At 45.7% G+C, this 144179-nt stretch overlaps 1 protein-coding gene and 2 long non-coding RNA genes across 4 annotated transcripts; 1 reads left to right on the forward strand and 2 right to left on the reverse strand.

The window, feature by feature from the left end:
- Positions 1-14991: 14991 nt before the first annotated feature.
- On the forward strand, positions 14992-33061 carry LOC135399534 (uncharacterized). The gene is made up of 3 exons (XR_010424325.1): positions 14992-15067; positions 26656-26808; positions 32655-33061. It is a non-coding gene; the product is annotated as an uncharacterized LOC135399534 (long non-coding RNA).
- An 8646-nt stretch (positions 33062-41707) lies between these two features.
- On the reverse strand, positions 41708-82102 carry LOC135400459 (protein trapped in endoderm-1-like). Its single transcript, XM_064632292.1, has 5 exons — positions 82064-82102; positions 80092-80423; positions 78263-78539; positions 73863-74032; positions 41708-42074 (listed from the first exon to the last, which is right to left on the reverse strand). The coding sequence occupies exons 1-5, from the start codon at positions 82100-82102 to the stop codon at positions 41864-41866; spliced, it is 1029 nt and encodes a 342-aa protein (XP_064488362.1). The 3' UTR covers positions 41708-41863.
- Positions 82103-98215: 16113 nt separating this feature from the next.
- On the reverse strand, positions 98216-100739 carry LOC135400206 (uncharacterized). 2 transcript variants are annotated; one of them, XR_010424556.1, is made up of 5 exons: positions 100028-100739; positions 99885-99948; positions 99344-99808; positions 98456-98542; positions 98216-98346 (listed from the first exon to the last, which is right to left on the reverse strand). It is a non-coding gene; the product is annotated as an uncharacterized LOC135400206 (long non-coding RNA). The 2 variants fall into 2 exon arrangements; XR_010424555.1 differs by having other exon boundaries at positions 98456-99808.
- Positions 100740-144179: the final 43440 nt, after the last annotated feature.

The raw sequence follows: 144179 nt of genomic DNA on the forward strand, positions 1-144179 counted from the left end.
CGTTCTTCACGACCCTGGAGAAGACCACATCGACTAGTCTTGAGACACCTATTATCATGGACGCCATCCCGGAAGACCAGACGTGTAACCATCTACAGCATGAAACGGGTGTAGTTCCGTATCGGGACCACTGTGCCTCGGGTTAGGTCAGTAAGGTCCTCAGCCAAGATGGCGGATCGCCATCAAGAAACCGGCGATAAAATTCAATTTTTATACGATTTACGCAATATACGAGGGTCATTCCTGTTCAGTTTCGTTACTAATTACTTCCTCTTTCACGTAAAAGCGTTTGATTTTTGTTTTTTATTAGGTTTTCTTTAAAAAAAGCCAGTGGTCCCGATACGGAACTACATCCGCATGAAACTCTGCGTCTTCCATTGAGGTACCGTCTTTATGAAGCCACTAACATCCTTCCTGAATCTGCAAGTGCCTACATCGAGGGCGAGTGTAAAGACGTGCGGAAGCCGCCATCGACCCGCAACGTGGTCCAGAAGACACCCGTTTTCTATCAGAGCTGCCTTCGACACAGAATGGGTAATGAACGAAGGCGACCTATTTTCAACGTGTTGTTTCTGCTAGATTTGATCGGAAGATCCTGCGTGGCTCGCATTGCGGAGAATTCTGCTAGATGCTACAGCACGATATTATAACTAGAGTCCTGCAGACCCCGCGGATGACCCGCGGTAGACTGCGGATGCGGGTCTAAATTCGAGATGCATGCGCGGGTTACGGGAGGGTGCGGGTGTAATTGGCGCGGGTTGCGGGTCGGGTGTGAGCAGGTATACACGAGTCCCCGTTCAGGTCGACTGTCTGGTAAACGTCCTAGTTCTGCAATAGAGACCAGCATTTGTGCACCGTTTCCCCGTTTCTCGACTGAGCCTACCCTTCCTTACTCCTCCGCGCGTGTCCGCGCACCCCCTCTCCCCTCTCCCTGAGTGGAATTGCCCAGGCATTACGTCATCTTGGTTGGTCGTTCGATGCTCGTTCGGTGATCGCGTGTTTGTTTGAAACGGTCGTTTGAAAAAGTCCCGATAGTCATGAGTCGGGTTCATCCCAAGTGCTGCAGGGGGGTCGGGCGCGGGTGGCACTTGGTTAAAGAAACGCGGGTTGCGGGCGAGTGCGGGTCTTCCACCTGCGGGTTGCGGGCGGGTGCGGATAATAAAATTCCTACCCGCGCAGGATTCTAATTATAACCGTATACTTCCGTTGGTGTCTCAAACACGCTGGCAAGGACTGGAGGACGAACGTGAATTGCACAAACATTCCGCGCTTCTTGAGAAATTGAACAATGCCTTTCAAGTCGTCTCAGAACTCCTCGAAGTGCTCCACTGCAACAGGGATAATGCGGGAAGCTTCGACGTGTCCTATGAATGTGACCCGTCTCCGATAGTACCCGCCTGAAATCGTGAAGTATTCTTCAACATCATGAAAAGAATGTACTGTATAATAAACGACTTTGATAAACATAAACGCGTTTATGTCAACCGAAATCATTGGTACATTACCGTCTGTACATTAAAACATCCCTTTGGGCTTGTTGGTGACAGGCTTCCATAACGGAAAAGCGCGAAAAACAGGACAAACACACGACACACCATAGCAGCGAGCGCTCACTTTCAACAACATTCAACGTGCCAAATGGAAGGTGCTTATAATCATTGCAACAGGAACTCCCTTTCCTTTTCAGATAATGGAATACTTTCCGAGGTTACACACGTGTTGCCCGCTTTCTTGATTAGGCAGGCATCCCAGATCTTTCGTTTCTCTCTCTCCCCAAGCAGCACAATGTACTGAAAGTTGAGTGCAATAGGGGTGGACGGGTAGGTGGAAGGCCTTGAACACACTCGTGACATTGAAGAACATTGATAAGACACATACCGCACACCCCTATTGCACTCGACTTTCAGTACATTTTGCTGCTTGGGTCCTTATATTTATATTTCCCTCTTACCTCTGTTTTATCGAAAATGTCATCACACCAGCGCTCCCTTGTGTGTATAAACAAGTTACCCAGTTCTTTTAAGCGGGTGTTCACACACCTCTCCGTTTGCCCTATATAGCACTTCTCACAACCCAACGGAATCTCATAAACCACTTCTTACGCACATGGTATATGAGCTTCCAGATGTTTAACTGTACAAGCTATTCTTTTATCTCTGTTGATAACTGCAGGTGGAGACGACAATTTTCTATTGCGCTGACACACTATCCGAACATCATGGGTACATACCATCTTGACCAATGTACGTGATAGCCCATGGATATATGGAATTACAACAATCCTAGAAGGGTGAATGTTTGGTAACCAGGTAACCAAGGTAACCAGCGGTAGAAGACAGGACGAGAGAGGTAGAAGACACACAGTGGCTGGACTAGCAACAAGTTTAATGAGGAAAAGTAAAGAACACCAAGGTGCCACGAAGTATGGTACGTACAGCCATGTGAATGATAAGACACGTGAAAATCGAGCACTCCTGATGTCATATCACAAGGAGCAGCACGCCGAAATCTGTCAAGAAAGTTGTATTCTTTTTCCGTAAGCGATAAAGACTGGACTCACACATGTCACAGCGGTCGCAGTTGTTGAAAGTGAGCGCTCGCTGTTGTTTGCGTCTTGTGTTTGTCCTATTTTTAGCGCGTTTACGTTATGGAAATCGTCTGTACAATTGCACTGGCAATCATAGGGATTCACTCGCAGCGATGTCCCGCCCTTGATATGCGGCATTCGCCATAAGCATGCGCTCATATACAATGCACAATCATTTGGACACTGAACAGTGTCCAGTTGAACTATTGGTACCGCGCTTGGCCGTTGAGCGGTACGTAAAGCGTAAAACGCCCAATGCACAAGCTCTTGCGGTAGTGGAACACTTCAAACGGGAAGTCTGGGCTACCATACAGCTTTTACCGTTTCTTTTCCGTGACGTTAAGTCTTGCATGATTACATGTATAATACTTTACATTTCTTTTAAATTCACCAAAGTAGAAGCGGGCTCGCTTTAGATTTATGGTTCTGACAATTTCAGAATATACAATCGCGTATACACTAGAACTACAAAGCTTGAACTTACTCTGTGTGAGTGCCGTTGATGTGTAATGACCTATTTAATCGTGATCCATAAACTTCATGAACATGCTGAGCGGTGTGTCGTCGCTTCTTCCACCGTGAACTTCGACACTCAGTCACTCATTACAAGCGCCTCGTCGGTTAGTCAGAACTGCAGCTCTGACCCGTCAGGCCCTTGCAGAACATTACTGCAGCTAACGTTACGGGATTATACTACATACTGCATACTACAACATTACTATTACATTATACTTACATTATTACATTATCCAGCATACTACAACATTACTAGCATTATTGCATTAACATTACGGAAACTGCAGAACGTTACTGCAGCTATGTAACTCCTTTATGTATTGTTGTTGTTCACATATTCACGAACTCTAAAGCTGAAATAAGAGAGCCTCCCCTCACACACTTTAAAGAGTTGTGCGGATAAGAGAAGGCGAAGAAGTTACGGGATGAGAGTCTGAAAAGAGGGAGACGAGAATGACAGGTGGTTGCTGTGTGGACGTGGAACGTGGAAGGGATCGGCCTAGAAGTCGGCCCAGGACGCACATTTCCCCAGGGCGTCAGTCGTGACGTTGCCCACATACGTGAGGCCGACAACGGCAAGCCCTTTCACCATCACCACCACCACCACCACCACCGGAAGGGATCGGCTGTACGATGTGGGTGATTAAAGTAACAAGTTCCCTGGCACATCTTGTATTTGTTGTTGTGTTTAGCCTTCCACTGGGATGGAACAGATGGGCTCTGTCCCGAGAATGGGAATAGGCTAGCACAATTGGCGATGGGAACATCCGTTTTCACTGTGAGGCTCGTCAATCAAATTATTGGGAGCAATATTGGCTCTGGGGACTGGCGATGAATCACCTCAATCATTATCTCGAAATAGGTTGCCGTTTAGTCGGTTCATTTGAAGTTGATACAGTATCCAGCGGCGTTTCACCGTCATGAAAGCGACAACTGTAAGTCACTGATCATTTTACAGGACCTCATTCAGTTTAATCGAAACTAGAACAAAAGAAATAGAATATATTATCTCATGCTCCACCTCGTGCAAGGGCCGAACACGCTTCACGAACGCTATTCGCTGCGCGTCTCTCGGTGATATTCGAGGCATAGAAATAACGAGAAATGACACATGTGGTCCCCAGTGAAGAGTTCTTTTAGGTGCTTGCAAGGTTAGCGATGCAACAGTTCCAGTGTGGCAAAGAAAGACGCCCGCACTTCACATGTAAATAAAGCTGGCTACCCGGCGGCTATCACGCTAGGTACTTTCTCCGGAGGCCACTTGCGGCGCCACCAGTTTGTCGCACAATCACTATATACGGCTCTCCTGCCCTCAAGGCTATCGCTTCACCTTTTTGGACACCACACGACTTTGATCCTTATTGTGAAGGGGCTCATTATTTCATTCCCCGCATCACCACCAGCAGTGGGGTAGAGTATCGCCCCTGGTGATGAAACTCCTCAGTCATCATCCCGTAATAAAGTTGTTGTTGTTACGTTGGTAGAACGTTCATCAAATGTTGTGTTGTGTGTGTTTATTCTACGTTGTCTATTGCTACGTCTCTCTACTACGGTACTGTAAAGCTCCACGTCTGCTGGCGCAAAAGCACAAGTATCTCCAAACCTACTTCTGTCCAAATGCAATAGTACAAACGTGTAATAATGAATATTCAATGAGATGATGAGGGGCATGACCATTTATGCGCTTGTTCATTAAAGTCTTAAATAAAGTAGTGAAACATGTACAAAAAAGATGATCACTGATAATGGCCATAATAATAATAATCACATGGATGATCGTTACGCCACCTCGGAACGGTCATCCAGGCTGAAAGATAACCAATAACATAAGTCATTCCATCTAGTGGGATAGCTGCTCAAACACTACCATAAATAGACACTCTACAACCAGCGGAAACACATGCATGGCAGTGTCTTACCTCAGCTTCTTTCGCAGTATAGATGGTGTGATGCGGAATTAAGCAGCCTAATCACTGGCAGGTCCAAGCGATATCTTCGTCTTTAAGTTGATGCCGTTCTCTGCGTTGTTGTAGAGACACGGGGCCCTTAACACACACGTGAGGCTGTCTACGGATGTGACGAAATCAGAGGCAATTCAAGCTTCTTGACAACGCAGTGCTTAAAGGTCCGTCGTACGGACGCTGTCATCTGTACATCGGGGTCCGGACAGACTCGCCGTCGACATCGCGGGCTCCGTCCGACGGATTCGTCCTGACTGGTGCGTTTTGACTCATAGGCATCCGTTCCGTTAGCACGCATCCTCGGTGTTCAACGCAGCTCAATGCACTGACGTGTTCTCACTGCCACGGACCTAGGTCCGTCGGTTGACGGTGGTCGACGAAGTGCACCAACATGTGTATAGCGCATGCCCGTACAGCAGACTAAGGCAGAGCGAAGGCACTACGATAGAACATCGTGTTTTATGTTTGCGTGCGTTTTATGTTTGCGGACGGAAGCGAGCATCCTGTACATCGGCGTCCGTCGGACGCAGCCCGCCACCGATATCGCGGGCTCCGTACGACGGACTCTAAAGGTTGTTCCTCATTGTTGCGTTCAACGAGGTAGCTGACGCACATCTGTCCGTTGACGTGTCCTCGCTCGTGCGCACGGATATGCGGTAGTCGACAGCCAGCGCCCCCGCCTCCCACATTGTCTCGGCGAACATCCGCCTAGGGGACACCGCAGGCAGTGCCGTGCATCATCCGCAGCCCCACGAAATGGCAGATGCAAGTTATTGCTGCATTCCGAGCGGACACGTGCTTTCTTTAACCTTCTCTTTCTCTCGTGCGCAGAGACTTACTTTCGTAGGGCATCGACATTCAAATAAAACGATTTTATGGCAGGGGATTCCTTCCACGGCACCGCATTCGCATGGGCGATTCGATAAAGATAAGTAGGCAGATGGGCCAAGTCTAGTACAGTAGAGCGCCTTTTATTGACGCAGGTAGCATCGGTAACCACTTTTGTTAAGCTGTATGCTGAATAGGTATCGGCCAGAACTGGGGAGCTTAGGGAGTTGTGTGAACATGTCTGTGTGTACCGTCGGCAAGGATTCATTTATTATTGTTTGCATGAAAAAAAAAAAAAAGAACCGGGACGTCTCGTATTCTTGCAACTACACTATCACAGGAGTTAGCTGGTCTGCAGAAAGCTCATACAACAATGGTATCACTAGAGGACGCGTTGCTGGCTGAAGATCGCAGCATCGTAACGCCGTCCGTGCTTCTACAATGAGCGGCGATACGACGCTGCGATTTTTGGGGGGATGCCAGCAACGCACCCAAGGTAGCGTAACAAATGGTGCCGACGTTGATTTCTGTGACATTTTCCTAACGCAGTGGCGTTGTCGCGATGCCACATATTCCAACAAAAATAGAAGAGGAATATAGAAAACATCAAAAGATCGTCAAAAATGTCCCTTGCGGATCACGGCCATCTTCCTGAGGAGAAGAAGAAGAAAGGAAGCTTATAGTTTTGTGGGGAGAGGTTTTTCGCAGTAGCTTCCAGAAGGGGAGCCCGCTTTGTGCGCTACTGGCTGCCGCACACTCAGCTTCCCATCATGTCCTCCGCGCTAGGGTAGACAGTAGGATCAGTTCGTTTTAGGTAGGATTCTCTTAGGGTACTGGTCTGAGCGCGTTCCGCGTATTACATCACGACTAGCCCTGGCCAATCGCCCTTAGTGGCTAACGGCCATTGCTCTGAGGTAGGAGAAGATGTCGTGCCAGATGACCCAGCGTTCACGCAAGACCAGAAAGGCTCCTGCTGTAAAACGCAAAGAAGGACCGCTGCCGCCGGTGCCCGTACGGCACGCCAGAAGCCGGCGGCACGGGCTAGGTTCACGGACACCGAGCCAGAAGCCGACCTAGAAGTATTCTTCGTGGTGGTTGTACAGGATTTGATATCCATTCCGCGTTTCCCATTGCTGGCTTGTGCATTCACAGTTGTTTTCATCGCTTTCATCAGATCCGAAATTGGCAAGCCGTTCTTCGCACATCTGTAGACGAGAACGTCAACTGGCCTTGAGACACCCATTATCATGGACGCCACGCCGGAAGCCCAGACGTGTAGCAACCTACAGCACGGATCTCTGGGTCTTCCATCGGGTCAAACATCGTTCCTGAATCTGGAAGTGCCTACATCGAGGGAAAATGTAAAGACATGCAAAAGTCGCCAACGACCCGCAACGAGGTCCAGATGCCTCCGTTTTCTATCAGGGCTGCCTTCGACACAGAACGGATAATGAACGACAGCGACCTGTTTTCAACGTGTTGTTTCTCCTAGATTCGTCTTATGAGGAATTTGGCAGGGCACCTATTGACACTCTATATTTCAAATGTAAACACGATACCCAGGACGAAGTAGTCTTAGCCGTTGAAGCTGGAAATGTACCACCTATAGACTATCCATTGTAGAGTCTCATCCCAAGGCCATTACCGTCTACCATACATTGGATTGCCTCTGGTTTCCCATGCCTCGGTACTAACATGGTAGGGGTGAAGCAGCGAGCACCCAGGATAGCTGCCCTCCGATGCCCTCCGTGTATGTCTGGCATTCCATATTGTCCTTGGACACACACCAGGCGCGTGCGGCTCGCAAGCACTTCTACAGAGGACGCTTCCAGCAAGTTACTATGATCCATTGGACCAATAAGATAGAAGGCGTCACGTGGCTCTCCTTTTCAGTTAATATTATTGGATATCACTCTTGGTTCATGGTCTGTTCCACCACGAAGACCACTTTGAGGCAAGGATACCAAAATATGAGGGCCATTATCTATATCTGTTGGTGTTTGCAGCAGGATTTTGGCCGACACGGTTCAAGTGAGATTTGACGACACGAAGGATTATTTGAAGAAATCGGAGACCACAGCTACATAGAAGAGTGTTTCATGGTCGCCATTGATGGCGTTCTTACGCTTGGCGGTGGCATGTACGTGCAAATGCACACTCGAATCTGTACTCTCATTAAAGTGTCCATGAAATGGTTTTTTTCTTGTTTTCATCAGAAAGAAAACTTTTTTCGAGTCTAGAACCAAAATTTTACCTTCATCATGCGAGGAGTATTCTCGGGAGCGAATTTAAACGGAGCGGCGAAGGGAGGACAGCTGGCGCCGCGTCGTGGCGAGCTGCCGAGCGGAGACACAGCAACTTGACGGGACCACGGCCGGCTCGGCTACACGTCATCGTCACGTGTCGTGGTCCCGCCAGGAGCATGCGCCGTAGGACCCCCGTATGCGTTCATCGGGAGTGGAAATCTCCATGACGGCAGCTTCGGTGCGATAGCGGCAGTCTGTCATAGTCGCATCCTGTGGTTTTCGTCCACATGTTTCCAGACGATGTTGAATAGTTGGTTGCCCTAATTTACGTCAATATTCGCCTGGCATCCAATGTCTCATGCTTCCCAGCGACGAGACGGACAGCTTTTGATGCCACGAAGCAATCGGACCGCCAGAGTGGAAAGACGATGTGGTGCCACCGACTGCTCGTGTTTGTAGCGGACATTTGCATGATTGAATTTACGAAGGGTACGCTGAATCACTTCAACGTACTGGATAACGAGCTCAGTGCCGTCTGAATCAAGGTGTAGCACCATCAGAATACCTGTCCACACCGGGGAAAGAACATCCACCTAAACGACGCAAAAGTGTATTTTTCGTTATTGGGGCTAACAAAGGTGTCCCAGTCTGTGTGGTTCAAATGCTATCACAGATTTCAGGATTGCATAAATGGGTTAATTCTCATCTGCGTGACTCTGAACCTTGCCACCGCTTACGGCACAGAGTGAGCAAAAAATAAATAAAAAAAATGAAAAAAATTACAAAACAGACCGAATCTAGTCCCTAAACTCAGGTGGCGCACTCTTGATAACAGTACACTTCGTTTAGCATGATCTTAGAAACCATACTTCAACAGAATATTTATGTAATATGTTGAACATACGTATCCGTTCTTTTCTCTTCACTCATCTGCTTTCGTGTTTACAGGTGACGTGCTCATCAATAAATTCTTGCATGAAACATATTCTTTGGCAAACAAGAAGTCCTTCGACGGAAGGAAATACAGCCATCTGTAGAACAATAAATGCACAGCAAATCAAAATCGCCTGAGGGCACGAAGCCGCTTTGAATAATAACAGTAATGATGAAAGAACACAAATTATTTAACATTAGACCACCAAAACATTAGACCACCCAGTCTTTTACGATAATTCGTGCAAACAAATCGAGCAACAAAGGGGGCATCTTCCATATATCGCAGTTTATTGTCAGATTGCCAACATGTAAACATAACTGCAACTGACGTAAGTATGACTGTAATGCCAACCAACCACCAGGCACTTTCCATTGGTGACGGCGATACAACCAATACACGAATGCAACAACTCAGGGAAAAGAATCCACCAATACACGTTGCGGTGAATCGCTAGAGGCCCACGTAACTAGTCAGCAAAACTCTCAAAGCCATGGAGGTACTTGAGTTCCTTGTTGTGAACGGTCGCAGAGCAGAGGACGAATACATTCGATGAAAAAGTACAGCTCACATGTCATACTTGCCAGCTCAACTGTAGCAAACGATTCACACACAAAAAGGTGTTCATTATAGCGCGTTATCCGAACGCCTCCAACCAAGAAAACGTAATGCTTCAACTTCAACCCTCAGACGCGCCCGGAGACCTTGTGACCTTCTATGTGCGACTGGACGGCGACACGCGACAGCTCGCAGCATTACTTGCCATTGCGCAACACCGGTGACGTAACGGGGCACAGAAGTGCGGTCCGTACAGTTACACCATCGACGGGAGAGTGTGCACTGGAGAGGAGGAACGCGGAAGAGACTTTTCGAGCGCGCGCACCTCGCAGAGTGATCGATTTCGTCCGGAAAAATTTGTGGCATGTCAGTTTCTGGGCGGGAAGAACGGTTTCCAGCGAAAAAAAGTATGGGGGTCCGGGAAATTTCATAGTCTCTTTAAATAAAATTTGCACAAGTGCCGTTGTACATGTTCGTCTCTACTTTTTTTCCCCTCAGCCTCTCTCTCTGCTTGTTTATAATTTCCGGATGATATACAGAGGGGCTGCTACTTCTACAAGCTTATTAACTTAGTGTGAGAATTAAGATGTCCCATCTTAATCATCACATGAGTTATAGTGTTGGTTTACCAAAGTGCGCGCAAAGCAGGTTGCTGTTACTTGTTCAGGTTCATCAGCCACAAGAACGTGCTGCCTAACATGCACAGTGGCAGGACTGCGCTCTGCGCCGAGCAAGGATAAAAACAATGCCTGAAAATTTGGTTTCATTCCTAATTGTTCCCCAATTTTTTCTTTTTTTTTCTTTTTTTTTCTAGTTTGGTGGTCAGGGGCCCATCGGCCACAGAATAGCTGAGCGCGGCCCGCGTGTTTGAGACCCCTGTCCTAACCTACGACAGCCATGGTACGAAAAGACGTCCCGCCCTTCCCTCAAAGCACATTGCAGGACAGTCAGTGTGACGTCACACGGGATATACATCTTAGCATTAGAAGAAAGAAACAAAATAAAAATATCCCAGCCACGTATGCACGGTGTATCAACAAACGTGACACTTGATTACAGTGTACCCCCTGTGTGCAATTGTTTTGACAATATAATAGAACCAGCTAAAGTGGCATAGTGGTTAGGACCAGGGGTGGACAGTAATACTATTTTTTTCGTATTATAATACTAATCCTCCACAAAAACACGTATTATAATGCTAATACAAATACTTTTCGAAAATGTGTGTTATAATACATAATACTAATACTGTATTATAAATTTATAATACATTATGGTAATAAAGGAATACATAACTTTTTAAAAAGCCCAGGGCGTACACAACATTTATTACACGATTTACAGTGCCTGTTGCATGAAACAATAGATGCATTACTGATTATTTGGCTTTAATAACATTTTCTCAAAAATTCAATCTTGGAGTCAGTGGTGGATCCTGGGTTGGGGGAAAACAGTCAGTTTATACCTTGGATTTCCCTCTCTCCCCTCCCCTATACTACGCGTCCCGACAAAGAAACCGCCCCCTTTCCTCAAACCGAGCGTCTGGATCCTCCCCTGCTTCGAGTGCTCTCCGGTATGGTCGAAGCGAAGAACGTCTTGTGGCAAGACTGGAGTAGTTTGTGTGTCTTCTTGTGTCTTTGTCCCTGTTTTGACTGCTCCTTGTTCTCCGAGTCTTGTGGCATATTGAATATGCCACAAGACGTCTAAGACATATCCCTTCTAAGCCTAGCCAGGGTTGAGGGCAACTGTCCCTCCTGAGCTGCCCCCCCCCCTCCCAGCGTGGAATGGGGGGGGGGGGTGAAGATTCCCCTTGAACCAGAAGTAGAAGCCTGCCCTTGGTGCCTACATTAACCTTGGACACGGAGCTAGAAACATCACTTCCGATTGTTCCTTTCTTCCTGGGGAATTTTGTGACCATAGAGTGTACACTGAGTCCAGAGTTGTACGTAACGCGTTACTAGTAATTGCGTTACAGTAATCAATTACTTTTTCCAGTAATTTTTTAACGTAATCAATTAATTTTGTGAGCAAGTAATTTTCCAAGTAATTTATTACAATTTTCGGTAATCAATTACTGAGTAATCGATTACTTTTTAACCTTCTGTCAACAATGGCAACACTTCCCAGCAAGCCAATCTGTTCTTCTGTTCCACGACGAGTTGGACTGAAGCAATGACGCAGAGGTCACTCTGATGGTCGTCTCTAGTCCACACGTGTTCCATGCACACCACAGCAACATCCCTCACAACCGCGACCTACTGGAGCAACAGTAAAATTGGTGACTGTATTGATAAATTGTGCGGGCTGAACTGAACAATAGTAACAAAACGAAGCGGATGTTTCGACGCGGATGTTTCGATGTTGTTTTAAATGTGTATATAAATCTGTAATAAACGCGTGTATGGGTTTTCTATGTTGCTTTCAAATGTATTTGCGAATTTCACTTATCATGTATGATGGCGTTTCATATTAGAATTTGCAGCCAGAGCTGCATGGTTGCATTCACTGCAGGCGTGTTGGCTTTGCTATCTCCCACAATTTAAAAGTGACTGGAAAAGTAACGCGTTACATTTTCAATTGGTAACGTATTATATTTTTGATGAAGTAATTTGTAACGGTAAAGAATTACTTTTCGCGCAGTAGTAACAGTAATTGTAATCAATTACTTTTTTCGAGTAACGTGTACAACGTGTACAACTGACTAAACCCCGAAAGAACAGGTGTTCAAAGAGATGACGACCAAAAACTTGTGGTGTGCTGACCCACCTAACCGGATTATCACAATGCTGATAGCGCATTCGGGGTGAACGAACACATCAAGGTCCGAGCAGTATTACTGGGTATTATAATACTTGTAATACGCGTTTCTGCGTATTATAATACGTAATCTATGTATAATCTGTATTATAATACGTAATACTCATACAAAAATGTATTACAGTAATACTATTATAATACAAAGTATTATAATAGTGCCCAGCCCTGGAACTTAGGATGATCGCTTTCCACGGCGAGACTGGGAGGTGACACGGGTTCGAATCCTGTCACCGGCTGTGCTGTCTGAGGTTTTCCCTGGGTTATCCGAAGACTTTCCAGACGAATGTCGCACAGTTCCCGCTGACGTCGGTCCTGGACGCATGCTGTATTAAATTTTTGTTGAAAGCACCTGCATTTGTGAAATCGGTTGTCTTTTTGCATTGTTACTGCGGTGGTCATACGGTTTCACCTTACCGCAGACACAATCAATGATCACGTCGTGGTGACACGTGACAGGTCACGTTGCCCTGGAAATACTATAAAAGCAAGCGACAGCTTTTTAGGCTGTGGCTTTTATGAGGGAGGAAGTGGCCTGTGATTATAATTCTGAAGCGTGTTGAGTCTCGAATCGGTGATGAACTCGATAAGGAATCCAACTGAGAGTCTCATTTTAATTACGTATGTCTCGGCTAGGCACCAAGGATTTTCTTCAGAGGGAATGGATTCTCTGGTCCAGCAGGGTTTCCCCTGCATACATCGGTGGAAAAGTATGTGGGCGTCATCATCTGGCACGATACATTTAGTGGGCGCTGCGCGAACATTCTCTTCGAGGACGTCAAGGCAAGCTTCACTCATCAGTCTCTAAACACAGGTAACGCAAAAGGGAATTGAAGCCGATTGACACGCAAACACAGACCATCCTTGCCTACGGCCAAGCACTGCGCTTAATGATACTGTAAAATACTTTGAAGGCTGTCGCCGTGGGCACCGACGTCTTGTACGAAAAATGAATGGTTCTTTCCATTTTCCTGATGGCTACGATTATACGTGTGATCTTGTTACCTCTTCTTGGCCGATCTTTCCATATATACCATCCTTGCTTCTTAGTTGCCATAACGGCAGTGAGTGACCCACCACATCACCATCCCATTTCTGTGTGTGTGTTCTTAGTTGACAAGATAGCAGTGGGGCATAATTCAGATGCATGCAAAGTTCGTAAAGGGGCGCCCGCATTGGTGTAGCCATAAGGGGGGGGGGGTAAACACTCCGCCCCCGATATCGTACCCTTGGTAATGCATTTGGGAGAGGGAAAACGAGACTGGAATCCTCTCCTCCACGTAAAAGAGCTCAGAGCGTGTAATGCGGTGAAGTTCTGTTATGTAGGAGTGGAATGCACATGTACTGAACGTTAATGTAACACAAATGCTTTATATATATATGTATTGGGAGCACATCGATTGGACTGTACTTGACGAGTGTTGCACCTTTTCGCAGCTTTTGCTTCGCTGCCATATTTATCTTTCTCCTTCTTTTTTTCGGGGGTGGGGTGGGGGAGAGAGACTATATATAATCCGAGTCGTACAATATTCTGCCTAACGGAGATGTTGGCTCGTTTTCCATTTTGCAAATATGGTCAGGACGAACAACGGGGGACATGTTCGACGATAGCAATTTATCTACGCTAATTCCTGGACCGCAGTTCCTCGATGTGCCGGTTACTATTATATACCTCTGTCAGACGGGCACATGTACGGCCTTTAGGGTTACAGCATTAAGAAATGGATACGGCCTTCAGCTCTGGGAAGCTGCCAGACGGTATCCGTGAAGGCATTTTGCCGATGTTGTCCACATCGATAAACACATCTGCGAACGTTGAATGTAATGTAATGTAGTGAAGTCACATGTTTTTCACACTGAGAGTGCACGAAAACAACGTGTGGTTGGTATTTTGAGAATTTTGAAAATACAACACCAACCTATATTTGCTTTGAAGTGCTGTGGATATTTTTTTTTGAGTGGCGTCCGACTTTTTGGATGGAGACGACACGGTGCGATGCCACGTGCAGTGGTTCGAGGGTGTCACTACGAACTGAACACCTGAACAGACTAGATAAAAAGCGAAGCAAAGTCCAAAATGCAACAGAAGAACGCGAAAAAAAGATGACAGTACATTACGTCGTGTAAAAAAAAATGTTTTATTTCTAATTGAATTAAATGTGCTATATCCTGTTTATGGTGTGCTTGGTGACGAAGCTTGGGCAGTTTCGATGGAATGTCGCAAACTGTCTTGCGGTAACGCCGTTACCCTTCCATCTCAGTTTTGTCGCAGAGGCCGCGTTGCTGACCGTCTGGCAAGGAGTTAATGACAGTATGCACTTACGGCCATAACCGTTAAGGCCGTAAGTGCGCCCGTCTGACAGGGGTAATAGTCTCGGTTTCCAATAATCGTCTAAAGCGATGTTCGTGTCTGTTTCTCTCTGATACGGAGTGTGTGTCTGTTTTTATCTTCCAAGTTGTCGCCTCCTCCCAACTGTAGACGTCACCAGTCTTACACAACAACAGGGGAGGAGGAAAGAAGGGCGAAGGGCTGTATGGGGGGGGGGGGGTCGCACACTCACGTAGTTGTCTCCGTCAGCCTCCAGCCACGAACGGGTCTTGCTCCTGCTCCTCATCGTGAAAAGTGAGTTGCTGCTCTTGTTTGCCACTTGTCTTCCTTCCAACATTCTGCACAATGGGTCAAGCGGTATCTTTTGAAACACCTGAACTTTGTGCAATCCGTTGTGTATCTGGCCGCTTTTTTTGCGTAACATGTACGAAGCGGGGTTCAGAAACGCGCTGGACAGGAAGAAGGATGGTGTATGTATCATTAACGCCGCGAACGGTTGCTGGCTCCATTCCAGGAAACAAATATTTACCCGCATCATGACGATATGCAGGTTCTGTATGATACGGCTACGTCAGGGACGAGACTCCGGTACCTACGTGCATCCCCCCTATTCTTCTCCTTGTTGGATTCAAAGTGACGTGTTCCCATATAAGGGCAGAGTACGCTCTATATTATTGTTGTTGTCGAAATGTTGCTGATCGTTATATCAAAGGAAGGAACCGCCAAGACATTCCTCCCTGCTGCATGCTGCGTCTTAACATACCGTGGAAGTCAACCGCACGATATCTCTCCTCTAATTATAGCCATTAACTAGTGGGTAAAACGCCAAACAAATCGGTTACGATATAAATACTCGAATTAGCATTCAGAAGTTATAATTTCTTTTCCTTTATAATTGTCCACGAGATGAAGGTAGTAATGCAAGTAAACAACGTGTTTCTTCCTGCTTTTGAAAAAAAGAAAAAAACGAGAAAAAAAGAAAACACCAACTTTGCATTTTTTCTTTCTTTCTTTCTTCTGTATTTTGCATAGTATGTAGTACACCTGCCGACTCCTCTAAGCCGTTGCGACGGTAAAACCCGGCTCGTTCCATGTTCATCTGTACCACAACGAGAGGGACCCCCGTAAGGAGGGTGCAGGCAGAATACGACAACTGTACCTCAGAAGGCCCTGTGGTCACGACAATCTGTACTTCCCGGTGCCCCTCATCTATTCATAAATGTTGACTAGTAATCAGAATGCTCGCAAATATAGCCGAGCTCTTATGATTTGGAGGATGGTACAGTCACGTATGTAGTTTTCCTCCGTACCTATACACCATAAGAAGTCTGCCAAAGAGTTCGCGGAAATTGGAATGTCATATCATACAACTAAAGGAAGCTAGAGGAAGGGAGTTGCCTCAGGACAGAAGCCGCCGATATTTCGAATAGAGACTGTTCTTCTTCTGGCAGAGAAGAAGAACAGTCTCTGTTCGAAATATCGGCGGCTCCTGTCCTGAGGCAACTCCCTTCCTACATCTCTACCGGTTCGCTGAATTTCTACCCATCTACAACTAAAGGAAGCTCTATTTCGAAAAATTGATATGTTACGTAATTCTAAATTCAAAGGCTAAATTACTCCATGGTACCAAACATTTCATATACCATTGTATCAAGATAGTTCTGCAGCCTCTGAATAGATAGGATGCACACGCAACCACTAAACTTGCCACATGGTGCGAATATGCACTCACTACATGTACGTGTCCACTGAGAAAGCGAGCCTCGCGCAATGCGCATATGCGACATAACTAACTATTATTATACCGGAGCCGAAGTAAAGCCCTAGAAGAGTTAGAGCTCCTGTAACGGACGGACAGCATCAGCCGCGAAAAGGAGGCTAATTCTGGCTACCAGAATGGTGACGAGAGTGCCCAGGCCGGGACCCAATGATCTCCAATGATTTCCTCATTGACGTACATGCACGGGATTATAAATATGGACGCGTGACTGCAACAGGATGCATTTTTAGCACTTGCGTGTAGATGTGTAACTTGTAGTGGCACTTTCTATAGAGGGGAAGTGTCATTGACACAAAGTCCAGGTGCGATAATTACACCCATTGGCTTCCTGTTAAACTACCGTGCTCCAAATATGCGGCACTCATTTTGCTCATCTTCTACACATTCCCTTTCGCATATGTTTCCCACCGAAGCACACATATAAAGATAAATAGCTGAGGCTACCTAATGGTGGACGACACGCAAGGCACCTAATGCGCAGAAACAAGTCACCCATATTTCTGGTGGAGGCCGACGTTATGGAAATACGAGGGGTTCGATCTCCGGATCCGGTACACCTTAGCCTTTTCATGAACTAGCAAAGTTCGCCAATGGACCATTTCTGACAACGCGTATGCGCATGCCCAGCCCTTGATTCCGCCATCTTTGAGCGGAAAACATCGCCATGGACCCACCTGCGGGCGACTGTCATGTTCATTGTGGGGAGATAATGGGTTTCAAGGTTACGCGGACTTTTGAGGTCTGGTAATGAGTACAATGTGCTTTCACTCTTTCCGCATTTTTCTTCCAATCTTCTTTTGCTACTTTCCCACGCAACGTACGTACCAGTTCGTAAAGCGTCACCATTATTGAGGGGAAAGACACGACGTTCTGCATTCCATCGCCAGGGGCGACGCGAATATGGAAAAGGTCCATTGATTTCTGAGTGCCCTGGTGCGGACGAGCGAGAGTGTAAATATTATACGCCTTTGTCCTCAGGATATATGCCCTACATTTACATCCCGAGCCGCCGAATCAAAGCCAAGGCTGTGGCAGACGCGCTCCTCAGCTAACCATGCGAATAATACCGTGAAGGATAATGCCATCACGCTTCTGTTTCCTCGCATTACTTTCTTTCGGATGCAGGAAGTGAGTACGGGGTATATAAACGGGCTACTGGCGGTGGGTGCGTCGTATTGACGGATGTAACGGTTGATAGACAAGGAGGGTATACGTATTTACTACGTGATGTGCACGTATTGATAACTGGTGGTGAGTTGTCCAATCGCTCTTTTCTGTTTCTTTGTATTTTGCCACGTCTGAGTCACGTGGTACCGCGACATCCGCATTTTAACAACGCGTACTTGTCTTTCCCCTTCACGCCCTTCTTTGGATGTCATACGTACTTGAGGAAGCAACTTGGAGAGCGCGCTCATAGTATCTCCCTTCTGGTTTGAGGCATCGACATGTCTTCTGTATGAGATAATGAGTTACATCTAATGCAGAGAACCACAAGAAGTAAAAAAACCAGGAGTGTATTGAGGAAGATGCATCACACGGAGGAATAAAATACCGTGTTTTGCGGCGTATGGTGCGCACTGCTGAGAATTAACGGAATTTGAAAAATGACCGATGCATACATGCGGAACACGGAAGTGAGGCGCTGGTACTGCACGGGAACTGTAGACGCCATATGAACAAACAAACGTATACAACACAGAACAAGTATCTTTTTTTTTCGTCCCCGTGTCTCAACACCAAACTCAGGGATATATGCATGCTGTCATGATTACACCAGCTCGCTCGCATGATACTTTTACTATGCTCAACTTTATTCTCAAATGAGTTCACGACCACTGGACCAGGGCCACTACATCTCCTTAGGATATAACACGCACCGTTGAATCGCGCGTTCGGTGCGCTTGTCACAATGCATAACGCGCGCGTTATACACCAGAAACTACCCTATACTCAGAAATGTGGCTTTGTGCATAGTATGTACCCCCCGTACCCCCTCTATGACCTCTAGAACGATGCGATATAAAAGGACGTCATTGCCCCAGTGCTGGTGCTAAAATTTCTTTAGAATTGGGTTCGCGAATGGCTTGGAGCTCCAAAGAAATAAGGTAGATGGGTAGAAATCCAGCGAACCGGTAGAGATGTAGGAAGGGAGTTGCCTCAGGACAGAAGCCGCCGATATTTCGAACAGAGACTGTTCGAAATATCGGCGGCTTCTGTCCTGAGGCAACTCCCGTCCTACAAAGAAATAAGGGTTCGTCATCGCTATGCGCAGTGACGTCTCGTTATTTCCTTTCGCCCTCAAAGCGCGTGGACCTCTCAACTTTGCACCTCCACAAGCGAACACGTCTGGAATATGGTTACATGCCCACAGTATGCGTGATGAGTGATGGCTCTGTACAGCATAACCTACGAATCGTAGGCTATACGATTAACCGAGAGATATCATGGAAAAATGACGGCTCTGATGGTGCTGCGGACATCAAAAAGCGGAGAATCCAGCGATCCGATGAATGGAGATCGAACATAAGCCTCAGGTTCGGGATCTACCGATCTTTCGAACAGGGACTGCTCTTCTGCTGTAGACGGTTTGAAATCGTGAAACGTTTGAAACAATGCTGCGCAGTAAGGTCGAATAATTAAATAAATGAATCACGTGGCTTCCATGTCATCTCAGCTTTTATGAATCCACGATCACATGCAAAAAGTATACTTTCATATTGTCCTTTCGTTTGCCGATCCGTGTGTACGAGTGAAATTAGGATGAGGACTCTGGAAAGCAGCGTGCGTTTATTTCCTGACATCACCTGTGCTGTGCACTTATTTCCTTTATTTGTTCGCGAAATCTTCGAGACAGATGTTGGCATATGTCCCACAGAATGTGGCCAAAAGCACAGACCATCCTTTCAATGCCACAGGCCACTCGACCATGCGAGCCATGCGAGCTCTCAAGTTCTGGATCCGGGTATCGAGCGCTTGGTAGTTTCCCGCCAGCGCGAGGCCCGGGTTTGACGTTGTGTCCGACACATAGCTGACAGGTCGCTGAGACAAACACAACCAGCAGTTTAGCATGCTCGGTTGGGGGCTCACCTCTAACCAGTCTCAGAGCCATTTATAGGGAGAGTTTGGCAATTCTTTGGTCTTTTTGCCGCCTCATGGGAGGAGCTTATTTGGACGTTCTAAATAGCCGAAAAGAAAGTGAAGGATGCGAGGAGTGCTGTATCGCACAAATGTTGCTATTTCTTCCCTCTTCCTTAGGAAGAAAGCGAAGGAAAAAATTCGGAACTAACCGTGTTCAACAGAGACTGCCACCTCGGGCTCCACGAAAAATTTAAAAGTTTTCCGTGTCATGTTTCTGTCGATGTTGGCTGGCAATGGCGTTCTGAGACTGGATGTGTCCATAGCAACGTAGTAATAAGGGACGTCGAGATAACAAAGACAGTGTTGACATGACACAAAATAATGAGAAAATTAGCAGAGCTGTGCAGTTTGGGGCTTTTGCTTGTAATGAGATGTGCCGTTCGCTGCCCCAAAGCACATTACAAACGTGAAAGCAGGGAAGGATAACGGACGTATTTTGGTTACCGTTTCTATTTTCATTACTGCTATATTTTCGTTTCCGTTATCTGTTTCTGATACCGGCCCTTCAATTTCGTTTCCAGTAATGGAACCTGTCAGTGCCCTGTTTTGCCCTGTTTGTAATTTTACGTCGTTGGGATGCACACATTTTGCAAGATTAAAAAAGAAAAATGCAGGAACATGTCTTCAGTCTTCAGTCACTCGGAGTAACAGCAACTCAAGATGGGCGTAGCCTTCATTCAGTGTCGCATTTATAAGCACACGCTCTCAGTAGTAAATAATACCGTAATGGCCACGGTGAAATTAAAAAAAAAGAACGAAGTAAAAAATAAGTAACTAAATAGTAGGCTGTCATCCTCGTGCTATGGTGGAGTATAGTCATGTGTTGATGTAATGGAGTTATGAGGACTGGGACGAGGTAAGCGACGGATGCATCCTCGAGATCCAATATGGCGTTTTCCTTCCATGCTTTCGTGTAGTATTTAGAGTATTACAGGGAATGGAGTCATCAAAACAAAAACAAAAAAAAAAAAAAAAAATGAAAAGTCACTCAAATGTCATCACACAACATGAATAGTCATTAGAGAGATTTAGTAGATAGTACGCAAAGGCGATAGCGTACGCAACGGATAGCGTTGGTGGTTCTGCGCACTGGGCCAAACTCTCTTTCTGTTATGAGCGTGCGCAGAACCATCAACGCTATCGCTTACGTACGCAAAGGCGATAGCGTACGATGTACTAAAACTCTCTATTACCCGAATTCAACACCGGACCATAAATTCGTTTCCGTTTGTGTTTCCGGTAATGGAGGACCGTGGTATGCGTTTCCGTTTCCGTTATCGTTACCACCCCCAATTTCGTTAATATACCGTTTCTGTTTCCGTTACCATTACCGTTACCCTTCCCTGCGTGAAAGGAATACGGAGTCGCTAAGCACTGCACGTAAATGTAAGTTGCCTAATACTACTTCAGCCCTCCCTCCTTTAGGCCAGCAACGAGTAGACGCGTGAAAAAACTGCGAAAAGAAATATGGTGGAATTAATTATGACGTACACTGTTTGCGTTTATATGAACTGCTCCAAAAACTGGGTAACCTCGTCTTGCGTCATGACGTGACGGTGTTGTCAGACGACTTTTCTTTCTGCACGTGTATTCCCTCGTTGCAATGTCCTTGACGAGGCTATGCTCGAAATCTTATAGAAACTTATTTTAGATGGCACCAAGGTCGGAGAACCAGGCGTGAATAACGAGGAGATTGCAGACGAGTTACTTTGAAGCAATTAACAGAAAAGGGAGATAGCATAAAGGATGATGAAAGAAAGGCGGTCAATACATGTTTATTCGAAGAAAAGGAGGAAAGGCGTGGTCGAGTTGCTATTCCACTAAAACAATTAATAAAGGAGAAAAGAGAAAGGGTGCGTAAGGGGGTGCAACGTTCTTCAGCCTTTCTCGGATTCCCCATTCACTTTCTACCATATTCCCTACATATTTTAAAAACCTGGTAGAACGCCGCGAGGAGCTGTTCAATTTACATGAAATAATATCTCTTCGTTGGTAGGATTCAGCGGTTTCTATATGGTCGACGAGGTTAGATATTCGCTGTGGCTTTTCTTGTGAATCGTACTGCAGCGCTCAGAAGGCTGCTTTCAGTTTTTTGGTGATATCAAGATACCTCACTCCAGAATTTCTAATCTCATTAAACGATACCAAAATATATGGGGGTGGTTCAGTAAGTGACCCTCCAATAATTTATTTTCGAACAAAGAGGAAGAATATTCTGGGAAACAATGTATCATTTCTCCACGTATAGCCCCTGCCACCGCCTGATTTTCAATGCAGGCGCGCCATCGTTTGGAAATCTTTTGTTATGCTTCTGTATTTCAGCAGAGACTTTTGGACTGGTGCGGCAGTCATAGGCAGCCAATCGTGCACCGTTTCTTTCACGTCTTTGTTGGATACAAACTTGCGGCAGCCAAAATCCTCCTGGAGGCGGCCACAGAATATGTTTTGACGTTCACTGCCTACCTATAGGCATATAATGCTTAACAATAGCTCCCTCGTGATCCCAAAAACAAACTAAACTAAAGAAGACTTTCACAGCACTCGAATGACTTCGAAACTCGTTCGCTTCTGGTGGCGAGATGTGACGCCATTCTGGAGTGCTTACTCTTTTCGTCTCTGGTTGAAAGTAATATACTGTGTGAGACACGGTTGTCTAAAATAAGCACTCGTCGTTTATCTCATCTCAAATCTACAGGTGTCGCAAGAATATTTCTTTCGAGTAATGAACATATGCAGCACATGGTCCACCTTCAAATACAATATTAGCACAACACTTCCAAGCGCAACAGCGGTAATATGGGACGGCGAAGCACTGACAGGCGATTTTAGTTAAGCGTGTCACCGACAGCACGCAGCTTTCGTTACCAGCTACTATTGCTCCCCTTCCTCCTCATATGGTGTCTGCAATGAAAGTGCTGAACATGCATCGGCACGGACCCATTTTGCGGAAACCTTGGCATACTGCAGCTTCTCCCATGTGATGAAATCGGCTGGCCCCATACTCGTAACCAATAACTAGGCCAGCTCTTTGACAGTGATGCGTCTGTCGTGACGAATAAGATCATCCGTGGCCAGGGCCGGCGAGAGAAACTGCGGTCCCCGGGAACAACTTCGGACGAGTCCTACTCGGTCCCCCTCCTCAGTTCTCCTGGTGCTATAGTAACCGACGGGTTTTAGGTCGGGCGGGCTCCCGAAGAGGCCCGGGCTCTATCCTCAGCGGCCCCCCCGGCCTCCCGCCCGCGCTGTCTGTGGCACCAGCAGTTTCGGCCGTTACAGCTGTGTGCGGACGGCCAGGTCGTGCAAGTCGAGCACGTTAGTCTCGCCTCTTGCAAAATTACGGCCCCATTTGTACACTTGTTGTATGGATATGCAGGCACTACTACATTGTGCCTCTGTCCGGTGTTGGATGTCGGTGGATTTCCTTCATTCATGAGAAGACGAATACCCGACCGTTGCTCCTCCCAAGTGCAGCCTGTGATGCCATTTTTCATCAGTTGTAGCGTGCTTGCACATGCCCACGCGGAGGTCCCCAAAACACAACATATACAGAGTAGAAGACCTACACTACACCCGCAGCAAGAATATTAAGTTTGAAGTAGAGTTTGGAATTCGAATTAGAGCTTTAAGGTTATGTTTTAAACAACCTGTACGTACATAAAAACGTACATACAAAAGACTTGGTCTGCGTTGAGCGATCTACCCCCGTATACACCAGTGGTTCCGACACACCGTTCTTTGCTCCCTGCGCCCTTTTTAACCTCCATACTAACTCAAATGCAGTACACATAAAGACTGAAAATGCTTTATTGTTTCTTCCAAGTTTCTTGAAAGTTCTTGTTTGTTGATCTGGATCCCCTATAGATAGCTCTTCCAGTACCATGCACACTGTATACCTGCCATGAACTTTGTTTCTTCCTCATGTGACGAATTGTGCCTCAAATTAGAAAGGAATCAAACCGAAACAGGAACGTGGAGAGGAGGTCGCAGACATTCTTCCTCCAAACGCCACCACGTTAACGTCACTCTGCATTGGGCCGGCAACTAGTATAGACGACCCTATGTTTGCGAACATGACGTCACGACAAGACCGGTTCGAGGCTATATTTTGCTGGGGTGGGCAAGAAGCGGGAAAAACGCGTCGGCTGATAGGCCGAAAAAGCTGATAGGTGTCCACCAGCATGCATTGCGCGTTACGTAATCAATGACGTAGGGGTGCAGGTCGTCTATACCACGCCGGTCGCTGCCGCTGTGTCACATTCCCGAAATAACACAATGGACGACGATTCTGGATCTGAACAAATTCAGTGGCGATTTAGCGGTAAATGCGAGAGAAATGCGTTAACATTTAGTGCCTTTTCCGGTCCATACTTGGTTTCCGGGTAACCATTTCGGGTCTAAACCGGACTTCTGGTTGTCTACTTCTGGTCTAAACCCCACTTCCGGTTGTCGACTTCCGGTCTAACCTGACTTCGTTTTCATTTGCAGCCGTCTGGTGGACGCTTTGCACAATACTTCCAGAAGTTTCAAATTAAAAGAAGACACTGGTCCAGGATGTCTACTTGAAATAAATTCACATTAATACAAATGCGATTTCATCTGTTTCGGCGTTTGTCGATGTTGTTTTCTTCGTGCGGGCCGCTGTCATCGCCGCCATCTTGCCAACCCGGAACCCGCAGTGCGAGTAGCGAGAAGACGAAGAAGTGAACGGAAGCCACTGCGCCTGCGCCAACCCTCCTCGAAGTGTGTAATCATGTTCGCGAACGGGGGACACGTGTCTGCGTTGTTGATCTCTGTCGCCGAGACTCGCTTTGTCCGCACCTGAGAACGATCACAATCACTGCCTAATCACGATTGCACGCGATGTGGATCCTGTATCAGTGGGTTTTGGTATAAGACACAATTGAAAGAAACAGCGTTTAGTCGGCTTTCACGAGTCAGGGAACAGTGCAGGAATGGCTTGACTAATACGCTCTGCAAGTAACCGAGCGTTCTGCGCATATCTCCTCTCTCGGTTACTCCACTCGGGAAGCCCCATTGGCTACGGCGGCGCCCTCCCTCTTCCCTCTCACTGCCTCCTCTCATGCGCAGAGACGCACTTGCACAGCGTATGCAGCCGCCGGCTCTAAAGCGAAACGCACCGCCTCGAAAATATTGTCGCCACCGGCGTGCCAGCTCGGAAGATCTCTCATTGGCTGCGCATTATATGTATAAATATTTGGATGTTCATTGGTCTAAAAAACTGGCGTCAGTTTCCTTCGCGCTGATTGGGCGAGAGTCATTTGACTGAGGAGCGAGCATCCGAACGCGCGAACCGCTCAACGGAAGCAGTCGAACGGAGGAGAAAGAACGACATCGCGTCTGTCCGGCCACGCGTGTTCTCTTGGACTGCAACCGTTGTGCACGCAAACGCTACGGGGTAGTTTGAGGGTTTTGAATGCTTTAGATTTAGATTGTTGTGGCGAACTGCTAATGTGAGAACGGAATGGCACATCCACCTCATCATCGCAACAGCGGGAAGACGAACATGACATGGAATTCCTGCACTTCCAAAGGACGCAGAAATCGTCAGAGAGGAAGTCTGCACTCTTTCCGACGTACCGCAGGTGAACGGTAAGACAAGTTTGATTAGTTTTTTGTGACCGAAGGAAGTAATGCAGGTTTATCACGTTAAGTGTATTACGTACAACATTTACGAGTCACTCGGTATATTAGCGGCGTTTCATTGTGCAGTGCATTGCCGTAACTTGTACGTTTCTGATATGCCGTTAATCAAATTATGTGTGGTTATGCTAGTTGCCCCTCATGCGCGTCGCAGCCGTTCATTTACTGTGATCTAAGAACATTCGTGACAAATGCCTCGGTGTTCAAATACGAAATCAAGATAGATTGCCTATCATAGCAGTGATTTTCGTGCAGAGTTACGGATCATCAATATATTTTTTGTTTTGTTTTAGTTCTCCCGCAGCCACCGGCAACAACGACGCACATAGCTCAGCATTGGCTTTTGGACGGCCCTTGGATGTCGAAGCACCTAAAGCTCCAGTGAAGCCTGTTACAAGACGTAAAAAGATATGTACTGTAGCTTTTTCGAGGCAGTTCTCGAGGACAAATAAAGTTGATTTGTCATACACTATCGCTTTTTGATTGTCTGCTTCGGGACAGCATGATCGTTGCTCTACAGCAAGACAGCAAGCGCCTAAGACAAACCAACGGACGAGTCGGGTGGGGGCAGGGGGGACGAGAGGAGAGACGAAAAACCCGAGCAGAGAAGGGAAAGGAGGTCGGTCTGCGCATGCGCACTGGGCCTGAGCTTTTTTCCCCGCGCAGCAGCTCGGGGACGCTGTGAGTGGCTCTTCGAGATCACGTGGTTTGGGCGCCCGCCATTTTCCCTGGACCATTGCGTAAACGGCAGCTTCCGGCGGATGGCGTATACACGGTGACGTTGGTCGACCAGTGAGAGAAAGAAGCACTTCCATCGACGCTCGCTGGCCGAAGCCAGACTTTCTCAGGTTGCAAAAGTCGTTTTACGATTCCTCCTTTGTTTTCAACTCAGATATTTCACAACTGTGTTCGTGGTTGTGGGCATACCACAAGTTTGAAATCCATTTTGTTGCGAAGTCTTCCTTTAAAAATGTTTCACTCCCTGTACCCAAAACAGAAATCCACGAGTATTATTTATTCCTTGCCTTGGCCGCATCACCTACGATTACTGAAGTCAAAGAGGTGAATAAAAGCGCTCTGTGGTTGAGCGGGGGAACACTGACTCATCTACAAATATACATATTCTTTCATGAGCAATCCAGAGGATGCAGACTGCCACCTCGTTAATTACAGCACCGAATGAAAAGTTTTTAGCTGTCAAAGTGCTATGAAATTGTCGTGCGAATGATTGCGTCTTAGCGAATATGCTCCAGGAACGGCGAGACGGAACTCTGCTCAATTGCCTCTAATAATTCTTTTGCAGGTGCATAAATTCAATCAAGTACCATGCGTCGTTGCGTGTGCATCGCAGCGATCCTTGTAGCCTTGTATGCCTTCGCTGTCGCCCACCCTGCTGACAGTCCTCTTGTCAGGCAGAAGAGGCAAGGAGGATTTCTGGACGCTCTCAGCGGGTTTGGTAAATAATCTATGTTGTAGTTGTACATTGCGCATACGCACTGGTAGATAGCGTCAGACTGTCCTACGTTGCTGTTGGCGCAAAATATGGAAAGCTTCTAGCACTCAGATATGAGTGACCCAAAATATCGACTTTTAATAATACATTAAGACGAAGCAATCCTGCAGCGCGAGTCACAAAGCGCCGTAAGAAGGCGTAGAAGCACTAACCTGTTTCCCGTAGACGAATCTGGTAATTTCGGGGAAAACGACCTCTGTCGCCTACTTTGCATTTGAGGACCCATCCACATTTTAATTTACCAGACAGTTACTTAGTCTGAAATGTTACTTATAGGCAGTTAAGTACAGTTTCTCACGATTCCTTGTGTGCGGCCCACTATGAAAATCCCATCGTTCGGTGCGTGTCTTTTGATGCGAGCTGCGTCCCGTCCGGGATTATTCCAGGATATTTGGCACAGGAGAAAGCACTCGGGAAAGTCGGCATATTTTGCGCTCAAGCAGATCCGACGATTTCGGCAGTTATTTTAGGAACGTGTTTCTCGCTCCACAACTAAACATATTTTGAATATAGTTCAAAGGCAGGGGGCGACATGCTTATTGGTAAAAAAAGAAACGAAAAGAAAACGTACACCGGCACTACTAAATTCGAAACAAGTAAAAGCTTGACGTTTCGGGAACAATACTGGGGGCTTAATCGTTACACACGTTCAACTTAACGGCACGAGACAGTTGAACGAGTCGTTCAGGCTAACGAAACGAGCAACTTTATCGACGCTTTGCGTGGTCGCAATCTGTGCTCCTCGTGAAGCTTCTTCTTTGTGGTTATTTTGCACGTTGCGAGCGCTCACGTGTTGTGATGTCACCGCCCTGAACGAAGAGCAGGCTGGCAGCGAGGCTGCATCTTCTCTGACCAATAGGACTGTTTCATTTGTTCCGATAGCTCGCATTCTCGTGCTCTCATACATGCTCATTGCGTTCCAATGTTCGTTCCGAGGCTCGTTCGTCATCTTCTTTTTTTTTCCCGTCTCGATATATGGCTCGCTAGTCGTGTGAAATTAATTAAGAAACATGTACATCACTGTAAGGATAATCGTCGAGCTATACGCAAAAAAATGTAAATAATTTTCCTACCCTGACGATGGTGTCGGGTGAGAACTAGTGTGTGCTGAGTTCTAGTTCACGTGGGAGCCCGAGACCAGAAAGGAAAGACGTAGTGGTATCAGAAGTATCAAAAGAAGAAAGAGGAGGAGGCTGCCCGTTCTCCTCAACGTGTACACTTATTTCATTAACTTTATGTAACTTTTTCTTCAAGCATGGAAGTACAACGTGCAGCCTTACAGTCAGGCTTCAGTAACAGTGCGAACAGCATTTCTTCCCGGACGGACCAACTTTACAAAATCTATCTGGTCCAGTTCAAAGGCATCCTGACGCCTAAAATAAAATAAATTCGCAGTGCAACAGTTTTCTAGTGAGCTTGAACAGAACGTCAGTGAACTGTTTTAATCCCATGTTAGCAGTTAAGAGAATGTTATGAAACTATTCAAGACAATCGACCTCAGAAAATCCACAGAATCCTTTGCTCTTCCTTTCATTGCTACATCAACACTATGTCCGCAATGTGCTATTAAAGAGAACAATTCGAACACTACTATATGCATCCATTTCGCCTTTGTTGTTCATCACAACACCCGTAGCTATCAAGACGCAGTGAAGTACACGGTCACAAGTCCTCACAAACGGTGCGGAGAGCGTTTCTTGGCGGACGGAAGAACTTTACAGAATCTGTCTGGTCCAATTGAAAGGCATCCTGACGCCATGACGTCCATGGGGCACAGTTAGCTGCTTGTGTGATCGCCCAAGCGAAGAATCACTCCGCCATCTTTCTTGGGCAGCTTCAACGTCAGCGTGTCGTTACGAATAACGAAACGAATAAACTTATCGACGCCCTGCTGTGGCACAATCCCTGCTCCTCGTTTAGCTTCTTCGTTGAGGCTATCGTGCTCGTAACGAGCCGTTACATGTTATGATGTCACCGCCCTGAACAAACTACAGCTGCCGACGAGGCTGTATTCTTCTCGACCAATGAGGTTGTTTAATTTTGTTTGGATAGCTCGCATGGTTTGTCTATGGTTTGTCTATGGCTTGTCGTTGTCACTTCTTCGTGTTCTCTCTCGTCTTCATCTGCATCTTCTCGAGAATATCTCACAGCCCTCATGTAACCACTGGTGTAAATACGATGAAAGGGGGAGCATGTCATTTTGTACACAGTTGTGGAGCAATACATGTTCGTTTCTGCAGAAATTCCGTTTCTGCAAATCTCCAAATGAAGATGTTTCGTATTCTAACGAGTGGGTAGACCCACTCGTTAGGCAAACGATCTAATTTGATCGTAACTGGACCGAGAGATTACGCCCCTGTCACTTTAACGAAAAGAGCGCGTCATACACCCCGCGCTAGAGCTCCAGAGTGCCTCGCGACTCGTTAGACCATGAGCCATGTAGGCGATGAAGCCTGTGAGCACGTGAACACATTCGTTAGGCAGACGACACCGTCGGTCGTTAGGCGAGCAAGAGATTACGCCTTTGTCCCGTTAATGAAAAAAGCGCGTCACGTGAAACGTGTCACGTGTTCGTGTTAACGAGAGCTCCGCCCCTCGTTATCTCGCGAACGACGGAAGTGATTAATCCCCCTGGTCTCGTCATCAGAAACAAGTGTCTTAGCTGAACATAAAAGAACTGATGTTCTGAGGCTGGAACAACATAGAAGGGACAAATACATACAAAGCCTCAATCATCGTTAATGTCTTAGCTGAACTGGTTACTTATCTACTAACGGTAGGTAGCGGTCCGAAAGAGGGCCTGGGTGTTTGTTGACAGAATTGCTTACCTTTTTGATGTACCAAGATTCGAGTTGTGTATGTACTCCCCGTGATTCTTCACATGCTAAAATGTCAGGGTTATAGGTGAACTTTGTGTCCGGTTAGCCACACGTGGTCACATAGTTCTGTGGAATTTTTCGTCGATTTCATGATATACTTTCTATGTTCCTTCATTCTTGTGCTTGTTGTGTCACCGATACAGACAGCAGGGCATTCTTCGCAATATATCCTGTAAACAACTCCGCGTTCGTTGCCAAGGATTGCTTTGTCCTTCGGATGGCTCTCTAGTCCAAGCCTAGTCTAGCAGTTTCAAGTGTCCTCTGTGGCTTGAAACTTGTTTTTGTATTCGATTATGATAAACGTCGTCGTACGGGTTCTGAAACCCCTTTTATAAAAGGAATTGAGACAAAGCAACTTTCTGGTACTTGCTGCGTTTCTTTTTAGTCTTCTCGATGGCCTCCACATTCCATCTGGTGGTAGGCGTCGTTGATGAGAGTCCTGAGGTAGCACATATGTAGCACAAATTGTTCTTTATAATTTCGAGTTCTTTCGTTTTTTCTTGGTGGGTAGATGTTGGGTTCAAAGATCGATGGATCATGGATCGGACCACGGACCGTTTGTGTTGCTTGGTCCAGCTTCCGCTAAGGCCTTTTCTTCTCCATGGCCAAGTTCGCTTGTGTTGTCGAAACCGGACTTCTGATGGGGCAACTGCTGGTCTGCTTATACATATTACCTTTGAATTGGAAAAATGAATGTTACAAGCATATACCTTCAGCATGTCCAAAATGTTGTCCACCGTAAGATTTGTGCGGTCCTGTAGACTGTCATCATCGTTCAGTCGTTCTCGAACGGCCATTAGGGCGAAGTCATGCGGTACGTTGGTGACCAACGCAACAATGTCATAGGACACCATTGCCTCATCCTAACAAACGGAACGACAGAGCACCAAGTCACTGAATTCACCGGAATTTTAAACAGAAAAACCCTTTTCGTAAATTATGGGTGCAAGCAATTCTACCAGGAATCGGGATAATTTATAAGACGGTGCGCGTATAAATGAAGATGTGGCGGCCCGTGGAAGACGATGACGACGCGCCTCTGCTGCCACGCGCTACGGCGCTGGCACGGCAGTTCTACCGGCATCGTCCTAGCGTGAGGCTACATACATCTGCCCGCTGGGACATTCCATCATCGCCGGTCAGGACTCATGTAGAGGAACTCCACCTCCTCTACATTTGGTGACCCGGACAACGAACACCATGTTCGGCGTAATTCGGCCATTCACCATCCCAAATTCCTCGGCAAACCAGCAGCGAACCACCCTCTAGCAGGCAAGGCGCACCGGGACCACTGTTCTACCGGGGACCCGCAGGGAGACCACAGCAAGCTCAGTCTACGGCCTCCACCTGCTTCGCGATGGTCCTCCCCGGCACTTCTCTGGCGGCAACCGGCCTTCACGCTGTCGTACCGGTCGCGGTACTGTCGCCCACTCAGCAACTCAACACAATCAGCAACAAACAGCTCTCAACAACGATCACTCAACACACTCCCTCAGCAACAAGCAACGCAGCAACTCAACGCCACACAACGCACTCAAGCACCCAACCACTCAGCACTCACGACTCATCTCTGGAACCCGCCCGTATCCAGCGCCCTTGTTCCCGCCATGCCGCTGCTGCCTCAACAGCCACAATCGCAAGCCGTAGCTCCAATCGTCCACCATCCACGAGTCGTCCTCATTCTCCTCTTCATGGTATCGACGCGGACCTCAACCGCATGCACCGCTCCGCGTCTGAAGGGGGGAGTGATGTGGCGGCCCGTGGAAGACGATGACGACGCGCCTCTGCTGCCACGCGCTACGGCGCTGGCACGGCAGTTCTACCGGCACCGTCCTAGCGTGAGGCCACGACCATCTGCCCGCTGGGACATTCCATCATCGCCGGTCAGGACTCATGTAGAGGGACACCACCTCCTCTACAAAACAATAGGACGTGTGTGGCACCCGTCCTTATGAATGGCTAACGAGAAGATAAAGAAGAAAGGCAGCAAGGTTACAGAGAGTTCCTTACGACGAATTTTATCACAATAGAATATAAAAACAACTTTTAAGCCGCAGAGCACTCTTGAAGCCACTAGACTGGACTAGAAACTTGTTGAGCCATCCAAAAGGTGAGACAACCCTTGACAACGAACGTGGACTTGTTTACCAGATATCTTGCGAAGAATGCCCAGCTGTCTATATAGGTGAAACAACAAGCACAAGAATGAAGGAACATAGAAAAGATATCACGAAATCGACAAAAAATCCGACAGGACTATGTGACCACCTGTGGCTAACCGGGCACAAAGATAACCAAGATAATCCTGACATTTTAGCACAGAAGAACGATGGGGAGTACGTAAGCAATTCGAATCTTGGTACTTCAAAAAGATATTAGCAATTTTGTCAACATACACTTAGGGCCTCTACCGGACTGCTACCTAGTAAGCAGTTCAGCCAAGAGACTTGTTTCTGATGATGGAACCAGTACTGTTCCCGAAACATCAAACTTCCAGTTGCTTTGAACGTTGTAGTGCCGGTGTGCGTTTCTTTTCATTTTTTTCACTAAAAAAATTTTTCATTTACCGCGGTCGCCTTTTCTCCATCTCGATAATTTTCTTCTCCACACCTCATCTCATGTACCGACAATGAATGTCAACGAGGTAGGTCCTGCATTGCAGGGGCCGTTTGCATAAAAGTCGAGTACGAGACCCATTCATCATCAATAGCCTTCTCAGGGCACTCGCTTGGTGCGCGTGCAAAAAGTGCTGTCAAGGCTATTGGGGAATGAGTCTGAGACTCGTAACTCAACTTCTGGCACGCGAACCTTCACAAAAGATACACTTGTCCAACTGTGACGAAATTGTGTCTGAATGAAAAATTGGCGCTTTTTCCTGGTTCACCCATGGTTTCCCATGCCCTCTTCCAGGCACACAGGTGCAACAGGCAGCCAGCCAGTTCCCTAGCCAAGTGCAACAAGCAGCGAGCGAGTTCCCCAGCCGGGTGCAGGAAGCGGCCAACACATTCCGAAATTGGGCGAGCAACGTTGGACAGACAGTCTCTAGTGGGGCATCGGCTGCTTTACAAAGGATAAGGGGGACCTTCTCACCATCTTCACCATCTTCTTCTTCTTCATCACCTTCCATTTCTAATTCCTCCTTGGACTTTGTTTAATTACGTACGTCGTTGTTACTAAATTGTCACTATTTCGGTGCATATATTTCCGAACTCATCTTACATCCTGTCGTCTCGTAGAAGAGAATCCTTTCAAAACTCGAACGTCAGAGCCCGTTCTCATCCGCGTGTACCAAGTCTGTGAATAAAGAGAACCTTCTTCCTTTTCTATTTCGTGAAAAGGACGGTGAATTACAGGACGGTTACGGCCCGTGTAACGCGAAATTCGGTGTCAACTATACGTGTGGTGAAATGAGGCCGCATGAAAGTGTATCGACTATTGTTGAGTATACATAGAGAGTGACTTTTTCGGGTTAAATGCCTTTCTCAGATTCGGGGGGTAAAAATCGGGCGCTATTTTTAAATCTGTAATTCGGGTAGAAATCGGGCGATAATTGTACCTTCGGGTGTTATCGGGTGCTTTTGTTTCTCCTCTTGTCTATTATGTCCTTTTCTAATCTCTCCCTTTCTCTCTTTTGTTTTACTGCGGGATCGTGACCTTCTAGCGGCAATCCCCGAAGGCATAGACAATGTTAACACGCATGGGTGTATTTCTGGGATCGTATACCCATTCTTAGGTGTGTTACACGTGGCGACCTTTGTTCGTCTTCAGTGGAAACGTCACTTGAGTGTTTCATAGTGTGTGGAATTCGGGGACAAATCGGGTTTAACCCGAATCGGTCGGAAGTCAGTTCGGGGGGGAATAACCGGGCGGAATCGGATTTAACCCGAAAAAGTCACTCCCTAAGTATAGATCGTCCGCAAAAAATTCATGGAGGAACACCATTTTTCCTTTATTTTGTTCATTGTGCAACTTCGGAGACGCGTCTTTCCTTCACCGCCAGAGGGTGAAAGAGTACACTATCGTCTCTTGCGTCCTGGAAAAAGAAAACAGAAAATGCAAAAATGTTTTGTTTCCGCAAGGTGAAGCTCTTCTTCGATGCATGACCCCCTCACATTGGGAGTGAAATGAAGACGCGTCTCTGGAGATGCGCAATGAACAAAATAGAGAGAGAAAAAAAATCGTGTAACTTTACAAATTTTTGCAAACGATCTGTCGAACAGCTATGGCATCAGGTGACCGAAGGGACCCTATATTCTCATTGGGACAACTTTGTAGCTTTTATAATTAAAAAGTTAATTATTGAAAGTTAACTAGGACATTACTTTAGGAGTTTGCTGGTTCCCTCTTAAGGAGTGCCATCCATGATATGCTGTATTGCAACTGACTTCATCTCGAAAAAAGTGATGTATGTATTTTAAAGAAATCTGTTCGCATTTAGCTGAGACGCCCTGTATGTAGGGTCGACAGCAGGGAGGTGCCTTGCGAGTGCAGCGCTTCGGTCTCCACCACTGCGGTATACATTGTCAATGCAGAATATTGCCTAGACTGAAACGAGGGACATTGATTGCGCGGTATACAGATGTTTTCATGTTTCGGTACAAGACGTTTAGGTACAGGGCATTCCGATACAGACATTTCGGTACACGGACGTTTCTGTGCGCGGCCGTTTGGATGCACGGACATCTTGGTGCATGGAGATTTCGGTGCACGGGCATCTCGGTATATGAAACATCTCCGTACACGGGCATCCCAGTACAAGTCATGCGCGGCGCGCATGTGTTGCGTCCTTCGAGTTTGTAAATGAGGGCTAAAATCTGTGCGCAACAACTAATCTTGCCGAAGTGTTTTTGTAGCAAACCCCAAAATTACTTGACGGGTCGAAAACACTTATGCTCGTTTCTACATACGTACCAAGTGCTATGCATGTGAAGAAATACTAACTCAATTCAATCTGTTATGTAACACAATGATATTTATGAACTAATACGGCTAATATTCCCGAACTTTTGTCGCCCTTAGAAACACTGCGCATCTTGGAGGAACTGTGCTTAATAAGGCTGTTCGAATATTAGGATTTTTCCCAATGCTGAAGCGAAGACTTGTGTATTCGATTCGAATCGAATGTGGAATACTATATTGGTATTTCGAATCGAAGCTTTGCTCTTGGAAACAGGATATATTGGAATAGTTCGGAAGCTGCGCTCATAAGTCTGAAAACGAAAGAAAATTTCGTGTTCCTAGTGTCAGGAAGATAACATTAATTAATTTACTTTGCCTGAATCTCAGGGGCGATCCCGATCGACACGAAAATTGAGCAGAGACAACATTATACCGGAATTATTAGAGTCTTTGGAAATTGAGAGTTGCGCTGCCTCAGCCTCGAATCTACATTGTCACCGAAATTCCAATGTATATCCCCTTTTCCGGCTGGGACATTGCGTTAATTTATTACGAAAGTTGGAACTTCTAATGGCGACGAACTGGCGTGCAAACGTTTTGCCTGCGCGACAATTCTTGTAGACGCCCGTGCACCACGATGTCCGTGTACCGAGACTTCCGTGTACTGAGATCTTTGGACAGTGGACCCTGCGCAGGAGGAGGTACCATGAACCCGTTTTTGCTTTATTTTACGTTCTAAAAGATACAACAGTCGCATACGCCGCGTACCTGGGATGACGCCGAAATAAATCATGTAAAAACAAAACGTCCAAAAATAAATATCTTAAAGGGACTATGAAATGATTTTTTTCCTCGTTTTCATCAGAAAGAAAACATTTTTCCGAGTCTAGAACCAACATTTTATCTTCATCATGGGAGGAGTATTCTCGGGAGCGAATTTAAACGGATCGGCGAAGGGAGGACAGCTGGCGCCGCGCCGTGGCGAGCTGCCGAGCGGAGACACAGCGAGCAACTTGACGGGAAACTCTTTTTGGCTGTAGCAGCCCCCCACTGGTCTTGCAAAATCTATCAAAATGCATGTTACTGCGCACGGAGCAATCCGTGCCTCTCTATTGGTCGGACGCCACAAGCGACACATGTGGTCCCCAGTGAAGAGTTCTTTTACGTGCTTGCACGGTTAGCAATGAAACAGTTCCAGTGTGCCAAGAATGAATGACGCCCGCACTTCGCATGTAAATAAAGCTGGCTACCCGGCGGCTATCACGCTAGGTACTTTCTCCGGAGGCCGCATAGCGGCGCCACCAGTTTGTCGCACAGTACCTATACGGCTCTGCTGCCCTCAAGGCTCGGGGTTTTTACATTATGCATCATCTTCACCAGCTCGCTTGCTTCCTAGCCATTTTTTCTCTTCAGCTTTTTGGACACCACACGACTTCGGTCCTTATTGTGAAGGGGGTCATTATTTCATTCCCAGTCATCATCCCGTAACAAAGTTGTTGTTGTTGTTACGTTCGTCGAACATTCATCAAATGTTGTGTTGTGTGTGTTCATTCCACGTTGTTTATTGCTACCTCTTCCTACTAAGGTAGTTTGTTTAAAGCTCCACGTCTGCTGGCGCGCAAACACTGGTATCTCCAAACCAAATTCTGTCCAAATACAATAGTACAAACGTGTAATAGTGAATATTCAAAAAGACGATGAGGGGCATGACCGCTTATGTGCTTGTTTATTAAAATCTTAAATTAGTGAAACATGTACAAAAAAGATAGTTACTGATAATGGTCATAATAATAATCTCATGGTGGTCGCTACGCCTTCTCGGAATGGTCATCCCTGAAACATAACCGTTAACATATAGGCCATTGCGTCTAGTGCGATAGCAGCTAAAACACTGCCATAAATAGACGTAAAAAACAGACATTTCACAGACAGTGGGAACACATGCATGACAGTGTCTTACCTCAGCTTCTTTCGCAGTGTAGATGGTGTGATGCGGAAGCAGCCTAATCACTGCATGGCAGGTCCAAGCGACATCTTCGACTTCACGTTTATATCCTGCTGTTCATTGTTGTAGAGATACGGCGTCCTTTACACATACGTGAACGTCTACAGATACGTCTACGTCTACGGATGTGACGAAACCAGACCGAGTTCAAGCTTTCTGACAACACAGTGTCTAGTGGTCCGTCGGACGGACGCGATCATCTGTACATCGGGGTCCGGACACACCCCGCCGTCGACATTGCGGGCTCCGTCCGACGGATTCGTCCTCCCTGGTGCGTTTTGACGCATAGGCATCCGTTTCGTTGGCACGCATCTCCGGTGTTCAACGCAGCTCAATGCACTGACATGTTCTCACTGCCACGGACCTATGTCCGTCGGTGACGGTGGTCGACACATGTAGTCGACGAAGCGCACCAACGTGGGTACAGCCCATGCCTGTACAGCACAGACTAAGGCAGAGCGAAGGCACTACGATTAAACATCGTGTTTTATGTTTGCGTGCTGTGGTGGCTCGATATGGAAGATCCGGAAACGGTGACACTCAGCGACGCTTTCGCTAGATATCTTGTGGCCCAGCATTTCTCGGCGGCGCTACTCTTGCAGAAGAAATTGGAGGAGACAAGAACACACGTTTTCGCGCCGCACTTCATATTTATAATCTAGCCTCGTCTTGTTATCTCTATTTCGCTGCAAAGCATTTATTGCGCTGCAACGCCCATGGCAGCACTAGGTACACAAAATCACACAACGCTGCTCCGTCGGCCGCCATTGCTGTTTATCTACAAGGCACAAACTGCGCATGCGCCAGGTTCGCCGCTTTGATTGTTCTCCTTGCTGCTGTGGAACGCGCTGCTGTGCGGAAAAGTTGACCCGTCGCGAACTCTTAAGGCGGGGTCCCATAGCCTTGATTTGAGCAGCAGCAGCAGAGCAACAGCAGCGGAGCAGCAGAGCTGCAGCGACACGAGCGGTCCCATAGCACTGGGCGAGAGCAGCAGCGCTGCCGAGCTGCAGAAATTCCCTGCTGCTCTCGTATCCGAATTTTTGGTTGCTGTGCTGCCCTGTTGCTCTGCAGCCTGAGCAGCCGGTCTCGAAAGCCAATCAGGAGGCTGGTTGGTATTGTTTTCGTTCGACGGTGTTTAGGGTTAGCAGGGCGGTGAGTGACGGCAGAAGGTTTGTTTCTGGTTGTTCTGTGATTTGATTCTGAAGACCTGGATACGCTTGTGATTGCCAGTAGTTTGGAGCGAGTGTTCAATCATCGGGACTGCGTCAAGTGCGCTTTCAGGACATAATTCAGTTCATAAAGTTCAATAAAGTGTTCGACCGAACCTACGTGATACATATGTTGTGTACCAGTTGTAGCTACATGTTCGCTTGTTTTCTGGAAAGTACTTCAAAACCCGTGACCTGATAACGTACAAGCAAATTACTTTCACGTCCATGCCGTGTGAAAACCAAACCGAACAAATTTCTTGTGGTTGGTATTCCAAGACCTTGCTAGGTGGTTGTAAATGAAACCGACCCTTGAAAAGGGTTAGATGGAGATAGACAACGTTCAGACAACAAAAAAAGGTTCGATAGAGATAGATAATGAACCCATTCCTTGTGAAAACAGGCAGAAAGCAGCGAGTACTAGCAGAAGGGGCCTTTGTTTTCGTTAGACAATTTTATTTCACTAAGAGCAACGTACGCATTTGACAGTCACCGTAAATCAAAATATCGAATACTATAGTAACGAGTCAATATTTATACGACAAAATCCCGTAGAAGAATCTTCACACAACACAGCAAGGACTGTTCTGCACAGCAGTAGGACGAACCTACGTTGAATGTCATGAAACTGACTACACATCAACGAAGAGTCAATCAGGTAATACGAGGCTCAGACCACCACCACACTCATCTCAAAGTTTACTTATGAGCTCCAAATCCACAATATATCTCTCACACAAACGCCTTTCACCTAGGATTGCGTTCCTAGGTGTGTGCACTAAAAGGCTTAGCCGCTGCGTACGCCTTCGGAATGTGCGAAATGTAAACAATGACACAGTTGCCAACACGTTTTGTGTTTCCTAAGCCGCTGCTGCCGCTAATTCAAAATGAAGCTATGGGACGCCTCCAGCAGCAGAGCAGCGGCAGCAGAAAGCTGCTCTGCTGCCATGTTGCCGTGTTGCTGCTGCCGCACCGCTGCTGCTGTGCTGCTGTTGCTCGCATAAAGCTATGGGACCCGGCCCTTATACGTCCGTGGGTCGGAACTCTCCGTTAGATCGTTGTCATGGTAACTGACGGATACAGGCCAACGGAACGTATGGCTATGCGTCAGCATTCAGCGTCCGTATTCAACCCATTAACGTTGCTTATGCTCTGCTGTACCATATCGTTAAAGGGGTTGAGACAGGCCATCTCAGGTTATGCCAGATACACGTAAAAAACGGTTCTTTGCACGGATGTGAACCTGCATTGAAAATTTCACAGCGAAAGGGGTAATAGAAGCGGAGAAAATGGGCACCGCGGATACCGAAACTCATGGGGCTCTGACATCACAGCGCGCGCTGCTGCCAATGAGGCAGCGCACGAGAAGTCACGTGCTTACGGCTGCCAATGGGAATGGACGCAGCTCTGACCTCTGTGAAGTCTGCGCTTCGCTCGGGAGTGTGTTCGAGGGCTTGTATCTCGCTAAGTATGACACGTAGAACAATAATTCTTTCCCCCCCAGTATTCTGGCGTGCAGCACAATGCGTCCAGGATGTAATGAACAACATCGACAGCTGTTCGTGGCCCTGCGATCCCCAACCATGTAGCCCCTGTCACCTGAAAGTTCTACAGTTGTGCTAGGATGAAGCGAATGGCTCCTGTGCCTCAATACGTGCTATGTGCATAGTAATGTATACTTTCTCGAAACCGAATGGGTTCCTTTAAAGATTGTATAATATGGTTGTCATGGCAGAATAAAAGCGCTAAAAACACGAGGACGACGGACACACAGTTAGCGCCCTTCCGTCGTCCTCGTGTTTTTAGCACTTTTATTCTGCCATCCATTACCAACAGGCCCAGTCTGAAGTTTTAAATATGGTCGTCACGCTTCCTTTTGTTCTGCATTATTTGTTCTTTATTCATTTATTCTGCAGTATTCTGTAATCGTGTAGCCTTACTTTCATTCAAATGTTGCTTATTGTTTACAAGTTGACCTTGTCAATAGATTTGTACATGTGCATTTCTTCGCCCGGGCCCCCGACCCGGCCCGCGGGACAAGCTTGTTATTGGCTGTGTGCTCCGGGTCGGGCAGAGACCGGGCCGACAAAATATACCAGCACCCCGAGGGTCGGGCCGACGCTGGCACCGCGGGCGGGGCCGAGCCCCGTCCGACAAACATGTTTCCGAGAGTCAGCCTCGGCCGGGTAACGTAGCAAATTCCACACAATGAAGGTTTGTTAGTTCATATCATCACGTGCTTGCGCCATTCCTGTGCATATATAGTTGCAAAAACAAGGGAAGGACACTGCAATATGTGTATATGGCTCAACACTCCAGGAGATTCTCAAAGCCACTTCACATTGCTCCTGACTCCTCACGGATTTCACAATCACGTTCGGAAAGCTTGGCGAGAGAGGTTAGAGATTGGGGGAAGGAGTTTGTAGACAACATCCTCTACCTGCGCAAAAACTTCATAGTGTAACGATAACGCGATTGCACGCGTGCGTTCTGGTCTTAATTTCGTCTCGTGCTGTTGTGATGTTAAGCCGCCAGCACTTATATGTTTGTGGCCTTGTCTTCTGTTCTTATAAATTTACTTACAAATGTGTTTGATAAGCGCTAGTAACGCGTACGTCACGGCTGGAAATACTAGGCTGTACACGCTGAGTGACCGGGCCGCATAAAACAACATGAACGTGCGGGCCGGGGCCGGGCCATTTTTGGATGCGTCCGCACTCTGGAAAAAAAAGGGAGTAACGGGGAAGTAATTGCTCACTTCTACTGCCCCTTCCCTATAAGTTACTCCATTTAATTTCTGTTACTCCCCACATTTGAAATTTACTCCGTCGCCCAGAATTCTTACTCCCTCCTCTTACTCAATTTTGCTGTGTTACTCTCCACACCTAGAACTTACTCCTTTGCCTAGAATTCTTACTCCCCGTATAAGTTGGCTACTCCATTTTCTTCCCGTTACCCACCCCACTGAAAAGTCACTCCCATGCACTATATTCCCACTCCCATGTACTCCCCTGTCCGGGTCGGGCCCGGAAAAGTCGGCCCCTGCAGGGCTCTAACACCAGCAATGGGGTAGGGTATCGCCCCGCTCACCATCAAATAAAGTTGTTGTTGTTGTTCCCTCTAACAGCATTGGATGATGTTTGCCTGCGCCTGCCAAAATGGAGAGCCTTGCTAGCACTGCCCTCTTCTTTCTCTGCTTTCCAACCCCTTGGCGGATTTCAGCTCTAAGTGTCATACTGCTTAGCTGTAATCTTGTACGTCTTTTTTGTCAACTGATTAGATGAGTCATGAAAACAAAAAGGGAGTGTGCCGTAATTTCCCGCGTATAAGCCGCAGCGCAGATAAGCCGCAGGACTCGTTTTTAGGAACGTTTTGAAAATTTTCGGGCAGATAAGCCGCGGGCAGTAGGACGCGACTAATTTGTGGGACAAAGGAGACCATAGAGATGGTCATAAACCCTGTGGTCTATACTCCAGGGTCGGCATGGTGTACAACAAAGGAGGTCAGTTCTAGTGTTCTACCAAGATCGGACTGCCCTTGTTGTGTGTTTTTCATGGATCGACGGGTCAGTTGCATTCCAGAAGACATGATTCAGTGTCACCACTTTCGTTAAACCTGTTTGGAACAAGGCACCAGGATGGTCAGTGTACTCGAATGTTGACGTGCCCCTGTTACACATTGTTTGTGCATTGGAAGGGCGGTGCTGTTCCACAGACACTGTCGACCATTTCGTTAAAACCAGCGTATGGGGAAAATACCAGGGAAAAATGGTCATCAGATAAGCCGCAGAGCGCCCGTGAGAAAAGAAATCGCGCATAAGCCGTGGCTAATACGCGTGAAATTACGGTAAATTAGCTTAAAGGTGTATTGTCAACCAAGGATGTCACATAGTTCCAGAAACCTCAATATCTTAGAAGTAGTAGTTGAAGAAGTTCTCCATTTGCATTACTTTCCACACGTTCGTCCCTGAGAAACGGCAGTGTCCAGCATCCGTCGTCATTCTCCATTTACATTTCACTCGTGTGAGCATTCGTGCTCGGTTTCACGGGGCGTGTTTGCGCCGTAGGCGAACTGAAACGTTTGCAAGCCTCCAGGGCGTGGCAGAGGAAAGCTTTGTACGCAGTCCGGTACTGGTAGTTGACGAGCACGTAAACAATGGGGTTGACGCAGCAGGACATCCAGGCAAGCACCGAAGCCAGCACGTGCAAGCCAGGATATCTGAAAAAGGAAAAGGTATACTGAAGGCAACACACGAGTTACCGTGCGACAACAAATATCCCTGTCAGCCTAGAAAGAACTGTTCACATGACCCGACTGGGACAACTATATACAAGAAAAACACTCCACAGAATGAAGCTGGCAAACTCCCCACTCCGCAGAACTTGCAACGTCCCTGAAGATACGCATCACGTCATAATGCATTGCCCAGTGTTTGAGAAACAGAGAAGAAAACTTCAAACGACACTGGAAAAACTTCACAACCATCCATTCAGCTTCTACAAGATTCTTGGACCTTGGCCCAGTCCTCTACAACAAGACAAGGCAATGAAAGCCTTCTGTGCATTCGTGAAGAATAGCGGCATATCCAGCCGGTACTAAAAAACAACAAGTTGTAAACAAGACACAATAGTACATGTGATGCTCACTACAAAGTGTCACGTATGATAACCACTGCCATATTGGCGAAGCTCATAAGAAATGGAGCCGCAGGCGCATTTTTGGGCAGCCACGGAGTTCCAACTTTAAGAAGAAGAAGAAAAGGAAGAAGAAGTGCTTAAGTACTGAAGCTGCTTTTTAGCTTAGCATTATCTGGTTTTCCGTCTATGCTAAAAGGGAGATCTAACACTGAAATGCATCCCAACGAAAGGAAGCGTTTTCCCTCCTCAATTCTGGAGCCAGATCTTCAACTTGTTGTTATCGCATAACGCGCGTTAAACGCAACGATAACTACCGCTTTGTGATAGTTCAAGATCGTGGCGCTGTGTACGAGCTATTGCTCGAGGGGACCCAAGCAGCACAATGTACTGAACGCCGAGTGCAATGTGGGTGGACGGTATGTGTCTTATCAATCAATGCAACGGCGTGGGCGATTTCGCACATACTGACACACACGCACACAAAAAAAAAAAAACAGCGCAGAGACAGGGGTAACATCTCATTACGGCCCGAGTCTCATTACGGCCGAAGTCTCATTACGGCCGAAAGTCTCATTACGGCCGAAAATCCTTTAATCCCCAAGTGTCTCGTTACTGCCAAAGTCTCAATACGGCCGAAGGTAGTCTCATTACGGCCGAAGATGTCTCATAACGGCGAAAAAGAAAAAAGAAGCATCCACCATAGTAGCTCTGTATATACTGTGTTTTATGCTTCCCAAAATGTGTCCGAGGCGGTGTGCCCCCAGGGCTTGTGTCACACACAATGGTTCATGCACACAATATTGCGACAGTGTTTCATGCATCCCTCGTGAAAAATGTTTTTATTGTCATATGTGTCACACGATATTTGTATGTGTTACGCCATTTTCTCTCAGTATTCAAGCAACATCCTACTCGTTGGTTCTGTGAGCAAACTGTGTGTGTGTGTGTGTTCTGACAAGTACTCCACAAGGGAACCCACTGGGAGCTCCAGGAGTCACATGACCTATGACCATGATCTTCTCCCCCACTAGCTGCCTTCTACAATTTACGTCCACCTGAAATTTACAAAAAAGTACATAAGCCACTGAACAAAATGACATATGCTCTTGTTTGATGATGACTATAAGACATATGCTGTCAAGCAGACTTTTTTTTTCATATATTCGAAACATATTCAACACCCTTCTCGTGCTTGGGATTCTGAATAAACCACTACCCCTTGTTCATTTTCGTGGGGCACTACATTAGAGTTTATGCCATTGCACTGATGTCACAATGTTAAAAGTGTGTGTCACTCTGGGCATTCGGAACTCTTCTAAGCTACAATATGTAAATTCAGAATATCCGAAGGGTAAACATCAGATGTTACCTGCAGGCTTCATGCTGAAACGCGTGTACGCAAAACACTTCCGCCGTGGTGGGCGACGCCGTTAGTGTAATCATACACGCAAGACAATTGCGGGCACATGGAGTAGTGGCAGCAACCTGAAAACGATACATTTTCTTGTTACATATGAGTAATCAAAAATATACATTCCCACATGTTTCGTTTTGTCGTTTGTAGGAAGCGCTAGTAAGGGAACAGCACTTGGTTGGTCACATGCAAGCCACGGGTGTAGTTCGTTACCGGGACCACTCGTTTTTAAAAATTTGTGAAAGCGTTTGAAAGGTAAATATTGTGTAGAAGTGAAAGAAGTTCATATACTGAATCGAAAAAGGTAAGAATTATAAAATTCTGTGGACCAGAAGTTTTTTTATAGGCATTTCAACAACCCCATCTGATTCACTTTTAACACAGGAGAAACACGGGAATGCTAAGCCTAACGGATTCGAAACTTGCAAGAGAATTGGGCTAAATCGCCTCACTTTAGTGAGGTTGGGTTAAGTTAGGTTCTACAGATTGGGGGGGTCTGCCCCCCCCCCCCCCCCCCCCAGGCACGCAGGAGGCGGTGCGGGCGTCGAGACTGTGCCTCGGGTTAGGTCAGAAGGTCCTCACCCAAGATGGCGGAGCGCCATTAAAAAACGGGCGATAAAATTTAATTTTTATACGTTTCACGCAATACACGAGGGTCATTCCTGTTTAATTTCGTTCCTAATTTGCTCCTGCTTCAGGTAAAAACATATCATTTACCTAGTTATCTTCTTTCTTTACAAAAATGCAGTGGTCCCGGTAACGAACTACATCCCAAGCCACAATGCGAGAGGTGCCGATATTTCGATTACGCGATCAAAAATTAAAAGTCTAGAACCATGCACACTTCCCCTTGCAACTACTTCCCCAGCATCGTGAGACATAACACCCATGACATGACACCATGTATTCACGCATAGTGTAATGATATGCAGGAATGAAAAAGATGCCAGCATACCTGTAATCCAGTGTCCCATAAGTTTGATTCGATTTTTTGGCAGCTACCATGAAGAGCAAATGCACGATTCACAAGTTTCGTTTCGCCATTTTCATTGTTGATTTCACAAGCGTCGAGCAATCCCACGTGACCTCCTTTGGATCAGTGAAAAGTGAAAATTACTCGCGCCATGAACATATATGTTCATCTCAGCGCAAATCACGTTTTGCATGCTATAGAAGGAGGGGGGATCAATACTCTTCCTTTCGTGTTTTGATATCTTGTTGTTTTGCTACTCTCACTTCGGAGTTCGGATGGTGTCTAGCAACGTTGGGTACCTCGTTTCTTGTGTGTGTGAGCGAGTGGTTGACTTGCTGTTTACGATGTGTTCATATATCGCTTTGTAGTGCTGTAATGTGCAAATTAGCGGACTTTATAGCGGCTCTCTATTTTCCGTCGTTGTCTTTCGAGCAGCGCCTGTTGTTCCGGTAAAAATCGAGTTGAATGAATCGCCACAGCCCCAACGTATATCGCGCAGTGTTGACCAAGACCAAGTCAAGCAGGAATTCTGGTGAGTAATGCTTTCGTAGATTTCCTGTCTTAGTAGTGTGCTGTCCACACATAGTTGGATTCTCATAAGAGTAATTTAAATTAATCAAAACAGCTGAAGTGCCTGTAATAGATGTAACTCGGTATCCGTTCGTAGGTTTGCGCCGTTTCTAGTTGGTTGCGCGTTTAGGAACAACAAATTTATTCGAAGACGATAAGATACCGATAATGCATCACCGTACAGCAGCATTTACTCGTATCATTGTGAGCCATATTTCATTTGTTAAAATTTGTCGCCGTATTTCTTCAAAAATAAAAGCGCAAGTCGGCGTACTTGAATTGATCCCCAAGAACTGCTTACGTCGAACGTCTGCAAATGTTGTACTTATGTGCCTTCGCGCACCATAGTAGGCACAAAGCATATCTGATTAGAATAAATACTTCAAGAGGAAGTCATTCAAATACACTGTTATTTATAGCTGGTTTTCCATTCCAGGCATGGTATGTGGCTGCACGAAAGATTCCGAAAAAGAAAAACAACAACATGGCTAACAGGATGTTGCTGCCCAGGGAGTCCTGGCGAAGAGGTGAGCTGTTAAGATCATCATAAGGTTCTGTTGTGAAGTGAGAAATTTTGTAGTAGTGCACGAATGTTAATTCGTGCACTACTTTTATAAAAAAGAAACCAGAAATGGAAAGTTATGCATGCATCATTTCATGAATTGTAATGTATTACTATTTGATATTCACATGTTTCCATTAAGGGAATGAACTACTGAACCTATATTCATATCATGGTCATGCTCTGTGTTTACCTGGAAGTCACATTTTTAAGGCTTGTCATTCTTTCGTCTAAATGAATATTTATGTTAACCTTGTATGAAATAGCAGACGCGTATCAACACGTGTGCAGCTTGTGCACATTAAAACGAGCCATGTAGAGACGAATGCTTGTTTTTCTTTTGTTTTTTTTTTTAAATATTCTAGCCTATTCATGGTTGCTCATCGCTTCTTGCAGGTTTACTCATTCCAGAAGGAAGAATTGTATCATTGTAAGGCGAATGGAAATAAACTGACATCGACTGAGATAGGTGCTCTGTCATGGCCAATGACTGTAGGATGGCTCCAAAAGCGTCACAACAAAACCAATATTCATCTAGCTCTCTACAAGTAGCTAACTCCACATAGTAGCCTGCTTCACAGCCTACACTACCTTGTGGGAGTACACATTACACAATATGTTGCATTGTGCTGTGGTATGATAACATACCGTTTGTCTCGCAATATGTGTATATAAATATGATAAGGGCACAGTGCATGGCTTATACCCTGCTGAATATATATCCATACCTGGCTGCGACATTGCATATCAATGCAGGTTACAATACACATTTTGACATTTGGCCGTTATGAGACATCTTCGGCCGTAATGAGACTGCCTTCGGCCGTATTGAGACTTTGGCCGTAATGAGACACTTGGGGATTAAAGGATTATCGGCCGTATTGAGACTTTCGGCCGTATTGAGACATCGGCCGTAATGAGACTTCGGCCGTAATGAGATACAATCGAGACAGGACGTGAGTAGACAAACTAAGCGCTGACTAACAACTGTGGTTTATCAGCAACGAATAAAAACAAGTTTGTGGTTGGCACACCGGATCTCGTGGGAAAGGAGGTTAATGGAAGCCATGCTCACGCTGTTATCACCTCTATTATGAATTTGAATTGCTTCGAAGATTTCCCTGGCCCTTTTATCTCGATATCGACCTAACACACGAGTGTCTTCAAGCAGAGGACGGCAATCACGGCAATGAATGGCTAGGTTGCTCCCCGTGTGTATGGTGAGTGACCTGGCGTGTTCCCGAAGTCCATGGATAATACGTAGTCCTGTTTGGCCCACATAGGTCTTGCCACAGGAAAGGCTTATCTCGTATACAACATTACATCGGCAGTTACCCTCCCAAGCAGCACAATGTACTGAAAGTCGAGTGCAATAGGGGTGGACGGTATGTGTCATATCAATGTTCTTTAGTTTCACGAGTCTGTTCAAGGCCTTCCACCTACCCGTCCACCCCTATTGGACTCGACTTTCAGTACATTGTGCTGCTTGGGTTATGTCCAGTGTCGATATCGAGATAAAAGGGCCAGGGAAATCTTGGAAGCTGCTCAAATTCATAATAGAGGTGATAACAGTGTGACTTGCATTAACCTCCTTTCCCATGTGATCCGGTATGTCAACCACTAACTTGTTTTCATTCCTTGCCAATAAACCACAGTCGTTAGTTACAGGGGCGGATCCAGGGAAGATCCTGGGGGGGGGGGGGCACTAAAAAAGAGAGAAAAGACGGGGGGGGGGGGGTCGCCATGTAAGACGGCGAGCTGCTGCGCTTTCATTTCACACCAGAACTTTATTTACGATCTACATGTTGCGAAGCTTAGCAAGCTGTAGAGGAACGCCACCTTAGTCCCTTACAAAAACATGCTCTTAGTCTGTTCAAAACAACGCATAACTGAATGTGCTTGGTAACTGGTGCTACACCAGTATCTATTTGTCTTCCTCTATACGTATGTCTAAACAGCAGAAAAATATGTCCTACCATTTTCGTAACGTGCTGTCTCTTTGTGAAGCTGAGTGAGGACGCCTTAGCGTTGTAGACCCCAGGCAGCCACTGATCCCCCCAAACGTCACATCGCTGTCTTTATCCACTGTGCAGTGTCCGGCGCGTTCCTCGCGCTGAGAGGAGGCGAATGTGATTCCTCCTCGCGCCACCTGCGTCTTCGTTCCTTTTTTTCGGCAATGAAGTGTTCGTCGGCGAGTATATGTCATGCCCTTCGCGCAACCTTGGGGCGAAAGGCGCACGCGGGATTGGCGGGAAAACGGAGCGTGCGGCAGGAAAATCTGCCGGAATGGGGGGTAGAGGTATGTCTCGGGGGGGTGGGGGTCCGGTCCCCCAGACCCCCCCCCCCCTGAATCCGCCCCTGGTTATTTAGCGCTTCGTTTGTCTACTCACGCCTTGTCTCTGCGCAGTTTTGTGTGCCTTATCAATGTTCTTTAGCTTCACGTGTCTATCCAAGGCCTTTCACCTACCCACATTGTACTCGATTTTCCGTACATTGTGCTCCTTGGGGCCCTGCGTGATACGCAGTGGCGTAGCCACGGGGGGGCTAGGGGGGGCTCGAGCCCCCCCTACCTGCCACGTGCCGATCCACGCAAATCGTGCATATCCGAGGAGAAAATAATATATGGGAGGGGGTACCAGTGCGACGATCCTGCGTCTGTCTACACTCTTGAATGACTTTCAAAGTATGATTGTATCAAAATACTCTTAGTCTGGTGACAGGGCCTCATTGGTCATAACAGCCTACATGTAATCACATTGTGAACGTTCAAATCGGTCTAGATTTGCATCCCTTATCTTGCGGTGTGTGCAATAGCCAGCTGGCAATAAAATGTTTGTGTTTGCGGACCCAGAAATAGCGGGGGGAGGGTGAAAGTGGGCGGATTTTCGTATCGAGCCCCCCCTACCTTGGAGGTCTGGCTACGCCGCTGGTGATACGTCGCCACGGTATCAGTATGTACCTAGAACTGCCATCACTGCACATCACTGAGCATGACTCGAACGATATCCTCCATGGTTCCGCGGCAGATTACGAGTGAGTTTCCTTGTGCTGCGTTGCGTTTCCGCGTTGCCATTCTTACTCACGTGTTCGAAACCAATCCTACCTGCAAGGTCGTGGATTTCTAGGGGCTGGATAGTAAATTGATACACGTATACATAACACACACTGGTACATGATATATGACTGGCAAAATAAACTATGATGCCAACTGAACACGGACCGTAGTGTCTCTTCTAGAGCTGGGAACCCTGGATCTTTTTTTTTTTTTAATCCCAGATTTCAGGACCTGAGATGAAACCGGGACAGCGCTGCGCATAACATGCGTGGAGCGGCTGCGACGTTTCTTGTATGCGTCATTTCTTTTTTGTATGGCAGCGCTTCTACATACCAAACAAAACGTTCCTCGGAATCTTTCCATCTTCTTTGAGTATGTGTCGCTCTCTCTCTGTAAATAGTAGAACAAAAACTGACGAGGCATTTTTACGTTCTCCTCAAACATGACGCACGGTAGTTTTATGTGCAGTCGTAGAGCAACTCGATCTACCGAATACTGGGCGGAACTAAGCTTCCACTCACAAAACTGAATCATCGAAAAAGAAAAAAAAAATGAAAGAAAGGAAAAAACGTGGGCGCAAGATGTTTCCCATGTAGACCATGGGAATAGCAAAAATGACGTTAAAATACCGTCATGTTCAGAACAGCTATTAAATAGGGCAGCCTATTGAGTGACTCCAATGTCGAGGAGCCTCGGCCGCGGATAATCGCAGACAATCTCCGCTCATCCTGAAGCAGCAACAAAGACAGGGACATACGAACAGGACGACGATTGCCTTTGACAGACTGCAAGAGAATCTCGACACAAAAGCAAAAGAACAGTACCCAGAACGTATCCGGTCATCAGGCCGTGGCTTTTCTTGCTCCGCCCTGGGTTACTGGCACCCCCGAAAGCGGAGTTTTTGGGATAAATCCGAATTGCTTTAAATTATACCGGTGTGTACTTTTCGGATTGTTTACGGACAAATCCGTAAGCACGGAACCCTAGCCGAGATAGCGTTTCGAGCACTGCGCATGCTGTGTGGTAACGTACACAAGAGGCGTTACGGGTCTGGAATAGCATGCATACCAGAGTCGCGGAATGGGATCGCCCATTGCATTCCAATTCCATTTCGAGAGATGGAGATTTGTGATAATTCCATTCCTTTCAATTCCTCGAGATGAAAAGGTATGGCTAATTCTCACTCCTGGAATGGCTTGGCAACCCCCATTTAATTCCATCAATAAAAGACAAGGGACCGGTAACCGTGCTGGGTAGCCCAGCAGTGCTATAGAGGAGATTGACCTTACTTATCACGGAACAAGCAAAAAGACAAGGTTATTTCGTCCTTGACCGTGTGGCACCTAGACCAGTCCATTCCAATTCCATTCCCCTGCGAAGAAAATGCCTAATTTCATTCCATTCCGAGGACAGTTTCCGCAATTCCATTCCTATTCCATTCCGGGCTCTGATAAATCTAGACTGATTCCGGAATCATTCCAACCCCGGAGTTGCAACTCCGCAACCCTCATGCATACGCTGCGTGTTTTCGCAAGAGCCTCCTGCAGAATTTCGACTTGCTCCACTTGCACTCGTTTGCATTTCGAGGTTAAGGCGGACTCACTTCTTAAGAAAGTCGATGGGGAATTTTTGTTCGCAGGGTTCTCGTAAACCTCGCTAAATTTCTATACAAAACAGGTATAGCCGTGTTCGCCTCTAGTTTATCTAGGGAATGACATATTTTCAATGGCCTGACGCGATCCACTGATTTTTGGCAAATTAAAGTTTGTCAAATTTTCAATACATGGGAGTCTATGGGAGATGCAACAAAAAATCTCTCGGCGCGCCCGCCTGCGATATTTGGGCCGAAATGATGCCATTTCCTAAAGTCACGTCTGGGAATTCATTGAAATCAACGAATTCGACACGCTTACTGCAGTTTTCAAGAACCCTGCGCATGAAAATAATGGCTTTGCCGTTTGCTAACACGTTCTGCACGCTGGCGCCCATTACGTTACTTAAAGCGCGTGAGGAAAGCAAAGCGAAGAAAACAAGTTGGCGACGATGCGGTGAACTCTCTTCAGAAGCGAACGTTAACTAGATCGCATGAGGCCACCTTAAGGATAGTGACAATGTAGCAGCTGCCACAGAGGCGGTTTTAGCACCGGCGTCGACAGCAACCTGACACATAAAAGAACACACAATTTTTAGAAAGTACATTAATGCATCTAGTTTAATAACGTCTCATCAGTTGTTATTACCTTTCGTCTATCTGTGTCGTCCGACGCATTTGCAGACGACCGCTTGGTGACTCTTGCGTGGAGAGAGGGGGAGATATGTGAAAAGGTTGTGCAGGGAGGGTATGTTTAGCCACAAACTATTACGACCTGCTACCCTGCATTCATGGTGTCGGGTGCGTATGCGGAAAGAACTTGTGGGCTCGTGGGAGCCTGGTGTACTAAAACATGAGAAATTGATGTTCTGAGGCGCAGGTTCTCTTTCATCAGTACTAAAGCATGTTTTGTTTCGTGGGACACTGAACACGAACCGTCTTGTCTTAGCGTAGGCAAAGCGATAGTATAGGGGAAAGGGGGGGGCATGTTGAAACACGGGTTACGCTGAAACAGACAACTTTTCTCGTTCCCTTCTGGTGCAAATGGCGCCACCTCTCGACGGTGGCATCGCTTCGCACTTCTGCTCCATTCGGAACAGCGTCATAATGCAACGCAGGTGGGATCGTTCCTTAGACAGCTGGGAGTGCTTACTGGCTTTGGAGGTAAATTTTCCCTGACCACATTTCCTTTCTGTGTGCTCGATAACGCTCGTACAAGAAGCACGAAAGTTGGGAAGTACTTGTAGGACCTTCTTCGGCTGTCCGAACTTCCCAAGCTCTGCCAACTTATGTCGTTCCCTTCGTCGGCCAAATGCCGCTTACCAGTGCCTTGCCGCAATGGGGCAAACTACACTAGACGTCTTCGTCTTCTACAATACAGCTGACCAATGCTGAGGAGACCAACGTTTCTCCTTTGTTTTTCGTTGTTCTTGAGGAGACTAGTAACGTTTCTAGTGCCATCGAAGAGAGCAGCCATGGAGGAAAGAAGAAAAGGAGGCGGCTCTTCGACAGAAGAAAGAAGCGTGGGGCAAATGATGTCAGGATAGGAGATGAGCTGTAGTTTCTTTGGAACCACGCGGCAGTCATGTTACCTGAATAGCCCAATGAGGTCGCTTTGCACACGCCACTTTGGGGGCCACTTCGGCGCGCTACAACCACCCCTCTCCAAGTATTCCGAAGCTACGCGTTCGGGGTTGCCATAGAGATATATGTAACAAGAGCAGCATTCAGGGACACCCCCTCTGAAACCCGGCTTGACCTGATAGCAGAGGACTACGCAAGGAAGCTAAGTTTACAGGGTGGTGCGTGAGTACGTGAGGAAGAACAGATCTGGGCAGGGAGAGGAGGACATATCTGAGGCGAACAATCCCCTTTTCGCGCCCCGACCTGATAACAACACCGATAATACGCCCGGGAGCATTCGCGTAAGATAAAGAATAAGACGTGATGTATAACTGTGGGAACGAGCATGGGACTTTCCAGATATCGGGAGATTGCCGGATGAAATTGGCAGGTTGGCGCCTGTGATAGCCTTCTGGACTACAAATTCACTAAATGCAAGTTCTAAGAGTGCAGCAAGGACAGCAGCTACGGTCCGCAGACGATACACAGACTACGTAATTTTATGATGATACCGTCAGTATCAAATTCGTATCAAGAGTTATTACGAGCTAAAATAGAGGAAACTGACAAATTGGTGCCAGTGAGTGCCACTTGGGCGACGATTTGGCAAAATGTCTGAAGTATATAGATTGGGCTGGTTGGTGTAAATCCACAAGCGACCAAAGAACAAACACGAAACAACAACAGAGCGACTTGTGTCTGATCTTGTCTCCTGTTTGTTCTTTGGTCGCTTGAAAATGAATGATTTGACCAAACGCTACTTCGCAGGCTCTGGCAAGGGAACCAGGTATGGGCCGCGGACTCATAGCTATTAAGCATGGATATACAGACTACGTAATTAAGTCATGACATCTTCGGTATCACGTTTATATCCAGAGTTATTACTAAATGAAATGGAAGATAAGGACAGTTTGGCGTCTGCGAGTGCTGTGGCGATGCGAGTAGCAATGATTTGATCAAACGTGACTTCTTTGGACCAGGTATTTTGGAGCAGAATTAAATACCAGATTTGGAGATAACGCTAAACAAGTGCTACGCGCCCTCGAGTACATTATTTATTTCTCGCTTAAGATGAAGTAATGCTTAGATCAGGGCAATCAGGGCTCTCACACACGCGGGCCGCATGTGCATGGCTTGCAGTCAGCTATTCTGTGTCCCGAAGGCTCTTGACCACTAAATAGAATAAAGCTGCCCCCCCCCCCCCCACACACGCGCACACCAATAATGAAGAATTCGGAATGAAACCAGGTTCTCAGGCATTGTTTTTACCCTTGCTCGATGTAGTGCTGCTCCTGTCGACGTTAGGAAGGACATTCACATTCGAGCAGTTCTTGTGACTCATGAACCTCAACTAGTAGTTATAGCGATTATCGATCTGGTCTGAACGTGCATTTTGATAAACTACACTGTAAGTAATATGATAATTGAGAAGTAATAGTGGAGACAAGTGCAGAGAATGACATCATCTTAATTATTACACTAAGTTTATGGGCTTAAAAAAAATAGATGGAGTAGTTATGTTCGAGGGTCATTGTGTGAATATTTTTAATTATTTCTCTTTCCCTGATTTTCTTTTTCTTTTTCACGTTGAAAATGCAAGCAAAATCAGCAATACACTGTGTAAACCGACAATTTCAGTGCTCCTGAACGTTGGGATAATCGTTCGTGAAGAACTATGTACGAAGAACTTGCAACGCCTTTCAAATTTTCAATGTCTCATTTGGAAAAGAAACTCATTTGTCTCTGCTGGTGTGTCAAGTGAAGTTTTTCATTGACGAATTGTATATGCGAATGCCTAATAGCTATACCGCTCAGCTGTTTACGCTAAGGTACTTTGCTATAATTGCGGTCCTTTCCAGGGTCATTACCCCCACCCCCCAGGGAGGTGTACACTTCCCCTGAATTTTTCCAACCACTCCCCTGTAATTCATGAGATTTCCCGATACACCTTGGCCACCAATGCATATACTCATAGATATGTATCCATATAAATATACCACCCTATGGTTCTCTCCACTAGAAATCACGCAGACATCTTATCACGCCGGGTACCGCATCTTGGCTTCTATGCGCATTGATGATAGTGCCAGCCGCAACAACAATGACAAAGAAGAAATTGTCGTTCCTCTTCGCTGCTGATACGAGTTGCGCAACGGACCAAAGGCTGATACCTTCCGTTTGAATTCAGCGTGAGAGAACCGCGACGATATGGCAAGGAAAAAAACTTGCCAAGATACGGGGCACAAAAGTGAACTTGCACAGCAAATCGCCGGCAGTCCGAACACCTACACGGCAACAGACACCTACGAGCACTGGTGCTAAAGTCTGAGGAAAAGACACCATAGATGAAAATACATATCCGTTACAACAACAACAACAAATAAATCATGACTATGGCCTGGGGTGGTTCACCGCTTGAGAGCATATCCGTTACGAAGCCGTTTGAATTTCACTGTTCATGGTAATCAACCAATTTTCCTCGAAGTGCAGCACGCATAAACAAGTCCATGATTCGCTTACACCTCGACCTGCAAGAAATGACCCACAGTGTCCTTCTGAAACATTGCATCACTTGCCAGCTTCTTTGAGAAAAGTAAAAAGTAACCTTTCTGCAACCCCGATGATGGCAGGGGCAACCAAGGAATACACCATAAAGAGTCACTGGTGTATTCTGCATAGCGAAGCCATTATCAACGACTTATACTAGGCCCTTGTACTGGGATTTTAACAGTGGTGACCGCAAAATTTGGAAGAGGCGCCGGCAGAGCCCTCTAAAACGGGCAAAACCCTTCGTGTCATGGTGCCAAAAGCATATTCGAGACGGCTTATGCTATTGCCCTTCCCACTGGGATTGTAACGGAGGGGACCGCAAAATACGTAAAAGACCGCAGCAGAGCCCTTTAGAACGGACAAAACCTCTTTAATCATGGTTCCTAACAGATATTATCAACGGCTTATGATGCTCTTCTACAGGGATCGCAACAGAAGCGACCACCAAATGCGGAAAAGGCAGCAACAGAGTCCTCTAAAACGTACGAACCCCCTTGTATCATGGTACCAAAGGCATATTAATGACGGCTTATGCTATGCCTTTCTACTGGGATTGCGCAAGAGGAGACCGCATAATTTGGATAAGGCGGCAGCAAGGCCTTTTTTAAACGGGCGAAACTCCCTGTACCATGAAGCGAAAGAAAGTTATCAGTGGCTTGTGCAATCCTATTCTGCTGGAGTTATAACACAGGCGATCGCCAAATTCGGAAAACGTGGCAGCAGAGCCCTCTTAAACGAGCAAAACCCCTTGTGTCATGCTGTCAAAGACATATTGTCAACAACTTATACTATGTCATTCTACCGAGATCATAACACAGGCGACCGCAAATATCGGAAAAAGGATGCAGCATAGCCCTTAAGAACGGGCGCGACCCCTTGTATCATGCTGCCGATGACATGTCATCAATGGCTTGTGCAATGCCGTTCTACTGGGATTGTAACAGAGACTACCGCAAAATACGGAAAATGCGGCAGCAGAGCCCTTTAAAACGGTAGATACCCCTTGTATCATAGTTCCAAAGTCATATAAGTATACGCAACGGCTTATGCTATTGCCATTCTACTGGAATTATAACGAATGCGGCCGCGAACTCCATAAAAGGCTACAGCAGAGCCCTTTAAAACGGACAAAAACCCCTTTAATCATGGTGGCAGACATTTTACACACCTATAAAGACGCGACGGCTTATGTTATGCCCCTCTCCTGCGATTGCATCGGAAACCACCGCAAAATTTGGAAAAGGCGGCAGCAGGGCCCTTTACAATGACTCAAATGATATGTATCGTGGTGCCAAAAAGGTACTATGAACGGCTTGTACTGGGATTGTAACAGAGGCTACCGCAACGTTCGGCAGCAGATCGAGCCCTTCAAAACGTGCGAAGCCCCTTTAATCCTGGTGCCAGGCCGTTTGAAGAAACTGCTTCCGAAACGACACTCCCTAAGCAAAAAGCGTCCTAAGCTGATTTTGTAGTATGTATATGAGAAATTAAGATCACGGGGTTTGAACCCCGTATCTTGTTCCCTTGTTGCACCCTGAGAGGGCGCGTTTTAAAAATCGCTTCCAAAATGGCACTCGAAATGGCCAAATGGCCTATTTCATCAACTTCGGGGCTTAATATATTTTGATATAAAAATAATATTAAAGATGTCCAAAGCTGATTTTCTAATGTGTATACCTGAAACTAAGATTATGGGGTTTGAACCACGTACCTTGTTCCCCTGTTGCACCCTGAGAGGTCGCGTTTGACAAAATCGCTTCCAAAACGGCGCTCGAAATGACCATAGGCCAATTTCATCAACTTCGGGACTTAATATCATTTGATATAACAATAATATTAAAGATGTCCTAAGCTAATTTTGTAATATGTATATGTGAAAGGAAGATCACGGGGTTTGAACCCCGTATCTTGTTCCCCTGTTGCACCCTGAGAGGTCGCGTTTGACAAAATGGCTTCAAAACCGGCACTCGAAATGGCCAAATGGCCAATTTCGTCAACTTCGGGGCTTAATATCATTTGATATAAAAATAATATTAAAGGTGTCCTAAACTAATTTTGTAATATGTATATGTGAAAGTAAGATCACGGTGTTTAAACCCCGTACGTTGTTCCCCTGTTGCAACCAGAGAGGTCGCGTTTGACAAAATGGCTTCAAAACCGGCACTCGAAATGGCCAAATGGCCAATTTCGTCAACTTCGGGGCTTAATATCATTTGATATAAAAATAATATTAAAGGTGTCCTAAACTAATTTTGTAATATGTATATGTGAAAGTAAGATCACGGTGTTTAAACCCCGTACGTTGTTCCCCTGTTGCAACCAGAGAGGTCGCGTTTGACAAAATGGCTTCAAAACCGGCACTCGAAATGGCCAAATGGCCAATTTCGTCAACTTCGGGGCTTAATATCATTTGATATAAAAATAATATTAAAGATGTCCTAAACTAATTTTGTAATATGTATATGTGAAAGTAAGATCACGGTGTTTAAACCCCGTACGTTGTTCCCCTGTTGCAACCAGAGAGGTCGCGTTTGACAAAATGGCTTCAAAACCGGCACTCGAAATGGCCAAATGGCCAATTTCGTCAACTTCGGGGCTTAATATCATTTGATATAAAAATAATATTAAAGATGTCCTAAACTAATTTTGTAATATGTATATGTGAAAGTAAGATCACGGTGTTTAAACCCCGTACGTTGTTCCCCTGTTGCAACCAGAGAGGTCGCGTTTGACAAAATGGCTTCAAAACCGGCACTCGAAATGGCCAAATGGCCAATTTCGTCAACTTCGGGGCTTAATATCATTTGATATAAAAATAATATTAAAGATGTCCTAAACTAATTTTGTAATATGTATATGTGAAAGTAAGATCACGGTGTTTAAACCCCGTACGTTGTTCCCCTGTTGCAACCAGAGAGGTCACGTTTGACAAAATGGCTTCAAAACCGGCACTCGAAATGGCCAAATGGCCAATTTCGTCAACTTCGGGGCTTAATATCATTTGATATAAAAATAATATTAAAGATGTCCTAAACTAATTTTGTAATATGTATATGTGAAAGTAAGATCACGGTGTTTAAACCCCGTACGTTGTTCCCCTGTTGCAACCAGAGAGGTCGCGTTTGACAAAATGGCTTCAAAACCGGCACTCGAAATGGCCAAATGGCCAATTTCGTCAACTTCGGGGCTTAATATCATTTGATATAAAAATAATATTAAAGATGTCCTAAACTAATTTTGTAATATGTATATGTGAAAGGAAGATCACGGGGTTTGAACCCCGTATCTTGTTCCCCTGTTGCACCCTGAGAGGTCGCGTTTGACAAAATGGCTTCAAAACCGGCACTCGAAATGGCCAAATGGCCAATTTCGTCAACTTCGGGGCTTAATATCATTTGATATAAAAATAATATTAAAGGTGTCCTAAACTAATTTTGTAATATGTATATGTGAAAGTAAGATCACGGTGTTTAAACCCCGTACGTTGTTCCCCTGTTGCAACCAGAGAGGTCGCGTTTGACAAAATGGCTTCAAAACCGGCACTCGAAATGGCCAAATGGCCAATTTCGTCAACTTCGGGGCTTAATATCATTTGATATAAAAATAATATTAAAGATGTCCTAAACTAATTTTGTAATATGTATATGTGAAAGTAAGATCACGGTGTTTAAACCCCGTACGTTGTTCCCCTGTTGCAACCAGAGAGGTCGCGTTTGACAAAATGGCTTCAAAACCGGCACTCGAAATGGCCAAATGGCCAATTTCGTCAACTTCGGGGCTTAATATCATTTGATATAAAAATAATATTAAAGATGTCCTAAACTAATTTTGTAATATGTATATGTGAAAGTAAGATCACGGTGTTTAAACCCCGTACGTTGTTCCCCTGTTGCAACCAGAGAGGTCGCGTTTGACAAAATGGCTTCAAAACCGGCACTCGAAATGGCCAAATGGCCAATTTCGTCAACTTCGGGGCTTAATATCATTTGATATAACAATAATATTAAAGATGTCCTAAGCTAATTTTGTAATATGTATATGTGAAAGTAAGATCACGGTGTTTAAACCCCGTACGTTGTTCCCCTGTTGCAACCAGAGAGGTCGCGTTTGACAAAATGGCTTCAAAACCGGCACTCGAAATGGCCAAATGGCCAATTTCGTCAACTTCGGGGCTTAATATCATTTGATATAAAAATAATATTAAAGATGTCCTAAACTAATTTTGTAATATGTATATGTGAAAGTAAGATCACGGTGTTTAAACCCCGTACGTTGTTCCCCTGTTGCAACCAGAGAGGTCGCGTTTGACAAAATGGCTTCAAAACCGGCACTCGAAATGGCCAAATGGCCAATTTCGTCAACTTCGGGGCTTAATATCATTTGATATAAAAATAATATTAAAGATGTCCTAAACTAATTTTGTAATATGTATATGTGAAAGTAAGATCACGGTGTTTAAACCCCGTACGTTGTTCCCCTGTTGCAACCAGAGAGGTCGCGTTTGACAAAATGGCTTCAAAACCGGCACTCGAAATGGCCAAATGGCCAATTTCGTCAACTTCGGGGCTTAATATCATTTGATATAACAATAATATTAAAGATGTCCTAAGCTAATTTTGTAATATGTATATGTGAAAGTAAGATCACGGTGTTTAAACCCCGTACGTTGTTCCCCTGTTGCAACCAGAGAGGTCGCGTTTGACAAAATGGCTTCAAAACCGGCACTCGAAATGGCCAAATGGCCAATTTCGTCAACTTCGGGGCTTAATATCATTTGATATAAAAATAATATTAAAGATGTCCTAAACTAATTTTGTAATATGTATATGTGAAAGTAAGATCACGGTGTTTAAACCCCGTACGTTGTTCCCCTGTTGCAACCAGAGAGGTCGCGTTTGACAAAATGGCTTCAAAACCGGCACTCGAAATGGCCAAATGGCCAATTTCGTCAACTTCGGGGCTTAATATCATTTGATATAAAAATAATATTAAAGATGTCCTAAACTAATTTTGTAATATGTATATGTGAAAGTAAGATCACGGTGTTTAAACCCCGTACGTTGTTCCCCTGTTGCAACCAGAGAGGTCGCGTTTGACAAAATGGCTTCAAAACCGGCACTCGAAATGGCCAAATGGCCAATTTCGTCAACTTCGGGGCTTAATATCATTTGATATAAAAATAATATTAAAGATGTCCTAAACTAATTTTGTAATATGTATATGTGAAAGTAAGATCACGGTGTTTAAACCCCGTACGTTGTTCCCCTGTTGCAACCAGAGAGGTCGCGTTTGACAAAATGGCTTCAAAACCGGCACTCGAAATGGCCAAATGGCCAATTTCGTCAACTTCGGGGCTTAATATCATTTGATATAACAATAATATTAAAGATGTCCTAAGCTAATTTTGTAATATGTATATGTGAAAGGAAGATCACGGGGTTTGAACCCCGTATCTTGTTCCCCTGTTGCACCCTGAGAGGTCGCGTTTGACAAAATGGCTTCAAAACCGGCACTCGAAATGGCCAAATGGCCAATTTCGTCAACTTCGGGGCTTAATATCATTTGATATAAAAATAATATTAAAGATGTCCTAAACTAATTTTGTAATATGTATATGTGAAAGTAAGATCACGGTGTTTAAACCCCGTACGTTGTTCCCCTGTTGCAACCAGAGAGGTCGCGTTTGACAAAATGGCTTCAAAACCGGCACTCGAAATGGCCAAATGGCCAATTTCGTCAACTTCGGGGCTTAATATCATTTGATATAAAAATAATATTAAAGATGTCCTAAACTAATTTTGTAATATGTATATGTGAAAGTAAGATCACGGTGTTTAAACCCCGTACGTTGTTCCCCTGTTGCAACCAGAGAGGTCGCGTTTGACAAAATGGCTTCAAAACCGGCACTCGAAATGGCCAAATGGCCAATTTCGTCAACTTCGGGGCTTAATATCATTTGATATAAAAATAATATTAAAGATGTCCTAAACTAATTTTGTAATATGTATATGTGAAAGTAAGATCACGGTGTTTAAACCCCGTACGTTGTTCCCCTGTTGCAACCAGAGAGGTCGCGTTTGACAAAATGGCTTCAAAACCGGCACTCGAAATGGCCAAATGGCCAATTTCGTCAACTTCGGGGCTTAATATCATTTGATATAACAATAATATTAAAGATGTCCTAAGCTAATTTTGTAATATGTATATGTGAAAGGAAGATCACGGGGTTTGAACCCCGTATCTTGTTCCCCTGTTGCACCCTGAGAGGTCGCGTTTGACAAAATGGCTTCAAAACCGGCACTCGAAATGGCCAAATGGCCAATTTCGTCAACTTCGGGGCTTAATATCATTTGATATAAAAATAATATTAAAGATGTCCTAAACTAATTTTGTAATATGTATATGTGAAAGTAAGATCACGGTGTTTAAACCCCGTACGTTGTTCCCCTGTTGCAACCAGAGAGGTCGCGTTTGACAAAATGGCTTCAAAACCGGCACTCGAAATGGCCAAATGGCCAATTTCGTCAACTTCGGGGCTTAATATCATTTGATATAAAAATAATATTAAAGATGTCCTAAACTAATTTTGTAATATGTATATGTGAAAGTAAGATCACGGTGTTTAAACCCCGTACGTTGTTCCCCTGTTGCAACCAGAGAGGTCGCGTTTGACAAAATGGCTTCAAAACCGGCACTCGAAATGGCCAAATGGCCAATTTCGTCAACTTCGGGGCTTAATATCATTTGATATAAAAATAATATTAAAGATGTCCTAAACTAATTTTGTAATATGTATATGTGAAAGTAAGATCACGGTGTTTAAACCCCGTACGTTGTTCCCCTGTTGCAACCAGAGAGGTCGCGTTTGACAAAATGGCTTCAAAACCGGCACTCGAAATGGCCAAATGGCCAATTTCGTCAACTTCGGGGCTTAATATCATTTGATATAAAAATAATATTAAAGATGTCCTAAACTAATTTTGTAATATGTATATGTGAAAGTAAGATCACGGTGTTTAAACCCCGTACGTTGTTCCCCTGTTGCAACCAGAGAGGTCGCGTTTGACAAAATGGCTTCAAAACCGGCACTCGAAATGGCCAAATGGCCAATTTCGTCAACTTCGGGGCTTAATATCATTTGATATAAAAATAATATTAAAGATGTCCTAAACTAATTTTGTAATATGTATATGTGAAAGTAAGATCACGGTGTTTAAACCCCGTACGTTGTTCCCCTGTTGCAACCAGAGAGGTCGCGTTTGACAAAATGGCTTCAAAACCGGCACTCGAAATGGCCAAATGGCCAATTTCGTCAACTTCGGGGCTTAATATCATTTGATATAAAAATAATATTAAAGATGTCCTAAACTAATTTTGTAATATGTATATGTGAAAGTAAGATCACGGTGTTTAAACCCCGTACGTTGTTCCCCTGTTGCAACCAGAGAGGTCGCGTTTGACAAAATGGCTTCAAAACCGGCACTCGAAATGGCCAAATGGCCAATTTCGTCAACTTCGGGGCTTAATATCATTTGATATAAAAATAATATTAAAGATGTCCTAAACTAATTTTGTAATATGTATATGTGAAAGTAAGATCACGGTGTTTAAACCCCGTACGTTGTTCCCCTGTTGCAACCAGAGAGGTCGCGTTTGACAAAATGGCTTCAAAACCGGCACTCGAAATGGCCAAATGGCCAATTTCGTCAACTTCGGGGCTTAATATCATTTGATATAAAAATAATATTAAAGATGTCCTAAACTAATTTTGTAATATGTATATGTGAAAGTAAGATCACGGTGTTTAAACCCCGTACGTTGTTCCCCTGTTGCAACCAGAGAGGTCGCGTTTGACAAAATGGCTTCAAAACCGGCACTCGAAATGGCCAAATGGCCAATTTCGTCAACTTCGGGGCTTAATATCATTTGATATAAAAATAATATTAAAGATGTCCTAAACTAATTTTGTAATATGTATATGTGAAAGTAAGATCACGGTGTTTAAACCCCGTACGTTGTTCCCCTGTTGCAACCAGAGAGGTCGCGTTTGACAAAATGGCTTCAAAACCGGCACTCGAAATGGCCAAATGGCCAATTTCGTCAACTTCGGGGCTTAATATCATTTGATATAAAAATAATATTAAAGATGTCCTAAACTAATTTTGTAATATGTATATGTGAAAGTAAGATCACGGTGTTTAAACCCCGTACGTTGTTCCCCTGTTGCAACCAGAGAGGTCGCGTTTGACAAAATGGCTTCAAAACCGGCACTCGAAATGGCCAAATGGCCAATTTCGTCAACTTCGGGGCTTAATATCATTTGATATAAAAATAATATTAAAGATGTCCTAAACTAATTTTGTAATATGTATATGTGAAAGTAAGATCACGGTGTTTAAACCCCGTACGTTGTTCCCCTGTTGCAACCAGAGAGGTCGCGTTTGACAAAATGGCTTCAAAACCGGCACTCGAAATGGCCAAATGGCCAATTTCGTCAACTTCGGGGCTTAATATCATTTGATATAAAAATAATATTAAAGATGTCCTAAACTAATTTTGTAACATGTATATGTGAAAGTAAGATCACGGTGTTTAAACCCCGTACGTTGTTCCCCTGTTGCACCCTCAGAGGTCGCGTTTGACAAAATCGCTTCCAAAACGGCACTCGAAATGGCCAAGTGGCGAATTTCGTCAACTTCGGGGCTTAATATCATTGGATATAACAATAATATTAAATATGTCCTAAGCTGATTCTGTAGTATGTGTATGTGACAGTAAGATCACGGGGTTTGAACCCCGTATCTTGTTCCGCTGTTGCACCCTGAGAGGTCGGGTTTGACAAAATCGCTTCCAAAACGGCACTCGAAATGGCCAAGTGGCGAATTTCGTCAACTTCGGGGCTTAATATCATTTGATATAAAAATAATATTTGAGATGTCCTAAGCTAATTTTGTAATATGTATATATGAAAGTAAGATCACGGGGTTTGAACCCCGTACCTTGTTCCCCTGTTGCACCCTGAGAGGTCGCATTTGACAAAATCGCTTCCAAAACGGCACTCGAAATGGCCAAGTGGCGAATTTCGTCAACTTCGGGGCTTAATATCATTGGATATAACAATAATATTAAATATGTCCTAAGCTGATTCTGTAGTATGTATATGTGAAAGTAAGATCACGGGGTTTGAACCCCGTACCTTGTTCCCCTGTTGCACCCTGAGAGGTCGGGTTTGACAAAATCGCTTCCAAAACGGCACTCGAAATGGCCAAGTGGCGAATTTCGTCAACTTCGGGGCTTAATATCATTTGATATAAAAATAATATTAAAGATGTCCTAAACTAATTTTGTAACATGTATATGTGAAAGTAAGATCACGGTGTTTAAACCCCGTACGTTGTTCCCCTGTTGCACCCTCAGAGGTCGCGTTTGACAAAATCGCTTCCAAAACGGCACTCGAAATGGCCAAGTGGCGAATTTCGTCAACTTCGGGGCTTAATATCATTGGATATAACAATAATATTAAATATGTCCTAAGCTGATTCTGTAGTATGTGTATGTGACAGTAAGATCACGGGGTTTGAACCCCGTATCTTGTTCCGCTGTTGCACCCTGAGAGGTCGGGTTTGACAAAATCGCTTCCAAAACGGCACTCGAAATGGCCAAGTGGCGAATTTCGTCAACTTCGGGGCTTAATATCATTTGATATAAAAATAATATTTGAGATGTCCTAAGCTAATTTTGTAATATGTATATATGAAAGTAAGATCACGGGGTTTGAACCCCGTACCTTGTTCCCCTGTTGCACCCTGAGAGGTCGCATTTGACAAAATCGCTTCCAAAACGGCACTCGAAATGGCCAAGTGGCCAATTTCGTCAACTTTGGGGCTTAATATCATTGGATATAACAATAATATTAAATATGTCCTAAGCTGATTCTGTAGTATGTGTATGTGACAGTAAGATCACGGGGTTTGAACCCCGTATCTTGTTCCGCTGTTGCACCCTGAGAGGTCGGGTTTGACAAAATCGCTTCCAAAACGGCACTCGAAATGGCCAAGTGGCGAATTTCGTCAACTTCGGGGCTTAATATCATTTGATATAAAAATAATATTTGAGATGTCCTAAGCTAATTTTGTAATATGTATATATGAAAGTAAGATCACGGGGTTTGAACCCCGTACCTTGTTCCCCTGTTGCACCCTGAGAGGTCGCATTTGACAAAATCGCTTCCAAAACGGCACTCGAAATGGCCAAGTGGCCAATTTCGTCAACTTTGGGGCTTAATATCATTTGATATAAAAATAATATTAAAGGTGTCCTAAACTAATTTTGTAATATGTATATGTGAAAGTAAGATCACGGTGTTTAAACCCCGTACGTTGTTCCCCTGTTGCACCCTGAGAGGTCGCGTTTGACAAAATGGCTTCCAAAACGGCACTCGAAATGGCCAAGTGGCGAATTTCATCAACTTCGGGGCTTAATATCATTGGATATAACAATAATATTAAAGATGTCCTAAGCTGATTCTGTAGTATGTATATGTGAAAGTAAGATCACGGTGTTTAAACCCCGTACGTTGTTCCCCTGTTGCACCCTGAGAGGTCGCGTTTGACAAAATCGCTTCCAAAACGGCACTCGAAATGGCCAAGTGGCCAATTTCGTCAACTTTGGGGCTTAATATCATTGGATATAACAATAATATTAAATATGTCCTAAGCTGATTCTGTAGTATGTGTATGTGACAGTAAGATCACGGGGTTTGAACCCCGTATCTTGTTCCGCTGTTGCACCCTGAGAGGTCGGGTTTGACAAAATCGCTTCCAAAACGGCACTCGAAATGGCCAAGTGGCGAATTTCGTCAACTTCGGGGCTTAATATCATTTGATATAAAAATAATATTTGAGATGTCCTAAGCTAATTTTGTAATATGTATATATGAAAGTAAGATCACGGGGTTTGAACCCCGTACCTTGTTCCCCTGTTGCACCCTGAGAGGTCGCATTTGACAAAATCGCTTCCAAAACGGCACTCGAAATGGCCAAGTGGCCAATTTCGTCAACTTTGGGGCTTAATATCATTTGATATAAAAATAATATTAAAGGTGTCCTAAACTAATTTTGTAATATGTATATGTGAAAGTAAGATCACGGTGTTTAAACCCCGTACGTTGTTCCCCTGTTGCACCCTGAGAGGTCGCGTTTGACAAAATCGCTTCCAAAACGGCACTCGAAATGGCCAAGTGGCGAATTTCATCAACTTCGGGGCTTAATATCATTGGATATAACAATAATATTAAAGATGTCCTAAGCTGATTCTGTAGTATGTATATGTGAAAGTAAGATCACGGGGTTTGGACCCCGTATCTTCCCCTGTTGCTCCCTGAGAGGCCGCGGTTGACAAAATCGCTTCCAAAACGGCCAAATGGCGAATTTCATCAAGTTCGGGGCTTAATATCATTTGATATAACGATGATAATAAAGATATCCTAAGCTGATTATGTAATGTAATGTATATGTGTATGTATATGTGAAAGTAAGATCACGGGGTTTGAAGCCCGTACCTTGTTCTCCTGTTGCACCCTGAAAGGTCGCGTTTGACAAAATCACTTCCAAAACGGCACTCGAAATGGACAGTTTATATAGCGATAAAGCGATATAAAATACAAAACGGTATCGTTTGTATATTACTCACTCAAAATAAAGTTGTCTGTTCTGTCAGCCACTTCGAGTTCTGGAAAAAATGACCGTTCTCGTTTCGAACTCTTTCAGACCGGCCGTACAGTCTCAGCGCATGCGTATTACGATAATACTGGGACTTAGTCCATCGAGCGCCTAGGAGGGGAACCCTGTCTTAGTCGCAACTTTGAAGGCCCTGGGTGCATCAGGATTAACACTCACACATCGCGCCGTGGTTGGTATGTGGCCTGGAGGACGTACTGAACGAAAATAGGCGATGACATTTCCAGAATTTGACTGTCTTTGTCGAAAAATCGTAGTCTCAACATGGGCGATGTGCAAAAATCGACGGAATCCCCATAGGCGCAATGCATTAAAATTCATTTGGCCAGGGTGCACTAGGCTTATATTCTGCTGGTGCCTTTCATGTCTCCAGGAGTTCTGTACATGGTGTTCTTCTCTATTAGACGATGACATCTTAAAAAGTTTATTCTGTTTTGCTGTTAATTGGCATAAACGCTGTCTCCCATTGAATTAACATCCTGTAAGGCAGTTTCCCGCATAGCGGCTGAGTATAGTGACGGAGTGCGCCGGCGGGGGGTGACCGCGAATTTTGGGATTGCCGATACCGAAAAGCGAGCGGTGATGTCATTTGAGTGGCCCCCAATCTCGGCTTCACTTCTCAGAGCAATAGGGCTCCTCCTCTCTTTACTCCCAATCACGGTTGGCCTCTTCTGAATAGGAAACGTCGCGGCGGGATGAAGCAGGCGATCCCCAGAGATACACCTGAGAAAGGGCGACTTGAAGAGAGGGAACCTAAGTGTGCATCTGAGAGGCCGAAGTCAACTTGGAAACGTAACGGTAGGGTGCACATAGCAGAGGAAAGCAAAAGCAAGACACAGCAAGGCAGAGGAAAGCCTATGATGTCGAGGAATGAATGTCTCCAAGTACTGCTGTGGAAGACTCCACGTCTGGAGTGCCATGAGAAGTACGAACCGTACTTGGGGTGGGTTCAGTGCATGGTTCGCAAAGGCTGGTCACATTGGGATGGCAGTAACAAAGATTACGTATATGTTTGTCAGGACTGCACGCTAGCGCTGTCACAATAGCGCTGTCACAAATGTCCTGCCCGCAATATCCAACTGTTTCAACATATCCCGTGATCTGTCCCAACGTGCCCCAAGGTTGAGGCATATTGAAACACTCAGCCTCCTGTTGCATATTAAAGGTGTTTAGCCATATTGACGTAAAAATATTCGCGTAATTTTTAGTTCACAATATCCAGACTGACCGGCAACGCCGTTAGTGCACTGAAGCCCATAGATCCCCGAGTATGTTTCGCGTTAGGACTGTTTTCTCAAAAGATGTTTCAACTTGCCCGTTTCCCCTACGGTACACTAAATCTTTCTTGTGACTTCCGCGGATTTTGAAAAAGACGATAAGAACTTCTTCACGGCTGTACGCACAACCGAGATACCATTAAAATCGGACACTTTAAAGTGCCACTACGGACTAAATCTCGTGTCTTCAGAATCCTGCCAGAGTTATGTTACTCAAATCTTCTTGTCTCACTTTACATTCCTGCCAAATGTTTTGGCTCTACGCGACGCGGAAGCTAGAGAAAATTAATTTTTGTTTTCGAGAACTGTGACGTCATGATAGGCTCCGACGGAGCGCTGTGCTCTCATCTGGCAACGTTGTTGTCCGTCGCGTCTTCCGGGGCTCACTTTTTTGCACTCCGCTAGCGGAGCCCCACGTTACATATCATACTACCGCTCCGACCTTGGGGAAAACACAAAGGAGGGAGAACACATATCTCCCATTTCCCGTCTTTCGATCAGCCTCACATGACTTCTCCAGCACGAGACCCTCCCCGAACGCCTGCCTCGTTGCTAGGAGACGAGTGCCCTCTCCAGAACATGACATCATTGCAATTTGTGGACTTATGATTACATCACTCGCTCGCCGCGTCACCGAAACTTGTGGAGGCTCAGCAGATCTTCAAAAATAGACAGAAGTGTGCAGCGTTCGTAAACAGCGTTGAAATTTCATGGACTAAATAAAATAAACGCCGTTTTCTGAGTCTGGAGTGGCACTTTAAGTAATATCCAGGGCCGACAATTTTTTAGGCCTAGACGGCTTAGACGGAGGGATCACTCTAACGTGGTTGGCGGCGTGTTGTCATATAAATTTTAGGTTTGCGACCATCAGAAATGCTAGCTGTTTCCTGGTCGTGTAGTATTACAACACGCGGACAACGTTACAATACATTGGGAAACCAAAGGTAAGCACGTCACCACGACCCCATGAGGTGCGAAAGAAATATTAGAACCGAACGGGATCGGCCTGCCAGGCATCCTTTCTGAAGTTGCTTGATTGGAGCAGGAATCGGTTCCTAAAAAACAACACGTGCTAGCCTCTACACTGCTACAGTAGATTTGACGTTCTAGAATACCTTCAGCATGCTCAAGCGTTGCACACAACTCTACCACCTAGCAGAGTATACCGGTTACACCCATGGGAGCTGAATGGTTATGCTGCCCGAATGTTAGTGTTATAATGCGTTAGCATTAGAGTCCTCGGAACGCATGAATCGCGGCGCGGTCTGTCTGTAGCCACGGCGCTGTGCGCATGCACGATGAGTGGGGAGGGAAGCAGAGGGCGCGTGGAGAACTGTGCACCGGCCAGTGGAGCCAGGGGAATGAACGTGTAGTATATTTCTATTGTTGGGAAAAACTCACGTGACCTCTGACGTCGGGCCAATCGTTGGGCCTCGGTAGAGTACTCTTTTGCTTTGTTTTATTGTGTCTCCCTGGGTGATGGGTGACGTACAGCGACGCTGCCGAGGCGTTCTTTTACCCTTTCCCCTCTGTTCTTTCCCCCGCTTTGGCGGTTCTGGATTTTCGTTCGCATCCAGTGAAATAAATAAAACGCGGAAGCGTTGGCTCTTTCTGTTGCACGAGGTGCTTTATTTTTCGGGATTGGTATTCCCAAATCACACATATGCAGTCTTCTCTATCTGCGCCAAACACAAACTTCACATGAACATTGTTTCTGAAGTTCGAGTAATATGCCAAAGCAACTTCGCATTCACTGTTAACTGATATGTCTCACGTGGAAGATTTCACAGTAGATCAGTAAATTCACTGCACAGGCACACACATTCACAAATCCAGCATGACAGAAAACATGTCCATATCCCTTTGCTGCTTGTGTAGTGTCACATGTCAAGGCTGACCCGTCACAAAGGAACCTGTGCAGCTGCTAAGCCGAAAGATGATGTTCCAACCACTCAGAGTGGTATATCCATTCGATTGCGTCCATGCAGATGCATTTCGGAAGCAGATATGAGTTGAGCAGTACCTAGTTGATACCTGAGCAAGAAAGACCAGAACAAGGATCAGAAAACGTGAAAACTAAAAATTCTACCGGCCGAAATGTTGCGTAGACGCCACAGGTGCGGTGCTATGCTATGCTACGCTAAAGCGGCAGAATGGAATAGGAACTGGCTTACCTGCCATCGAGTGGAAAAACACAGTATTGATCCTTCTTGAATCGTTGTCGCGCCAAGCAAGCGAAGCAGACCTGCCTTTCACTTATCTGTCACTGAATTTACTTGCAGAAGTATCCAAGAGGATTCGAGTTTTGCAGAGTCGGTATCGACGGGCACTAAAAACCATCCAGTGCCGGCAAAAATGCTTTGCGTGCGTCCTCGCCGCACCATATTTCGAAACTTTACGGCGAGCTTCTCCGGCACCCCAGACACGACGGTGCCGGCTTACGCGCGCCACGAAAAGGTTAAAATTTCAAACCGACCAATGAGCGCTCGCATACCAGGGGAGCGGCCGCAGGAGCCAATGGGATGCTCTCGGTAGAGAACTCGCGCTTCGACGTAAAAATTTTGACGTTTCATGACGTTTGATGACGCGAAAGGCTCACAGCGCCTCACTTTAGTCCGCAAAGGAACTCGCGAGTTTCATCCCCTTGGTGCAGCTGTGGTTGTCGACAGGTTCGGACGTGTAAGCGTGGTCGCGCCACGGGTTATGAAAGCTGTGCGTAGGAGCATCGACGAAAGAAGGCATAGGTTACGCGGCGCCAACAAGCTGAGTCGGAGGAAGCAAGAAAGGCTCGTTTGGCCGCAGACGCTGTCTTGAGTTAGCGTGGTGTAGGGCCGTGTGAAGGGTTGCGTAACTTTTGTGTGGCGTTGTGAAGGGGAGTTCCAAAGGGGTTTTCAAGTTTTAATGCCAACACATTTCCGTCGGATCCACCAATGGATCGACTGTGTTTTTTTTTTAGGAATCACTGTCGAATGCTGAGCGGAAATTGCATGCGGTATGTTACCCCCGAACCAGAAGAGATATATCGGGTGCCCCTTGGACGGGGCTTTGCAGTTGGCAATGGCGCCGTTGACGCTTAGACAGTGTTTACGCCAGCACCTGACCCCAGAACTACCCCAAGGTAAATATAAATGGTAGCGAAGGCGGAGGAAAATACGAAATATGTGTGAGCAACCCTGCGCCCTTCATGATACACATGCGAGCGTGGTTGTTGAGGGGCAAACTACGAAGGTAAACGAAAATAATTTAATCGGAGGCGCGAATAATGTGTGTACTAATGCAACATGCATGTTTTTACTATAGCAATTCGCGCGGTCTGCCAGTAATATGTAAGATTATAGACAGAGCCGAGTACGCTTCCGGTTCCTGTCCCTCTCCATGTTGTTAGCTACGAGTTTGCCGTACGCTGAGTATACGTTGACTGCGCACTTTGTGACTGTTCATAGCCGTTTTCTTCTTCATCGTCGTCTTTTCAATTTCAAACCACCAAGTCCAACATGGGACATTCCTCGGAGGAATGCCACATTTCAGGACAGTAGCCAGTTATTGCTTTATTTGAGTGTGAATGTGGACAGTACTGACTTTGGAGCTGTCGGTTCCTCTTCCTGTCTTTGCGATGTTTGTGGGTGCGTGTGAGGAAGCCTTCAAAGCCAACGTCAAGACATTCCTTGCCTCCAAAAGGGCCAGGTCCAAGCTGTGTGAAGTGTTGGACACAGTTGTGCCAAAGACATTGAGTTTGTGTTCTTCATCGGTGTATGATGATCTATTTCACTTTTTTCGGAGGGTACGACTGTTCTGGTTTGCACGACAAAGGAATGAGGAAGTACGAAGTACTACGTTACGTCAGAAGGCACTGCAGCGGGCAGCGAGACTAAGTTCGTAATCTTTGCACGTTGTTGTGATGTAACCAGAAGTTGTCTTTCCATGCAAAAGGATATGCATGGTTCTGTTGTCTATCCAGTGCTTTCAGTTGTAACCTAGATTACACATGATGTCTTGTAATTCTTTCATTCCTGTGTAGCATACGATTTGTCAAAGCACATAGCTCCTTACTGTGTTATTAGTATTTTGACAGCCATGCAGAGTTCAGTAGTCTGTGCCTATTATTGATATGCTTAGCGTGTGTACACCTGTGTACAGAGATACCTAGCATACATTTTCTATTTTGAATCTTCAGCAGTTTGCCTATTCTTTGATATGTATTAAGTGTATACCTGTGTACATAGATCCCTAGCCTGTAATTTTATATTTTGAATCCTGCGCTGAGTTCAGTAGTTGTGTGCACAACCGCCAGTATGTAGGCGCAGTTATGTGCAGGGCTAAGCACCTTGTGGAGCTTGAAAATCTAGACCACATGGCAAAATATGCACAGAATAGCAGAATCACAGAACTTTGTCGATGCTTTGACATGCCTCTAATACAAAAATGCTGTTGTAATCAAAGTAGAAGTAGTCATCAGCAGGGTGTGTACACACTGAACAAGGTTGTAGTGGGAGAACTGATGTTCTGAGGCTGGAACAACATAGAAAGGACAAATACATACAAGGCCTCAAATTGCCTAAGAAATTAACGATGAAAGATGAAAGTCACTGAAAAGGTTAGTTAGCTGTAGGACTCGAACACACAGCCCTGGACCGGTAATCCAGAAGATGTGGGTTCGAGTCCTACAGCTGGCTAACCTTTTCAGTGACTTTCATCTTTCAAGGTTGTCATTGCTGGAACCTGATATTATTGTGGCTGTATTGCAAGATCAAGTATCACACACTTCTAAACTGAACTAATGCACTTGTGCCTTCTTATTCCCCCAGCATTCGTTACAATGCCAAAAACTGTGGGCAGACATAGCACCACACAGTATGCAAATATCATATAATGTGATCTTCAAGTGCAAATATGTTCACTTCCACCTTCTTTTTACGAGACATATGCGGAAAGTTCCAGATGTGCATGAGGACAGCTATAGCAGCATGCATTGGACATTAAGGTACGGGGCCCCACCTGTGTTTGCAGGAATTTGTATGTTATCTTTTCGTGCTTATTCATTACATGGACTGTCATACTGGTTATTTTGCACATTATTCTGTCGTGGGTATTTATGATGAAAGATGGAAGTCACTGAAACTGTGTGTCATCAAATCACTGTGTTCCAGCCTCAGAACATCAACTGTCTCATGTGGGTATTTATACTGTTTACAACGGCATGGTGAATTTACCTGTGATAAAAGAAAGCAAGCCCCCACCTGGTCTCCTGTATCCTTTGTTGCACGCCTGTCGCCAGTGTTGATTCTTCTCTATTTAAAAATTCTTTATGAGTTTTTGTGATTGTGATATTCCGCGGCTCGACATCGCGATGGACGAACGCACAGCGCGGCCCGCGCTATAAGTAATGGTGACGTACCAGGTGACGTCATTATGACGGAATTTGTAGTTTGGCCGGCAACGGATGGGTGGTGGTGACGGTCTTTATCATGTCCGCCCTTGAAGCCTTGGTGGCCTTGGTGGCCAATGCAAGCTTCGCTACCATTTATATGTACCTTGACTACCCTCTGTTTGCCGCCTACGACATGACGACGACCTACTAGATTATAGCGACCATGCCATAATCGCCAAACCCAATGAGGAGCCCGTCCGCACGATCCCCTAGGAGCGCTACTGATCAACCCGCGAGATCTGCATTATGACTGGACGATGGAAATTTGAATTTTGAACGTGCGGAAGCGGACGCGCGATTACCGTAGCAGACGACAGCAACAGTTCCTATGAAAACGCATAGAATGATGATGATAATCAAATTTAGAAGGAAGCATCTCTCGTTGGACATACACCGCCTGTACAAAAATACCAGGGTAAGCTAAAGTACAGAGTACTGTAGAAATTGAAGAAGCAATAACCGTGCCGATGAGTAGCGCCATCGCTAGCCTCCAAATGCGGCGCTGGGAAGGCGTCCGTGTGACGTGGTCGCTATAATCTAGTAGGTCGTGGACGTGACATATTTCCTTTCGAGCAACTCATCACTTACTTGATGGTGGAGTCGAAGACGTTCGCAGCCGTGAGAGGCAGGAAACAAAGGAGAAACAGACAGAAGACCGTGAGCATGAGGCGGGTAATTCGCATCTCGTCCCTGCGGAACCTTTCCTGACCTCCTTCGGTAGCCGAATGAGCAGCTATGTTGCGGTGGCTCTTTCTCACCTGGACAATTGTCGGTTTGTGTGATCGTGCCGTGATTGGAACATATTGCTACAAAGAACAGAGCGACACTGAAAATACCCACCCACAGACTTTCAGAGCATCACGTAAAAACAAATGTTTTACAAGATTATGACGGGAGTTTCATCACCAGGGGCGATACTCTACCCCATCGCTGATGGTGATGCGGGGAATGAAATAACGATCCCCTTCACAATAAGGATCGCATGCCCTATGGTAACCAGAAAGGTGAAGTGAGCTTTGAGGGCAGAGCGTTGGTGGGCTGGATGTGGCCACAGGGACCAAGCACAGCTTCACATAACATTGTTCTAGAGATACGGTGCGCGTATAGGTAAGTTACTCATCGAGTACCGTTTACGGGGAAGCTGCGATAGCGCTAAATACACGAATAATCAACCCTGGGCTTACGAGTCCTCATTTTACGGATTACTTCGCTTTTGTGAACTGTGCCTCCGTTTACGAATTTTCCATTTCTGAACAGTGCACGCATGTTTCGGGAACGGACCTTGTGGGTCCCCATCTGTAAACGCTGAGGACAAAACAAGGTTAGCAGAGGTCAACAAAGGAAAAGCGTAGAGCAACACCTGTCTCAGTGTCAAGGGGCGAAGTAAAGAAAGGTGATACATCAATTTATCACGAAGTATATCTGGGGCACGGACAGACGAACAGGCAGCTGTCACGTTCGAGCGGGACTTCGAAATGAACGCATATTGAGGGTGTAGTACAGTGCTTCAAAGACTGGACAAGCGCTATATTACCGACGTCTCTCTTGGTCAAAATTGACAGAGAAGAAACGACGGTTTAGGCGCTGTTTCGGAGTGTGTTCAAAAATAAACGTAATCCGATGTCACGATGCGTCTTCTGTTCTAGCCCTTTCTCTTCCTTCCCCTTATTTCAAACCACGACTTATGAATCCCTCGATTTTTTAAAAACGGAAACCGTCCATAGATCGAGCGTTGACTGTATCTGCTTTGTTCTACACATGACCACAATTCTGTGTCGAAAACTTAAACGTACGTTTAGCTCCCATTTGGATCCGCATTAGGGCTTTAACTTCGCGATGCTTGGATGGCACGCGAAAAATAGTTCAGCACGAAGAGGGGAACAAGAGAAAGTGACTCCTACAGTATATTTTCACCTGCATACTCCCATAGGCGCAATGCATAAGGAATGCAAATGGGGGAATATGTTTATTAATTATTATATATACAGGGTGTCCCAGAAAACGTGTCATTGAATTATAATAAAAAAACTACACCACCTAGAGTCATGCGGTCAACGGCATTTGTTCTTACTGGGTTTTTGCCACCTCCTCATGTGATTGTCGTGTAACGTAAGTTTAATTATGTAAATTTTTGCGAGCTTAAGTCGGAAATTTGCCTAGTAAAGGTCACTTTTTTACCCCCCCCCCCAATGTGAACAGCGTGTCTAATTTACTCAAATTAATGATAATTGACAGGGATATTCAGGAGCTATCCCATCGGCAAAAATAGCCGAACATCATGCTCTACGGAGGTCGCACAGAATAGCGCACGATGAATTTTTCAGCGCAATCTTTGTCAGTCCGACGAAAGGAGGTTGGAAACCCAGCCTACCCCGGCATCGCAGAAAGAGATAACGCAGGCATGGCTTATCACGTCCGACTTTCGCTGGGATAATGCTTTCCCTCTCCCAATTTTAGGAACTGTTACTGTTTCAACTATCACTCTGTGGGTTGGCTTCGGAACCTCCTTTCGTCGGACTGCGAGCGATTGCGCTCAAAAAGACATCGCGCGTTATGGTCCGGTGCTCCGAAAAGCATGATATTCGGCTATTTTTTCCGATGGGATAGCTCGTGAATATTACTGTCAATTATCATGAATTTGAATGAATTCAGCACGCTCTTCATACTGGTGGGGTAAAAAAGTGACCTTCCCTTGGCAAATTTCTGAGTTCAGTTCGCAAATATTTGCATAATTAAACTTGGGGTATATGGCATTAACTTTACAAGGTGGCAAAAACCTAATAAGAACAAATGCCGTTGACCGCATGATTCTAGGTGGCGTAGTTTTTTAATTATAATTCACTTACACGTTTTCTGGGACACCCTGTATATACACGGTGCGGCACGAAACGTGTCATTTGGGGTCATAAGAAAACGGTAGAACGGAAAAATATGCGGTCAACGGCTCCCGTGCGGCAATTAAGTTTGCCATCTTCAAAAAATACTTTTGTCGAATTTCAGTTGCAATAAATTGAAATTTTTTAATTGAACTCTGAAATTTGCATAGTCAACATAACGTTTTCTTTACAGAATCAGGAAGCCCGTGGCGAACTTAGTCGAGTACACCTGAAGCCGAAATCTCTAATGCTACAGCGAGTGCAAAAAAAACTGTGAAAATCTGCGTTTTATGAGGCGCGCATTTCAACGGCGCACGAAATCGGCCGCAAAGATTCGATGAGAGGAGGATATGCCCCTGCCCTGTACCAATGGGAACCCATGTAGCCTGATATTATTATCGCGATGTCTCTTCCTTTCCCTTTCCTCTTGCTTTTTGCAGTGTTCTGTCTACACAGTTAAAACAGAACTTCACCACATTGGATTTTTCAGGATTTTTTTTAGGATCAGGATTTTTCAAAAAAGAGAGTGGATTGAAACAATGATTGCCTCCAGATCTATTGCCTCGCATGTTCCCGAAAACAAGTAATGAAACCGTTAATTAATGAGTTTTAGGTAATTCATAGTCCACTAGTTACACGCACTTCCTTAGAGGATGTCCGCTTGGCCACATAACTGCCTGCGAAAACGGCGCGGGGGTTGCTTTCACAGAACGTGCTGCTTTTAAAAAGAACCTGTAAATGATACCCTGTCTAGTGAGTGCGAATGCGACATTGTGGTATGCGCATTTTGCTCTATCGTTTCTGCGCACCTTTCGCTTGTATACGTTTCCACGTGCCGTGTAGTTTTTCTAAGAAATAAAAAATGAAGCTCGTGGCTTTTGTGGCTGATGTCCAGAGCCATTCCGAGGGGGATGCGAGAGGGAGCAGCCGCCACCTGGTGCTGTTCTCAGGTGTGGTAGCCCAATAAAGAATCGCTAATAAAACGAGGGCCGAGAGAATTCTCACTGTAAAGTTTGAAATCTTTGAAGAGTTTTTCACTGGATTTCACAATTCATTTCACCTCTTCACAGTTAGAATGTAACAAAATATAAATTACCAGTCATCGGTGCACAGCTAAACATGGAAAGCACATATGTCAATTCTAGGCCTGATTTATTTATTTATTTATTTTTTTGCTCTCATGCAATATTTAGATAATCCGGTTCTGACACTTTAGACAACGCTTCACGGTCACCATGCTCCACGCGGAAGTTGGCTTGCGCTGCTATTTTTGGCTCCCAGACTAGTATATTTCATGTTAGCGAGTTGGCAACTCCGCAATCATTCCGGACATAGCCCGTAAATACGGTGCGACTGGACAAACGTAGTGCAGCTAGCGGTTCAACTTCACGGCGTGATGATGAGGTGCTGGACTTTAGTTACCGAAGTTAAAGTGAAAAAGAGAATGCAGCGAATGCGAACAATGTCGCACCAGTTATGCCTATCCCCCATGTTGATTGGCCCCTATGAAGATCCTGTGCTCCATCGTCGGGTTCTTCACCTGTTCATGGAATTCCTGTCGTCCACTGGATTGCTCCAGACGCCTCTAATTCTTTCTCGTACTTTCATCCTTCCTTCATCATCTTCATATAATGTTCCACGTGCAGTGGGGTAGGGTACCGCACCACCGCGGTGAAACACCCCATCTCATCGTCATCATCTATTGTTGTTGTTGTTCCCCATGTTCATACCACACCAGCGGCATGGGCGAGCGGGTAAACAACAACAACATATATTCTGATGATGAAGTGGGGAGGTTTTCCACTCTAAGAGTGGAACGCTACCTCATAGCTAGGGGGTCTAATATGAGTGGTTACAATGATGAGTGATGACGATGAGAGATGACGGGAATGATCGGAGCGGCGATGGCGATGCCGAGCGGGTAAAAGCAGCTGCAGTCCTGCTGACTTTCGAGACGAATGTCAGCACACTTCCCCTGAAGTCGGCATGTCCCCCCTCCTTCTTGCTGTCCCCTCTGAATCCGTCCGCGTCTGCACGCCGCTCATATAGCCACAGTTGCTTCGCGGCGCTAACACGGAATAAAAAAATACTAAAAAAGTTAATACCACATACCTTGAAGAAGATGCAGGAGTAGGAAACAAGGATCACGACGCAAGGCACTACAAATCCAAGTGTGAAGAGCAGTTTCTTGGGAGAGTGGCCTTTCGCATCTGGCAAAATGGTGCAGGAGAATGTGGTCGGTTCCAAGCCAAAGCGTCCCCAAGCGTGGGAAAGAGTGGGTAAGAGGGATAGGAAACTGATGACCCAAAGTGTGGCCACCATGAGAGCTACCACAGATGTTCGAGCAAACACAGCTTTATAGTGAACGGGGTAATAAACGACCATGAATCTGAAACAGACCAGTGAAATGACAGGTCACCAGTTAGCCGTTGAACAGCGTATTCACGATGAATGACTTTCACTAAACCTATAGGTAAAGATGAGTGCGGTGCGGGTATACCCGCGGATACCCGCGCAAGCTTGTTCTTCGCGGGTATACACATTTCCGTGTCATCGCGGGTTGCGGGTAAGGTGCGGGTAGACCCGCACTGCTTCCGCGGATTACGCGGGTATACCCGTAATACCCGCAGGCACGAAACCAACCCGTCGGATTTTGGTGCATGACCCGATTCATTGCGAACATTTGGCCCCAAAATACTTTCCAAGACCTTCCCTGTCCAAATCATCATCTCAAAATAAAGTTGTTGTTATTCGCCACATAATTTTGACTATCTTTCGACACCATGACTGGTACGCTTCGCATCAGTAAGCTGGCAACCATGTCAGCAGTCGCCACAGCCTACGCGTTGGAAAAGTGGCTCGCTAACGGACAGTGTCCCCAGCATCAATAGATCATTTCGAGCTGTGAGGATCATGTGGCATAGCTGAAACACGTGTACACATCGGCCTGCTGGTATATCGGCGGGTGTGCGGACACGCGTCGGGATATGCGGGTTGAGCCATTGACGTTGCTGCGGATGCGGGTGCGGGTCGCGTCCCCGCAGGTGCGTTTGCGGGTACGAGTTTTCACACCCGCACTCATCTCTACCTGTGGGTGGAAAAATGTGTGCCCTGGACTTGGCTACATATCACATCACGCTCGCTTTCACAGACATGTAGTGAATGATAAAAACAGATACATATTTGGTGATCTGCAATTTGGCAAATTTCAGTGGCGTTTGCCAGCCAATATCGGTGCATGTGTCTGGGGGTGGGTGGGTGGGGGGTGCGTCCTGAAGTGTATGAAGCAGAATGCATATAAAGCGTTCTTGTGAGTGTATGAACGAACCAGCAGATGCGTTGGTCACTATTCTCCTGCTGTCCACTTGTTTGTGCATGTGATTACTAACATATGTGACGATACGGGTTTTGAACCAGGCCCAGCTCGGTAAATAAACTTTCCCGTTTTCTGCGATCACAGAGTCAGCACGCATTGCATTCTTTTTACACGGTTGTTGGAAATCGTGTTGCCTCCGCAACATCAAGGTTTATATGACGTGTTCGCCGGAATGTCTCTACGCCAATATAGGGGTGAGTTCTGCTGGCAGTATATTGCTCCCTTAACACGTGGACTTTTCTACAAGGGCGTGTCACGGCATGTAAAAAAGCTGTAACAATTAGGGCATTCTTGAAAATCAGTGTTGGGTGCACATGTGGTCAACTTCGCGAAATAAGGCACCATCATCATACCGAATTGTATCATGTTGTCTCCTGATTTGTTGATAATGGGAGGTATATGCCTGTTTTGAACACTTTTCCTTTTGCATAATGTGTCTAAAACAGGCGTACAACGAGCCAAGATACAGAGTCATATTCTGAATGACGACTATAGTTGCGAGCCGTATTATGTGGTGAAGTTCTGTCTTAACAGTTGTACGCTGCGCCTTTACAGAAAGGCTCACCTGGTAACTGTGATTGCCATCATGGACAAGATAGAGGCCGCCATGTTTCCGTAGAAGAACAGACCGAACAAAACACAGAGAGAGTCGCCGAAGGGCCAGGTTCGTCGGAAATAGCGACATGCCGTCAGTGGAAGGTTGATGGAGCAAAACAGGAAGTCCGCAGCAGCCAAGCTGAGCACGAAAACGGTCGTTGCTGAGCGAAGGCGCCTCTCCTGGCTCAGGGACAACAAGGTAATCAGATTGCCCGGGATGCCCAGAACGGTGAACAGCACGCAACACCATCCCGCAAACTGCGTCAGGGGCTCGGGGTAGAGTAGCACCTGGTGGTCACCCTGTCCGCGAAATAAAAACGAAAATAAGGAAGCCAAAAGGTTGTCGAGTATGATGTTCAGTAGTCCGGTTGACGTGGCAGAAGTAAAACACGGACATATTAAAGCAGCTGTGTGATCTTGTTGGTGGTTTTCCATGTGCTTTAAGGGTTCAGAAGCTAACAAGGACACACGGACGCAGAAAATGACACACACACTAGGCTCCAACTATCAACAACCTTTACCCAGAGAGCTATCTGTCGACGAGGGTTGATCAAAAACTACGGTGAATGTTTAAGTAGAAAAACATTTATTAGATTTACTAGGGTAAGAGATTCAAGTTCAAATTAGTCCCCTCCGAAATACTCCCCGTTGAGTCGGACATAGGTACTTTACGCACACAGTTCCTGCCACTTTGTGAAGCAGAACTGGAAATCCTGTTTTGTGAGTGCCTTTTGCTGAGCCGTCATGCATAGCTGCGTCGATGTCGCGAGTTGATGCGAAACGTCTGCCTTTCATGGTCAATTCCGCTCTGAGGAACAGCCAGAACTCGCGCGTGCCCCAAATCTGGGGAGTAAGGTGGATGGAAATTGATGAGAGAAATTGCCCTATTGGAAGCGATGTCTGACACAGCGCATTGTCAGGATGCAGGACGAAACCGTTTCCCATTTCTCTGGCCTCTTTCACACCTAGTTTCTTAAACGAAAGACAGCGTTTGTTGTGGATGGGTAGATATACAGCGAACTGGTAGAATGTAGGAAGGGAGTTGCCTAGGAAGGGAGTAGGAAGGGAGGAATATCGGCGGCTTCTGTCCTGAGGCAACTCCCTTCCAGCGTTTATTGTGGTGTTCTTGAGATAAAACCCAGCTCGCACAATTGACCTTTCCACGTACGCGCGAATACACGGCTTTCACATTCGCGCCTTTTCCACATACGCGTCGTATTCTAGCGGCTCTCCAACGAACCATGCCCGGCGCGCGTCAAAACAAACCTACGTGGGTAGCACAAAGAACCGAAACCGGTCCGGAGTGGGACCAACAAGCTCGCGCTTTGTTTGTTTTGGGTTGTTTTGGGAGTAGCAGAACTAGTCAGGAGACAATTCAGGAGACAATTCAGTCAGGAGAGAAAGTTCAATTTCTCCCTGGTTTTCTTTTAAATAATCAATCAATCAATCAATCAAGCTCGCGCCATTCGCCCGGTCTCCCCACTGGTCCCCACCTCTGTCGTCCCCATACTGCGCCATCTTGTCAAGACGGAGATAATCCTCCCCGGCGCCTCAAGGTCATTCACTGGCGCATAGGAAAAGTGAAAAAGGTCCATTCAAGCGTCTCTCCAGCAAACCACCCTCGGCGCCCGCCAAAACAAACCCACGTGGGTAGCATAAAGGGCCAAAACCGATCTTGAAGTGGAGCCGACGAGTTATCGCGGAGTACCTCAGTGGTCACTACCCCGTCTGCACCATCCAGTGCCGTCTATTGAATACGGAGATAGGCTTGTCCGGCACACTCACGGTCGCAGCGCATGCGCATAAGCAGTTGTGGAAAAGTCCCATTCCATCAGGGTCAACGGAAACAATCAGGATCACATTGATGGATCTGTATCGACGTGATATTTCTTCGCTGGCGAGGAATACACTGACTTCCTCTGAGAACTTTTACCCTTTGCCTCAGGGTCGTAACCGCAGAACCAGGATTCATCTCCCATGATGATGCTTCTCAAGAAGTTTGCGTCTGAAGCGGCAGGACCGCTCAGTCCCAATGAAATTGATCGGCGCTGTTGTTTTTGTTCAGCAGTCAAAACGCGTTGAACAAACTTCGCCCTCACTCGCCTTATCTTCAACTCTCAGTCAAAATGAGTTGAACGTAACCATAAGAAATGCCCAGGTTTTCAGAAATTTTCCGAACTTACAGTCGTCGGTTTGATCGAATAATTTCACTGACCATTTCAATATTTTCGTCGGTTGTTGATGTTGAAAGACGTCCCGACCTCTCTTTGTCTTAAATCGATTCACATTCATGACGAAATCGTTCAAACCAAGTATTTGTATACTGTCTAAATGGTGTAACACCATAAACTAAACGCAGGATTTCATGCGTTTCTTTAGCACGTTTCTCAAGTACGAAGCAACAACAACAACATATATATTGTGATGGTGAAGTGGGGAGGTTTTCCACTCTCGCAGTGGAACGCTACCCCATAGCTAGGGGGTCTAATATGAGTGGTGACAATGATGAGTGATGACGATGAGAGATAACGGGAATGATCGAAGTGGCGATGGCGATGCTGAACGTGATCGTGATGGAGAGAATGTCCGAGGGCGCTGCTGGGGTCATAATGAGTCCTTTAGGCCTGTCGCCTCAAAGAAGTCAACCACATGACGTAAGGCCGCCCTGGAGTGGGCCGCGGTGTCCCAAGGGCTGAGGATGGTCGACAAGTTGAAGGGGCGGCAGCCAAGGGTGGCAAGCTGTGACTGCAGTGTACGCCTCTCGTTGATATAGGTCTGGTAGCGATAGAACGGAGTGAAGGCCACATTCAGACGTAGCCTGTGGATGAGCGACTTCAGAGGACGAGGAAGCTTTGCAGGCAGCCGGTATGACAGCGTTGGGTCGACATTTCCCAAAGAGGACATAGTTGGAATGTCGTGTTGCCACTGTAGGGTAGACCAGGTATCGCACAAATGCCTGAGGAGGGATCTTCTGTCTCCTCTCGAGAGTATAATGGCCATAGAAGGCCGTTGTTGATGTGCAGCGGCGGCGTCGGCCTCGTGGTTCCCAGTTATTCCGTAATGCCCTGCAACCCACTGAACGGCAACGGAGTGGGCGGAGCAAAACATAATGTTGGTGCGTTGTTCCGCGTTCATAACTCACGACGAGAGAGTCGAAGCAAAAATGTTATCGCTTCGGTTCGGGTTCGGGTTCGACCATGCGGGTTCATTTCTGGTTCAGTTCCGGAAGGAAACTGTAGCGGTTCAAACCGGTTAATTCTAATCGGTACGGTTCACGAACAGGTTCAATATATTAAAGAGTTTTAGTACATCGCACGCTATTGCCTTTGCGTACGTAAGGGATAGCGTCGATTGTTCCGCGCATGCTCATAACAGAAAGGGAGCTTCGCGCATTGCGCGTAGGATGTACTAAAACTCTCTAATATATGAACTTGCCTCCATCGGAATGTCGCTGTAGCGAATTTAGCCGCGGTACGGGTAGTGTAACAACATTTTTGTTGTTATATATTCAATTTTCTATTGCGTACTGGGACAAGATTACAAGCTCATGGCGGATTTTTGAGGTGGTTTAACACGGAGGACGAGGAGCATGCACTATTAAACCAGATGTTCCCCTCCTACAGTGCCAGCGTCTACGCTGGGGCAGAGGGGGGGGGGGGCAATGGCCCCCCTGAGCCCACCTAAGGGGCGCCAAAAAGACACCTTTCGTGTCGTGTTAGGTGGAAACAAGAAAGTAAATCAAAGATACGAGTGGGAGGGGGTGCGCACATTTCCCACTTTTCTCGCGGATACGAAAAGTAGCCCTGCCTCCCTGCCACTATGTGAGTTGACTGTCTGATTTTTAGTTGATTGATATTACTAGTACATTCCCATTTGTGAACGAACCCTACATGGCCGATTTGTAATATTGGTGCCTTCGATGCCACGAGAAACGAACCGGTTCAGTCGCAGGCTTGGTGATCTCCCGAGTGAATTCGGGCAAGGATTCTTCTAGTGCAGGATAACTGAAACGGAGCTTTCTGACTCGCCGTTTTCCGAAGTTGTTGACAACGTTCCTGGCGCACCGGTAAGAACAAGTTCTCTGAAGTTCGTGGGATTCGTTTTATTCTTACGTTGGACAAACTTATCTGCGTGTACGTATGACGTCGCGGACAGATCTGTCTGTGTTCGGTGCAACGTACGTCCAATAATAATTCGTGGCGTTACGTGAAGAGACAAGTGTGCCAAGGAAGGGGGGGATATGTTTATTAAGAAAAAAAAGGAAGGGTCAGCCAGACGAAGGTCGGCTTGCTATTCCAAACAAAAAAGGAAAAGAAGGGAAGAATGAAAGAAAAGGGGACGAAAAGAAAAGGAAAAGAAGAAAAGGAAAGGGGAAGAAAAGGGAAGAAAAGGAAAAGAAGAAACGAAAGGGAAAGAAAAGGAACAGAAGAAAAGAAAAGAAAAACAAAGGACATAAGGAAAGGAAACACAGGGAAAGAAACACAGGGCTCACAGGGAGCCCAGGTGTGCCATTATGCGTATGCAAACAGGCGTTTTCTGTGATGAACCTGAATAAGTTACCGTCAAAACTAAACGAACCAGCGGAGTCCATAAATTTGCAATCGCGCTATCACTTTCACACACATGATGTTGATGCAATAGAAGACAAGAGGAGCCATGTGTCCCCTCTACACAGCAAAAAAGAAAAAAGAAATCAGGATTGCTGACCGTGTGATTGAGCAACGCTAAGTAACCTCAGTATATTCGCATTATGTTGCTTTAAGTTCTGTCTTACGCAACCTGTATCAGGAGCAGGCTACCGCAAAGCTGTGGCATACGGCACGCGTAGTTCCTCCAAGGCTCAATGTCGCCGGCGGACACGAATGGGTTTGGCACCCCTGGCTATATGGAACTCAAATTTCGAATCGAATCTACATTTCTTCGAAGCCGAATAGTATATATTGTGATCCTTCCGAAGCCGGCACACGTAGGGCCGAAAACGGGCGAAGAGGGGGCATAAAGCAAACCGAGCACTACTTCATAATTCTGACTCGTATATGAATATATCGGATATGCATATTGTGTACTTGTTTATATCTGTACCTCTGCTGCATGTGTATTCGGTCCAGTTATAGAACTACGTATCCGCTTTGGTATTCGATTCGATTTTAAAATAATTATTAGGGGTGTGCAAATATTCGAATTCGAATCGAATATCAAACGCTCGAACTATTCGATTCGCGAATCGAATATCCAATATTCGATTTTTCGAATATTCGACTATTCCGCGAATATGAACAATACAATCCGAAAGTGGGCTTCACCTGATGCTTCCATGCATGAGGTGAAGCCTGCTTTACGAAATTACTCTTGCTGCAGGATCAACACAGGCGGGACGGTGTTTCGTTTAAGATAACGTTATCAAAAGTTAGTTTTGTAGACATCGTCTGTGGAAGGGGCGGCACCCCTCCAACATGCAGTTTAGCGGTGCCGACGAGGCACTTTGATTTGATGTCTGTGAGGTTGCCTTTAAAAAGTTAGGACTCTTGAATAATGACTACAGCCCACAAACAAGAAGGGTGTCTTAACGATGTCCTTTACGTCTAAAATTTCAGTAGTGCAACTTCCTAGGGCGAGTGCAAAGAAACTAAAGGGCTTTCATGGCAAAGCTGAGGCAGGATGCCAATTCGTTTGTTTCACAAACGGCCTGTGGTTGTCTGAAACAATTACAGCCTCATCTGTATAACATGCTACTGCCTGACAAAATTTTGAAATGAAGGTAACCACTCCAGTACTCCAGTAAGTGTAGGCTCACCTGAAAAGCAGGAAGCACTCTCATGTAAAATTAAAGAGTAGGGGCTTTAAACAGAAGAATTGCATATCTCTCTTGTGACAGTTAATGCCAGAAAAATTACAAAATGGAAACTTTTAGTGCGAAAGTCACATATTGTAAATTTTGCACGAATATTCGATATTCGATTCGGTATTCGGAATTTTTTCCCTCATTTGATTCGATATTCGATTCGACTTAAAATATTCGGATTCGCACACCCCTAATAATTATACGTACATGCCTTACTCTAGAGGCATCGGATCAAGGTTTTATGCGCTTTACCAACTCTGTTAAGACTTGAGCTACCTAGTAGTTGTTCGTACGAAACATGTGTATGCAAATGCATAGATGGAGAAGTTTCCCGTCAAAAAGAACTTGTTACGGGTTAAGTTACCGTAAGAAAAAATGTAACTAAGTTAATAACGAAGTTCTTCAACCTGAAATGTAACTCGCAGTTACGGAGTAACTTAAAAAAAGAACGAGTTACTTCCAAGTTACTTCAGACACAAAATGGCACTACACACGTGCAGCGCGCCTCAGCAGTTGAGTTAGATCTTGAGTTTTTCTTGAGCCTGCGGAGGAGTGCAACATCTATAAAGATCTATAAAGATCGTTTTCGTTCATGTTCAAGAATTCGAACGCGTTCGACCTTACTCCCTGTCGGCGCACAATGGTTCAGCTTCATTTCAATGGCAGCGGTTCTTACTTCCTCAATAGAATACTGTCATTGATTGAATATCACATTTTATGGCGTAAAATGCCATGAAAGAACCGGAGGGAAAGCAAGAAAATATGTGGACGCGAGTGAAAAGCGAATTAAAAATAACTTGGAACTTTGCTTAAGTTACTTCGGCAAGGCTACCTGAAAAACTTCGAAAAGAAACGAGTTCCTCAGAAAGTTATCACGGCGCAAAAGTATCGAGTAGAGCTACAAGTTACCAAAAAAAGAAAGAAAGGAACTTAGTTACAGTAACGAGTTACCTTGAATTCTGGGCAAATGTATCCATAAGTCAGTTTCACTCACCATTGACACTGTCTCATTTTCCACCCAACACCAACACGCGTATTCTAGTCGTTTCTTGTACACCTTCTATTTTACTCCACGACACATTCACAGACCAGAGAAGCAGTCGCACACGTACTTTTAGTTAGAGGATGTCGAACCACGCACCCCATGCTCGGTAAGGCGGTTCGCGAGACGCAGCACGGGAACAAAGCTATGAACATAGAAGGGAATGAAAAACATCCGCTCGGAAGATACCAAGCAACGCGATGCGTGACGTTGTATTCCATTTACAGTTTCTACATTCCATGGTCGGCAAGCCGCATAGAAAAAAAGAAAAACAAACAAAAAAGAAATACTGTCGCGAATAGGACGACAAATCGCTCCCGCGGAATCTGGCTGGAGAGAACATTGTCGTTGGCAATATGTCCCTGAACTTTGTGGAAGGACAAAAGACAAAAACGAAGGGCACGAGACAAGGCTCAAACCAGCAACGAAAGTTTATACTAGAGATGGGACGAATCCAGAATTTTGCGGATCCCAATCCGGATTGGAATCCAAGAAAGGTTGTGCGAATCCACGACACTTACGAATCTCGAATCCTTTCTTTAAAAAACAGTTTAAAAAGCTAAGAAAAAAAAAACTTCTACTGAAAAGTGTTTTGAAGCAGAATATGATACATTTTGTTTAACGAAAATAAAAATACATAACAGTTCAGTTTCGGGAGAAAATGTACACATATAGTTCATTTATTTAACATATTGTTCATCGACTACACGAAATACATAAATTATCGACCCCGAATTATTGTCATAAAACTAAAGCAAAACCATATTACTTTTAACAGTTCCTGCCTGAACTCTTTCAATCCAGAGCAATGTACACAAAGAAACAAGAAAACACCTGTCGGTCAATGAGGCTTTTGGCGGACTTCGGAGGCGCCAATTTTAAAAAAGAAACAAACAAACGTGATTGATGGGTTCGAAAGATTCGATTCGCCGTTCTGGGCACTAGGATTCGGATTCGCGAATCTCGAATCCCTGCCTAGGATTCGTGGATTGGAGGATTCGCGGATTCCGGTTGGCACATCCCTAGTTTAAAAGGGGCAATAAACAGGTTTACAAGGTGCACTTCTTTTTAATGGGTTGTGATACGTTGCTGGCGATGAACGTTTTCAAAAAATTGTTGTCGCAAAAAACAAAAAACAAACTAAATTATGGCTCCAAACGGACCGAATATTCACTGCACTCTTTCGTGCTCATGCCCCGCCTTGCGATGCCCAGGCGACAATAGCCACACGTCATTTTGACGTCGCGTACCATCAACCATCCAAAATGCCGGACGCCTATATACATTGATTTTGTTGTAATATCGGGAAGTTAGGTCATTTCTAAACGTCCTCACTCAAACGTCAATAAACGTCTTGCCACTTGTCAGTCCCAAGGTAGCCAGATCAAACGGTACCAAAAGCCCGCAATGCTGCATTTCATGGGCGCGCTATGTTTTCAGTGTTGTATTGCACCGCGAGGTCACCGAGATGCTCCCGCAATCGGTTCCTTGGCGAGCTGCCGCTTGTCTCAGTGGGGCCTGTCATTGGCTGGGAGATCGAAATCTCCCCTACCTCCAGCGCCTGGAATGCGGCGTCGACATGCGTTAGAACATGGTGACCAGCTCCGGTGGCGCAGCGGTAACGCGTGCGCTTGGAGACTGGGAGGTCCGCGGTTCGAATCCGCGGGCCGGCTGTGCCGTCTGGGGTTTTTCCTGGGTTTCCCTCAGATGTGTAATAGGCGTATGCCGGCACAGTTCCCCTGAAGTCAGCCCATGGACGCAGCTATCGTCCCCCCGAGCGGATTCCGCCCGGTCTTCCACTTCACCCTTTCCTCTCCTCCACCTTTCCCTTCCCGAGAAACATGCCACCTAATCAGGCAGGCAGACCTCTCGGGTTCCTCCCAACGACACTCCTCCTCCAGAACCTGGTGACGTTTCGCTGTTCCAATGATGAGGCTTCCAATGAAGGAGTTCCAATGAAGAGGCTCACGGGGATTATGCTGTTTGAATAGCATTGTTTTGTTGTAAAGACGCTCCCTAGAATTAAATGAATTTCATATTTTGATATCGTGAGCCACGTTTTTTCATAGCGCATAATAACTGGAGAATGTTCGTCGAGCTGTTTAGTGCCCCTTTAAATAGGGCTGGTTACCGGAAACGGAAACGAGAAAAGTTAAATAGCACCTAAATTCCCAGGAAACGAAAATGTTTTCGTTACCTTTACCGGAAACTGAATGCGAAACGAAATTCAGGCCAGGAAACGGAAACGGGATTCACGTAACGTACTTCTCCTACATTTCCTCTTAGTATGCGCATACGAATACGGAATTTTTGCGTGTCGTTTTGGTATGAACGAAACAGACCGGTACGAGTGTCGCGCATGCGCATTACGAATCGGTGAACGAGTCGTGGGTTTCGCGCGAACGACCCACTCGCGCTGACAAAACAGTAGCGGAGCTATACAGTGAGATTGCGTGATGTTCACTGCATGGTGCCGACGACGTACGAGCGTATATCCTCTGCGATAAGTTGTTGGATGGAACGACGTACTCATTAGAGCGTTTCACACGCATCAGGGACCAGTTGTGGCGTCAGAACATGTAGTCTGTGTGAGAAAATTTGTGTACATGCAAGGGGGGGGGGGGGGGTCATTAAAGCTATTCAAAGTGCTCGTCCTAGCGTCGTTCCCTGTTTGGTCTATCTATCGGACAGAGGCTCGCACACGGTTGATTAACCCTTTTCAAAGCAAAACTGCTCCAAGATCATCATGATTCATCAACGTGATGGGGTCGAGTCTCAAAACTGTGTCGGCGTCTGCTTGACAGCGCGTTGACAACACGGTGGCAGAAGTAGTTCGCCTCAACTGTATCCTCCTGCACAAGGAAAACACGAAAGTGCCCTGCGATATATGTCATGTTTACTACAAGAAAATATACGAATGACCCAGTTGTTACTCAAGCCCATCTGGAATACATTTGGGGATAAAAGTATCGTAAATACTATGCCGCTACTTTTCCGCTGCCATACATTTATTGGCAACACCTTATACCGTATCATAGGCATCTCGTTGCTGCAATAACAGTATTTTATGCGAGATATCCGTGAATCCTAACCTCAAACTTTTCCGTCTGCCTACTGTGGACGGATTGATAAGTTACCCCTGTGGTCAAGTGACGCAAGTGCCATCATAAGCGACCACACATCCAGTCATCAAAAAGTACACAGTAAATCCGAAAAGAGCCTTCTAAGTGTAAATAAGGCCTCTAGAGTCGACATGCTGGAGTAAATAGAGAGCTGTATGTGAGTGACTTTTACTCCGTACTATAGGGGTAAATTTTACCCCATAGTACCTGGAGTTGCAGATACTCTTCAAAAAGCCTATAATTTTGCACATGGGAGTTAGGGTGTTTTACCCCCGAACAGGAGTCGGTATGACACCTTTTTTTAGAGTGTTTGCATAATCTACAGAGTCCGAGGAAGACGTTCATGTCCGGCTGAACTTGATGATGAAAGATGGAAGACGTTCCTTTACCACAGTTAAAAGCATGCGCTTCTGCCTCACAGTTTGCGGCAGCTCATTTATCATCACCTGAATTGGCCAAGCTGATTTTTGCTGATTTAAATAATTGTGCCCCATCGGTATTAAATGTATAAGAGAAGTTGTCAATAGGTGCCCATGATAGGCAAGCCTGAGCGATGGGCAAGAACACGTAAACAAACACAAACACGTGTTCTTGCCCATCGCTCAGGTTTGCCTATCATGGAATTTATCCACCAGCTAGCCTGCATTTACGCCATTCTTGTCAATAGGTGATGCTGGCTCCAGAGACGAGGAGGAAAGGTGAGACGAGGAGGAACTTCCGGGGCAAAGTTGAGCGCGATGACAACTGCGATGCATAGCGTTGCAAGTGAAATCTACGAACGACGATTGTGCGCAACAAGGTACGTTACTTGACGAATCAGTGTGATCATAGCTGGTAGTTATCCGCATGTTTGTTACTCTATTTTACACGAAGGCGTGAGCCGTAGTTGGCGACGACGATATGTATCGGGCATCGAGCATCTTGTGCAAAGGGAGCTGTCGCGGTTCTCAAATCACACCTCTCCAGTCTCACGCATTTCTTTCTGGGTTGTCTGTGCAACGAACTGCGAAAACTATGGCTATTGCTTCGTCGAGGGCGCCTGAAAATTCAAATATTTACGTTATATAGCTTCTGCATAGCGATTTCTCATCCGTGTAACGAAGAGCTTTGCGCGTGTGGGCACCCCTTTCTCGCAAAAAAAAAAAAAAAAAAGAAAAGAACGTGCAGCCGCAGAAAGCCTGGCTGAAATGCACGTGCTTCCCCTAATTCGTACCACAGCAAACTAGAGTAAGTCTAGGGTGAACTGTGCATTGTATAAATCGGGAATCTTCTTGCAATATAGAGCGTCTTTTTTAGAGGATAGAGAACGCTTCACAAAGAGCGGGAGACAAGAAGTCTGTTGTATCGACAGCATATCCGTTAATTCGATTATAGCCCTGTTGTTAGCCATTCGTACCGGACTTGGAAGAAGTATAAGCAGCAAGGAAGTATAAGCTGTTTAAAACAAGAAAGATTTCAGAACATCTGTGTTTGAGTCTAAGCATGTTTTTGTGTTTCCACGCTGCAGGAGATCAACGCCAAACATCCGCGCCACTAAGGGTTACAGGACATCAAGCAGCACACCACACCTTCCTGATATGTCACATCAGCAAATCCCTTTGAATACCAGATATTCCTGGTGTCACACCAAGGATTCTGAGGTTACATCAGACTGTCCTGATATCGTTTTTTGATCGGGAGGTGTGCCCTAGAACTTCCATATCACCGCAGTGACGGCATCCTGGGTTATCAACTTCTAGAATGCGGTATCTCAACTGAGCTGTAAAAACAGCATTCTGAGTCGCATACGACAAATCAATACAGCGTCTTGACGAGAGGTGCTTCGTGGCATTTGGAAAGCGAGCGTTGGATCACCTCTTCCAAGCGTAGATGGGGGAATAATGGGGATAATGCCGGTTGTTCATTAGCAGGAAGCAGGGGGGCCACAGCCGAGCGGGTAGACTATTAAGCGGCAATTAGAAAATAGCGTATAATAACATCTAATGCCCTAAGGTTGACCCGTACCAGCCAACCGGCGTATTAACGGTTACGCAATGACCCTTAGAGCGAACGTTGTTGAAATAGTTGTTAGGCTGCAACAAAGTTAAAATAATATATGGTGTCTAGATAAAATAATGAGACTGGTAGCGTAGCTTTCGACCTGGAAAAAAGTGGGGACTTCCGGTTTCGAGGGAAGGTGGGTCAACATGTGATACGCCGCCAGTACAACTTTGAACTCCGTAGAGTAATTTGACTGTCTGTAGGAGTTTGTTTCGTAAACCACTTTTTTTCGAGTGCGTTCTGAAAATGAGTGACATAAATTTCGAGCAACCTTGTGCTGTCAGGTTTTGCTTCACACTTGGGCACAGTGCAACAGAAACTGTTACGAAGCTTCAGCAGGCCTATGGAGCAATGTTTCGTCAAGGGCCCAGGTTTTCAGGTGGTGTAAGACATATTCAGAACGACAGAACAGATTGAAGATGAACCTCGTTGCGGAAGGCCTGCAAAGGCAAGAATTGACGAAAACATTGCCAGAATCCGGGATGTTTTTCGTTCTGATCGTCGCTTGACAGTCAGAACGATCGGGGAACAGTTGAATTTGACTCACACCACAGTTCATGAGGTTTTCACCATTGAATTGGGGATGAGGAAAATCTGCGCAAAAATAGTCCCGAAAAACCTTGTCACACGTTCAATTAACGAGTTTTTGGAAAGTAAGAAATCCCTGTGGCTGCTCAGACCCCCTTATTCCCCCGACATGAATCCTTGTGACTTTCTTCTCTTCCCAAGATTGAAAAATCACCTCACAATACGTCATTTTGGAACACTAGAAAACATTCAAACGAACGGCCGTAACCGACCAGCTGAGGGCAATGTCAGTATTCGAGTTCCAGCACTGCTATGAAGAGCGTAAAAACCATCTTCATTGCTGTGTGGCTTCCCATAGCAATAACTTTGAAGGAGACAATGTGGAATTGTAATTTTAATTATTAAAAAAAGAACGTAAAAAATCGGTCTCATTACTCACTTTACACACCTCGTACACACGTAAACTCCGTAGCCCAATAATTTGAAATACGATAGCATAAACGCTACACGTGTTGTTGTTGAAGTATCAAAGCAGACAGTCGTGTGAATGACAAGCATGCGCTCTCATCAGCCCAGATGGAATATCTTGGGACACCCCCGGATCGCAATCAGCGTGTGTTGCGTATCTAGTTTTTGTTGCCCTTCTATTGTAATAAGGTTCTTGTGTCAACTTCCTAGTATCTAATTTTTGCCTACGAACTTGTTTTGTATTTAAGCCTGTACAGCAAGTAACCCAAGCAGCAAAATGTACTGAAAGTCGAGTGCAATGGGGGTGGACGGTATGTGTCTTATCAACTTTCTGTAGTTTCATGAGTCTGTTTTCATGAGGCCTCATGAGTCGCGAGGCCTTCCACCTACCCGTCCACCCCTATTGCACTCGACTTTCAGTGCATTGTGCTGCCTGGGAAACTTCTGTTAGTTGAGAGTCAGCAGTTCGTTTGTGCGCTTCCTTGTTCTTGTCCCTGGCTGCTATTCCTTTTATCATTATGTATGGTTACCAAGTACCACGCATTTCGACGCTCGTTAAGCATTGCCCATTGTCTGAAACATATTCAAATATGTTTAAGCGTGGCATATCCGGTAGCTCTGAAAACTGCTGTGCTGTGTTATTACTGACAGGCCATATCACGTGTGGGTAATGCCATGTCTGTGCGGTTAGTGTGAAGCTTTTGAGCGCAGACGAACACTCCGTCCAGAAAATGAGGTGGTGCGCCTTTACACTTTGCGTGCTCTGCGGTGCTGCTGCCGGAATCCGGAACTCGGGTATGTCTGAAACTTTCGTTTTGGAAACTCCAGCAAGTTGAAGCGCTGAAATTGGCTTCGTTGACTTCATAGAATGCGATAACCATGTTCCCTGGTGGTGGTTGTTTTTGGCCTTCAATTGCCAAGCGGTACGCCTGTGCTTAGGGCAGCATGTACCTTCGGGGGATAGTGCGCGGACTTCATTGGCAGCTATGCCATTGGTTTCGCTATAGAGTACAGGTTGGGACAAAAGTTTACGGAAAACGCGAGCGACGTACTCTTTCTCCGTTGCGACACCCTAGCGGCTGCCGCAAGCGAGTGAGTTCACTGTTTCGGAGGGGTGGAGGGGTGCGCTGTTAGCGACACACAGCGGTAACTTGTACTGCCCAGGCACGCATAAGCGGCACTGGAACCCGGAACTACCACTGTGTGTCGCTAACAGCGCATCCGTCCACCCCTTCGAAACAGTGGACTCACCCGATTCCGGCAGCCGCTAGGGTGTCGCACCGAAGAAAAAGTACGTGGCTCGCGTGTTCCGTAAACTTTTGTCCCAAGCTGTACGAGAAAAATCCAAGGTAAACTCACACAGCCGATTGGAACACGGTTTTGCTTCCAGACTGAGTGTGAAGGCGGCAATCAGAGCCACTAGGTCACAGGAGTAGGAGTAGGAGTAGGAGTTGGATACACTGGCGCGCAGACTTGCCTCGAACAGCGGAGCGCGTGTCATCGGGCGCTGATAGACAGCTGGAAACGAGATTGGGATGATCTACTATCCCCTTGAAGGGAGGGTCGGTATGCACAACGAATGCGTTCGCCGCGCCGCACCGTTGTGCGTACCGACCCTCCCTTCAACTGGATAGTGGATCATCCTAATCTCGTTTCCAGCTGTCTATCAGCGCCCGATGGCACGCGCTCCGCTGTTCGAGGCAAGTCTGCGCGCCACTGTAGATGGCTAGAGTCCTAAAATCGCATGAGACGAAACAACGACAATTAAAGTATCCATAAGGCGTGGCAAAAGCTATCCGAAGAGTTGACACGTTGACACAATGTTCTTCAGGGGAATTTATAACACATTAAGTGCAACACCCTCCGTAATGAGTGATCGCAAAATTATTGCGACCGCGAAATAAATAAAACAAAATCACAGCGTGATGTATTTTATTTTCCCCGTACACTTTTCTAAAAATGCGGAAGGAAAAGTTTAAACTTCGTCGTTGAAACTCCGGAAGCTGCGCGAGTATCGCCGGACCGGAGGCGTCGACGACAGCGCTCCGATTGCAGAAACGAAGCGGCGTTGAAAAAAAAAAATACCCAGAAGCGATGATATGGCGGCGCACACTGCTGTCTTCGGGTCATGATGTACTGTTGGGGACACGGTTGTCTAAAATCTCCAGCCCGTGGCCGAACAGTCCCCTATCGGCGATGTCGCGCACGAAGGAACTATACCATTACAGTCTCCGAGGTAAGGCCACGCAGCGCCACCTGTCGTGAGAGACTACCATCGCATTCTCAGCGTCGTCTGCTAGGGAGAGCAGTCCAGCGCGGCCTCCCCTCGGGGAGGGTATTGGTATAGTTCCTTCGTGCGCGACATCGCCGATAGGGGATCGTTCCGCCGCGGGCTGAAGATTTTAGACAACCGTGTCCCCAACAGTACTGCAATATTGGGCAGAGTGCCATCCGAGCGCGTAAACAATGGGAGATGCAAGATCGCTTCAGCGATAACGCCCCATGAGGGCGGTCGGTGTAACAGGAGTCTTCAACCGTTCCGCTCCGCCTATGCGTGTGAGTACAGCTTGGGACAAAAGTTAACGGAACACCGGGGTGTCGCATTTCTCCAACGGAGCGACAACCTAGCAGCAAACAGTAGTGGACACACATACTGAGATATGGGTGGGATAGCCGGCCACCCGTTTCTTATTCGATCTCTTCCTCATATCTAGCTGGGGGCCGGTCCGATGAAGAAATACGCAGCTGCCGTGTTCCGTAAACTTTTGTCCCAAGCTGTACCAAGCTATACAAGGTGTTCCAGAAAGCGTGTCATTGAATTATAATTTTAAAAAAAACTACACCACCTAGAGTCATGCGGTCAATGGCATTTGTTCTTACTGGGTTTTTGCCACCTCCTGATGTGAATATCGTGAAACGTAAGTTTACTTATGTAAATTTTTGCGAGCTTAAGTCGGAAATTTGCCAAGTAAAGGTCACTTTTTTTTACCACACCATTGTGAAGAGCGTGTCTAATTTACTCAAATTAATGATAATTGGCAGGGATATTCAGGAGCTATCCCATTGGACAAAACAGCCGAACATCATGCTCTACGGAGCTCCCACAGAATAGCGCACATTAATTTTCAGAGCAATCTTTGTCAGTCCGACGAAAGGAGCTTGGAAACCCAGCCCACCCCGGCATCGCAGAAAGAGATAGCACAGGCATAGCTCATCACGTCCGTCGTTCGCTGGGATAATTCCCTCTCCCAATTTTAGGAACTGTTACTTTTTCTAATGTTACTCTGTGTGCTGGCATTTAGAACCTCCTTTCATCGGACTGAGAGCGATTGCGCTCACAAAGTTATCGCGCGTTATCGTGCGGTGCTCCGAAAAGCGTGATATTCGGCTGTTTTCCGATAGCATAGCTCGTGAATATCCCTGTCAATTATCACGAATTTGAGTTAATTCGGCACGCTCTTCATATTGGTGGGGTAAAAAAGTGACCTTTACTTGGGAAATTTCCGAGTTCAGTTCGCAAATATTCACATAATTAAACTTACGATACATAACATTCACATCAGGAGGTGGCAAAAACCGAATAAAAACAAATGCCGTTGACCGCATGATTCTGGGTGGCATAGTTTTTCTTTATTATAATTCAATGACACGTTTTCTGCGACAACCTGTGTATTGACAGGTAGGGAAACTCCCTAGGTCCCTGAGACCGACAGCTCCACGGATCCGTTGCGCGGACTACTACGATTGTAAATAAATGACGTCGGAGATGATGTCACCAGGATATAATAATCAACAGTGCATAATTAGCCATGGCGCGTTTACATTAGTTTACGTTGTATTGCCTCTCCCTTTTCCTGGTCGATTCATACCTACCACCCACACTCTGAGAAAAAAGGGAGTCAAAAACACTCCTTTGTCGGGGCAAAAAGCTGTAACTCCCAGGTGCAAAATTTTAGGCTTCTGAGGAGTTACCTTAACTCCAGGACAAGAGGGAGTAAGGTTAAAAACCCACAGCGGAGTTCCGTTAACCCCCTGTTGCGGAGTATATTAAGCACCTCTGAGGGAGTTGAGCTAAACCCTGTCACAGAGTATAATAAACACCCCCCATGGTGTAGGGTTCAACCTGTGACAGAGTATACTGAACACCTCTGACAGAGTTGGGTTAATCCATATGCTGGAGTATGATGGACCCCTCCAATGGTGTTGGGTTAACCCTTGTCACAGAGTATATTAAACACCTCTGATGGACTCAGGTTAAACCATGTGATGGAGTACACTAAACACCTTCAATGGAGTTAGGCTAACTCCCATGGAAGAGCATACTAAAAGCCTGTGAGGGAGCTTATCAAACACTTGTGGGGGAGTATATGAAATGCCAGTGAGGGAGTATAGTAAGCTCTGATGATGGAGTTATGTTAACCCCGATAGTGGAGTCCAACTAACCCCCAATAGACGATATGCATAAATCCCAGGCGCCAGTGCGATGCAGTGTCTTGGGAGCCTGTTCATTCCCTGGCGCTTCCTTCTCCTTCCTGATGGCATCAGGTTCGGAATGAGGGAGAGAAGGATGGTGCCAAAGGAACGAACAGGCTCACAAGATGTACCGCATTGCACTGGCATCTGGGATTTATGCATATCGTCTATTACAGGGTGAAAATAAACCTCTAATGACGACTAGCTTCCTCAAATTCTTCCAGGACGCACAGCATGACCCTACAGTGCACTCAAAAGCACCACCGCAGTCTTTAATTTTGAAAGAACGTTCCCAAGCAGCACAAAGGACCGGGGCGAAGCCGGTCCAGCATCGGGAAAGAATCCTACAAAGTCGGGGGCATCCCACCAGCCGATACCGGTCCTTCCTCCAGTTTGCAACACCGGGATGATTAAGGACCGACATCGGCAGCAAGTATTCGGTCCCAGCAGGTCCCCGGCGGATCCCCGATAATGCTGGCAGGGGCTCCCCCCATGCATATTTACCCCCCCCATGCATATTTTGGCATTAATATGCTTATTTTTAATAATTACAATAATTTTGAGTGTAAACAGTGTGTGTAGAGCCCAACATTTTATTTTCGGAGAGGAAATAGACTGACACAACACTTGGAGCACCTCAATAGACTAAACGACGAGTGGTGTACACTAAGCAGTCTGCCTGCATCATCCAATGCATGCCAATTGTGTCTGAAATGAAAAACAAAAAAAGAGGGGGTATACAGAAATATGCAGCATGTCCGCATAACTACTGTCATTGCCAATGTAGCCTGAAAAGAAAAGGGTGGAAATGGTCTACCGTAATATCCAGCCTGCCTGCGTAACCACTGGCCCTTCAATGGTGTCTCAAAAGGGGGGGGGGAACGTACACAGTAAGAGGTGGTCTCTGAAAGGAAACAAAAAAGGTATGCAGTAGTAGGCAGTCTGCCTAACCACTTGCACTTCGGCAATGGCCCTGGAAGAAATGAACGGCTTGTAGCATTAATATTAGACGTAACGGTAAAACTGCTGCATGGTGGGAAATGGTATACAGTAATATGCAGCCTGCCTGCGTAACCACTCGCACGTCAACAGTGTCTCAAAAGAAAGAAAAAGTATACAGCAAGAGGCGGTCTGCCTGTCCAAGTGGTGGTGCCTCAAAGAAAACGAAGTTATGCAGTAATAGGCAGTCTGCCTATCTGCTCACGCTTCAGTACTGCCCAGACACAAAAATGAATGGCATGTAACATTAGACGTAACGAAACAATTGCTGCACTTCAGCACAAAATAGTATGTGCACGGTACGTGGAATGAGCTTTATCAAAAATGGTAAAATGCACAGCGTAGGGATTACGAAACTCAAGAGTTACCAAGAGAAAATTTAAATTATGAAAAAATGACAAAGCCAACGACTGGGAGAAATGCAAGTCCAGGAAAGAGAAAATAGTTCACATCCAGCGCCTTTGGTGCAAATGACTAGCAATTACTACAACGAAAACTGTAAAAAATGACAGCTGACCGGGACTAGAGCTGACAGTCAATGGTGTGCGCATATTCAGCGTTCCTTCACAAAAACGTCAATAAGCAAAAAAAAAACATGGTCAAGGAGAAGCATCCCTATTGAAAAAAAAAGCGACATCAGGTCTGATGTTAACATCACAGCTGCTCTGATGATGTTAACATCAGAGCTGCGCTGGCTGATGCTCACATCAGAGCTGTCTTGATGCTGATGTTGACATGAGAGCTGCATTGATGCTGGTTATGGCAATCTTGAAAATGCTGCAGTCTTGGTTTACTGAAATGTTCTGCAAAGAAAGCCCCTCATGCCTGCGGTATATGAGTACCGACAAGAACCCTCACGAAACAGGAGATAGCAGCAACGAATCACTTCACCAGAACAATTCACCACTCCGGAGTACGTACCTTTTAACGCATATCCATTTATCATCAACATACCTAAGCGTTGAACTCACGGGGGCACAAAAACTGGTAATGATCGAACGGTGAACAACAGCGCAAAAGAGCACACCTAGGTCCTCATTTCCGGTCCAACTTGTCCTTCTTCCGAAAAAGCACTTCTAAGCGTTGTCATGGCCAGCAAGAGTCCCCACTGCATTTGAACACGGTGCTTGAGTTTCTCTTGCTGAAGGCCGCTGCGTCATACACGCTGAACCTGCAAGAAATATCGTTCCAGAAAATACGATGGCAGGACACCTATATGTAGAGCAGTGTAGAGACATATGACATACCGTCTGCACAAAGTACACAGTCGACTTCACTTGGCGTTCTATCTCCCTGTCGTTGCGCAGATCCCTGCAAATAGAGTAAAACGAACAATGAGAATGCATGGCGCAGTCGAACATATTACTTCAGAGTTATATTAATTACACACCTGAAACGGCAATAATCCTGAAGGCGAAGAACGATTTGGCTTCACATGCAAGGTAGCGTCTTCACTCTTTGACATGTCAAACGAGACCGACTGGTTTGCTCGCGGTTAGAAGAAACGCTTCCACTTACAGACAGTTGCAATATCAGACGGGTTGCAAGAACGACAGCACCAGGTGAGAACAACAATACAAAGCCTCTAAAACGCTTTAGACTTGCTGGAACGCTCGCAATTACGCGAACTACACGCGGCGACGAGAAACGACCGTTACAGCAGCCAAAGCGAAGCCAACAAGAACAGCGCATGCGCGACAGGCAGCGCGCAGCGCTGGCTGGTGGCATGGAAGACAAGCGACGACGCGCGAGCGAGCGCGGGTGAGCCTGTGTTGAAATGGGCATGGAGCCAACATCTCCGCGCAATGGCTTGGCGGACGAAATATGACGACGGGTAGAATCGTACTACCTCTTGAGATTGTGGCCGTTCCAGGATCTTTCAGAAATGCTGCTGTTTTCATAAGAATCCCTGAATGTTGTGTTTGAAGCAAAATTGCAACATGAGATTGGCCAAAGCTAAGGTATTAGTTAGTTATGATTGTGAACAGATCGGCAGTGCAACCTGACAGTGAGAGATCAATAGAATCAAAAACAACAAAACACTCACTGTTTTGCCGACCCTTTCTCTAGTGTTCTTTCTTTCTTTCTTTTTTTTTGTTTGTTATAATGAAAGAAAGCAAGGTTAAATGCTACATTTTTCTTGACTGTGTGCGATGGTGTACATCGCAGGTTCCTCATGTGCCATGAATCTACTTAAAAGCTGCTGATGGTGGCAGGGATTCACATTTATAACAGTGACCAGAATGCGGCAGGAGTACTTTTGAGGCACTCTGGCCACGTTGACCACAAAACGGCGTTCCATACTCCCTCCGAACCAAACTTTGCAAAACTTGTTGCTCAGAAACATTAAGAACACACACGCCGGCCATTTGCACCCAGCAATGACAACCAAAACAAAGATGATGGCGATGGCAGTCGCGGTAGCCCAAATGCAGGGAGCTCCAGCGTAGTCTTTGCGGGTTTCGGTGCAGCGGTTTTCGTCCGATCAGTTCGACTTGCTAAAGCTCTCTTCGTTTCGTTTCACGTGAGTTTTTCGATTCGGGAGATTCGGTCGTTTCGTTCGGGCGTGGCCGACTCTTCCCGAGTATCTTGTACTTGCGTGCTTTGCAGTGAGGCTCCATTAATACTTCTGTTCAGGGTGCTGCGTGTGCATGTTTTCCGTCATACAACACAACACAACACAACACATGAAGTGAACTGCAGCCCAATGTTTGAAAGAGTTACCTCATACCAGACAGCCAAATTCCTTCCTGAAGGGATGCTTCACTGTCTCGTACAGCTTGGGACAAAAGTTTCTGAAACACGGGTGTTTTGTATTTCACTTCTCTACGCCTCCCCTGCGGCCTAAGGGGAACACTTGTTGAACAGAATCCCCAAGGATTCTGCTCAACAAGCATTTCCCAAAGGTGGCTGGGAAAAGTCCAATACAGAAAACCCGTGTTTCAGAAACTTTGTCTCGAGCTGTACCATCCGATCACGTGTTACCGAATCTGCATAAACATCGGGAGACGAGCGGGAAGAAATACTTAGCCAGTACACCACAGCAGATCGGGACGTTAACGGGGATCCATCGGGAAAGAATCCTGGCCGGGACGCAAACGGGAATCTATCGGGAAAGAATTCTGACCGGGACACGAACGGGGATCTATCGGGAAATAATTTTATGTAGTTTCCCTCTCCCTCAATTCTTCCCCCTCACATAGTCGGGAAGCAGTCGGGCTCGTGACGGCGATATCGGCCACCTCGAACCCATCATCCCCGTTACGTTCCCAGCCGAATCCCAGTCCTTTGTGCTGCTTGGGTTTATTTAGTAGCCTCACCGTGAGGAAAATATCACAAGACAGCAGATACAGGTCTCAAACTCACTCGTATGGTATACATATCAAATGACCTACTTTCCTTCCACTTGGTTCATGCATGCTACAGATGCACAGAACAGACAAGAGGTCACATTTTGGGAAAATTGTTTGAAGTACGAGACAAACACGAAATGCTGCTATTATGTTGAGCCAAGGAATTTTCTTTTCGTCTACTCTCCTTTGCACACTTCCCATTTGAATTTTTTCAATTTGAACCCTGTCCCAGGGAAAGTAATAAGCTTCACATTGAACAGCCAGAGCAGAGGTACTTGCAGTAAGTCAAACCTGGTTCGCGCCATTCTCGTCCATTCTCAGGATTGGCGGCAACCCGAATTCTGGGAACGGGGACAAAATCTCGTCGGCGTAATATCGAAACCTTTATGTCATATGCAAGACAGCGACACAGTAATCGTGAAACAGGTTGCGCACCTTGCTAAAAGGCACTGCACTGAAAATCACGACAGAGCACAGTTTCGGTTTCTTTCTCATAGGCTACCATGTATAATTTTTTATTCGCCAGGGGAACAACAGAGATTAGAGGTAGGTGTGTGCTCCGTATTTTATTAAGTAAGTTACACGTCGAGGTAACCGAATCTGCTTGCGCACTTGCAAAAATTCTAACCGCTTTTCGCGAAAACGCGTTGTTAAGGAGCATTGCAGGGGAAGCACGCTTCCAGGCGAAATTGGCCGCCGATCCTGCTCGTTTATTATACTCTCATGACGGAGTACAGAAAGGGTCGAAGGAGTTACGATAACAGCAAGACGGAGTAACCGCGAGCGTGGGACTTTTCAATGGAGTTATCTTGACCCGGTGGGAGTAAAATAAACTTTTACTCCTGCTTAACTCCAGCTTGACTCCCTTTTTTCTCAGAGTGCAGAGCAACAATACCAGACGAAAACAGAGAAACAAATATATGAAAGAAAAATAAATCGTATCAAGTCTAACGACGCATATCAATTCAAAATACATACAGTCATCACAGGTGTCGACAACGGTATCGTGATGACCACACAGAAATTTGGGAAGATCACCTCAGGTCCATTTCTTACCTAGAGCTAAATATACACGTAGTGATTAGCTGTTAGCATCTTTTCAATGAGTTGACATGACGGGTTCGTTGCAAAAAAAGATGATATCATTGGTGCACAGCTGATTCCCGCTAGCGCTCACGCCATCATGGCCAGTCTCGCCATGACGAAAGCTTTTTTATTTTATTTTTCGTGGGGCCGGCAACGGGGGATGTACTCCATTCATATGTTCACACATGCAAATCTTAGCCTATCATTACTCATAAATGACGTGTCTTTTTTGTGTGTCGTTTACATCGTTTTATAAAAAAAAAGCTATAAGAGCAGCATAGATGTACCCTGCAGTTGAGTTTAGTGGAACATTATGATGTCTAGGACAACAAGCCATTGCTTTTATAATGCTTAGTGGACAGCGAACATCGCCTGCGCACACTTTTTTCATGAAGCTGCATCGGTGGGAACATGTTCTCGATATAGTGATCAATCATGACGCCGCTGACAATAATAATAAAATGGAAGCACAGGTTCGGAGAGTTCGGGGCGACATTTTTCGTACATATCTACAAGTATTAAAAGCGGTAAATAGAATACATTCCGACGAAAGTATTTTGGTAACCGCGCTCGGCGGTACATAAAATGCATGCGGTAGATAAACGAAAAAAGAATACAAATCGAAAATCGAGAGAAAATAACAGTGAAAAAAGTGACGATGTTAAATGTATTTGCTTGACTGACTGACAGCCAATGCCCTCCCTCACCCCCTATGTTCCGGGGGAATATGTTCGCGTTTCCCTTTGGACAAGTGTACTGCAGAGCTCAGCGAATTCAGCGTGCTGTTACACTTTGTTCATTAGATATTCCAACCTTAGAGTTCCGCGGGTGGTTGTAAAAGTGAAGGTATTTTCGCTTATCAGTTGGTTTTTGTAGAGGTCGCCGTATTCTATTGATGTTGTAGTGTTGTGGAATCTGACTGAGCATGCTGGGAACTTTATTGTTTCATGTGCCCTGTTCTACGTAATTTCTGGTTCCCCGTGTTCCCAGATCAAAAGTATGCCATCGATATATCGAAGGTACACAGTGTGTTTTAATGTGAGGGCGATAAGGGTCTTGTTTTCTAGGGATCCCTTGAAGACATTTCCAGATATCAAGATATTTCAACGAAATATAAGGTTTCTTCGATTTGGCCTGCACCACCGGCACTAGTTCAGGGGAGTGCCCATCTAGTGCCAAGAGTGCGCGCCGCCGACCGAGACAGTTCGAGTGTAGGTTCAACATTAGCGCTTCCAAAACGAAGAGGCGAATGCAGGTGCAGGCTAGTCGTCTGCATGCTGCTGGCACCGCGGTCAGTGTCATGTTCTTTGCGCTTATTGTCTTTCCTGTGATGTATACTGTTTGTGTGGGTTGTGCTTCATTCGCTTTACTAGTCATTGATATGAGTGTTTGTTATGGCTCCGTACCTGTAAGCAGCTTTGGAGCTGCTGTATTCCGACAGCAACAACGAGTTGACGACGCATGCATTCAATTCGCTTGCGCGAAAGGGAATGCAGATCGCAGCCGTGTTCCCAGGCTATCACGGGAACATTGTGGGAAGATACTACGAATTGGGGTCTCCTTTTTCCTACTCGTTCCTTCATCTCTATATATTTTTTATGAAAAGAAAAAGATTCTCGGCCGCTCCAAAGCTTGCGCCATTTTCCAACACAATAAAGTCAAGTGTAATATGCTTCCCGTGTAGGGAGAAATTCGAATCATCCGTTCGGTTGGTTTCAGCTATAACCGCATTATCGCTAACCACGTGTCTATCGTGGCAACGCAACTGGTATGGCATCGCGCCCATGTCGAGGAACCGTCAGCGTGACGACGTGTCATCTCCACGTGCACTCGTATTGCACTTCCTATCTAGCAAGTGCAGGCCTGTCGTGAACTCGTGCACAACTAGTGCTGCACCATTACAAAACCAATACGGAGAGTGTAGAGGGCACGAGCGGCACAGACAAAAGGAATACAGAAGTGCTGCACCGCCTGAACTAGTTCAGTGAGTGCAGCCAAATTGAAGAGACCTATAAGTGCGCAAGCGAGCTGGTGAAGATTCGAAATGGGAGTCTGAGGACCAAGCAGAAGACACTGGTTGAGCCATGCTCCGCCCGGTTGTGTTTTTATGTACCAGTGTCTTGTGCTTCCTCCTCAGCCTCAAGGATATGCTTACCACTGCGAAGATATTTGCGAAAGTGGGTGCAACAGGTGTGCTCATTCGTGTACCATGCATTTGTAGGTAATATTCCTTATTGAACTCGCAAAGCTTTACTATGAGGACTACCAGTGCGAGGAGGATTTGTGGGTCTTTCCTGGTATTTGATTTGCAAAGAGTACAGCAGACACCTGCGACTCAGCCGTTGTTGTCGGATGTTTGTAAGTAGTTACGTTACATCTAGTATGAGCGAGTATTGTGCTACTACCATATGTATACGTGTTGTTTAAGCCCCTGGTTACCTCGAGGAGGTGCGGCGTGTTTTGCACACGGAATGGTATTGTTGTTGGAATTTGATTGAAATAGTAGTCGAGAAATTACGGGTCGTTCTGTTTGTATGGTGTTATTTATTTATTTTACAATACTGTTAGTGCTTGAAAGGACTGTTACAGGGGGGATGGGTATACTGCGGGCCAAATCAGACAAATAATCAGTAAAAGAAATATGTGAGCGCCATAAAATTATACTCGAGATAATGTGTCAAGGGTCCTAGGTAACAAACTGGAAAAGTTATTTACATCATCGACACAGGCGACTGACTGGGTAGGCTGTTCCACAAGTCGATAGAATCAGGTCAAAATGAATACTTGAAGACATGTATGTGTGATGCGTACGGCTTGATGTTTTTGTCCTGATTCATTCGTTTGCTGTGACGGTCTACGCGTGTAATATACTTATTGGCTAATGTCAATTTGTAACTGGTAGATGAGGAATAAAAACCTTAGCTTGGCTGCCTTTTGCCGTTTGGCAAGAGGTTCCATATGTAGCCGCTCAAGCATATGTGTTACTGAGGCAGTTCGTCCATAATTTTCCTGGATCAATTTTGCTGCCGTCCTTTGCACCTCTTCGCGTTTATTATTTAAATTCATTGTATAAGGGTCCCAAACTATGCTAGCGTATTCAAGAACTGGGCGAATTAAGGCATTGTAAACTGTTAATTTGGTGTCTCTCGCTCCAAGCTGCAGCCTTCTTCTCAACGTCCACAACTTATTTTTTGCTTTCCTCCATATTTTGTCAGTGTGATCTTCCCGTTTTAAATTGTGATTTATGGTAACTCCCAGGTACTTAAAACTTTTTTGTTTTTTTACTTTTTTTTACTTTTACTTACTTACTTTTTTTTACTTTTTTTTTTAAACCATATTTTGTCAGTGTGATCTTCCCGTTTTAAATTGTGATTTATGGTAACTCCCAGGTACTTAAAACTTTTTACCTTATTTAGGTTCTGGCCTAGTATGCAATAATCGTAAAGTAAGGTAAATTTCCTGTTTGTCATATGACAAAGTACCGTTTTCTTAACTGACATGCACCAGTCGCAGCAACACTTTGTAACATTATCCAGATATGTAGACAGAAACAACTGATCTATACTTTCCTCAACAGCACAGTACAGTAAACAATCATCTGCAAACACTGTAATGATGGCAGGCAAGCTCACACAGGAAGCACTGTCGTTTATAAATACCAAACATAATAGCGGCCCTAGCACGGAACCCTGGGGAACACCAAATGTAACAGGCATAAAATCAGATTAGTGGTTCTTAACAACAACGTGCTGAGAGCGATCTGTAACGTAAGCGATCTGTAACGGAGAATACGTGTGTTTATACCTGTTTGTAAAAGCTTGTCAAGTAATTTTGCGTGAGGTATGGTATCAAATGCCTTTCTAGTCAAAAGTGCCTTTCTTTCCAAAGTCTAGAGGTAGGATATCAACTTGTAGTCCTTTATCTAATATTGCTGCAAAATTATGAACGGCTTCAACTATAATTGCGTTGTTGTCGACAGGCCCTCCCGAAAGCCATATGTTGATTAGAAAAGAAAACATGTTGACCCTCCAGATGGTTCATGAGATGGTAATTTATTATATGATCAAGTATCTTGCAGGACTGGCTGGTTAGAGATATCGGACGGTAGTTGTTTACTTCTTTCCCTATCACCAGACGTGAAAAGCGGAACAGCGTTAGCGATCATCCAGTCTTCCAGAACTTCACCACTAGACAAGGATTTCGTATACAGTCAACCCTCGGTTCCCCGAAAAATCGTTCATAAATCGAGGGATTCATAAATCGAAAATTCAATTAACTGAGTACTATCGAGCAAATGGAACAGTATTTCCGAGTTGGGATTGTGTTTATAATGCCATATATTGTGTAATTTTGCTTTTGATCATGCCTTCTGCTCTATCAATCTCACAAAGAACAGACGTTAGCGCATTCACACTCTGTTTATTATGCAATACTAAATTGTTTAATTTTGCTTTGGACCATGCCTTCCGCTGTGTCAATCTTGGAAAGAAGAGATGTCACCACATTCGCACTGGACTGGTCTCTTATTTCCTCCGGGATTTTTAACCTCCGTTTATTAATCTCCGGGTGACAGCGACCACCTTATTCATCAACTGAGGTCAGGAACACTTGGTCGCACCTTGTGCGACCCCGGAAAACTCGTTTGTTGTTCCGATTTCGAGGGTTTAAGAACCGAGGGTGCAATACCTGGAAAACGTTTTGTCCGTTCAGGCGTCATTCATAAGACCATGGAATTATCCGTTTGAAGGTTTCTGTTGACCTCGGAACGATCCGTTCATAAATTGAGGGCAAAAACGCTGGGTAACTCCTAGTTGGTTCCCAGAAATTCCGTTCATTATTCGAATATCGAGGTTCATAAAACGAGGGAATAATGAATGGAAACAGTTAGGTTCCCCGTGCTTGTGTTCATAAAACGAGGGAATTCATATATCGAAGGTCCATAAATCGAGGGTTGACTGTATATCAAGTGCAAGAATTCGGACATGATTAATGCATACTTTCTAAGAAACTCATTAGGTATCATATCCGGGCCGAGAGACTTTCTTATGTCTAAACTAGTGATCAGCTTAAGTATCCCGTCCCTCGACATGTTTAGATCGTCTGGCGCAGGACCGGCTACTGACATCTCTACCAGACATTCAATATTAGGTGGAAGAACACACTTATTAGGATGTCGTGGGGGATATTTACGATGATTTAGTGTTTAAAAGCACCGATTTCGAGGCATAGGAGATAGTGACCTGCGGTATTTGTTTGTCTTCGGAAAAGTGGTGGATGGATACGAAGGTACGAAAACACCAGAACAGTTGGCATCTCGACATCCACAGGAAAGGCCTTGGCGTTAGGAACAGCAACCGAGTGCTAAGTGCAAGCAAACCGTTGAGCTACTAGCACAGCTTAATACCGGCACTCGTACGGCTGTGAAATCACGGTAGGAATCTCTGGCAATGAGACAGCGGCACGAAAGTTCACGTGACTACGGGAACCAATACACTTTTGATATCAGAGCCGGACGGACAAACCTGTTCTAGCATGTGTATCTCGTCAGCTACGGCGTATAGATCAATCACATTTTAACTATCACAAGGTCTTGAACTGTATTCCAATTCTTGCACAGGCGGAACAACACGTGAACTCCCAGAAGAAATCACATTTCAGCTCTACGTCGCCTTCGACGATTTCCAGCACACCGCTTTCAGCGACGAAAATTTAGCGAAGAAGTACGTCAGCGCGTTCTTCCGTGCGGTAAGTCACATTAATGAATGTTTGAATCATGTTAGACGCTCGGAAGGAACGCAAACTGCTGTCTTACTACCCAAAGTTTTCCCACCATATTTTACCCACTTTCCCCATATTATATAAGCACGATGTTACTTTTAACACACGTCCTTTTTTTATTGTAATTCCACAACACGGCATGATATATTGCCAGATACAAGGATAAGTGTTCCTCGATCTTTTGTGTTTTCGCCTCTGAGACGAACACACGCACAAGAAGGGTAAAAATACAAGCTGGCATGCAAGTTCAACTTGATACGTAATTAGGAACAAAAAGAAAACATGGGGAGCCAACTCCGGTCACGGCATAGTACTCATAGTCTAGAAAACAGGAAATATTGTAACCTAAAAAGGTCGCCCTGTACACTGGGAAGTGGTATGTTCGTGTCGTACCATCTGCTGTGCTGTCTGAGGTTTTCCCTGGTTTTCCGGCATACTTTCTAGACGAATGTCGACACAGTTCTACCTCAACCCGGCCCAGGGGGCACACTAATCCCCTTCCTTCCTCATCTGCCTGCTGTCATCTTTCCATCTGTTCACGTCTGTATAGCTCATAGCCACAGTTGGTTCGCTTCGCTAACACGCAATAAAGAAGCGTACGTTAAGTGAGATAAATGCACCGTATGTCGTTCATTTTGCGAAGTCTTTTTTTTTCATCCACTTCAAGTAGGACTCCCTGTCTCGGTTGCGACTTCTGCTTGTGGTCGGTAGCGGTCACTATGTTGCTTACGCATACTCCTGGAAACCAATACGATCCTTCTTCCAACCTAAAGCTGGGAATGAATAATGATAGTAGTATAATGAATCTTGTTTTACGCACTCCTTTTTCCCCTTTGTATCCACGATTGGAATCCTTATCCTTTTTTCCCCTTTTTCTCTCTCTTCATCTTCATTGTAGTTGCACTAATGTTGTACCTGCCCCTCCTTCTAAGGCAATCGCGAGAAGTATTATAAACAAATTATAATTGGAAGTAGATCTATGTACATGAAGAATCTACATCTGAAATAGATACATATACATCTACATAGTGAAATAGTTCAGCTCGGCGAGCTCCTGTCGGTTAATGAACGTCGAGGGGTAGCACCGGATCGCGGCCGTAGACAAGAAAGAAGGGAGATTGTTTGGAGGATTCTTGGTATCCAGTGTTGTAACAAAATACAACATGGGGAATAAGAGAGAACTGATGTTCTGAGGCTGTATATCTGCACGCTTCTCTCCCCTGCTGTTGCGAGAGTCATCATCTGCTTGGTGGTCTTGTTGGCGTCTTCACAAAGTCCATTAGCAGCGGGATGAAACGCTGTGGTTGGGTCGTGCTTGATCCCTCGGTGTCGGAGGAAAGATTCAGTCTACAGTGCCATCATCTGGGTTCTACGATCAGTGAATATTAACGCCTGGCAGCCGTGCTTGAGGACCAGACGTCTTTCAATAAAGTTCTGCATTGTACTTGCCCCAATATTCCAGAGCGGCTTGGCTTCGACGAATTCGGTCAAGTGGTTTCTGGCAACGAGGATAAACTTTTAATGGCGTAACGACTGGAACGGACCGATTATGTCCACGCCCACGGCATGGAACGTACTGGCATCGGCTGCAGTAGTCCAGAAGAGAACGTCGACAGCTTGTACCCGTCACAAATCGCAATGACGGACAAACGTCTTGACGTCGTTGACGGCCTTTGCCAATAATACTTTGTGCAGATGGTCTTTTGTTTGTTCTTCTGATTCGCATGTGCGCGCCGAACCTCCCTTCGTAGAACTTGTGAAGTACGTGATCGACGAGGGCTTGCGGCTGGCATACCGAAAACTGTTTGCGAATAGGACCTTGGGCAACTCTATAAAGCACGCCTTCGTGGGACACGAACTTCTTGAGTGCTCTACGTTGTGGCTTCCGAGTATCACTACGCTGATCCAGGAGATCCCATATGTGCCTGCAAAGGGGTCGCACTGTTGCTGTTGCAGTATCGTGTCTGTCGAGATAGTGATACCGGTGGCATGAGTACGGTGCGGCTTGCGTCCAGTGGAGGGGCCCTAGAGAGACAATCTGGCCCATAGTGTGATCGGCCAGTCTTATAGATGACATCGAAGTCGTACTCCTGTGTTGATAGATACCACCGCAATAGGCGCTGATTTCCCTCTTTGTATTTCAGCAGCCAGCACAAGGCGTGATGATCCGCGACGATCTGAAATTTTCTTCCGACGTCGAGCGTTTCGAGTTCCGTTGAACTGTAGTTATCTTCCGCCCCTATGAGTGCTGGGCTGAAATACACAACATGACGGTAGTTATCTTCGTCGTTTTGGAGCAGCATGGCACCAAGGCCTGACCTCGAAGCATCGGTGTGCAGCTGTATCCCGAAAGATGGGTCGTCAAAAAACAAAACTTGACCACCGGCTTGCTGCAAGGTGCGTTCTTGAGATCAGAAAACGCTGTTGAGTGCGCGTCACTCCAGCAAAAGGGTACGCCTCTCTTTACGAGGTCGCGTAAGGGAGCTGCGATGACACTGTAGCTCGGTACAAACTGGGCATCGTTGTCTCAGGCTCCGTTCTTACACTGTAACGCCAGGGCCGTTACAACTTGGCGCCCGAACGCACATCGCTTGATGCACGGACGACGGTCCCAGGCGCCCGCGCTTCATCCTCCGCTCTAAACTGATCGTCGTAGGCACACGTATAGGATGGCGGAGCGTTCTTCTACGAAACGTTACATCGCGGACCTCGACGAGATGGACGACGTGGGTAAAGCTGCGGCTTTCCGTTCTGGGGTTACCGAGCTGGTGGACTGGTGGAATCGAGTCGGAGACTTACGAGCCCAGGTCACCGCCTTGAAGAAATTCTTGGGACGGGAGGAACCCAGTCAACCGAGAATCCAAGTCAATACCCTTGACCTTCAGCTAACACACGGCCCGGTTTGTGGCCTACTTGCACCACCAGTAACTGGACCGTTTGGAAATCTTCTCCTCGCAGTCTTCACGAGCATCATCACCCGTTGATGTTTCGGAGGCGTCTACGATGTTGCCATCGCACTGAACACAAAATAGAAGCGCAAGAAAACAGAGAACCACGCCACCTTTGCGCATCCGCAGAAGGACGTGTCATCGCCTTGCTCCAAGCGGGATATATCATCTGTCGCCACCAACGCAGTTCCTCAGCTCCGGATTCTTTCTGGATTTTTATGAAAAATCTGTATCGCCTAAAAAAATACCTAAAACGTCTTTTTTTAACACAGATTTTTCATAAAAAAACTATAAGGGCAGTAGACATGCTGTTTTCACTTCTATCATCTCTGGGCCGGCGCACGTTCTTGGCCAATGTTGCTCAACCGTCAAATGACTAATTACCTAAAATCGTTAATTAACATTTTAATCATAAAAGCTACGAAGTTGTCGCAATGAGAACATATGTTCCTTTCGGTGACCTGATATCGTAGCTGTTTTCAGAATAAAAATCCCTTCAGTAGATCGTTCGCAAAAATTCGTGAAGGAACACCATTTTTCTATAGTTTGTTCATTGCGCATCTTTGGATACCCTTCTTTCCTTCAACCCCAATGTGAGAGGGTGAAGGACCACACTCTCGCCTCTTGCGTCCTGGAAAAAGATTAAAAGAAAACAGGAAATGCAACCCAAGATAAGGGCAATTCCCTTAGCGTCACCCGATACATGTGTTTTTATTTTGTTTCCGCAAGTTAAAGCTCGTTTTCGACGCATGAGGCGGCAGTGTGGCAGCATCTTCGACGCATAAGGCTCCTTCATCCTCTCACATTGGGGGTGATGGAAAGTTGCGTCTCCGAAGATGCGCAATGAACAAAACAAAGAAGAAAATGGTGTTCCTTCACAAATTTTTTGCGGACGATCTACCGAACATATTTTTGTTCTGAAAACGGCTACGATATCAGGTCACCGAAAGGAACCGATGTTCTCATCGGGACAACTTCGTAGCTTTTATAATTAAAAAGTTAGTTAACGATTTTTAGGTAATTAGTCATTTGACGGTTGAGCAACATATGGCCAAGAACGTCGACCGGCCCAGAAATGATTGAAGTCAAAACAGCATGCCTATGGAACCTATAGTTTTTTTTATGAAAAATCTGTATCGAAAAAAAGACACCCTGTATATAGCAATGGGGTTAAGCAGCATTGGGCATATTTATGGATGGATATATTTAATGGGTATCCATATACCGGGTGTTTCAGTTAATCTCCGGGCTAAATAATTCGCGAACGGGTGCAACAATGGACGAACTTTCATTTTTTACAAGTATGCATCCGATACCACCTATAAGCGGCTCACTGTGTGAATGAGTGGGAGGCGCTCATTATTTAAATAACATTCAAATGAGTTTCGTGAAAAAACGTAACTTTTAAAACTTTTAAAACAGGGCGCTGTCGGCATTAAAATGGGGTGCTACCCCTTTTGGGACATTTAATGGACACCTTTCAGAGAAAATCTGCCACCGAAGCGGGTCATTTGTTGCAGTAATTAATTGGTTTCGGTTTACATATTTTTGTCGCGGCCGGTCGCAGTGAAGCGCCAGAGGACGCCTTCCCACTCCCTTATCCACCAATGAATTACGTCCTTTTGCACTTCACCGCGACCAGCCACGACAAAATATGTATACCGAAACCAATTAATTACTGCAACAAATGACCCGCTTCGGTGGCAGATTTTTCTCTAAGCGGTGTCCACTGAAGGTCCCAAAAGGGGTAGTACCCATTTTAATACCGACAGCACCGTGCTTTAGAAGTTACGTTTTTCTACGAAACTCATTTGAGTTTTTATTTAAATAGTGAGCGCTTCCGAGTCATTCACACGGTGCGCGGCTTGTAGGTGGTATCGGACAGATACTTGTAAAAAAGAAAGTTCGTCGATTGGTGCACCCGTTAGCGAATTATTTAGCCCGGGGATTTAACTGAAACACCGGTATAGTTGGATGGATATGTTTAAGCAGTGGTGGGTATATTGCAGTATACATATATAACAGTGGGTTTAAGTGATGCGGTTGATCACGATGTGTATATCTACAGGGTGTTTCACCTAAAGTGACAAAAAATTCCAACTGGCTACGTACTCGCTGGAGGATTGTGGGACTTTCGGCAATTACCCTCTGGAAACTTTTGACACCACTGAGGAAGGCTTTGAGCAATTCTAAATTGCGGGAAATTTATTTTTCAATTCAATTTTGAAAATTGCCAAGCGAACCTCACTTTTTTTAAACAGGAATATGAAGTCCTCCACAGATAGCCACAGACACAACAAAAACTATGTACAGTATCGCAACAGAAACAGTCGAAAAAAATTTGTAAAAATTATGCTCTAGCCCCGCCTGCTTGATTTTCGCAAAGAAGCGCGAGCGCAATGTGCGTCTAGACGAGGAAGTGTCCCCGCCTTCATTTGCTTTGCCTTCTTTGTGATAAGACGGTTGTTTTGTTTTCCTTGTGATAAGTCGGTTGTCACCAATATCAAGGTCAAAGCGGGGGAAAGAAAGGTAAAACAAGAGGCGGGAACACTTCCTCCTCTCCGCGCAACTTCCGTGCGCTCTTCTTTGCGACAATCAAGCAGCAAGCTGGGCTAAAGCCGAATTTTTACTATTTTTAGACTATTTCTGTTGCGATACTGTGCATAGTTTTTGTTGGGTCTGTGATTATCTGTGGAGGACTTCATATTTTCGTAAAAGAAATTGAAGGTTCGCTTGGCAATTTTCAAAGTTCAATTGAAAAAAAATAAATTTCCCTCGATTAAAAATTGTCCAAAGCCTTCCTAAATGGCGGCAACAGTTCACAGAAGGTAACTGCCGAAAGTCTCGCAATCCTACGGCGAGTAAGTCGCCAGTTAGAATTTTTTATCACTTTAGGTGAAACACTCTGTATGCATAAATATCAGAAGGTGACAATTAGCCTCTACAGGAAAAACAACGAAAATTGGATTTATTTCCAAAGGGAGAATGATCGACGTTTCGGCGGAAGCGCGGCCTTCAACATGGTCGAAACGGCGGCCGAAACGTCCAAAGCTATACAGGGTGTCCACCCTAACTGCAGAAGTGATCTCCGACACATAGCGCGTCTGAGCTTACATAAGTTCCTTACAAGGTAAAGGGCCAGCAACCCTTATGCTGGCCAGAGTGAAAAGAACATACAAAGCTGGTTTTCTTTCTGCATTTGAAATGAAACAGGTAAAAACAACCATACTGACATTCTATTTAAGATTCGCCAATGGGCCGAAAATGGGTCGAACTCTCTCTTTGCACTTGCTTTTGGCCGTGGTCTGCCTTTGCTCTGCAGACACTTCACTGTAACGGCGACATCGTTGCACGGCGGCGATCAGTGATAACACGTCCTGCGGGGAAGGCGCTGCAGACACCATAACCCCATTGGCGAGACCACAATGGGTTGCCGAGTGTCAGGCGTCCGTCCGACCGAAGGAAACGGTCCCGGAGACCTCTTGGTTTGAGGCCGGTATTGTACCTAAGATCCTGGGCGTGGGGTGCATGCCGATTGCAGAGAGCCTGTCTCCCGTGAGACTCTGATACGGGAGCAACTGCGAAATTTACGAAATCAGGCAGCCATGACACTTGAATGAACAAATAAAATGTGCCGAAGCTAACCTGTGCTCCTCCACGCGGACGGGCACAAGGCATGAGCGGGCACAAGTCAGTCAAACATCCAAAGGTTTATTTCATACCTGGATAAACTAAGGCAGCTCCCTTGGCAGCACACCCCACGATCGTATGGTTCACTAATTGCCTTGTCCCAACTCCCGCTGTTCCTTTTACCGGTTCCGGCGTCACTCCCTTTCTACCCTTGGGCAACCGCGCCCTCCAGTGACGGCTTCTTCGTCACCCTCTACTGACGCCCCCTTTATACTTGTTATCAATCTATTCTAGAGTAAGTACATTTAATTATAAAATTAATTTCGACTTTCAGATCAACCTCCAATATCAACAGATGAAGGATCCTAGAATCAAGTTCGAATTCGTCATGTTTCACGGACAGGTAAGAATCATTGCACCAGTGGTAGCTACGCTTTGTACGCATCGAGGTCCTATCAGTGACTACATGGGATAGCGAGATCAACTTGCTGTTTTATCAAACGTTTCAACATTTCTTTAAGTCCTATTTTTGCTTGAGTTTCGGTGTTGTCTTGGATTGTTCTTTGGCATGTTTATTATTTTACGATAATTCTGGGTTTCTCACCGTTTATGTTTCACAATTGAGTCAACATTAGAAAGCTGGGAGAAAAAGAGACAGCGGTGAGACGACACGATAAAAAAAAAAAGAGAGGTTGAGTGTGAGTTTGAGTTTGATTATTGAAAAAAAAAAAAAAACCCGGAAGATATTGAATTCGTCACAGACGAATTCTGCTACTCCCACAAAGGAAATGAAATGAATGAAAGGAGAAAGAAAACTGAAAATATGAAAAGGTAAAAATAGAAAGACATCACACCTCCCAGTCACCAAACTGTACGTGCATATGCGTAGCTACATCCCCTAGAAGTGAACTGAAATGCAACAAACTAACAGAAACGGGGAACTCGACGACACATGCCTAGAATGCGGTCCTGAAATATAGATTCCATCTCACTGCTCACTATGAAGTTGACAAGCGCTGACAGCGCCGCATCTCTCTTCCAGGGTTCCCATACACCCAGCACCTTGACTATATCGAAGGTTCTATTGTCCAAGTTGTTTTTCGCCATGACTGCGTCTCTATAGAGAACGGACGGTAAATGACGAATTCTACGGAAGAGTCCAGCAACGCCAGCGCAACGCTTTCGAAGACATCGTCCTGAGAAGTGGCCTCCTGCAACTGTATCATGCATCATTACAACGCCCCAGCTGAGATGGCTCCCTCTACAAGTGAATTTCTGACGAAACACAATATCCCGTAGCTCTCACTGTCTTCCTACCCCTTCACCTTGCCCCATGTGACTTATTCTTCTCGCAACTGAAGAATGCAATGGAAATTCACCGATTTTATGAAGCTCAATAGATTCAAACCGCGATACAACGCAACGACAAACGCGAGACCGCGAGATGCGACGAGACAAATGAGGGCTATTCAGTGATTTATCCAGACCCCTACACCCCCCTAACACCCCCCCCCCCAAAATCTTCAGGAGACCCCCTAAAATTTTGTGAGATTGCGCAATATTTCGTCAAAAGCATGTAAAGACACCCCCTTGCGGAACCCAACATCCTCCCAAGGACGAAATTCTGGGTAAACCACCGGGGCTATTCCAGAAATTGACTACAACACGTGATTTCGTCAGTAGCGGCAACGCTGGAATAAGTGTAAATACAATCATAACGGAACCGCCTTGAAGGGGACGAGAGCTACTATCGGCTAAGTGTCCTTATTCAGACACAAAAGTCAGTCTCAGAATTAAATAATGAGACACAGTAATGACATAATATTTAAAAAAAAAATATGACACACCCATTTTCCATCCGTCAACTCTTTTTATTTTTTGACGTAGTGGCACACACATTTTAGTTTAGCGAGTGCTTAACGCCGGTTAATGTCGCTGAAACAGTGTCCGTAAAAAATCCACCAAGAGGTGCCCGTGGCGGTCCATCACGGTTAGCCGTAACACACGGATTGCATAGGACACCCGGGATTCCTGAACGATGATTCTGAAATCATTCTTGTGTTCTTAGCAGTCTAAAACTTGAAGCCTGTGAACACCCATTTTCGATTATCTACATTTACAGAACGTCCCGTTTACAAAGGATGCTCTTGTAGTGGAAGGAAATGAAGTGAACGCTCACGAAAGCCTTCATTCCCTCTACAACTTCACAAGCACAAGAGGCCAATTCATTTCACCAGACATCGTGTTCGTCTTTTCGGGGTGAGAGTATATTATCAATTATATATTATCTTGTTATCTTGCTACATTACTATGAATAGTAGGCATTTTTAAAGCAGCAATACATTTTGCCTGCCCATGACTACGCCTCTTGTCCTTCAGCCATTCACAGAGACTGCAACGTCAGTCGGAGAACCAGCCCTTCAGCAGAACTTAGCGGAGACAGTCGCATGCTGAAATCGGTGACCCAGTTTTAGCTGTTTCAAACTATCTCTCACATATGTTATTGCGCCAAAAACCATCAAACGTCAAACTATCTCTTAATTTTCTCCTAATTTATCTCATGACACGCAGTTGTCTCACCGGTGTCGTACGTATGCTATGTATCGAACAAGTCTATGACAAATTTCCGTTTTGGTCTAATTCCGCTCTCTTGCCTGAACAAGAACAATTTATTTCCCTATGTCATACCCCAAGTTGACCCGTCTAACCCACTCTAATTTTCGCTCTATCACCAAAATGTAACCATATGGGACTAAAATGGACCTTGCCAAGTCTACTTGTTGGCAAAATGGAACCACTTCATTCCTTCATGGTATCCACATTCTATTCAAGTGGAGCTGGAAAGGAACCAGTTGGGAACCACTAAGCATGCTTAGTGGTTCCTTACTGGGACCACTTGACTCTGAAGTGGGACCAGTTCAGTCCACTTCAAACCACTCTGGTAGTCAAGCGGATCCACTTGGAATTCCAGTTCAAATTTACGCTTGGGTGAAAAATATTCCCATAAAATACTTCAGCCACAAGTTTTTTTTTCACTGCGCCGAAATTTCATTTACAAAATCGCTGTCGGGGCGAAAGGTTCGAGTGCTCGAACTGTAGACCACACACCTCAAGTGTGATGTGTGCCAGAGAGCCCTCTCATTCTTCGTTAGAAAAAATCGTCTGCTACCAGCATTGCGAGTTCTTCCTTGTTGGCTGCTATTCATTATATCACGAAGGGAGAGTCCTCAGGACAGAAACCGCCGATATTTCGAACAGAGACTGTTCTTCTGCTGAGCACCGTCCTCACCATTGGCATGGTATTTAAAGGGTTAAGTGTGACGTGTTAAAGGTTCATGCGAATTGTGGGTGTAACCACGTAACCACTAATCTCCTTATCTTTCGGAATGCTTGCCAATTCCTGCCTGTTGTCCCGTTTCGTTCCCGTGTACGTGAACCTCGCATTTCTGTAACCGGTCTGGAGCCTAGATCACTTCGTTCACATAATCCCCTCCACACTCTAACAAAGTGGCCATTCACGCCGGCCGTAGAAGCCCGTACGGACCCTCTCTTCCCTCCGGGCGGTTGACCCACAATTCGCATGAACCTTTAACACGTCACACCTAACCCTTTCAATATCGTGCCAATGATGAGGACGGTGCCCAGAAGAAGAACAGTCTCCGTTCCAAATATCGGCGGCTCCTGTCCTGAGGCAACTCCCTTTGTACTTCTCTACCGGTTCGCTGGATTTCTACCCATCTACATTCGTTATATCAGGTTTTCTGAAAGACAAAACAGATATGCAGCCCGTCAAAATAGTATTACGATCCCTAGAGTAATTTTCGTGGCTTCTGTGCAATCCTTCGTTGCACGAGTCCAACTGGGCAGCGACGTCCAAAGCGAGAATAATTACGGGGCAGCTTTCTGTGGTGTGTCTCTCTAGCTCCATCGTATTCGTTAATTCCCACTCACGGCGAAATCTGTTTTTATCTGTCGTGTCCCCATATCAGCTAAGTGTGTGCCCGTACAGCTCACCGGTGATGCAGTGCGGAGTCCGGGGTTGCGTGAATGGGAAAGACAACACCTGACTGTCGTTTTCACGAGGTTCCGCCTGATGAGCTAGAAAGAAGCAAGAGGCTCGCTTTAATTCAACAGAGGATACAAAGTCTGATACGAACCTTCGAATATGTAGTTTGCACTTCAGCGTGAGCAATTCAGTCAGCTCTGCGCGTTTTTGTCGTACGCCCTATAGTAGTACATATTGTGGCCTCGACGTTGCAGCAATGTTGCAAATGTTGTCCAATGTGGGGCAACGTTTATCAATATTTCGCAACATTCCTGCAACATTATCAAAAGTGGACCAACTTACTTGATATTCAGCAATGTTCAAGCGACATGGAAGGTCAACAATTGGCCAATGTTGCGGCCGAACGTTTCTGCAGCACTGTCAGAAGTAGACCAGCGTTACTTGACATTCACCAATGTCTATGCAACATTGCAGGGCAACGTTGGAGGAACATTGTGGCTCTACGTTTCCTGGACGTTGTGTATTGACTTTCCAGCAACATAACACTGCGTAACACTCTTACCCACTGAGGAAACCTATCGGTCTTACAGCTCCAAACAGTAGGTAATCACATTACAGACGAAAACTTGAATTAAAAACACAGTACATGGCAGGGAGGGATGCCAAAAATGTTGTTGAGTACACTTGACTTTTGCAGATGCAAGGGCTACCTTCAAGGACGCATCCTGGTCACCGTTGGAAAAGTTGTACGCACTGCTACACTTAATCAGCATGCCCCCAACACTTCGCACTTTAGTATATGCTCCATCCTGTTCGTAAATAGAGGCTACTGGTTGATGACAGTACCTCTATATCCACACGGGATACCCAAGCGGTCTCCCCTAGCCCCACCCCAGCAAGTGAAGCAGGGATTTGCGGAGCTCGAGTCGGCTGCCAGTGGCGTGCAAGTGTTTGCAGTCAGTATGCATCTGTGATCCAATGCAAAAAAGAAAAAAAAAGAGTAGATGAAATAAACAGTGCACAAATACCTCCGCCAACCTCTTACCAATATTACCTAAATGTTGTCATAACGTGTCATACGTAACAAAAATGCAACGTTTGAAGAAAACATAGGGGCAACGTTTCGCCAACATAGTGTGCTACCAGGGCCGCCAACGATGAAACAGCAGCAGATATTCTCCCACTCTGGTGGCATGACGGAGCTGGAGCTGCCCCACGTACACATAGCTAGTACTCCCCCTTACAGTTCAACTCATATGTCGATGTCCACACCAGTTGTCACGTCCTGGTGGCGTCACCAAAGAGATTTCTAATGCGACACGTCTAACTCCACAGAGCCGCACACTGCCGGGGGTGAACTGGGTTTTCGCAGTATGACGCACAGTTAGATTCGCATTGCACTACTGGTTTTTCAATGTTGTCAGCGGCCCCAAAATGTCGAGGTCGTTGGTGGCCTCCGAATCATTCATATAGGACATCACGCAACCGAAGAACGTCTTGCGTCTCTCGGAAGCGGTAGCAGCCCAGCAAACCGTCAATATCCCACAGACGTACCAAACTGGTCTCGCACGTCACAGATGTCACGTGCAACCTCACAACGTCCGCTGTATATCCACCATGAGACGTCACATATATCCCCCAGTGAATATTCTGTGGATATATACTACGAATATCCTAACAATGTCATTTCTTTACATTACATTAAAGATTTCTTGCGGCAATAGCAGCCATTTACAGCATTCTCAGAATGCGTGACAATTTCATTTTTGCATCAAAATTTTATAAACCATCTTTAAATACTTCTGACTTCAAACATGTCGAACAGAACATATAAAAAAGCTCTCACAGAATTAGCTGCCAGTCAACACGGACTGTTGGTGCGCTTTTGCGCCAGCATAAGTGGAACTTTTAACGTAACATAGTAGGAAGAGGTAGTACAAGACAACGTAGAATAAACAGTAATTCACAACATTTAATGAATGTTATATCAACGTCGAAAAAAAATGTCAACGTTGAAATAGCGTTATAAAATTACGTTGATTCTACGTGTTTTTGAGCCGACATTTTCTACGTACTGTACGTTGCACGCTATCGCAGATTCTACCGTAGTATCGTACATTTTCAATGTTATTTCAACGTTGATACTACATTTCGTGGTTGACTTGGTGAGTGTGCCTCCCTTGCATTGCGAATGATACATATGTATATACAAACTGTTTTAAGAATTGTTCACCTGATGAAGGATGGACTCCGTCGGATAGCAATTGTTTTTCCCATTACAGTTATGCTTCATTTTTTTTTCGAATTTCTCTTGTCTGCCACACCCTGATACTGGGCTCTGGAGAATCTTGAAGCGCATTGATACTAAAGTACACACAAGTCATATTATTTTTATATATTCATATGAAAACTTGAAGCATGTTACGTTATGTTATCAGCCATGGCGGCTGCAAATTTGGGTATGGTTTTGGTCATTCTTCACAGAAAGAAGGCAATAAGTGTGCTTACAGCTGTTGTGACATCAGTTCTAGAGAGAATACTCATATCAGGATTTCGGTGTTTTATTTATCGGATGTGCCAGCAGCATGGCGTCTCATCAGTGTCACCCTATATTGTTAATTATCAGCGTATGTATCAATAAGGCTATTTAAAAATAAAGTTTATAAAATAATTTACAAAATAGTTTATAAAATTTATAAAATATTTGTAAATAAGCCTATTTATAAATAAAGTGCACCGAGAATGAGAATTTCAATGTGACTATAATGGGTGGTGGTGGTGGGTGGTGGTGGTGAAAAGGGTGGTGGCTATAATGGGAAAATCCTTGCTGCTGTACAATTGGCCAATGATAAACTCTGCTGGCCTCCAGTGGCTGCGACTGAGCGCGGTACCACATCGCTCCTATTGATATTTACAATGATTTCTCATTGAAACCCACAAAATTCTTGTTATTTTCAATATGGTATATGTCCAAAATTTGTCGATTCGGAATAAGAAACTTTCGTTTGGAATGAGGATTGTGAATGTGATATCCACTTAAACCGAACGAGATTTCTGGTCTATTTTCAATTGGACTATTTCCTGCATGGTACTACTCTGTCCCCTGACCAGCTTCACCTCCAACCCGCGTACCACACTGCCCTAGCTTCATGATATGCAAACCCGTGTCGCCGCCATTGTTTCCACCGAACTTCACTCCTCCTGTCATGTTTATCTACGCACTGACAGGATTCGGCAGATCCTTGAGCCGCCTTCTTCCTGTCTTTCTTTAGTTTTGTCGACCTTTATCATCGACGTCCGTGGGCGCCCGGAATCAGTTTTCGTTGAACGGCACAAGCCTGATTTTCTCATGATCGCGTCCAACGCACGTTAGAGAGTTTTAGTAGACCGTTACGCAGCGAACGGAAAGGAACGCCATTCTCCACGTGATCAAGAGCGCGTGCGCGGGAACGGAAACTTGGCTTCCGCGTTTCACGTTGGAACGATAGGATCATCTTTTTGCGTGCCGTCCTCTACGTTGTTTTCGTCGCAGAAAACAACATGGCTGCCTGCAACACCTCGTCGACTGTGTCCGAAGTGAGGGCTACGAGACTGCGCTTCAGTATGAGGGACTACATCATCTTCTTATAAGAAGTCGTATACCTTGTACCATTTGAAAACACGAACTTCTGGTCGCTGCCAACGAAGTCCGAGTGAGCAGCAGCGTCCGCCATAACGGCGAGTAATAGCGATGAACTGACCGGCAGGGGGTGTTCGTTGTCCTTTCGTTTGGCGGTGGAACAACAAATTAATTTTCGAACGCAAAGAAAACAAAAACAGAGCGTAAAAACGTAGTTATATTTGGCAATTCGTTCAGAAACAGACGCCAAGACAACTTGGGAACAGTTAGTTCATGTTATCGCCGCTGGACGGCAACACAGTACCGTACCGTTCGTAGCGTTGCCTGACGATATGCTAAAACTCTCTTGCTATCCGTTTCACGGCAGAGAACTACGCACTCTGCGTTAACGTTCCGTGCGTTGCGTAACGGTCTACTAAAACTGTCTATTATCTCGACATCAACCGCCGACGCACCAGTTGCTGAGTTCAAAACTGTTACCTGGGCTCGAGCACGTACTCGCATCCCTGTTTCCACCCCCACCCCCACCCCCAACCCCTAGTCGTTCTCTCTCGTCCACTTTCGTAGACGACGCTAAAACCTTTGTGCGCCACATCTGAGGAAGGAAGCTAGTGGGTAGTGGTCCCTGAAACAAACTTTCGGTTTTTATTCTCGTGTCGTGTCGTCCTTCCGAACCGATCGCAACAATTTCAATGACAATGATTCAGCTATAACATCGCATTATGCGCTTAGTCTACCGCAGTGCTTCAGGTAGTTTGATGACAATATACGGTAATTTCACGCGTATTAGCCGCGACCTATGCGCGATTTTTGTTTCTCATGTGCGCTCTGCGGCTTATCCACCGGTGCGGCTTATCTGATGACTATTTTTTTCCTGGTAGTTTCCTCATACGCCGGTTTTAACGAAAGGGCCAACAGTGTCTCTGGAACAGCACTGCCCTGCCGATGCACGAACCGTGCGTAACAGGGACAGGTCCACATTCGAGTAGATTAATCTTCCTGGTGCATTCCCGAAAGCAGCTTTAACGAAAGTGGTGACAGTGACTCACGCCTTCTGGAAGACTACTGACCGATCAGTTCATGAATAACGCCCAACAAGGGCACAATCCGATCTTCATAGAAGTCTAGAGCTGACCCCGGAGTATGGACCACAGGGTTTATGGCCTTCTCTATGGTCTCCTTTGTCGCACAAATCAGTCGTGTCAAATTACCCGCCGCTTATCTGTGATTGCGGCTTATCTGCCAGAAAGTTTACCAAGCTTTCCTAATAACGCGCGCTGCGGCTTATCTGCGGTGCGCCTCATACGTGTGAAATTATGGTAATAACCTTACTCGCACTATGCACTAAACTCATAATCTATTCCAACTTCATCCTCCAAGACAAAATCCAACTTTTTGTCGGTAGACCCTGTGCTGGGGGGGGGGGGGGGGGTACTAACGTTACTGAAATTGCTAATCGATCTTCGCAATGCAGAGCCTGTGCAAAACGCGTCGTTTATAACTGGTTAACCCGTCATTCTGACCTCGATACGCCGCCGCATGACCGTACTTGAAGTGTGCGAATTTCATGATTAAAACTTCGTTGGCAGCTTGAAAAAAATATTACTCTGTCCATATCGCAGGCGGAAAGTATTCACGTATAGCGGCAAGCAGAGGAGCTATAGTCCACAGGGTACGTATTAGGCATTGTGCTGCCTTTGATATAACGACATGGGATGTTTACGCATTAGCGCATGGTGGTTATAGACATTATGAATGAGCACTTTATTTTCTCATTCAAGGTCTCACCTGGGAGGGAGGAATATGCAATGCCAGCAGAAAGTTTGTTATTGTTAGCGACATAGGGAAGCGTTTCAGCGCCTTGCCCAACGCTGCGTTCCAGCTTGCTCGCCTGTAAGTAAACCACATTAGCTCTGCTTATAATGCTTCAGAGAACCAGAAGCACATTAACAAGCTCTTAGCTAACCATCATTAGCAACACGACCGTTGTTTATCCTCACCTGTTGAGAATCGGGAACGTACACCTTTTGTGACACATTGCATTGATGAGAATTGTAACAAAAAGCTTACGCTGCGCTCTCTTCTCACATCAGAAATCAACCCGTGCGATTCCCTGCAGTAGTGGAGCTTCAACATCTTATGGAGTGAGAATTGATGTTGAGAGTGCCGCCCGCTCACGCACATTAAATCGTCCGTGCAATATGTCACTGTACTACTACTTCCTTTAAAGCAAACTTAAAGCTAGTTCCTTTGGTGCTACACTACAGTCGGACCTCGTTTTATGAACCCTCGATATACGAATTCCCTCAACTTACGAACGGCTCCACAGGGAACCAAACTTTTTCCGTGTATTTTGACCTCGTTTTACGAACCCTCGATATCCGAACTATGAACAGATTATTAGGGAACGGACCCAAAGTAGCCAAGCCATTCTGACCTCGATATACGAACGGGCGTTATGAACGTACAGAGGACCAGGCCAATGGACCGGAGGATAATGAAAGTTCCTCAGTACATGCTGCCAAGGTCAAACATACAATGTCCCAACGTCGCTACGTTCCACAAACATGATTCACCATTTCGTGAAAGAATAATTCGGGCGTTTACAGACGAATTGTGGTGTGTTTGGACCAGGTCTCCGAGATGGAAACATCTTGCCGTTCCAAGAGAAGGCGTTCAGACCTGACAGCATGTGATAAGCGTAATATTTGCCGTTGGAAACAGTCTCATCCGCGCGCGATACGGTACTTTGAGGACCGGGTGGATGAGTCAAGTGTCAGACTTCTGTCATCTCTTCTAAACAGGATAGACCCTGCAGAAAGTATGGTGCAAAGCACAATTACGCAGTATTTTCAAAATAAAACTTATTCAAATTAATTTCCCGTGTTTTTGTGAGGTATTTGTGCACTGCACTCCTCGGACCTCGATTTACGAATACCTCGATTTACGAACGACTTTTTGAGAAACGAAGGGTGTTCGTAAAGCGAGGTTTGACTGTATAGTATTAGCTACTAGAAACTAGCTCGGCACTACGGTACTTTTCTGACGACGATAGCTCCTCGTTAAGTGTGGAACGATGGCAACGTGGTAAAGTGTGGAGAAGAGAGAAATGGAGCGAATGGACACAAAATCAGCAACGACAGTCCATATGGACCAGTGCAGGGTACACTTGGAGGGGTGGTAGTACTTGCGCGTGTTTATTATTTATTTATTTGCTACACACAAGTACCAATGCTGCACGGTCAATAGCAATAACTATAGTAAAGGCGCCCGCAGCTCAGACAGGAATTACAAGAACACACGTACAACAACAAGCAAGCATAGACACTACAGGAACTACAGAAGCTGGAGATTTCACGTGTATGCAGATATAGGTAAACATTATGGATACTATAGCTATGCAGAGGTTCCAACTATATGCTCTCGTATTTTCTTGCGTGGACAATTCATGTGTCTTAGTCCAGATGACAGTGTGTTCAAGATTTTTGGACCACAGCAAGCAACGAAACATGTACCGTACACACTCTTAGGGTGATATAGCATATGGTCATTAAAGGGACTATGAAATGATTTTCTTCTCGCATTCATCAGAAAGAAAACGTTTTCCTGAGTCTAGAACCAAAATTTTACCTTCGTCATGCGAGGAGCATTCTCGGGAGCGAATTTAAACGAAGCAGCGAGGGGAGTACTGCTGGCGCCGCGCTGTGGCAAGCTGAAAGAAACACAGCGAGCAACTTCGCGGGACCACGGCCCGGTCCCCGACACGTCATCGTGACGTGTCCCGGTCCCGCCAGGAGCATGCGCCGTAGGATCCGGCGTATGCGTTCATGGGGAGTGGAAATCTCCATGACGCCAACTTCCGGCCGATCGTCGCAGCGTCGCAGTATATCGCAGTCGCATCCTGTGGTTTTCGCCGACATGCCGGGAGGATGTTGGATGGTTGGTTGCCGTAATTCACGTCAATATTCGCCGGCCATCCGATGTCATGTGCTTTCCAGTGACGAGACGGACAGCTTTTGATGCCACGAAGCAATCGGACCGCCGGAATGGAAAGACGGTGCGGTGCCATCGACTGCCCGTGTTTGTAGCGAACATTTTCATGATTGCGATTACGAAGGGGACGCTGAATCGCTTCAACACTGGATAACGAGCTCAGTGTCTTTTGAATCAAGGTGTAGCACCATCACAATACGTGTCCTCACCCGAGAAAAACACCCACCGCAACGGCGCAAAAGTGTAAGTACTTTTCGTTATTCCGGCTAACAAAGATCTCTCAGTCCGTGTGGTCCAAATCCTATCACATATTTCAGGAATGCGTAAATGGGTTAATTCTCATCTGCGTGACTTGGAATCTTGCGGCCGATAGACAGCAAAAGAAAGAGGACGTAGAAGTCATCGAATCTAGTCAGTAAACTCAGGTCGTACACTGTTGATAAAAACAGACTTCGTTTAGCATGATCTTAGAAACCATACTTTAACAGAATATTTATGTAATATTTTGAACATATGCATCCGTTCTTTTCTCTTCACCCATCAGCTTTCATGTTCACGTTTACATGTAACTTCCTCAGCGGAGCCTGAAACCCCCGAGGTGAGAGAGCATGATCACTGCAGCCCACTATTCAAAGCAGACCAATGTTGTGCAGACTGCTTTCAGATTCTTCTTTGCAGCATTGTCTTGCCTAACATTCGGACTCTGTGTGTGTGTTTTTTTTTTTCATTTGATTTCAGTTTGCTTCAGCATGTGCACAAATATGATATTGAGAGGGACATTTTCTTGTTTACACCTGAATAAACTAGGGTGCTTTTAAGAGGTGCATACTTTTGTTCCTTATCTTATAATCATTGCTCAGGTGGATTACTACATCCATTTACATTCACCCGAACTGGAGTTGCATACTGTGTTATTCATTTTCTTCTCTCAAACCAGGGCGACCAATGCGCATGGCAGCTGAAGTCTTTCACCAGGGTAACATGCCAGAAAAACTACAGCAAGTGCTCTGCAGTTCACCTCTAAAATAAATAAACGTATGTTTGAAGCACTCTGTCCTCAAGAGATTTTGTTCCTGCTACAACTCCTCACTTTGTTTTCCGTTACCAAAAATAACCTTACCAACCATTACCATACCAGAGGCGCTCTGCTGTGTTCAACCAGTTCAACTTGCTCTGGGCATCCTGTAAAGCCTGTGCAGCTACTTTAGCCGTTATTTGCTAGTAACATTGGTGCCAATACAGCTGTGCGACAGTGTAAAATAGAATACATCCTGTGTTTGCATCCTATGTGTAGCATATAATGTGTATATGTAGATGTTACACTTATTAGGTCTTATGTATATTAGTTATGGTACTATATTTGAACCAAATGCCGATATTTTAGCTGTTTGAGCCTGGTGCCCTCATCCTTGACACATATACAAGTGGGCTCACATCCTCGGTGGAGCCTGCACAGCTGAGGACTCTGTCCAGGTGGCAAATTGAACAGTTCCTTTTACAAAGAAGGCAGATTTCTCCCAGAAGACCGAAAAGTAGTTTATTTGAAATAGTGCCGGTTTCTTCTCGTTTTTTAATTGCAAAATATAGGGCATGTTACTTGACTACTGGGGCTTTTTGCTTCTTTCCAGGTACCTCAACTGGTGACTTCAAGCCCATGTAACACAATAGCATAAGGTGGCAATGAAGCTGGCGAGCTGGTGTCGTTAGTTTGTGTCCCTTAGTCTCGGGGTTGTGGACGTATTCATAATATTGGAAAACTGGTTGAACAATACATTTGTTAAACAACAAACAGTTCTCGGAAATAAATACGATGCACAGAATACTCTTCCAGAAATACGCTGCAGTTGAGTTTCTGTAGGCATGGTTGTTATTAATGCTAACTGTTCAGATTTCGACGTGCTTAACATTGAATTCCTCATAAAACACAAGTTCTTGCGTGAAACATACTCTTAGGCAAACAACAAGTCCTTCGAAGGAAAGCCCGTCCCGTCTGTAGACTACGAAATGCAGAGTAAATCAGAATCGCTTGGAAGCGCGAAGCTGCTTTGAATAATAATAGTAATGATAACGAAGAACACGAGTTGAAACACAGTACAACAAAGCATTACACTATCCAGTCTTGTACGGGAACTCGTGCAAACAAATCGAGCAACAAAGGGGGACAGCTTCCAAATATCGCAGTCGCTCTCCACAACGCACTTGCTTTGTTGTCAGATTGCCAGTACGTAAATATAATTGCAACGCTAGGCATCCACCAGACACTTTCAGTTGGTGACGACGATACAACGTTGCGGTGAATCCCTAGATGCCACGTAACTCGTCAGCAGAAACCTCGTAGCCACGGAGATGCTTGGCTTCCTTGTTGTGAACGGCAGCCGAGCAGGAGACGATTACATTCGATGAGAAAGTGCAGCTCGCACGTCATACCTGCCAGCGCAAGTGCAGTAAACGATTCACACACAAAAAGCTGTTCATTATAGCGTGTTATCTGAACGTCAGAACGCCTGCGACCAACGCGACCGGAGACCTTGTGACCTTCCAGATGCGAGTGGCTGGAGCCAGCGGCAGCGGGCCGCTCAGCTGCCTATGGCAGAGGGGTGACACAAACCCGCCATTCTTGTAACTACCCTCAAGCGGGTGCTTTTGGCAAAAATGCCATCTTGTCCCGGTCGCACGTCATAGAAAAAGTCATTTTGAGGTCATGTGACTTTGTTTACATGTCGTTTTGCCGCTTACCGACATATTTTCGCCGTCATAACACCAAGAGATTACCGTATTTTGCCAACGTAAACTATGCGGTGCTTCTTCCGCAACATGGTAGCCCATTTCTCCTTAGTTTAAGTACATCGCATCGGCTCGGTAAGTCTTAACGCGCAGTCGTCATCACATCCGTGGAAGTTGTCAACAATACGAGGCTTTGTGTGTAAAACTGCGCGTTTTACTCCGAGATTATCGGATACAAGTAATTACCGTGATCGAAAAACATCCAAAACGTCATCCAGAAACAACAACCGCATTGTTTACAAACAGTTTGGCCGCCGATCACGGCCGCCGCCATCTTTAAGGTCACGTGTGCCTTGACGTTAGCTGTGACGTGCGACCAGTACCTGTCCAGGATGCATTGCGTTCGCCCAGCACGCTTTCATCTACGGAGGAATACATTGGATGCCACCCCTGTGGGCTATGGCGAGCATTACTTGCCATTGCGCAACACCGGTGACGTAACGCGCGTGGGAAAAGAGTCCGTACAGTTGCTCAATATACAGGAGAATGCGCGCGGGAAAGGAGGAATGCGGAAGAGACACTTCAGGCGCCCGCTTCTCACCACCTCCGGTGGCGCAGCGGTAACGCGTGCGCTTGGAGACTGGGAGGTCCACGGTTCGAATCCGCGGGCCGGCTGTGCCGTCTAGGGTTTTTCCTGGGTTTCCCTCAGATGTGTAATAGGCGTATGCCGGCACAGTTCCCCTGACGTCGGCCCATGGACGCAGCTATCCTCCCCCCGAGCGGATTCCGCTCGGTCTTCCACTTCACCCTTTCCTCTCCTCCTCTCCACCACCTTTCCCTTCCCGAGAAACATGCCGCCTAATCAGGCAGGGAGACCTCTCGGTTCCTCCCAACGACACTCCTCCTCCTCCGCGCCCGCTTCTCACAGAGTGGAGCGATTTCGCCCTGTCTGGCGTATTAGTTTCTCGGCGGGAAAAACAGTTTCCAGCAAAAAAAAAAAGAAAAGAGAAAGAAAGAAAAAATGTGGGGGTTCGGGAAATTTCATAGTCCCTTTAAGTGTAACACGTCTATTGTTCCGATGGCATTGCTTGATGGCATTCTTTATATCTATGGAACGAATCATCTGCAGCTGACGTTGTCGGACGAGACCGGGGAAAGGGAAAACATTTAGCACGTTGTTCAGCTGAAGAAACATGGCTATATTCGAAAAGTTATAAACCTGAAAGGGTATTTGCTGCAGCTTAAAGACCCGATCAAGATATGTTGGATACGTGTCGCCCCAAGAAGAAACACAGTAAATTGGTGACATTACCGAGAAGGCTATCCCAGTCTCTCGTGTACAACGGCAGCCTGTTTAATCATGTACACTGTTCCGACATGTGAAACGGATAGTTCACAGGAGAGTTGCCTGTCAACAAATGGGACGGGAACTGGGCTTATGAAGGTGGTGATTGCAGATCATTGTTTTTTTGCACAAAGAAAGGCTTGTTCCGTGATTTCCATTTTATTTGAAACATGAAACATACAATGACAGAAAGAAAGAAAGCCATGACTGCTCAAGGGAATAAAATGAATACGAACGATATCAAATGTGCCAGTAACATTGGACACACAGGTCGCAGTCTTAATTATATAAAACAGGCGAATACCTTAAAAAATATCGAACATCAGCGAACCGTGTAACCACACAAAATCTTGCATTACATGCCACACTATTTTCAGTAAAGAAGGGATTCCATATGGTCTGTCGTGCACCAGTCTGCGTAGGAAAGCTCTCCCTTGTTATTTGGGGTGCACTACTTGCCAGACTTAAACAAAAGAGAACGCGATAGCCTCCGGTATCTTCTCTGTTCCTGGTTACCATCGTTATCCCCGCCCTCAAGTGATTGTAGAGGACGATACTCTTCCTCTCCATGAGCCCCGACCGGCGATGATGGTATGCCACGGAGAGGCGATAACGGTGGCCTATCTCCATGGCCGCGCCGGTGGAACTGAGGCAGGTGCTCCAGGCGCGTGGGATTCTTCGTCGTTGTCCACCGGCCGCTACATCACTCCCCCCTCAGACGCGGGGCGGCGATAAAGGAGATGATGTCCGCGACTTCAGTCGAGGAGGGCAGCGAGGGCGACCGTGGTTAGCATGTACGGTTGAACTGGATGACGGCACGTCAGACGGTGGCGCAAGTAGTTGGCGCCTGCAGTAACCTAACTACTGTAGTTAACTACTCGAAATAGTAGTTTAACTAGTAGTTGCCACTACATTTCTGCAAGTAGTTGATAACCACTTTTTAACTACAATCAGGTAGTTTAACTACATGTAGTTAACTACTGGTCATCACTGCTCCCTTCTTCACATTGACAACAGCAAGCTCGTGTCCTTCATCCATCTTCTCTTTACTCTTGTGAGTCGTAGCTGTACATAGCTTCATGAATCGTAGGGAAATTTTATCTGAGATGCATTTGAGAAGCTGGCAGTGCATTTTTGTTTGTTTGCTGGTTTTAACTGATTGCGTGCTAGCACTGCAAAGCAACTGTGGCTATGAGCGACGTACAGACGTGGACAGATTGAGAGAGTATAGCAGGAAGGAGTGGGAAACGTGCGCGTTAGTATGCATCCTAGATCGACTTCACGCAGAAGTGCGCCGGCATTCCCGTCTGGAATGTCTGCCGAAAAAACCTAGGGAAAACATCAGACAGCACAGGATGGGGTAGGATAGGACCAGGACTTACCGCCTCTCGGTCTTTTGCTCTACTCATGCTGCCATCTACGGGCGGACGCTTTCACCCATTCGGTCACGCCGCTGGTACAGCAGAATCCATGAAAAGTCTAGGGCAATGACTGCATATAGGAATGCCTATAGCTTTGCTTGGATATATTTTCATAATAATATACCGTGTACAACTTTCTGTTTTCCAGACTCGGTGCACCAACGGGCTGCACATCGGACTACACTTTGCTGGAGGGCAACTATAAGCTATTTAATCTCTCGGCTTGCGTCATGAACAATATTAGAAAGCATCTCAAGTGAGTACCTCATTGCCTGCGTCACTTGTAAACAGTCCGCTGGCTCGCATTCAACTCCAGAATGTTCCCGTAATAATGTTACAGTTGTCGTTAGCGAGATCTAACACGTAATTTCTGGAAATCAAAAGCGCTAGGAGGCTACAGGTGGGAACAACTGACACACAGACCAGCAGGGATTGGCTGTAAAGGTCATATTTTGTATTATAATACAAATACATAATACTTCCCACAAAACAGTACTCTAATACTAATTACAGTACTTCGATTCTGAGGTATTACGATATGTAGCACTAATACTGAGTAGCACTAATACTGCATTTATTCATAGCTCAGGGGGTTCTCAAGAACAAAAAAGCTGAAATATACACAATTTGTGCCACTACTTATTGGGGCAGTCATTCTCCAATCACGTCTTATTTCAGGCGGTTACATTTTCTTAAAGGGACAGTCTTGTATGCACGATTATTCGGCTATATAAAAGGTCTGGCATATGAGGGTAACGCCTCTGATGTAATAGCACTGACCAATTTCGAGCACAGTTGACTCATTCATCTCACATTGTCTGTTTTCATCTGATGCAGTCTGAAAAATAAAAAATGGGCCTCAAAAATTGTGTGACGGTCCATGGTTCAATTACTTGAGTAGTGACTGGACTGGACGGTCTGTTTTGGCCGACAAATGCTTTGTAAATGGGATGAATCATCTTTACGGACGGCGAACTAGAAGCAATCCACTCCAGTAACCTCTGCCTCTGAGATCACTCTCTTTTTGCGAATTTGGAGTAAGGTGGCCGTGTTTGTGTCAAAAAATATATGGGCCACAGGTAAATTACTCATAATGTGCACAGGTAGTGACCGCTATAGGTCGGACTTACGGCCTTCTACAGCATAGTAATGCATACAATCCTTCAACTTTGTGTGTTACAATACAGATATAAATACATTTGGAGAATGACTATTATGATCCATAATACAAATACTCAAAACTATTACAAATCGGGTATTATGCTGCGTTACTGAAGTGGTTGAAAACGAATTCTAAAGAGAGAGAAAAGCAAACAAAGATGCAGAATAGGCGGAATTATGCGGAAGTAGGCGGAATGCAGAATTGTTGGATTCATTCGCCTCGGTAGCGCATTTTGTAGCCTGTTCCCCTACTGATCCCTAGGTTGCGGGTTCGTACCCGCCCGATGATTACAGCGACATAACGGAGGGTACAAGTTGCTTTGACACAGCGTCAGTTTTGACAAATGGAAAAACGTCATGCGAGCTGCAATCCGCTTCATGTCGAGCCGTTGAGGCGGTTTGCCTGAATGCCAACAACGACACGTGAGTTATGTGGTAAAAATTACACACGTTTTACCCTTACGAAGAAGCACCTGGTCGAAAACTGGACACGCCATATCTAATATGAAGCAATTCTACGAGAACGCTTGCAAGAAACACCAATGCAAATGGGCGCAGCGTCGTCTGCTAGCGCTGAGCGTCTCCCGAAGCATTGGCGCTGTTTCTCCGCCAGTAGAACGAGCAGCAGCGCCCCCATAGGCGCTGCACACCGCCTATAGTAGTGGTTTGAAGGCAGAGCGTTGGTGTGCTGTATTTGACATAGACCAAGTAATTTTGTCATAATAAAAGGGCAACAGGCTAGCTGATTTAGAAGCACACATACAAGCATGTTGTCAAAGGAACGTTGGTTTACAACTGGAAGGGAGCCATTAGGGCAAAATAACGCGGCGGTCAACAGCGAAATACACATCCGTTTGCTAGAGGAGAGAGCTGCTTCTGCGACGCTGTCAGTGTCCTCCTTCTAAGTACCCAATAGTGGCCTGGAAATCACTGAAGAAGTACCGTGACCTGCGTTCTCGACCTTGCGGTAAGGCACAGGCGCATCTGTCACAGAGGGGGCTGATGGTCTTCGTATACTTGTCTTCTTCGTGCCCTCCAGTGCAGACTGAGAGTCGGTGAACCTAACCCATACTAGAGTGTCAAGTTCGACTATACAGGGTCTCCAAGCTAACGTGCACCGGGGTCTAAACAAACACCGTACGCCATAAGCGAATGGAAACTGAAGAATATTGTTCCTATCACCTGTATTTTTCATGGTGGCTGAATAACTAATCAGGCGCTTCTGATTAGCTAGCCTTTTAATTATCCGTCTTAGGGCCTAGATGTCAACTGGAAAGATGTAGAACGTGTCGAGAAACAACCATCGCAATTGTTTCCAGCAGCGTACGCCTTGCATGCAGTTCCTTCGTTGCCGTTCCTTCGCACAGCTTTCTTTCATAACCCATGGCGCGCCCACGCAGACGCGTCCGAACCAGTCGACCCCAACAGCTGCACTGCCTAGCACTGCCAGTGGAGTGCAGCTGTAGCTTCCACAGTTTCGCCACGAAAACCACCGCCCCCCTTGGCCACGTGATCATCCGTAACGAATCGCGAAGGCAGAGCCGGGATGTGGCGCCAAAAAGCGCGGACTGACTTGATGGAACTGCGCATGTGCGCTGCGTGCTCTCTCCCACACCCTCCCCCTCGGATTCGCCCCCCTTCTGTTCCCGGCGCTCCGCCCAGCCATCTGCTAATATTATCGGAAAGCAGAAAATGAAAATCCAGAAGACGAAAGAATGCACATGTACAAATTTATTGACGCGGTGAACGTGTAATCAAGAAGCAACATTTGAATCAAAGTAAATATACACGATGATTACAGAACACTGCAGAATAAATAAATAAATAATAAACATTGCAGAGCAACAGAAAGCGTAGCTATCATATCATACAATCTTGACAGGAACCTATTCGGTTTGGAGAAAGTAGATATTATGCACATAGCACGTAATTAGGCGCAGGAGCCATTCGCTTCATCCTAGCACAACTGTAGAATTTTCATGCGGCAGGGGCTGCTTGGGGATAGCAGGGCCACGAACCGCTGTCGGTGTCTGAATGAAAAAAAGAAAGAAAGAACCTCTTAACGATACGGTAAAGCAGAGCATAAGCAACGTTAATTGGCCGAAGACTCTATGTATAAGACCTATGTAGGCACGTTACGCACCGACGTGTCGACTAATGACAATATTCGGGGAGCGAGGCGTACGCGATACATGCTGTTTTCCTTTACATGCACACCAGTGTATTACACATCAGGCATATTCAAATGGCAGAACAAAACGCAAATAGTAACGCGATACAGAATAGCACACCAACCAGGTCATGACTGATAGGGTTATGCACTGGTGGGTTATGACCAGATTATGCACACTGTTTTGCGTCAGTATCAAACGTCTGATCACTGATACGCATCATACGTTTGTCTGCTTACCTTTCATTCCGGTGTTCGTCTATGATTCGAACATCTTCGAAATTCACGAAACGAAATCCCCGTCTGCTCACATGCACGCCAGCTGTACAACGGTCAGACGGGTCAGCGCCTCGGAGGAAACGAACGCGAGCGAATTCACTGGTTAGATGAGCCTCAGCGAATCATGATCGAGAAAGATCACGTGGGGGACCGGAGCCAGTGAAAAGCACAGAGCCGGAATTTGGTGGGAAATGCCAGCGGCGAAACCCGCTCACTGTGCCTCCCCTCGCACTACCGTGCCGACGCGCCGGCGCCAGTCGCGCCCTCTCCTTCCCTCTCCCCTCACTGCGCATGCGCACCGCGCGGTGGCTACAGAGAAACCACACCGCGAGTCTTGCCAAGCGAGGACCAATGCTAACGCATTAAAACCTGCATTATTTCGTTCATTCCAGTGGACACTTTATCAGCTTTCAGCATGTCGTAACCAACCCTTCCCGGACGCGTCCCCAGCTACCGGTGCTTACCTGAAGCACGGCGAGCAAGGGTGTCTGGTGTCTTACCGGCCCTTTCAATACACGGGAGCGCTTGGCGACAGCCGTGAAACCCTGTGACGAGTCAGACGTGCTAGCACAACGAGAAGCGCGAGACCATGTCCTACCTCTGTCGTATTTTAGATGAAGCAGCGAAACAGTCGCTGAAGCTTCGAAGCACAACAAGCGAAGCAGAACTGTTTATTTTCGTTCCGCACTAAGTTGGGAACTCACGTATGGGTCGATTCTCATTGTCTCCGTTGCATGTGGCGTTTATTGTCCATCACAGAAACATTTTGGTTTAACGTACGCTGCTTCAAGGACAGCTAGCTTTGTGTCCCTGGTTAGGTGTTGCACTTCATTGTGAAATTTCGTAAGGAGCAGCTCCGCACTTTCTTCTTTGACGTGCACATACGTCTCACAATCCCAATACCATGTCTGAGAGGGAGTTGACTATCTGCTTCAGCTAGGACGCAGCCAAGCGGCGCAGTGTCATTCGTAGGGACTGCGAAGATCGATGATAACGAAACTAAGTTAGTGTGCAGAACGGTCGTCTCAGCGGTGCGGATGGGACCAGGAGTTCTCACTCACATACGGCGCAGTATAAGCCGGCGGGGTCTTTCGCAGCGCAGCGGCGTACGTTGGCTTCGTCTCCTCCAGTTCTGGGGCTATGTACGTTGGCGCCTGCATTGGTAGCTGCACCTCCTCTATTATTATATCCCCGATTGATGTCGAATGGTCTGTGGTCCCTTCAGGAAGGAGAAGAGCGCGTACTTCTTCTCGAACAACCTATCGAACAAGCTGTTTGAGAGAGTTAACGTCGTAGACTGCGGGCATGAGGTAGGACTGATAGTCAAGGCGTTGTTGGTCGAAACCATCGGTCGTCGTTGATGGGTAGCGGGATAGGGCACGAAAAATTTCTTCCTTCACACCCCGCACCGGTCGCTGGACGTTCTCCTCGGGAGCCGTTTAGTCAGCTCATAGAAAAAGCCTCAGTACGTCCTCGACGAAGCTTGTGACGCTTTCGTTTGGGAGCTGTACTCAGCGCTGCAGTAGTTGCTCGGCTTGTTCGGTGAACATTTCGAAGACGAACGCCTGTAGAATATTGTTCTTGAACACATCCCTGGCCGTGAGCGTCGATTCCTTGTTTTCAAACCAAGTTTTCCCTGCACCTTCCAGGTAGAAGTAGACATTGATGGCCTCTGCTCATCATTCCAACCATTGAACCTCGAAATTCTCTCATATTGGTCGATCCAGTCGACACTGTCTTCATAACAACTCCCTGTTAAAAGTCTTCAGTGCTCGTGCAGGTGCGCCAGGCGCCGTAAGCGGATAAGTCGTTTTGGGTGTCGTGGCTGCTCGCGGACTTAGTGTTTGTCATCATCCTCCGGGTGGGCACTTCCAATGGGCCGTCTTCCGGCGATAAATCACGGAGTCTTCTACTTTGTAGCTGCTGTTTTTCCAGTCTCTGTTGCCCCGCGCTTCCACCAGAATTGTCACGGATAAAGAAAGGATGACGACTAGATGAACAACTGACGAACGCTTTATTCAGCCACTTACTGAGATAAGCACCAGAGAACAATTGAATGTTCGAATGTCCCAGCTTGGAGCTTACAATCATTTCATACCCGACAAGGAACAATCGAGAAGAGACCACGCGCGTCGTCAAAGTTCCGGCGTCATTTGTAGCATGTGCAACGTAGATGGAGCGCTGATCCTTGTCGGCCGCGTGATACCGCCACTCCCACACGAGAAGCTCGGCGATACAATTATCGAGCGTAACAAGGGCATGCGCTGTATCCTGTGACACTGGTTTCGTGCCAACATGAGTCAATTTCAGAAACGCGCTCAACCGTTACTGATGAACACCGATTGTAGCATAATCGTCTAGTCTCCATGAAAGTTGTTTAGACGTACCGTCGTCTGCTGGAGACGCTAGATGTGTTCTGGTGAGGCAACTCACCTCAAAGGACCATCTGGTGGGCAATGGTAATCCAGGGACAGGGGACCACGATGGTAGTTTTCTCGGGACGTAAAAGGACCTATGAACTCTACCAACTACACTGCCGACTGTGTCGACTCCAAACGGCTATTTTCAACGTGTTGGCTGTGACATCTTTGTGATTGATGATTCTTATAGATCCGTATCCAACCAATGCGATCACCGCTACCTCGGTTACTGATCACTTCCGCAGTCTGTATGTACCTCGCTGTTTTTCGACGTCCGCATGTACATCTTCTTGTATTCGTACTTTAGGCTTCATCGCACAAGACGTACCTTAGTACCAGCGTGCTTTGTGCACGAAATGCCTCCGGTGTGTGGTGTCGTCGTCGTTGTCAGAGAGAAAGTGAATTGCGCCGGACGACAAGTGGCTTAGAGCAAATACTAAACACCACATCGCAGAAAAGCCATGCAAAGGCAAGATATGTCAAACGGACGAACGACGAGGAATCTATTGCACGGTCCCACGTTTTTTTGCCATCAACATTTGAGTCCGTATCCTACTAACTAGCGTAAGTTGGTCACTTTTTGTCGCTGCTTCTAGACCGCTCACCGACCTAGTACAGACGACGTTGTGTACCTCCCCGTCGGCGTGTGGCTGTGTGCTACAATTTTACGGATGACGTACCAATGAACAGAGGTAACTGGATGGCGATGCATCTAGCCGCCCGTATCCGAAAAAAACTGCGTTTTTTTATTTTTTATGTTAACGCTGCACCCAATACGAAGGAGAAATATTGAACAATAACTTGTGAGTACAATTAAGAACAGCAGAAAAACAGTATTACACCCGTAACTCAATTGTTGGATACAATGTTACATGGAGTTGCCGCATCTCCTTTAAGTAACATCAGACAGATTGGCAATAAAGAGGTGCAAAAATGTCCCCTCGCGGAATGAAAAATGTCGTTACATTGGCATCAACACGACATCCGTTGCGTCGTCCGTGAGTTATGAACCTGCAACGTGCGCTTCAATGCGCTCTTATTGGTCTACGCCAACGGTTTGTTGAATCATCGCGGGAGGTCTCTGACGAGACCAACCCAAGGCCTCTCCGCACTCTCGGGCTTCTTGAGGTGGTGACTGAGAGGGAAAGAATACATTGACGTTTCTTTCGCTCATAAATCACAAACGACGTAACGGATAAGACGTGTGTGTTGGTGTTAAGAAAACAGCATCTTTCATTCCGCGACGATAACTTTTCTTATGTATTGCGCCCCTTTAAACGCCATGATACCAAGTTTCATACACGAGAAACCAATAATGTACTCATTTTGTTTATCGACAATTACAGAGAACTACAGAGTGGCAGCCATATGTTGGCAAGAGACTGCTTCGCAAGAAGGTACCCGACGAATACTAGTTGGTACTTCGATGGCCTCCCATACTCCATGTTTGACGAAGACAAGTTTTGCATCGAAGACAAACGCATGACGGAACATGTCTATAGGAGGGGCCGCTGCGAAGTGAGTCGACAACTGATAACATTACCTTAATGAGTGCCAAAGGAGAAGGTTTGCAGTTCTTTCTTTGCCTTCTGTAATAATTTCTTCAAAATGTCTACCCTGGCACAAAATATGATTTTCTGTTTCAATAGTCCGCTTATCTCACGTACGTTATCGGACGCAGCAACCAGGACGGTTCTACTTCCTCGGCTACGTGCAATTCTATCGAGAATACTGTACTGCCATTGCGTCATCCGGATCCTGCGGTGTCTCAAAAGATTTATTAATTCGGAGCTTTATGTCGCGAGACAACCGAGATCATGAGGACGCCGCAGTGGCCGGGTATGTGTCGATTAATTTTGCTCATCTGAGGGTTCTTTAGGGTGCGCTGAAATCTTGTAAACCACATTTAATGTCCCTCGCGGAAGACGGCGTGTTTGAGCAACTTGTGGCCTTCTTCCAAGCTACCACCGTCCTCGGCCCGGTTTGAACCAGCTGTCTTGGGATCAGCAGGCGGACACGCTTGAGACTGAGCTACCGAGGGCGGCCGTGCAAAAGAGGGAAGACCGAGTTCTCATTATCCTTAGTGCTGCGTAGGTTCGCCGCTAGCTTTGAATATTAACGTTGATTAGATATATCTGAATATGTCCGAATAAGTATCTCTGGTAGCGCCGCCGCAGGCAGAACTGGTAGGCTGAACGCCGAGCTTCTTTCAGCGACATGCGACGCTCTCGCATGCGTCATTTCCACAACGGTTGGTGGACGGCGTCCCAACGAGCGTTTCCGTGCACTCTCATTGAACTAAACTCCAAATGACTTGGCACCGTTATTACAAGTGGTTACTGTTCTGTAACACAGACCTGTGCTTTCGAGCGATACCAGATAGCGATACTGCAGCGACGCGTAAGCAGGGAGCCATTTATTGATGGTGACGCTGCTATACACTACTTGAAAATAAAACGTCGAAAAATAAATGTTTGAAATCTAATCTCAAAAGTTAACTTTCAAAAATAAGTATATAAGTATCAACGTTGTCAAAGTAAACTATGAAAAATAAACTTCGCCAAATCAACGCGTCGAAATAAATCTTTCGAAATCGATCCTCTCTAATCGGTGGACATCCGAAGGTTTCTACGCCTGCCTCGGAAAATAGTACGCTATTCACCCTTTGAATGAGGATTCATCTGAGAACGATGATTTCGCTGCACTGGAAGTGGACTGTGTACACATTCTCCGTGACTACGTAGTTCGTATATTGGTATTTCTATTCTAAATGAGAAGAGTAAAGAAAGGGAATGATTCGAAGCTTCAGCTCACTTGAGTCCACGTGTAGCCGTCCATGCATCCGCCCCTTCCACTTGCGTTGACTACGTAAGCACACCATAACACTGACCATACAGAGATCCGTACGACGGAATCGACGCAAGCGGCAACTGTTGAACATGAGAGAACTGATGTTCTGAGGCTGGGACAACATTGAAAGGACAAATACATACAAAGTCTCAAGCCTTTGAGGATTTGTATATATTTGTCCTTTCTATGTTGTTCCAGCCTCAGAACTTTAGTTCTCTCGTGTTCAAGAAATAGCATTGTTCTTTTAGCTCAATTCAGGAATGTGTGCGTTGTTCTCTCGTATTCATACGAGTCGTCGTCTGCGATTTTGGTGGTGTTCCTCGTTAGGCCTAACACAAGATCTACGTTTTTAACATCCGCTACAGTCTTCTGACGGTGAGCGCTGTCCACCTGACAGTTCCGAAGGAGGGGGAGGGAAGGTAAACATTGCTTCCAGCACAGTGTGTTGGTGGTTTCTGGCGCGCGTCTAAAGAACCCCGGCTGGTGCAAACTATCTGCAGTCCCATCCTGTGGCTCGTGCTATAGGTCGCCACACTGGGCAGACGAACTTTACTTGTAAAGTCACGGTACGATTATTATTATTCTTATTCCTGTAGCAAATATATATATATATATATATGTGTGTGTGTATATATATAAGTTGATGTAAAAAGATTATCAAACGGCCACGAAGTTTTACAGAAGCTGCAAAAATAAAAATAAAAGGCGCGGAAACATTTTAGGGAAGTTACGAACACTAGTTTAATACATAAGGAGACGTTAAAAAGCAAAATGGACAAGGGGTCCACGTTTCGACAGCGTGGAGTTTTACAGAAGATGCAAAAAAGGACGCGAAAACAGAACGTTTCGAGAGTTGCACTGTCGAAACGTTCTGTTTCCGCGTCCTTTTTTGCATCTTCTATATATCATCTTCATAGCTTCTATATAGCTTCTATATATCATCTTCATCATATATCATAGCATCTTATATATATATATATATATATATATCCTGACGAAGACAGTGCCACCCTTTTTTTTTCATTCAACTTTTAATTTCCGCCCACTAAATTAACTAGTGTTTCTAACTTCCCTAAAGTCTGTTGTCCGCGTCTTTTTCCTTCCACAACAATATATATAGATACTCATGGAACGATGCGACAGCACCAGAGGACGCGTGTTTCGCCGTGTTTGCGGCTCGTCAGCTCTGGGTAGCTGCGCATCGTTCGGAATTGGCAAACAAGGGGTCGCTCCACGAGCGATATACACCTGGGAGGGTGACTGAGCACTCGTCAATGCCACACTGCAAGCTAGTGAATTATAATGCAGAAAAAAAGCCATTAAAGAAACAAGTAAATGACACTAGACGTGTTTGAAATTAAAAATTACAGATTAAGATGGCTTCTATGGCTGCACGCAGAGAAACAGATACTCATGGAATGATGCGACAGCACCAGAGGACACGTGTTTCGCTTATACAGGTGTTCCAGGAAACGTGTAATTGAATTATAATTAAAAGAAAAACTATGGTACTTACAATCATGCTGTCAGTGGCATTTGTTCTTACATGTTTTTTAGCCACCTCCTGATGAGAATGTCATGTAACGCAAGTTTTATTATGTACACTTTTCCGAACTGAACTGAACTGACACTGATATTGATATTGATATATCCCATCGGGAAAATAGCCGAATATAATGCTTTTCGGAGCACCCCGTCCATAGCACGCGACGGCTTTTCGAGCGCAAATCCTTGTCAGACTCACGAAAGGAGGTTGCAAACCCAGGCCGCACCGCGATAACAGAAAGACATAACACAGGCATCGCTTCATGCTTCCGTTGGGATCATACCTTCCTTCGCCAGTTTAAGGCGCTGTCACTTTTCCTACTATCACTCTGTGGGCTGGGTTTGCAACTTTGCGACCTCCACTGGTCGGACTGACAACGATTGCGCTCAAAAACTCGTCGCGCGCTATGCTCAGGATGCTCCGAAAAGCATGTTCTTTTGTGTGTGTGTGTGTGTTTTTTTTTGTGCGATAGCTCCTCAATATCCCTGTCAATTATCACGAATTTGATTATATTCGGCCCGCTCTTCACATTAGTGGGGTAAAAAAGTGACATTTACTTGGGGGTGGGGGTGACGTAGAGTTCAGTTCGCGAAAATTTATATAATAAAACTTGTGTTAGATGACATCCACATCCGGATGGCAAAGTAAGACCAAATGCCGTTGACTGCATGATTCTAAGTGGCGTAGTTTGTTTTTTTAAATTATAACTCAATGACAAGTTTTCTCGGACACCCCGTAGGCGCCAGACCAGTGTTGTGTATTCAACTCAGATTATGGAGAAGATGTCGGAAAAGAATGCCTAACTGTGCAACATATGAATACTTACAGAGCGCTGACATCAAGTCTCGCGCGCAAGAGTTGTACGACGAGAAAATCAAAGACTTGGGCTGGAACGTGCTCGACCCTGTTAACAGCTGCTTCTTCGACTGCTGTAATCTACACTACCACATTTTCCTCATCACTGACTACAGGATTGTGAGGTATGCTGCGTTTGATGGCAAACCATGTGGCCCTAACAAGGTGAGTGATGATGAGATTCATGAATCCAAAACCTCATTGGCCACAAAGGCTGCCTTAAAAAAAGACAAACTCGCAAATATTTCCGTAGGTTCTTAAGTGTTAAAGTTTTTTGAATGCACAAAACTAATTCGTAATAAACAAGCCGACTGAACACTTTAACAAAGACTTTCACCTTGTAGAGGAAAGTATTTTG

The sequence above is a fragment of the Ornithodoros turicata genome, chromosome 7 (genome assembly GCF_037126465.1).
Source record: "Ornithodoros turicata isolate Travis chromosome 7, ASM3712646v1, whole genome shotgun sequence".
NCBI classification, from domain to species: domain Eukaryota; kingdom Metazoa; phylum Arthropoda; class Arachnida; order Ixodida; family Argasidae; genus Ornithodoros; species Ornithodoros turicata.

What these genes read in the sequence shown, in the direction of transcription:
- LOC135400459 (XM_064632292.1), bottom strand. Translation starts at nt 82,102, where the DNA reads ATGGGAGATGAATCCTGGTTCTGCGGTTACGACCCTGAG. An exon ending in ATGGCAATCACAGTTACCAG is followed by an intron (nt 78,540 to 80,091) that starts GTGAGCCTTTCT and finishes GGTCTGTTTCAG; the next exon opens with ATTCATGGTCGTTTATTACC. An exon ending in GTCTTCGACTCCACCATCAA is followed by an intron (nt 42,075 to 73,862) that starts GTAAGTGATGAG and finishes TTCCTTTTTCAG; the next exon opens with ATATCCTGGCTTGCACGTGC.